Source organism: Echeneis naucrates, chromosome 9 (genome assembly GCF_900963305.1).
Source record: "Echeneis naucrates chromosome 9, fEcheNa1.1, whole genome shotgun sequence".
Classification (NCBI taxonomy): domain Eukaryota; kingdom Metazoa; phylum Chordata; class Actinopteri; order Carangiformes; family Echeneidae; genus Echeneis; species Echeneis naucrates.
Window position 1 is genome coordinate 22,043,310 of NC_042519.1, and position 113,569 is coordinate 22,156,878.

Below are 113,569 nucleotides of genomic sequence, written 5' to 3' on the forward strand. Positions count from 1 at the left end.
GAACAAAGAAAATAAAACACAGAACAGTTCATCTATCACTGTCAATGCACTGAACATAAAAGGTCTTGAATCAGATTAGCCAAACGCCTTTAAGACACAAACGTACACACTCAAAACTAATTGTTTATCTTGGCTTAAAACACACACACGCGCGCGCGCACACACACAAAAAAAAAAAAAAAAACACACCCCCAAAACTGTAAGCTGTGATGTGACCCCCACCGCCCCGACCCCCCTCACCCTCGCCTTTTACCTCTGAGGGGGAGAGAGAAGAGAGGAAAAGAAAAGAGACAGAATGACTGATTGATTGATTCCTAACGCCATTCCTGAGCAAAGTGGACTTGACGAGTGAGACCGAAGGAATCCAGGCGATGTGGACAACAGGAGGGGAAAACACAAGCTTTAAAAAAGCAGAAAAAAAACCCTACAAACAAAAACAAAGTAAATGTCACAGCAACAGTGTGGAGGCGAGGTGGGGGGGACATTGGCAACACACAGGCCAGTCCACAGAGCAATCTGCAGGGAAGGAAACAGCAACATGTGAGTTACAGCAAACAACAACAAGAACCAGAAGACCAGTCCAAGAAAAATGAAGACGATTCACTGGAAGAAAACATATTTAGAGCAAAAACCATCCTATCCTATTCTTTGATTTGTTTTTGTTTTTTTTTTTTTTTTTTTTTACAGAGTCCAGTCCAGCTGACAGACTGGACCAGGTAAGGTGATTTTACATCGTTTCCAGTTTCTCTTCTCTTCTGGAGGTGGAAGTCTCCTTTTTATTCAGTATTTAGATCTAAAATCTTTCATCTGCAGCGCTGTCTCTCCTAACATCTGTAACCTGGACTTGATCAGTGCAATGGATCTGACCTTTGAAGGACTCATCTGGAGGAATTACTGACCTGAAGCTAACGGCTCTCCTCCATCACGTTTCAACAGTAAAAACCAAACAACTGGCCCTTCATGTTTTCCTTCCTCAGGTTCTGTCGCACACTTAAGGAGTTGTCCTTTAAGGTCACCATCTCCAACATCACCACCAGATGTCACTTCATGCTGGTTCTTTAGGATTTTAGCAATTTCTGCTCTGGGCTGAACTCAGTCTGTTTCCTGATGATAAATTGGACTTTTTTCTGGGTTCTGCAGGAATGACTAACCTGTGTGAGATGTTAGGACCTAAAGCCAGGCTGGAAACGTGCAGTTTCTTCAAAGATGAGCTCCTTCAGTGTCTCTTTGGGTAGGTCATCCAGCTCCATGTCGAACTTAAACGGAGCCTCAGCTACAGGCTGCACAGAGCGGCAGAAAAGAAACATCGAGGTGAATGCACAGTTAGAGCAACATCAAACACCCTGACATCAAAAATACCAACATGGCGGTCTCACCTCATCAGTGGGGTCGTAGTATTGCTCCAGGTAAGGATGCGCCAGAGCCTCCTCCACCTCGATCCTCTTATGTGGGTTAAAGGTCAACATCTTGTCCAACAGGTCCAGGGCTGCAAAGACACAACAGCAGGTTTGTGACGACTGACTGAGTACTGGAGTTCTGATTATCTATAGATGTCCAGTCTCTTTCTTCCCGTCAAAGTATCAAGCTCAGCAAATTCAACACATTGGACCCAGGAATGTTCTACAGTGAATTAAGCTCTCTTTGTTTTCCTGATGTGAACAAACTCTCATAACACATATGGGCTTTTTCAGTTATTTTTTCTTAAACAATAGGGGGGAGTTCTGCACAGGATCCTCCCCTCCCTCCATCAGTCCCTTGGGTTAAAATGCATTATGATATATATATATATATATATATATATATATATATATATATATATATATATATATATATATATATATATATATATATATACGACTGACAATGAAGAGGATTTTTTATATATATATATATATATATATATATATATATATATATATAAAAAATCCTCTTCATTGTCAGTCGTCACGCTCTACAAATAAGCAGGAGTCAATTTCAGTGAAGATGCCGTGCAGGCTTCTGACCTTTTGGGTCAGCGTTCGGGAAGAGCCGGTTCCATGGCACTTTGCAGCGTAACGGCAGCGACAAAAGGTAGTTCCTGGCTTTAATGTTGATGATGCAGTTGAGATCCTCCTGAGAGGGAGAACCCAGAATCCCTGAGGGACGAAGAGGAGATTGTTCAGAATTACCTTCTGTGTGCACAGCTCTCTGAAGAAAAGTTTTCAGTTGTAAGGAAGTTTTGTTGAAAAATGACAGATGGGAGAAGCTTTATGTGGTCCAACATGAAGACATAAATGGATATTAACAACTCAAGTATCTATGGACCAACACCAGGAAGCTGCAACTCCTGACTGAGAGTGTGAAGTGTTGGTCTGTTAGTCTCTACTTTATTCTTACTGAACTGTTGCAATGAATTTGTAAAAAAAAAAAAAAAAAAAAAAAAAATATATATATATATATATATATATATATATGAAGTTTTTATCATTCAGACAACGCTACATTACCCAGAATGTGGTTAAGCTGATCCAGGTAGTGCTTCCCAGGAAAGATAGGCCTGTTGGACAACATCTCAGCCAGGATGCAGCCTACTGACCAGATGTCTATGGACTTGGTGTAGCCCTGAGGGATGAATGCAAACACTGTTTAGGTGACATTTACAACTCTGGCATTTATCTAACCATTAAGCCGTGTTGGGTAATCAATCTGCATTAAATTTCAAAGAAAAGTATAAAATTTAAGTAAAATAACCTGAATTTAAACTCATCACAGAGCTGTGTATAGAAACTAGACCTTCAAAGTCTTCCTTTCACCCTGACTGTTGACATGTCAACACGTCTCAGCAGGTGAGAGCACTCACCTTGGAGTTGAGCATGATCTCGGGTGCTCGGTACCAGCGAGTGGCTACGTACTCTGTGAGGAAACCGGTGTGGTCATGGTCGGGATCGGCCACACGAGCCAAGCCGAAGTCACAGATCTGCAGAGAAGGAAGAGCAGCGACAGTTAACCTTTGACTGTACACAACCTGATGGCATCATTATGGTTACATTAAGAAGAGCTTAAGAATAAGCTGTTAGCCACTCTGTATTTGAGACACCACCTTGAGATCGCAGGTGGTGTTGAGCAGAAGGTTGGAAGGCTTCAGGTCGCGGTGCAGGACGTTGGCAGAGTGGATGTACTTGAGCCCTCGGAGGATCTGGTAGAGGAAGTAGCAGATGTGGTCGTTGCTCAGGTGCTGAGTCTTCAGGAGCTTGTACAGATCTGTCTCCATGAGATCCTGGACAATATATCTGTACAGTTGCAGGTTAAAGAAGGCTAACTTCAACACTGTGGACACCATGTTTTTTTTAAATTGTTAAAATATTCAACCTAATCACATTAAAATGTTATGGTTCTGTCTCTGGATATCCAACAGGTCAGAGCAACCAAAACCAACATGACGACTCTCCGAGGGATTTAATTTTACTGCTTTTAATCAGTTATTCTCTGTTTATTTCAAACAGCACAAGTGAATACAAGATTGTTTGAATTTGTAACAAATCGCTATCGTTCTCAAACAAATTTTCCAACAAACTATAATATATATTTCCTGATTTTATTTCTCGGCTTGTGAATCCAAACTACAATTTGCTTTCCTGCCACATTCACAGTGGATTTCGTTTTCATGACAAACAATGACAAACCTTGAATCATTCAGCTCAGACCTTTATTATTTTGTTGGCTGGCTGAGGACCAAAGAAAACAAACTGCTGATTTAATTTGTATTGTGGGGAACTTCTCCATTCAGTCAGATCAAAAAGTCCCTAAAGTGTCATTCTGGTTAAATTGGATATTTTACCAGACATTTTCAGGAATGGGAGGAAAAATATTCTTCACTGGAAATGTTTTTGTTTGATGTTGTTTAATTTGGAATGAAAGAACTGTAAGACAAACCTCAGTGATCACACAGAAGAATCATTTTTAAACATAGAAAACTTTGTTCGCCCTGACTGACTCTGCAGGGTGAAAACGTTCTGGTTTATGTTCTCTGGGCTTCCTCCCAGATTAATTTAAGAGCGTTAGTGTCCTAAATGGGCGTGAACATATATGATTGTTTTTCACAGGAGTCCCTTTTCATTGGTCACAAAATCTGCTAAGACCCATAAATGGAAAAGGCCACATTCTGCATTCAGTATTTAGCGTGTTGCTCAGACCCGGATGAACAAGGTAAATTTTTCTTTAACATCATTCAGAGCACAGATACTGTAAGGGATCTATTACCTAATCCAGAAATAACATGGCTGCACTGCAACCACGAAGGATGAGTGTGTCTGTGCACGCATGCTTGGTAACTGTCTTTGGTGACACTGCTCCTTGTAGTTTCGTAACCTCAGTTCAAACAGAAATAAGAAAGTAACTTGGGTGTCATCCCTGTGATGAAGTGGCGGTCTGTCTGGGATGCAGCACGATTAACTTTAAATGCCAAAAGAAGGTTAGCAATGGCATCAAGCTCCGACCTGAAGAGCAATAATTCAGCTTCAAACACAACATACTGTAATCCTGTTGGTGAAAACCTGAATCATGTCCCAGCGTGTGAGAAAAAGGATACACATCCTTCATCTGGTCGATGGTTGGTGTGCGGATGATGTCGTTGATTCCAATGATGTTCTCGTGTTTGAAGCGCAGCAGGATTTTGATCTCTCTCAGGGTGCGCTGACAATACGTCTGGTGCTCAAAAGGGCTGATCTTCTTAATGGCCACACGAATCTTGTTGTCTCGGTCGTAGGCAGAGCTGAATGACAAAAACAGAAAAGAAAACAGCCATTAAAAAACCATTACTGCGAGAACAAGAGTTAGATTTTTTTTCACAATGCAACAATGGGTGGAATCAGCTATGGATAAGACATAAGATAAGATATTACCAAGAGGGGTGTGGTCTAGTTAAACAGAAAGGCAAAAAAAAAGTACTTTAGTGGTTTGTAATGCTGCTGTGTAACGCAGCAGCTGTTTCATCATAGGTGGGTCAAAAGAGTTCTGTCGCCATCAGTCATTTACTACGCCAAAATATCCTTCAATTACCCTTCTGTACAAGTTTATTGGAAAGTCTGCCCAGTCGCCACATGTCTCCAGTGTCAGATTAAAAGCCCTCTGCAGAGCCATGTAATTGTGACTTTGAGGCATTGCAGCGGTGGGCTGTATACAGCAGTTGTCAGCCATTAAACCTCAGTGACGGACGCCACTTCCTTCCTGTGTCTTGCCTGTGGAAAGCTCTGAATGCGACGTAGCTTCAGCAAATGCATGTATTAGCATTAACTTTACATGGCAAAACTCAAAACAACAAAACGACTTGTAGTGGAGTAAACAAAAGAGAGACTCCTGCAGTATCAGTGTCACATTGGCAAAAAACCAAACTCCAAAACCTGAATGTTTCCATAACAGTAAGAACATAATCTGTACAACCGCAACAGTCATGTCAGCACAATCACACTCAGCTCAGTTTTTGTTCTGAGAATATCACTGTTTGTTCCAGGCAGCGACCAAGCAGGTCCAGGATACTGTGCTCTGCTGAGTGGATGCATCGAAACTGCAGACCTTCATGCACAATGTCAGAGCTCTTCTCACCACAGTGCAGTGAAAGTGTGTTACACGAAACCAAAGGGAGACAGGCATCAGAAGTTGCACTACCTTATTCAGGTTTTTCACTTTTCAGGACTGTGTGTCCTGCCTGCACTGTATACAGAGACCTTTGTCATATGTATTTGAAAAAAAAAAAAATAAATAAATTAAATAAATAAATAAATAAATAAATAAATAAATAATACATAAATAAATCTATTGCACTGCAGAATATGGTTTGCTATTTTAAGTAAATGTAAATTTTTTTAGTTTTCCCTCTGCAGAGGAATATTAATCTAAACAAATAGCTTTAAACAGTTATTTTGAAACCAGGTGCAACTGATCTTCGCCACTAAATTATACCAACAAATCCGTGTTGTTAATCATCAGGCAACAAAAGGATTTTGTTTTGTAGAAATACTGGCCAAAAACGATAAAAATGTTTCGATAGGCTTCTCTGAAATGTAGTCATTAATAAATTGATTAATAAGCAGAAATGAGTGGCTGACGTTGGTCATCCATATCGTGTAAATTTGGCACATTCACCATTGTCTATAATATAACAAGCCATATAATAGTATGCTTGAAAGTAGGCTCAGCTCAGCTCCATTTTACAACACTGGTGTCTGATATCCAAAGAAGAAAAGTGTAACGTAAACAGGAAATGATGAAGCATGCTTGCATGCATGGGAGTCATGGGTCTGGCAGATCTCACAATTAAGCCAAGCCTAGACACAGGCGAGAAAATTCATGCTCAAGGCTCAGGAGGTGTGTTTTCAAAGCAGAGAATGGTGTCACATCTACTGTGAAGTCAAAAGAGGATTAACAACAACAACAACAACAACAACAACATTCAAACAGGATGAACACGTTTGCTCACTGATATTTAAATGAGGAGACACGTTGCCCATTAGCTGACAAAGTACCACGAAAAGAGCACAAGACAAGAATCCTGTGATGATCAGATGAATGGCATGACATGACAATAACTCTGATTTCAAAGAAAATGTCATAGAAGTTACTGTTATTACACACAAATGTCTGTGAGAGTGTCTCCACCCTGAAGACTAATTGCTCAGTTACACTGTGAAATCTTTTAGTGGCCAACAATGACGCCTCCTCTACAGTAAAGAAACCATTCCAGGTACAGACATGTCCACGGTGCTGAAGTCAGGCTCTTTCCACTGGCTGCTTCGACTTTCCCATGCTCACTCAGCCTGAGATATTTTGGATTCCCACTCTGGGGTATAAACTTGCATCTTGCACACCAGCATGGACTTCAAATTCCTCTTGGCTCTGGCTCTGATCAGCTCGGCCAAATAAAAAGCGGATAAAAAGATTCATGTCATGTAATTTTTTGGGTTATAGGAAATTATTGGGTTGTCGACCAATAACGCAGGCTGAGGTTTTAATGTAAGGACAGAAACTTCATTCCACTATTTTCAAGTGCATACACAAACTGGCCCAACATTTTCAAGTGCACAGGAAATGACAGATCAAAACCAAGTCCAACTAACCAGCCACCGCCAACAAATGCTAATTACTGCAGCCAGTCTGCCAGATTTTCTGCATCACTACTTCAAATTGTTGCAGCTTGCTGCCATTTGGTGCCATCACAAAACCCAAAATTGCCCAACGCAGCTGCATGGCAGGATGACAAACGGAGAAAACTCAAATTATTAATGGCTTCCTTAAGTTCTCTAGATTCATCATTTATATCTCGCCAAGCGTGGTTTTATTTCTGCACATTACAACCAACAGAAACAACCGAACACCCACACAGTGCGGCCAAATAAGACGACGAGTTGCTATGGTGATGGGGGTGTAGGGGATGAAATGTAAACACAAGTGTGCCAGCCTTCTGTGAGGGAAATATGAGTGACCTTCCTTTCCATTTGTGTGAGAGCAGAGGGAGTGTGAGTGTGTGTGTGTATATGTGTGCAGTGGGGGTGCAGTTCCTCATGTAACTGTTCCACACCAGCAGATAGCGTCGTGGACAGGGTGGCTCGGAGCTCTACGTACTGAGAGGTGATCCAGGACAGATCTTCGCAGTCAATGGTGCACCTCTCATCGATTTTTAACAGAGCACAATATTTTCTCACGCATGGTGAAAACTCACCATGACACAAAAAACACACACAAGATGAACGTCTATAAAGCAGAAGATTAGCTCTGCCTAGCTCAAACTAAGTCAGTCAGTCAACTGTATGATCTTTTGAAGGATGTTTTTTCTTTAGGTTTTCAATACATATAAATTTTTTAAACTGCTGTCCCATTGAGTTAAAAAAAGGGGGCCATAAAGCAAGATCTGCATCAGGATGTGACACCTCACTCCTCTTCAGCTCCACCTTCTCCTCTAAATGTGGTTTCTTCTAGTTTGAATAAGCCAAGATAGAAGAACTGAAATTACAAATGCAAGGTTTCAAAATGTCAGTTCAACCAATTAGTGACATCACCTGGGTTTCTGAGGGGTTATACCCCTTTTCCAAAAACATTAGCGTACATTCAGGTGAACCTGTAAATAAAAGTCAATTGGCCACTTTTCATTGGTCAGTTGGACCACCACCAAAATATGGTCAAACTAATTTCTTGCCGCAGGCTAATTCTTTATGATTTATCAAGCAAAAATTATCAATATTCTTCAGTTCAAGCTCAAGGGATTTTCTGTTTTATATCAGTCAGTGAAACTTGTTTAATGACTGCTCCTCCAATTAACACTATTTATAACAATTACCCCAAAACACAGTTTAAAAATGCACGAAACACACTGCTATTGTCCCACAGACAAGTACACACATTGTGAAACATGATGATCTGCAAAATTGCTTGGAAAGAAAAAAAAAAGTCTTTTTTACTGCAGACAGAAGGACGATCTTAGCTCACACTACATTTCACCATGTGTACTGAGGTAAGTCCCTCAGTTCCTCCTAAGTTTGTCAAGAACTCTTTGAGGAAGTACAAAGTTCAGTGGTATCAGTGCTGCGAGAGTCTCGACCCTCCTTATCACTAAAGGCTGGACTTTAAAATCCGAGGCTGCCGTACGTCTGCACAAAGGACTAACAAACTAACAAACACAGTTGATTGTTGCCATTGTGAATTGGCTGGTCCAGCTGAGAGTGACACTCGTCAAACACAACTGACCGAGTCCCTGTGCTGGATCACTGACAAAGTGCTTCATGTGTTCTCCTGCCTTATTTCAGAGGTTGCATAAGCACATGAATGTTTTGTGTTGGATTTCTTTCTTGACAAAACAAAACACATCATCTGTGAATGTGATCTTATAAAATGTGGCAAAGATTACTTAAACTAATAAATTAAGTGTATGTGTCACAATCATTATTTATTAATGTGCAGAACATTTTCTTAACTAATCAGTAATTTGTTTGTTTCCAGATGATGTTTCCTTTCCATTGTATTATGTACTCTGGGTTTGATTATATGTGATTACTCGTGATTCACATGTCATACAGATATATACAGAGTCACAGATTACCTTTAAAACTATCTGAGGTGCTTTTTAGTGATGAAGATGATCTGACGGGGAAGAGGGCTGTACCGTGGTCTTTTCTGTGCAACGATGCATTTTTGAAAATGTATGCTGAGATTACGTTCCTGTTTTCTCTGTTTCTGTAACGTCTGAGCATGCTCAGTGCTCAAAGAAGGAGCATGGAGGCCCAGGTGGAGGGGGGCGAGTGCAGAAAGAGAGGACAGGGAGGTGGGGGGCTCTGTTTCCAAGGAGATGGAAATACAAGGCTTTACACTGCAGCCGCTGTGTTATGCAATGCGGCTGTTACCATGACAATGTTCAAGGGGTTGGGTTGAAGGAGGAAGGGGAAAAAAAAAAAAAAAAACTCACTGCGCTTAAGGGCAAACCGTAAAGAGAAAGTGCATGAACGACGTCCGTGCACCAACTAGACAGATAACAGAGTCCAAGACTGGACAAACAACAACCCAGGTTAGAAAAAAAAAAAGCCTCAAATGATCACAGGCCAGCGAGCAGCTGAGGCTACTCCATCAAGCCAAGTACAGCAGGCTCAATGGATCTTAACATTACGCCGTAATTTATGCAGATCAAACATTATCTAAATTATTACGTTTCCCATTAGAGCTAGTTAAAAAAAAAAAAAAACACTAACGCTCAATCATTTGTGATCTAGCAGAAGACATTCTGGGATCAAACTAACTAAACTATATACCTTACAGATGCCATTCCCCATATTTAATGTATACAAATACACCGAAATACATTCATCTATTCATAGGCCCATTGATTTTACAATCAAACTGATTTCCTTTTTCTTATACTTATTCTGCAGCCCAAATATGTGGAGGTGTATTGAAATTAGATTTTACCTCAGTACAAAGATAAATTAGCTAAATCTTTTGCTCAGAACTGATGTGCATCACTTTGTGTTTCCGTTGAAGCTTCAGCCTTCACCAACTGTGACCTATATGTGTTCACACATATAGCTAACCCTAACCCTTCTTACCTTAGACCAGAAAGAACATTTCTATCACAAATGTCTTTGTACAGTCTGTTAAAAACACACATAATATCAAATTCTTTGCATGTTTGGTCATGAGGGGATTTAGCCATGCAAAATATTTCAGATTTGGCTGCATCTGCATCATTATCTGGTCAAAATGCACTTCCTGTTACGCAGTAACCACAGTAGACAGTTGTTAGTAAGGTGGCTGTGAAGTGTGTGTTTACAGCCACATTTTCCCAATCAAACCTTGCGTATCTGACATAATTTAATTACATAACTGTCAGACATTAAGGTTCTACAGCTACGGCAGCAGCAGTAGTGACAGTGACTGAGGAAGTAAACTTTACCATCCTTGGTACTGCACACAAAATTGGCATTGGGCTTTGAAATTCTGAGATGCACATATTTAATGTTGCATGTCGCATCTCATCCCAGGACAATGTCCAGGTTTTCTCTGGTGTCTTTTGAAAGATATGATAACAGAAGTGAGTACACATCTGAAATAGAACAGTAGATTAACTATTGCATTATTCAAAAATGTAATTTAGGGAAAATGCTAAATATTGCCAGTTTCTCAAATATGAGGGCTACTTTTTTTATTAATGATTACAATGAATCCTATTTTTTTAAATAATAAAACTGCAGATACCAATAACCATTAGTTCATTTTGTAAAAAGTCATTATGAAAACCATTATCATGATGTGATCATATAGAAAATGAAAGTACAGATCTGAACGGATGTTACTGAATGCCACCCTGTTGTCACCATCTTTGGACACATTGTGAAACCCCTGATGTGCGTTAATAATGTACAGGACTACTGCAGCATGTTCTGGAAACATGACCATTGGCAAGTTTTTTTTTTTTTTTTTTAATTTAAATAATAATCCCCAGTTTGGTTGTCTTCTCCTGTTCATTTCTAACCTGGTCTGTGCTTCCTCAACGCTACTATGGCAACAGCTGTGTTGTGTGTTGTACTGTTCTACCATTATGACCGAATCTGGAGCAAGTGCATTTGTCATTTCTTGAGCCAGGTTGCACATCAGGCTTAAAGGAAACAGCACCAAAAAAAAAAAAACAATCCATCAGGCCAAAGACAGATTTTCTCTCATCATTAAAGAAATTGAAACAGATGCACAGCAACTCGCAGTAGTTCTTACTCTGTCCGTATCAGAGTTAATGCCATGATCGTTGTTGCATGATGTCAGGTTGAATGTGTGTGGATCATTTAGCTGAAATCTTAAAGTAAACATAGCTGCACAGCCAGCCAAAAATTTGGGTGCCATCTTAAAAGTTAATAAGCACCTAGTTTAGCGTATTTAAGGTAAAACTCAGGTGTGCTGACTGAGGCCCATCAGACAGAATGAATCTAAGAGACCGCGGCCACTCCCATACACTAACTACTCTACAACTTCTGGTCCTTGAACCTTTGTATCTCTGTTTCAACTTGTTATCAGCAAGGTCGTAGATTCCGCCAGCCGAGGCTCTGGATCCAACCAGCTGTATTATTTGGCATTCTTTAAAAAGTTTGGCCAGTTAGATGAAGCATCCTCTTGTATCCCTGAATCAGGGTGAACAATTAACCAAAGAGCTGTTGTGCAGATAACTTTACTTAAAAAAAATTGTCTTACCAATAGATTGTCGTCAGTGGAAACTGTCACCTGCACCTGTACTTTTTTATAACATCAAGACCAAAGGACACAAAGTACCATAGGAGACAATAAGTTCAAACATCTACCTTTTGAGCCAGATGACAATTGTTTTTGAAGATTGGCACGATCTGACTTGATGGTTTCAGAAATAAGTTTCATTATGACCCCCTTAGGGAAAAAGAAAAAAAGAATAAACCACATCTGTTAGCTGACTTCCCATAAACAACCTAAATAAACCATAAACAAGGCTGGCAATTTCCCAACCCTTTCGCTAGGTTGCTCATCTTCTCAGAAAAAAAAAAAAACAGTCACAAACCGTCAGAGACACGAGAGCTGATATCTGAAAGAACGGTCTCCATGAGGTTTTTTTGCTTTATTCTTTGTTCCCACATCAGCACAACTTCACCCGAAGAGACAGCAGCTCTTGTGTTTGCAGACAAACGCAGTGTCAACTTCTGAAAGCATACTTTGACAATAAAATCAGGTTTAGAGATATCATCAAAGCTGCCTTACTGCTTATGCAAATTCTACTTTGCATGACCTCACGTCAATGATTTTTTTTTTTTTTTTATCCCCTCAGTGAAAAGCAAACAGCCATTACGTGTTACATTATAACTCACAAAAGGCTTGGTGCTCATGTGGATGCGGCATGTGAAAGGCCAACATGCAACTGCTGTGCGGCATTAAAATGCTTCTATCAGACCCTGAAGATGAACACGGACATCAGCTTTAATCAACAAGCAGCGTGCAGATGTTTGTGTGCTTGCTGAACCAGAAGGCATCGTGCTCGTCTTGGCAGGCGTAATCACACGAATTACTTCTCCTTCTGAATTGCACAACAGGATCTCAGAGTGTCAAGGCTTTCATTCTCTCCTTCCGTCTCCCATTGGCTGTGAAGTGGTGGTACTGATGTCAGAGGCAGAGGGGTTGCCATGGAGACGGGCGTCACGGTGGCATTTCAAGAGGACGGCTCGTGGCAGGATGAAGCGGAGCATCAGCAATGGCTGAGCAACAGAAGGGTCAAGGAGTGGAAATCGAGATAAGGAGGAGTCAGAGGACACAGATGACAGCGAAATTTAAATGATATCAAATAAAAGGAAATCTTGATTTGAGTCGTAATGTTTTTAGGTCGGGTCACAATTACAACAATTCCGAGTTTTGAAGTCCTCTCTTTTTTAGCTGCCACTGACTAGCTAAATATGGTTAATCCACATACAGCAGTAAAATCTGCATTATGACCAGTCAACGAACTCACAGATCTGATAAACTGGATTATTATCTGCAAAAATACCAAGCGGTGGAGGTAACTGAGTATCAGTCATGGCATTGCTGTCAACTTTAAATACAATTTCTGTGTTATTAAGAAAAATCATACCAAATCCACAGTGAGACAAAGAAAAATATCCAAATTGCAGGAGCTGCAACGTTGTGCGGAAAAAAGTGTTGCTGACGAAGACATTAACTTTTCTTATTTGGAAATTTACATTCCTACCAAAATCTTGAGTTATTTCAGAATTTTTTTTTTTTTTTTTTTTTTTGCATATCATTCAGTTAGATTAACAAGTTAGCTCCACAATGTGCTATGTTACATGCTCATGTTATGTTTGCAGAACACGAACACACACACACACACACACACACACACACACACACACACACTAACTGTTCATGTGGGTGGGTACACCACAGCAGCTTCTGAACATCATCACAGAGGCTGATACAGCACCTTGCGATTGTGTAAGCAGATGGTGCACACAAAGCGAGGCCTGCGTTAAGAGGCTCCGGTACATCGATCTGTGGAGCCCTCAGTCCCTGGAAAGCCCTGACATGCAACAGCATCAGCATCAAAAAGAGGCTCTGAAAATGACAGACATGCCTCACTGTGGGCCGCTCTCTAACTGTACAGTCAAACAGTTTTGTAATACAGTATATCTTGACAAGTATTATACTTTTGTTCCTCAATTATTGAACTAAAACCGATATAACTATAACAAAATAGTTTTGCACTGAGCTGATCTGCTGTTCAAATCCAGAAAGAAACACCCTGTATTGTGTTTCAGCCTTTCATAGAAACAAATTAAAGACACTGTCACTTGAAAAATAAAAAAAAAAAGCATTCACTTAGGGGAACAAAAGGCAACCCAGATTTTGCCTCCAAAACAGGCTCACTATCAGGAAAGATACAGAAAATATTACAGCGACAAAAAACAGCAGTCATGTCAGTGACGCTGACTTTCGTAACTAAGGCTACATGATAAGCATTGTCTGTTTTCAGACACTACACCAGACAAGGCAACTGCTCAGGCCACCAAGTTTGCATCTTTGACACAACATTGCTTTTTCTGATGGATTTATTTGAAAAGCTTTAGCAGGAAACGGAGATATATTACACACAACACAACCATAATAGTTGTTAGCCAGGATAGACGTGAACCTGAAGGGGTGCAGTTTGGAGGCAAATATGGACATTTATCTGAAAATAATTCCAAACCATCCGAGTATCCAAGTATCCGAGTCCACAGTGGACCTTATGTGTTATAAGTAAATAGTTTTATTGTATATCATTATTTTATTGTCTATATGCTTAAATCTTTGAGTTGTATAGTGATATTGGACTGTACAGAATGTCAGCCAGAGTTTTACCATGACACATCAGAGTGGTTTCATCTGGTGAGTTTCGCTAAGTTAACAAGCTAAAGATCAAACTATTTGGAGTTTTTCAAGCCAAAAGTCCTTCAGTTCCAGTTTCTCCATCAGAATTGAATCTCTGCTTTTCTCCTCACATAAAATAATAAACCTTATATTGTTGGGGTTTTGGATATTTGAAGAACTTTGCAAACCGATTAATCAGTTCATTAAAAATAATTGGAAGATGGATGCCAGTATGTTTTCGGATCGACATGACTCTTTGCTTTTTATTATCCCCTGAAAACCCTCTGCAAACTGAGGGCTGTCTGTGAGGAACACACAGCACTGGCATGATCAATGATCAACTGACTGAAAACAGGATTGAAGAAGAACACAGCAAGACAAGTGGAAGGAGGCTGAAGCTAGCACAGCACCCACTGCAACTGCCTCTGAGCAAACAAAAAGACAAAAAAACAAAACAGCAACACCAAAGTAAAGGGAGGGAAGATGGCAACCTGAAGAACACTGGATGGTTTTATACAGCTTTTGCTGCTGATGCAAGATCCTAAAAAAAAAAAAAAAAAAAAAAAACTTATTTAAAGGGCCACAATTATAATTCCTCTTGGAGAACGTCAAAGACAATGACCCCCCAAGTTGTGTAAATGAAGTGTAAATGAAAGTCATTTAATGCACATGAAGTTTTTAGAACCTAGGATTTTAGCAGATTCCTTTGACAGTAGTCAAGAATAGAGGCCCTGTCTGTTCTTGTTGCTGTAATTTGTGATCTCAGAGGTCAGAAAATCAAAGACATTTGACTTTATGCTCATGAATCATTGCGTTTCTGTGTTGTATTTGGTTTAGACCATAGCCAGGATAAACCTTCCTCTTTGTTCTCTTAGTAAATGATGTTGGAGACTAACATAAAAAAGCACATTATCTGAAGTTTTGTGTGCACGGAAAAGCTTTGTTCACACCTGCCCAGATGAGATCCGACAAATGGATTAAAACATTCCAGAGCTGAAATAAACCGGTCACAACATGCTTTGTATGAAATGGTTGTATTATGATCAGATCATATTTATTCTGCTTTTCATGTCTCAGCTTTAAAAGTTAGGATGACAATATAACCTGTGTTGTTTCTATGTCTCAGGTAGCATGTTAGCATGGTTAGTAAAAACTTCATGAAGATCAAGCTTAAATGGATGACCAGTCTATTTTTTCCGCATGGATGGTTTCCAAGTCTAGATCAAAATAAAGTCCATGAGGTATTTATGGTTATTATTCATGTTTCCATCTATTAATGCCTTTGAACTTAATATCAATAAGCAGATCGACTAAAGCAGATCCATCAGAATGGACATGATTAAAATTGCAAAAACGCCTGTTGCCGACCCCGCTAATGTTAATTCTCACAAAACAGTTTTACCGGGAAAAAAATAAAAAATAAATAAATAATAATAATCAAAAATGGCTGGTTGTTCACTTACTATATCACTTACAAAGTCAGAGCTCTAGTTTGCTTATTTGTCAGTTTATAACAAGAGTTTATAACACATGAAATGACTCATTTCCACCCACAGAAACAATGCAAAATTTTAATTTGTGAAAGATAAGGGTCATCAAAAATCATGATCACTCCATTAAAAGTTCAGTGTAATTCAGTCAGGATTTATTCAGCACAAATTAAGATGGCAACTATTTCCACTGAATAAGTGGTTGATGCCTTTAGTTAATAATTTATAAAAGAAGAGGCATAAAATGGCAAATAATGTCAAATGTCAATCATCAGTAACTTGATAATGTAGTATTTGCCTTCAGGGTGTTTATTTTGTGAGGTTAAAATTCAAAAAGACATTAGCTATTATTTTTACAGTTAAAAAAAGCAAATACTCGTACAACTTTTAAAGAGTGATCAACTATCAAAACTGAACCTCATTGAGTGGCTGCAGACTATTCTTTACTTCTGCTTTAACGGTGCACAGTATTCACCATGAGCTACAGCTGATACCAAGCGTTTGTTGATGGAGGAGCATATAAGAAACAAACGTGGCTACATGCATCTGGCAAGTTTTCCATTTTGGAAACAAACAAAAAAAATAAAACACGGTTAACAATCTGCTGTGCCAGCACTATACAAGCAGGTTATTTATCAAACCAGGGTTCGAAGAAGAAGAAGAAGAAGAGGAGGAGGAGCAGCGAGCTACCCTGCTGCTGTTTGACAACAAGGACAATATATTATGTAATATAGTACAATGTGCACATTTAAGGTTATTGACATCACCAAGTGCGACAGACACAACATGTTTCCCCACAAGGATTAAAGAAGTCTTCCGATTCTGAAAATTTTGTGTTTTGGAAGGAGAGTAAAAAGGTTCACTTGATGCAATCTGAGATGCCGATAACAGTCAATGAACTTTTAACATAATTCAGGTTAAATATCAGATTACAAAGTTTAGCACAATTAAACCCAAAGTCACGCCGTAGAACGAGACAAAATCTGCACACTGCAAATGAGGGTGAACTGAACTGAGATGTGTAGACCCACTAACCTACTACACACCCCTGATGGGATGTCATTAGGTAGAAAAACCCGCTTTCAGAGTCAACCTTGCCTGCAAGTAACCAGCAAACAGCATCAGCCATTAAAGGAAATGTGCTGCTAATGCGAGCAAATCCTGCAAATATGCCCAACGAAACCTTAACGTACAGTTAAAGCATTTGGCACGTCACGGTGATGATACGATGAGGGAACCAAAAGTTATATCTGATGATGATGAAATCAGTGGTGATCGCAACTCAACTCAATGAGCAGATCCAAAAAAATGATTATTCCCCTCATTTGATTAAATTTCTTAAAAAACAAACAAAAATCAGTGTTTTAGTTGAAACTGGGAGCATTGCACACACCCTGCTGGAGAAACATTGATGCCCCCCCCCCCCGACTTTCCCAAAAAATAAATAAATAAAACAAACAAACAAACAACAAAAAAAAAGGCAGATGTTTGATTTTAAACTCATTTTTTTCTAATTTTGAGCCAAATCAAGTGTTTTTTTTTCCCCCACCATTGATGCAAATTACTAACTAAATATTTTTTTTAGACGACTTCCACGTCCACCACATTGAGTGTAAAAGAAGAAAGACAACTATAAGTGACTAAAAATAAAAAATAAAATAAAAAAATCAGCTGATTTTAAGGCTGATTTCTGCCTTCGGGCTGACTGAAGCTAACGTGCTAGCTAAAATAAAACGTTATTTTGTCTTTAACGGTCGGCAGGGCGAGAAGGAGGAGAACATACTGAGCGTTAGCCTGAACGACGAGTCGGGCTAAAATCGGATTAAAACGACATTAAATCAAAAGTTAGAAAACAGACACCTACCACACCATCCCGTAGGCTCCCTCCCCGATGTAGGAGAGGTTGCTGTACCGAGGCCCGACGTCGAAGGCCTGCCCGCGGACGAGCTCGGTTCCCGGCCCGGGGCTGGGGCCGCAGCCAGCAGGGGCAGACACCGCAGCTGTCGCCATTATTATTATTATTTTTATTATTTTTATTATTTTTATTATTATTACTACTACTACTACTACTACAAAGCACCAGCGGCTCCCTTCTTCTTCTCCTCCTTCTTTACTGGATACGTTTAAAATAAAAATAATAATAAAAGCAGCCAGCAGTGAGGGAAGGAGCTCCTCCTGGTTGTGTCCGTCGTAGCAGAGCGGCTAACACGGTTCTCCGTCCGGCCTTCACCGACGTGCGGAGCGCTGCTCTTCCCGTTGACGCGCCTCTCCGGAGCGAACACGCCGCCGCTGAGCTGTCGGCAGTCTGAAGGCTGCAGCCGGAGAGGCGGCTGCTGCAGGAAATAACGGAAGCGGTCATGTGACCGGCTGGATCCTCCACCCCTCCTTCTGTAGGATAAATAAATAAATTAACTACTTTTTTCTGCTTTATTTATTTATTTTCCTTTTTCATTTATTGCGCAATTATATCATATCCTTCTTCGAATATTTCTAATTTCAGTATTTTATTATTATTTAATTTATTTTTGTCTTTCCCTTGTCCAGAAAGTCCTAGTGAGTTTCCACATATCTGGCAATGAAACTATTTCTGTTTCTGAACTTTTAGTGACTGTGTGAATGTTTAAAGCACAAAAAGGGAAGTGGGGATGTTTTCTGAATGAATACCAGTGATTTTTATTGATTTATTTTTTGTGTTAGCTTTTATTTTTTATCTACTATTTATTATTATTATTATTATTATTATTAGGTGCTTATGTTTATACATTATAACCCAAACCTGGCATGCCCGGATGATTAAAAAGAAGCTTTACTCACTGAACACATAAGGAAGGATTTGTATTTGCACAGGGATCTTCATGAGAAAAAGTGACTAACCAGTTCTGTGATGGACTGGAAACTTGTCCTCTGCTAAATGCACACTCAGATATGATTGAAGGCAAAACTTTGAGTCTTTGAGTCCGTTTATAAACGACTGATTTTATGCTTTTCAGATTTTGCAGAGAAAGTTCCCTAGGCGTGGATCCACGGCCCTCCATCGGTCAGTTTCTGCTGCTGAAGTGCCCCAGTGGATGCTTTCAGAATGAATACCAGTGATTCATCAGCATTTTTTAAAAAGCAAACATAAGAAGAAGAAGAAGAAGAAGAAGAGACCAGTTTCCGGTACGAGCAGGAAAATGAACCTTGCATCTCGGACGGTTGTTTTCTGTCTCTTCGTGTAATCCCAGACTAACTCCATCCTGTTGAGAGCAGGGCTGTGTGGAGGCCAGACCACCCCCACCCCACATACCTCATCCTGCACAATTCTCGCTGTGTGATTTTTGTTTCGCTCTTTCTTTGCACATTATTCACACAGTCTCTCCTCATTTCATCCCTTCTGTTTGTTTCTGATCATTCTGTTACAAAGACATACTCCCATGTGTCTTCCATTTGTTTTCCAGTTTAGCAAAGAGTCCACAGGCAAAAACCTGGTTTCATGTAGTGTTCTCATGCAAAGTGCTTAACAAGCAGCCTTTCACTGGACCAGGCACTGGTCTAACAAGCAGGGATCAAAGTGGAAGACCTGCTCTGTCGGCTGATATATCAACCAGCAATATCTTCAAATGTTTGCCCGTTCCAGGTTCAGTAATCTCCAAATTTTCTATTTGTCTCTGTTGGTTTTCACTTTGAAGTGACTTGATGACACACTGAATCAAGATGTGTTTTTATCTGATTTATGGCACTTTTAACTCAAAGTCTTTGGCATTTGGTAAAACAAAACATGAAGCACCGTGCCAACATGAGTCAGGTCGGACATGTTTTCCCAGTTTCCTGATATTTTATGCAGACAGTGTTGGATCAATGATTAATTATAATCAGGTGATTGTCCCAGTGTAGGACAAATGTTCCCTGATTTAATGAGCTGTGTATTTGACCAGATATGTAAATTTTAATGATGTAAAATGATTCACAGTTTGGATATTAAACTACATTCACATTTCAATCCCACCGCAGCAGCATTTCACATAATATACATACAACTATCATATTCCTTTCTAGAAAATAGTCACTTTTGCCCTGGACATGATTGAACTTTCATTTTATCTCCCATATTCAGAATCAGAACTGTCTCTTGCTGCAGCTGGAACCAAAAATTGACTTGTAAATGGACATATTTGATCTCTGAGGCAGATTAGTGTGTGATGTTGTGGGAGACAGTGTGCTGATTCACAGGACTCAGCACTATCAGATAAACATCTCTGCTGTAACACTGAATTAAAGCACCTCTGTGTGACTGTGTCATATCACCCTGTTGTCATATCACCCTGTTGATATGACACACACACACACACACACACACACACACACACACACCATCCTAAGCTCTAGATGGCAGTGCACAAAAACCACTGACCCAGAGAGAGGAAGTACATCAGTAAGGGGAGTTAACGTCATGTTTCTAAGAATCTGACCGAATTTGACTTCCTGTGTGGCCTTCTAATTAAAATCTGACTGCACCAAACAATCAGAGAAGTCTTTGTGCCTTTCATGGTGAAATCAGATGGATATTATATGCAGATCAGAAGTATATTTTTTAAAAAGAAGTTTTAGCTGTTATTTGAGCGGGTATTTGAGGATCTTCATGTGCTCTTTAGTTTTTATTGAAACAAATCTACTATTAATAATAATATTCATGTGGTTTGTCAACATCATGATTACAATAAAGAAAAAAATCAGCCAAGTTGCCATCTGATGCCCTTTTTTCTTTCATTTTTTTATAAAGCTGGTTGTTTAAAGTTTAAGATCACAAATACGCAACATTTTGCTGGCTTTATTCACATTAACTCATTTTGTAAGTTTATGTTCAACCAAAATTACATTTATTGTCCCTTTCTGTCTGGGAAAGAATATATAATTTTATTGTTTTTAAATGTCAACAGTTAAGTTCAATAGATTGCAAATGTTTCTCAAGTTTGAAATCTGCAATCACTTATGTATCACATGATTTAGTGTAGTCTTTTATTTCAGGTATTGTTTCTGAGATTGTTTTATTGTTTTATTGAAAATGTTCCACTAAACTGCAGAACAAAAGCAGAAAGCGGTCTTTAAAGTTTTTATAAATTTTGTTTGATGATCGAGATTAAATTGTCTAGTTCCTGTTATCACTTTTATTTTGAAAAGCACCAACCGGACGTTGTCAGTCCACCGTTGCCAGCTTTACTTCTTTACTCTGCCCTTGACTGAACCCACGTGAGTCCGTCCACTTCCCGACTTCACCGAACCCGTCCGCCGGTAAACAGAACGGCCTCCATTCAGAGATCAACACGAACCAAACAAACAAAAACCCGGAGATCCGTGCTGCTAAGCTAGCCGCGTTAGCCTAGCCAACATGTCGGCCAGCGGCCGGTCCCTGCTGGTCCTGCTGCAGCGGTGTGTCCCGGTCCGGCTGACGGTACCGGCAGCCGCCCCGGTCCGGCTGTCGACCCGCTGCGGATTCCTTCACAGGCCGACCCGGACGGGCTGCGAGCGGAGACTCTGCCAGCCTCCGTCCGCTCTGGTGAGCAGCCGGCTCGGCTTCTGTACCGAGGCGAAGGACCGACAGGTGAGTCCCGGTCCGGTCCGGTCCGGCCCCAGAAGGTCTGGGTCTAATGCTGCCAGATTCATTACGCTGCGTTTAGAAGTACTGAAGAGAGAGTTTTTATTTTACATACCAGGGTCTGCCTGTGACCTGAGATTAACACAAACACAGAGACACACACACTCAGCCAGGGTCTGCCTGTGACCTGAGATGAACACAAACACACACACATACACACACAGAGACACACACACTCAGCCAGGGTCTGCCTGTGACCTGAGATTAACACAAACACATACACAGACACACACACACACAAACACACACTCAGCCAGGGTCTGCCTGTGACCTGAGATTAACACACACACACACACACACACACACACACACACACACTCAGCCAGGGGCTGCCTGTGACCTGAGCTTACACACAGAGAGAGAGAAACACACAGAGGCACAGAAGATGTAAACAAAACACAACAAAGCATGTCTGTTGCTGCCTTCCAGACAGGAGCGCCCGCTGAGGAAGAGTACCCGCCGCTGCCTGAATATAAGACGTACGAGGAGCCGGAGAAGGAGTTCTACATCGTGCAGGTCAAAGGTCTCCCCTGGTCCTGCTCGGCTCAGGACCTCCTGCAGTTCTTCTCCGGTGAGACTAATGCAGACTAACAGAAGCGGATTTAAATTATTCTCTAATCACCCGTTTACTTTGAGCTGACTACGGTCGGAAGTTTATTCATGTTATTGTTGAATGTTAAATCTAAAGTTGGCTCTACTGTGCGTGCTGTGTTGGGTGCAGAGTGCAGGATCCGTGACGGGGAGAAGGGGATCCACCTCACCGTGGACGCCCAGGGGAGGCCGTCGGGACGAGCCTTCATCGAGATGGAGCACGAGGCGGACGTGGGCAAAGCTCTGGAGAAGCACCGGCAGTACCTCGGCCCGCGCTTCGTCGAAGGTTCGTCTCGCTGCTGAAATACAACATGACCTCTGATCCTCTGTTAAATTTACAAATTACTGCTTCACGTCCTGCTCTGTGTCTCTGCAGTGTACGAAGTGACGAACCGTGTTGCTGAAGCCATCCTGAAGAAGACCCACCAGGACACAGCTGATAACTGGGTGGTCCGGCTCAGAGGCCTCCCCTTCTCCTGCACCGAGGCCGACGTCACCCAGTTTTTTTCAGGTAGACTGCAACTCTGTATCGTGATTATTTGGTTTTAAATTTAAATTTTAATCAAATTCACATTTTATGTCTGTCAGAAAAAATAAGGTGTAGCGCTTTAAATGTGCCTTTTCATGATTATAATTTTCAGGTCTGGATATCAGAGAGAACGGCATCACCTTCGTCACAGACTACAGGGGCAGAAAGTCCGGCGAGGCCTTTGTGCAGTTTTCCTCTCAGGAATCTGCAGCTGGAGCTCTGCAGAGAGACAGAGAGGTCATAGGAAGCCGGTAGGACACGACTGACGCACATTCACAACGAACAGCAGAACCTGAGTCACCGTGAGCTGCTTCATGTTCTGTTGTTGCTCTGCAGATACATCGAGGTGTTTCCCAGCAGGACGGATCAGATTTACTCCAGCAGGCGGAGGAAGACGACGACTTCGGCGTTCCCTCAGACTGGCCCCAGACCTGGTACAAAGCATGATCATCAATTAGTCAGTCTTTATTTGTGTTCACATTTAATAACATCACCGCTTTTTTATTATTAACACCATCATCAAGTTTTGCTTTTGTTTTTTGATCCAGATCTCTCTGCTCCACCACAATCCTCCCAGAGCTCAGAGCTCCATTACATCCACATGAGAGGTCTTCCTTTCCAGGCGTCCGGAGAAGATATCATGAAGGTAAAGATGAAGCTGACGACACACACACACTCCAGCAGTGAGATGCTGAAGCCGATGGCTCGGCTGCATTAGAGGACGTGATTACACAGCGTCTGTCTTTTCTCCTGCAGTTCTTCTTTCCTCTGGTCGTGTCGAAGATCCTGATTGAATACGGCCCCAACGGGAAACCGAACGGCGAGGCTGACATTTACTTCCGCTGCCACCAGGACGCCGTGACCGCCATGTCCAAAGACAGAATGTATATAGGTGAGACTTCAAGGCCTATTTAAAAAAGCAGGACTCGATATCAGCTGCTGATTTGAATTTATCTGTAGGAGAAATGATCAGATCAGGTATTTGGGAAGGAAACTGCTCCTGAGTTTGCAGATATTTAAATAAAAGTGAAGATTTGACTCATTCGAACTTTTTGTTTGTTTCTTCAGGAGGAAGATACATCGAGTTGTTCCTGAACTCATCAGACTCAGACTGCAGGTGAGAAACATCTTCCAGCCTAAATATAAACAGATTTCTTTTTATTGGCTTCATGTGCAGACACAACACATTTCTGCCAAAAAAAATAGTAATGGATTTAAAATGTAGTAAAATCCAACATCAAGTTTTCTGTCAACTCTTTCTCGCAACACAAACACATTACAGCAGGTCAACAATGGCGCCACACAAACACATACAACACAGCAGTGAAGTGGTTTGTCTGAGCGGGATCACTGAAATGATAAATCATCTTAATGGAACAAACAACACAATAATTCTGTCTCTTTGCTGCTTTTCTTTGGTAGAATTAAACAGACAGATGTGGTTGATATTGCTCTTCTCTGTTTACTTTCACTCTAAATGGGATTTAACACGTTGTGTTTTCTCTGGCAGGTGAATGCTGACGCACGGATGACAAACACACACACAGGTCCATTATATTTATTTTCTGGTCTGACCTGAATCTCAAATAAATATCCTTGTTGTCAAAGGAACAAACTGACCCCCTTTTTATTTACCAGGAGGTAGAATTATAATTGTTCTGTGTTACATCACTAAAGATTTAGAGTTGAGAAAGAACTTTGGTGTTGGTTGATAATCACTGAAATCAGAAACATTCAGATCATTTCTCTTACTTTTGTTGTGATAAAGACCAGAGAGAGGAAAGACAGAAAGACTAATTAAAAATGAATTTGTAAAAAGAAAAAATGCTATTTAATTCCTGAATCATTCAAATCCTCTGCACTGTGTGAATTTCAGTAAAGAGAACTGAAACTTCTCATCAGTTGGATTGTTTCTGCAGAATTTTATGAACTTTCACTGTGAATGTGAAACCTGATGTTGATGCAGTTTGAGAATCAGTTTCAGCTCGTTTAAATTATTTCACCTTTTAAGATGTCGACTGCTCAATTTTGAATTCCAGCTGCAATCGAATATTAGACCTGCTCTGCAATAGATGATTGTTTTTATATTTTACTTACCTAACAAACTAAAACAGATTCAGTTCACCTTGTAAAGGAAAATGGATTTTGTGATTTGGCACACACAGTCAAAGGAATCAATGAAAAGTGAACTCTCTGGACTCTTCGGGTAAAATTTGATAAAAGTTTATTGTCGATCTATGAAGCATTCTCCATCTCGTGTTAATTGGCAATAACAAAAACATGACAGGTTAAACTACATTTGCTCAGCTTTTACTTCTTTATCACAGAAAACAAAGAAAAAAAAAGAAGCCACTATAAAGATGCGCCTGCTTCAACCAAGGCCTGTCAAAGTGCTTTAATATGCTAAGATGCCCAGAAAAGGTAAAATGCTGCACTGTTGAGGAGAAAAACTCGACTTGTTAATGCCAGTGAGGAAATACTACACCCACAATATCCAGTTCTGTAAACTAGGAAACGCAAAGCATTCTGGGAAATATTTCCCTTGCTTTCGTGCCAACACAGTAAATATGATGCTACTTAGCTTAGCATAAGGACTAGCACGTCGACTCGTTTAACATGCCAACATTCAGATCTGACCTCTGACCTTTTGCTGCACGCTATCTTCCAGCAGTCCAACTTCACACGTGTACATGTTCTTTGTTTTGGTTTTGAGACAGATGTAACGTGTTTCTGTCAGACAGGGCCCTGCTAGCTGTTTCTATATGATCCCAGGTTTCCCTCTGAATCCTCAAACTGTTTTATGAATTCATGAGAATAAATTACATCCTGTTTGTTATTAGAAGCATCAGAGAAGTCTGGCAGGCTAGCTGTTTCGCTACATTTCCGTTCTTTATGCTAAGCTAAGCTAATCATCTCCTACACTTGACAAGAAAGCAAATCAACATATTTAATTTGAACTCATCTTTTGGGGGGATTAGATATGTCAGATTAATGCTAAACATTTTCACCACAACACTGTGGTGTAACAAATATTTGCCTTTTTCCTGGTCTTAGTTCTACAGTTTCCTAAACCTATTCGACACATTTTCTGTAGTTGTAAAAAGCTTTAAATACTGAAGATATGTGTGTTATATCATCGTATTTGGTCAAAAGTCTGATGATTGTCAGTTTTCCCCTGAATCTTGAGCCTCACGCAGTAAAATTTCATTAATCACGCAGACGCTGATTTGTATGTGATTGAAATCTTTTAAAAATTGAGGCTAAAAAAATAATGACCATATCAGTGATCCACTTAGTGGACACTGTGGAGTCACTCATGAGATGATTTTCCTGTCTTTTTTTTTTGGTCATTAATGTCCAACCAGGTACCACCAAGGTCAGCGTTTGTGCAGGCTTCCATAAAAAAAAACAAAAACAATCAAAAAAAAAAAAAAAACCACAGCAGCTCAACACACACTTTCAAACAGAAGCGAGAGTTTATGACCACAACAAGATTTGGCAGAAATAAAAACCTGCACACTGCTGACTCCCACATTTAAAACCACAAAGTCAGAAAAGTGCATTTCTGCAGCGCCAGCTTTACAAATCAAAGCCTCCGCAGTCCAGGCGTCCGGGTCGCCTCATGTCGGCGTTGAGGCGTACTGCTGCAGCAGCAGGGAGTAGCAGGCGGAGCACACCGTCTCTGGCAGGATGGAGGAAGGCAGCGGCAGCTCGTTGGACACGCAGCTCTCGCAGAAAACCATGCTGCAGTTTTTACACTGCTTCTGCAGGAAGGAAAAAAAAAATGCCAGCTGTGTCTTTAAAATGTGTATTTGTAGCTCCAGGTAAAAAAAAACAAAACACCATTTTTGACGGTACCTTCTGGTAAAAGCTGTTTGATGCTGTGTGCCTTTTTTTTTTTTTTTTTTTTGAGAAACTCAAAGAGCTCATGTGTTTGACTCACATGGAGACAAAAAACCAAACCTAAATGAATGTTCTTGACTGTGGGGAAAAATTCCTCTCTGATGGCTGTTAATGACTGAACAGAAACTAAAGGTCTTCGGTGCTGTAACTGAGTGAAAAAGAGAGAACTGAAGACTACATTTCTGCAGAATTGTGGAAACTTTCCATCTGAATGTGAAACCAGATGTTAAACACAGATTACAGATCACTTTCCTTATTTCTACACTTGTCAATCAAAATGTTTTTTTTTTTTTCCCTTTACTGAAATGTTAGTGTGATCATTTGCGTTGGATGAATGATATTTGCGTGTTTTAAAGCTTCAGTACCTTGGTCTTCAGGAGGGAGTCGTCCTGCTCACACATGGAGCACATGGAGGGGTGACTGATCTCCACGAAGGACTCGTCCTGCAGAGAAGCAGCCGTTAAATGTTTTGTTTGTCAGCCACATCAGTTAGACGTTTCTTAATTATGTTGCAGCAGCAGATACGCTGAACAGACCACAATGAATAATTATAGTAGTAGTAATAATTTCTCCATGACGGTTTAAAAATGCAGCAAAACATTTTATTGTTGTCATTCAATATTTGTGTTGAATGAAGGTTACAGCTTCGAATATTGATTATTCATAATAATAAAATCGGATGATTCTTCACCTGCTCGTCCTCATGATGCGACAGAGACCTGAAAAGAGGAGAAAAAAACGTCAGGATTTGAGGTTTTCTAGGTCACATTGTCATGTTTCTAAAAGAGGGGGCTGAAGTTCTTACAGACTGGAGCTCAGGCTGGTTTTGTCCTCCTGTTCACTCTGTAACTGGTCAGCCTCCGTTTTCACAGATGGGGATTCTGGGAGACGCTGCTGGAAGAAGACACGGTGACGTGAGCGGCGCCATCTTGGCTTTGAACGGTTCTTGAACTTGGCACAAACTTACTTTGGGTACATTCTCCGGGTTCCTCCTCTCCCTCTGATGGGTACTAGACTGTCTGGAAGCGACGCTCCGATGATGCTCGGCCCTTTGCTCTCGCTCTCGCTCTCTTCTCAGCTCCAGCTCCAGACTGGACCTGAAACAACACAAAGATCACAGTGATGACACCATCAGCTCTAAAATCCAAAACCGTCAGGGGCCCCAGAGGTCCCAGGTTTCCTCCACATAATACGAGGAATTTAAATTCAACTTATTGATTTTGGAAAAATTAAAGCACTTAAAAGGAAAATGTATCTGTTAAAAAGCCATCTAAGTTTCTGTCTACTGACCGACTGAGCTGAAGAGTGCTGGTTAGTTTCTGAGGAAATAAAACTACTGTGTATGATTAATACAACAGCTGTCGAACACCTGCTCCACTGTGGCTTCTTAGTTCAACAGTGACGACTATCTTTGTGAGCACAGTAAGATGAACTTACTGCGTGGGAGCGAGAGGGCAGCCTTGCCTTTGTATCCGTTTCTCTAATTTGAGCATTAACAGAATCTAAAGCCGTTTCAGGGCCTTGAGAATCACATGCAGGGAAACGAAAAGGTCAAATCTCAGGAGGCAGCCATGTTTCAGCTTGAAAGGCACAAGTAGTGTTTATCATCCTCAGTAAAACCAGGAATAAACTCTTCCACCTGGACTTTAACATCATCTTCCTGACAGGAGCCATCAGGCCTGCGGAGGCGCAGAGGCTTAATGTTTCACAACAGCTGCTGTAACAATAACAAAGACATGAAGCTGTTGGAATCTCATTTAATCTGTCTGCATCCTAAAAGGTTACCGTTTGTATTAAACACACTTTTTTTTGTTGTTGTTGTTGTCAATAAATTGGGAAACCAACTTCCCCTCGCTGTTCGTGTCTCTCGACCGCCTCTTCACTCACACATACATACATTCGTGGCTGGAAACTGCAGTTTGTTTGGTGGTGGTTGTTTTTTTATGTTATGATCTTCTGCAGTGTATTAAAGGTCCCATATTTATAAAAGGCAGACCTTTGTGTACTTTGACTAAATCAGATGTAGGTTCTGTATCACAGTTCCAATGCTCAGAGCCAATATTTCAATATTCACAAAGCGGCCCTTAAATTTGCTGTTGAGACTTCCTGAACTTTGTGATGTCACAGCGCCTCAGTAACATACATACACGCTCTTTTCTGGGGTAAAACTGCATATCTATTTAATGCTGTAATGGGTCCTGTAGCTCAAAATAAACTGCAGTTTCACTGAAGAAAACGGCAGAGCGGCTCGCTGATGCGCCGGATTAACGATGAACCTGAAAACAGAAGGTAGAAAGACTTTACCTGTGTTTCCTCAGCTGCTCCACCTCCACCTGCAGACTTTCTATTTTGTCTCCAAACTCCTGTTTGAAGAGCCGGTTGGCCTCTACGGCCAGATCCCTCGCCTTCTCCGTCTGTTTGCATCTGGTGTGGGGCGAGTGGGTTAACACAAACTCATGGTAAAATGATAACTTGATGGGAGGAGGAAAAAAAAAAAAAAAAAAAAACATAGTTGGAAAGAGGAGAGGGGAAAAAAAAAAGAAAAAGAAAGGTCTAAAGAGTGAAACCACCAAAGGAGACTTTGGCCAAAGAAGATGATGCAGGCTGCCATTTTGTTTATTGTTTTATTAGCCTAATGATTACTACAGTTTACACCAATGTTATGATCACATACAATTCAAAATTAATAAATTAATTTTGCCCTTTTCTTCTGACTTTACCCTGCTCCTGTCCTGACCTGTGACACGCAAATGTGGATCAATAGTTCCTGGATCAGGCCCTCAACCTCAGTTCAGAATCGGTCAGTCTTTGTTGGTGGAGAATGAATAAAGCACCTTCTTTGGTGTTGGTTGAATTCACCATGATAATATTACATGAAGTTCACTGCAGCCCAAAATATCCAGGATGTCTCTGTTGGCACATAAACCACCATCCTAAAAATGCCACCGTTGTCTACTTGCCTTGTCTTTGCCGAAAAAAGTTAAATAAAATAAAAAATAAAGCCTTAATGGGGTGTTTTTAAGAAATGCCTACCAAATGAAAGTATAACCCTGATGTGACGAACACATCTGTCAGAGAACACAAGGACCGAGGGCGAAAAGGATCGGTTCAGTCCACACTACTCAAAGCTGATGTTGGAGAGCCACTGCAGGAGGTCGTGGGAAGATGATTTTTTTAATATTATTATTATTTTCAACAACAAAGGAGCATCGTACAGAAAAAGATAACATCCTAGTTTGGTTATTTCTATATTAGGCAGGGTTGTATGTTTATTCAGGTTTATGAAAGCAGTCAAGGAGCAGGGAGGGGGCGGGGCGCCACTACTGCTGCAGCTGGAGCAGCTTCCCTGCAGCCGAGTTCAGGTTTCTGGCCTGTTTCACCAAATGTTTCTCACTGGTTTGAAGACAAAGGGTAAATAAATGATAGAGGAAAATATAACGGGAATGAGAGTGAAGGGGGAGAAATGACAAACAGGACGGCAGGAGATGTTTAAGTGAGTGATACCAGTTCACTGCAACTCAAGTGTCTAATTTTAGTGTGTAGTTAATTCTCCTAAAAAAGAAATCTGTGGCGGTGTGTGTGTGTGTGTGTGTGTGTGTGTGTCCTCACCTGGTCTCCAGCTGTTTTACAGTCCCTGACATTTGGTTTATCTTCTCCTCCAGGCGAGCGATGACTTCACTCTTCTGTTTGGAGCTGGCGTCTGCACTCTGAGGAAGATGACACGTTTGTCAGTCAGGAGGTGTCCCTCCTCAAGCTCATGTCATCGTGCATGCTGGCAGTCTGGAGAAAGTCTAGAACGGAGGTCACCTACAGGAGGACCACAGTCTGGATCTATGTAACCAATGCCTGCACAGGTTTTCTGGTCTTTACTGGTCACATGCCGTTGAGCAGCCAATTGTGCAACTCGATCCAGTGAGTGCAACGCAGAGACACACTCATATTGTGTGACGTGGTGATGGCAAAGAAAATGAATGCATCCAGATGTTCAGTGGATTTGATGTGAGTGCAAAGTGCAGTGAATTTACCATTTAACACAGTACTGATTAAATCTGCTTCATCAATATTCATGAAACTTTTCTGGATGATGGATTTATGTGTCGGGCCCAATAGAGAAAATGTGTGTTTTACAAAGAGGAAGCGGTGGCTTGTCAGAGCAGCAGCTGCTGATGATGAACAGGATCAGAGCTTTACCTGCGACTTGTGGCTGAGCTGTTGGTTGATGGTGCGGAGATCATCCAGCTGCTGCCTGAGCTCCACCAGAGCATCCTGCTTCTCACAGATGTCTTTCTCCAGCATCTTCATGGACAGCTCCATCTCCTGCTTCATCCCGATCTGCACCTCCAGCTCCTTCTCCACATCCTGCACAGACGACAGCCTGAAGGTCAGACACGCACTTCGCAACCACAAAGACTAAGGTCCTCACTCTAACTGCAGGAAAAGTCAAAAATAAAGTTCAGAGTTTTCTTTTATACGCAACTAATCTCCAATCACATCTGTTGACTAAAACACAAGACTGTGGTTCAAAACATAACAGCATAAACACTGACTGAAATATCAAGATATTTTTGTCTAATGACTGTAAAACTGACTGTAAAACACAACACACATACACAAGCTCTTTCTCTAATAATGATTATTACCATGTCAAAGCCGTGTGTTTGTATGTGCTATTGGCTCCTCATAGATCATTCATGGGTCATTCTCCCACGCTTTCATTTATTTTACTGACTTTGTTTTGCCTTCTTTTACGTGTTCTGTGTTTCTTTATTGTACATTATTTCACTCGTCCCATCATCACTTAATAAATGGCCAAATATAAGCTAGTAAACTGTGAGAGCATTCTGTGCCTCGACACCATCAGGGTCTAATCGTTGCTCAAAGCTGATCCATCATCAGTAAGAGCCCTAAACGCACCAGTCGAAGCAGAGTTTCCTCTTTGAGCTGCTTGCGTGTTTCGCCCAGCACTTGTCCGTCTGCTGCCGAGTCGCTTCTTAACGCCTGGAGGAAACAGGAATTCGTGAAATAAGAGTAAAAAGCAAAATGTGTCTGTCCCCATCCAAGCTTTCTGATTAACCAATCACCTTTCTGGACTCCAGGTGATACGAGCTCTCCTCTTTCACTCTCTCCACATCTTCTTGTAGGGTGATGATCCTGTTGTTTGCCACCGCGAGCTGCGTGGATAGAAGTCAACAAAACGGTTCTTGAAAGAAAAGAACGCCAGCGGCTGCACAGAGACGCAGAAACGAGGCTGAACTCAGATTGAGACTCACCTCCTCTGTTAGCTTTGTGTTGGACTTCTCCAGAGCGTCCACCTTGGCCTGGAGGGCATTTACTGACGTGCTACAGACAGACAGAAACAGCACTTGAGTCACAGAGCTAACGGACCTGCTGAACCAGATGAAGAGTGCGAGTCGACTTGGTGAAACCTTAAATGTCTGTTCAGCTCCTCCACATAATTCTTCTGGTCCAGAATAGCTGTGATCTGACCGTCGCTGAAGGAGCAGAGGGAGAAGACACTTGATTTTCTGCTTCTCCTCCTTTATAAACGGGATATCTTTGGGTTTTGTTGTTAAAGGTCAAGAAGCAGCACTCACCCCTCTGCACTCTTACTACTGTGTCCACCATCTTTGAGGTACATTGAGAAATCAATCACCCCGACCTGTGGAAGTCATTTAAGAAGACAAAGAAAATCAACGGTGACAGAAACTGATGTTTATGTGAGAAAAAATAAATAAATAAAAATTTTGCATCATTGCTCATGCGAATCAGAATAATTTGGGATAGGCAAGGTTTAATACACAGTCTCAAATTAACGAGGTTTATTATGACGCAGGATTGACTTCGACCTGGCAAACTGCCCGTCCTTCCAGAGACTCTGGCCCCGTCCCCGAATTGACAACTAATCGTGCATGAAGCCGAGGAGTCTGAGTGGTTTGGTTGTTTTAGACCTGCACTATGAGGTAGATTATTTATGATGGGACAGTGTGGATAGAGCGAGAACAGAGAGAGGGGGATGACGTGCAGCAGAGAGTCCAGCTGGCTGGGAGTCGAACCGAGGAAACGCCTGCTGTGAACATATGTGCCCCAAACCACTTGGCTATTAGGTCACCCCTCCAACTGTGGACAGTTTGAAATCCTTGCTTATACTGTAAATCCCGTGCTTACATAAATTACTTCATTTTCTTATTCTTAAGATTAAAAGTAAACTATCCTGCTCACAGCTCACAGTATATTTATGGACAACTGAAGCAACAGATTCGCCTGCATGAAAAGTTAAAGCCACCATAAATCTGTTTGAGTCCTGACCTCATTGTGATGTAGGTCTGTCTTATTTTGGAGGAAGTGATAGTAACCTGTGAGTCAAGGTCCTCTCCCTTCATACACAGATTGGCATCGATGACGTTGAGTCCGACGAGCAGTCCAGCAATGACGGCTCCCTCCTCCTCCATCATCAGCGCGTTTGGCTCATAGAATTCACTACAAGAGGAGAGCCAAGATACTGTCATTGTTGTTAAAGGATAATGACCTCATTTAACTTGCACTAAAAAGGATTCTCACTGCCAAAAAAAAAGGTGCCCTGAAACATAAACTACAATGTAAAGTTGAGGGATTTGGACATGTTTTAGTGAATTTGAGACAGACTGATTGAGACCTTATTTTTAAAGCTTCTAAAGATTTTCCAGGACCATTATCTAACTTGGAGATTTCTTTAAATGTGTGTTTAAAGATTCATTTTAGAGTGGTAAAAACCTGAGCAGGTCCTTTCTGTTGATGATGGTCTTCATGTAGTCGGACAGCTTCTTCTGCATTAAGGCCAGTCGTAACCAGGCACGTCCTCTGCCTAAAGGAGTTCTGTAATCCGACAGGGGAGTGGGACATAAATACACTTGAAATCAAACAACTGAAACACAACACACACAAAAAAAACCCTACTTATTATAATCTTAAATAAACAAAGGCTTCTTTTAACTGACATAATTCTTGTGTCTTTTAACTGTTTTTCATCATTCTGTGCAAAAACTCACTTGAGGCCAGGCAGGTCTTTTACGCTGGCAGTGATCTCTCCTGCCTCGGGCGTCAGCTTCTCCACCAGCTCCAACGCCCCCCAGAAAGACTTGTTCTGTCCCAGGAAGGTTTTCTTAGCTGATGGTGGGGACACAGTTTTATTTTAAGGAAGTCAGGTCATTGAGTCATCATTCTGGATATAAATAAATAGCAGAAACTAACCAGAGACTATTCTGGTGGACAGACAGGACACACAGACTCGTCTAATACTTTACATCTCTTACATCGATTTGAATCTGATAGATGGTCAGTGATGACAGTGAAATCTTTTAAGGCATCTTTGGACTGAGTTTTTTTGTCATTCACAGCATAAATTGAACTTGGTTGTATTACTTTAACTACTTTAATTTAAAATTGTCAATGTGTTTACCACAGACCTCTGAATATCTTAGAAAAAAGGATGATAACATTGTCTGGTTGGGAATATGTACAAAAATAATCAAATTAAATTATATGGTGACTGTAAGAGCCTGTAACAGAGATGTTTGACGTACTTTTGAGCCCGTGTTTCAGGCAGTGCTCCATCACGACAAAAAACTGCTGGAGGGGTGCATAGTCCGAGTCCAGAGTGCGTCCCAGGTTGAGGGCAGACTCAATCAGGCCCTTGATGCTCAGTTTGGCCATGTTCATCAAGTTAAGCCTTTCGATTGCAATGGGATCCTTCGGATCTGAAGAAAACAAACAAAAAATAAATAAATAAGTGACGATACTGATGACACAGACACAGCGGCAAGAATGAGTCAGGGGAAAAACTATTCAGTTCCATGTTTTCTTCACTAGAAACATCCAATGAATTGAAAGTGATGTAATCAATGTTTTTACATATGAAACTGTTCAAAGAGAAAAATCAATCTTGGGTTCTATATCTGTAAAGAGTCAAAATCTGTGTTATGACTTAGAACTGAAATGAATTTCATGCGAGGCTAAAACAAGGCAGAGACTGTAAAGAGGACACCTGGCACTTAATGTTGGGTATGATCCATCTACACATGTGCACCTCCTCCATTATTCATGTAAAGTACACAACAGATATTGAGGAGCTTTCAGCCGAGGAGTTTGTTGACATCATTAAACATTCATCCATTTGGTCTGTTGTTTGCATTTTCACAGATTTTTGGTACCAAACATGGAGATTTGACATTTTGTGGGTCAGTCTGGATCAGGACTCTCAGTTCTGATTGAATTTGAGAAGTTTTCCACATTACAGGCGACTGCAACGTACAGTTTGACTCTTGGATGGTTTCATGAAAGAAGACAGCTGGTTAACGAGTAATACTTTATTTTTTGATCTGTTTAAATCATCTCTGATTACAAAAACGCAACAGGAACACAACTTTAATTCAGATTTTGTGCATATCAGATAAGAAACAGGTCAAACCAATAAACCGTTAGAGTTAATGATGATGATTATAATGAAATTTCATGTGAACATTTAGAAAATCAAATCCTGCGAGGCTGGATGCTGGTGAGGGGGTTGGGCCTGGACTCAGGTTGCAGGCTGATGAGTGTTTCATTGAGACATTACAAACTTAAGGAAATCCTGACGGCTGGTTTTAAGGCTCACTTTCTGAATACCAACTGTGAGGATTTCTTCTTAAAGCTGATTTATGATTAAAAGAAGACATAGACATCTACCTTTAGACTATATGAGACCTTTAAGTACCTGAGCGAATCAAAGCTGGACAAATTATTTCACTAATTTAGTCTATAAAAAGTGTTTGTGTTAAACACTTCTAAAACCTGTGAGTAAAGGAAACCAGATTTCCCTTTAACTGGAGAATGTGCAAAGTTCAAATATAAATGTCTTCTGAAAAACTAAGATTATTGATTTAATTTAGCAACTAGACCTTTCATAATTTTGCAGTGAAATGACAGCAAAAGGAAATTTGATCAGATGGGATAAAATTACAACTGCCAAGTGAAAAATTAAATATTGACCCCCCCCCCCTTGATAAGAAGAGCCATCTACGTCAACAGTCTGAATAGTCCTCAGTAGCATCATCAGAGTCAACCATAAATCTGCTGTAGGGCTTCAGTGTAGAAAAGTCTGAACTGCCTCCTTTTCTTAGACAAACTATGTGCAGGCCTGGTTTGTGCGGAGAAGGCGTGGCAGCAAATAAGGAAGTCTGTACAGATAAAACCTTATCTGTTGTATTGATCAGCACACAGCAGATATTTTGATTTCCATCAAATTCAAAACCACAGCAACAACACCTACTACGACAAATGCTTATCTGTTAAAAGCAACACGTGCCTGCTGTCAAATTTAAAAATCTGTAGTTGAATTCTGTTTTAAATAAACAACATACATATCTCTTATTTCTAAGGCTCAAGGGACGCTAAAGGAGAAAGAGACACCAAATATTAGCCATAAAATTATTGTTGTCAACCTGATTTAGCATAAGCTCAATAAATCCGCATGAGAAAACAACCTGCACTTCCTGGTTGCTTTCTTTCCCATCCCTGCCCTATTTACAGGCAGCATCCTGCCGTGACTCTCAGCACCTCTGAAACTGTGTCCACCATGACACAGCTCTAACAGGACGCACCACCACAGTTCACTAGGTGAACCATGCGGTGTCGAGGGACCTTGTGTAACACCACGCCCAAACAGAGATCCCAGTGTGGCTGCAAAAAACATAAACAAAAAAAAATAAAATAAAATAAAATCCTCCTCAGACGCTGAGCTAATCTGTCCCATTACCTTCATGTGCCGGCTCTGGGTCTGGGGTGAGGGAGATGTCGTTGAGCTCGCGAAGGCAAAGCCACTCGCCATCGACAGACACGCGAAAGTTGCAGAGATAAATAGTCTCCCGGGCAGCCTGGGTGATCTTGTCAGTAGTGGAAGTCGGGGTTTCGCTCTGGGGCGTCAGATCAGACATGATGACTCAGCTGATGTGAGGCTAAACCAACACCACCGAGGGAAAAAGGCGTAGTAGCTTTTGTTCCAGGAGCCAGTAAAGGCCCCCCTCAAAAAAAAAAAAAAAAAAAAAAAAAAAAAAAAAAAAAAGGGGGGGGGGGAAGAGAGCTCGGAAAGAAGAGGGAACCAGAGAGGATGAGACTAGCATCAAAACAAAAGGGGAGAAAAAGGCCAAGACAGAACAGGCCCACAGCAGGTGTTTGAAAGGCTGCTGCTTCTCCTCCTCTTTATGCCTGCATCCTTCTCCCCTGCTTCTTACAACTGGGTGAAATGCCGTCTTGAAGAAAGGCTGCCCTGCTCTCCTCCTCCACCGCCTCCTCCTCTTCAACCTCTTGTTATCCCTTTTGTGCAGACTGGGAACTTAAAATGCAAGAGAGCACCGTGCTGCTAAATCACAGCCCTCCTCCGGTCAGCTTCACACCGGTTCACTCTGATTGGGCTGCCTGTGCACCGCAGTGAATGCACTGGGTGGGTGTCGACCAAGATGGCTGACAGTAGTGCTGGGTACAGCAACACATTGTCACGTGAGCAGATGGTGCATGCGTAAAAAAAAAAAAAAAAAAAAAAAAAAAGTGGCGGGGGGGTGGGGGTCCCCAGAGTACCCAGGCAATGCTAATGATGCAGCAGAGGACTGATGGGTCTCTCAAGCATCAACAGCTTCCCTTGACCTGAAACAGGCTTGTTATTTGACAAAGCAATTATTGAATGGGCTGCAGCAACAGAGCAGAACACTGCGGCTGCGAGCAACAAGGGTGATAAGGCCAAGTGTCCTGGATGTAAATGGTTACTGTGACATTTTCAATTCACTTTACAGAGACCGGGAAAAAAGAAAAACACCCACATAGCAGTACTGTTTCTATAGAATGGGCACATCGTATTGAATTCAGATTACTATACCTACAAATCAACAAATCAGTCAGTGTTGATTTATTGCTGCTACAACTGTAAGGATAACTGAAAAAATAAATAATCTCTCAGAATGAAGAAAAGTCAACATTTAAACTTAAGTGACTTATTACTTGAAAATCAATTATTACACGTCGAAAAAGGACTGTTGAAAGTCCAACGAGAGCTGACCTATAATAGGTAATCACAGCATCACAGGATCTCTCTTATTGTTGAGCTGGTTCAATCAAAGAAATGCATTCATGTTAAATAGATAAGACGCAAAAAGGTTTTTGTTTATTTGTTGTTGTTTTTTTAAATCAAGATCTTAATTAAGTCAAATCTCTGTCGTGAGTATAATTGTATTGTATCTGTTTGAGATGATAACCGGTGCTAAAAACATTTGGATGAAATATAATATTTCAGATTTGAACTGCGGGCAGCACAGTGTCATAGTTGTGAACGCTGTAGCTCCACAACAAGAAGGTCGTAGGTTTGTCTCCCGGTCTGAGACCTTTCTGTGCGGAGTTTCCATGTTCTCCCCGTGCCTGCGTGAGTTTCCTCCAGGTAACCTTCCAAAGACATCATGTTTAAGTTAACTGGTGACTCTAAATTTTCCGTAACAATTCCAATAACAATGAAAAGTAGTTGCAAAGTAGATAGTATCATTCACGCTCTATTCTTTTCTAGTCTATAAAGTGGTTACTATTTTGAAAACTGCTCAACTATTTCCTTGAGCTCAAGATAACACAATCAAATTATTTGTTGTGTGAACACGTATAAGATAAGAGGCAACATTTTACTCAGCTAAAAACCAAGTGACCAGTTTTAGTCGTCCAGGATAAGCCAATTTCAGATTCACCCAAATCTAACATATTTACTTCCATACAGGAACAGAGAGAGAGAGATAGAGCAATGGAGCATTGTTTCTGTTATGGATGAAAAGAACATAAAGTTAGTTTATCTGAGAGAAAAGCAACTAAGCTGTAAACTTTCTGCTCATTTGAGACAGTAAATAACTGTGAAAAACTTTAGTTTGACTTCTGAGCTCATCTGAAGTCAACCATAACCATCCAACAGCAGGAACATCATCATCTGTGTTGACTGATCGACATGACATCTGACATTTACTGACATGAGAGGTAATCTTAGTTTTCTTGAAAGGGGAGGAAAGTTGTTTGTTTAGACACAAACTGAGCTAACTACTTTAGCAAGCTAGTGAGCAAAGCAAAGCTAACAGCGTAAACGCGTTTGTGTTTTTCTAAGTTAAAAGAAGGTGATGGTTGTTATCAGAGTCGTGGTGTGGCCTTTTAAAAGGAACTTTATTTGCACTCACTTCTGCGCTTTGACTGGAGTCTTTCAATCTGGAAGTCATACTGTCGGAGGGAAGTCGGTGAGACCGACCCGGGCTTCCCGAAGCGCAGGTTGGAGGAGCTTAAAGCCTCCTTGAAGTAAATCACGGATGTCGGGGAGAGAGTCTCGTCCGGACTGTCAACGTGTCCGTTTTCATCCGATGAATTTTGTCTCCCACAACTTTCTGAACCCTCTGAAGAGCCGAGCGGAGCCGAGTCCGCCGGGAGCTCCGCCATCCTCCTCCTCCTCCTCCTCCTCCTCCTCCCCCGGTCAAACTCTCTTCATGTGACCGGAGGGCGAGCTGTCGGTCAGCGGTCAGCTAGCCAACTAGCTAGGTACAGTTAGCTTACTGCGGCCATGCACCGATGTGAAGATCCGTTTGGTCCAACATCAAACCTCCCCCGACACCCGGTGACACCAAGCCTATCCTCCCGTCCTACACAGCCTCCACTTGGCCCGGAACTAGCCGGGTTTTAGTACTTCTTGGTCAAATCTTTTGCTAATTTCGCGACAGTTCGTCTCAGCCTTCCAGCAGTGCCTTTACATGACCAGAAACAGTTCAACTGGAGATGACCTGCTGAGTGAGTTTTCTGCGCTTTCTGCTCCCATGATTCATTGCGACAGCCGTCGGCGGCTTGAAGCACTTGCTCCTCTTCCCGTTTTAAAGACTCTCTGGTGAGCGGCGGCCATCCTGCTTTACTGACGAGCCCTTTTCTTTTTAAGACAACAACGCAGCTTAGAGGAAAACAATAAAACTACATTTTTTTTTTACCAACAATTAAAAATCCGAGGCATCAACTCAGAGACTCAGAGATGGAAAGAAAGTACCGATACTCCTTGTCAAATATTACTCCAACACAAGTAAAAGTAACTTAGTCAAAATATTACTCAGGAAACACAGGACGGGAAAGTAGCTTTATTGTCATTGTAATTAAAATGTCATCATTATATCCACTAACTTCACAGAAAAATTTAAAACAAGAAGAAAATGTGTGTTATACTGCATTTAAAGGCCTGGGCTCATTACAGGATGGAGCTTGGTCCGTTGTCATGGAGACAAAGAGGTTCAAAGGTCAGCTAAAACACCAGGAAGTGTTTTTGATTTTTTAAACTTTTAAACTTTCTGTAAAGATGTAGACTAAAACCAAAACCTGTTTAAGATCATGTGTAGCTTAATTGTTTAATAAATAGAGAACAATGCACATTAAGTTGTGTTTATTATTTTTGGTGACGATGAATTGCTTGAGTTGTTGTACAATTTTGCACATTTTAAATGTCATTCAGGTGTTCTAGACATTTCAGAGAAAAGCGCCGAGGTAGATCGAGACTTCCTGGAATAATTTCACATGAGGGCTCAAACTTAAATACTGTGGAAAGATGTTGGGGATCGAACTAGCAGCGTCACATCAACATTTGAAACCACAAAGCAGAAAAAGGCTGATGCAATTTCCTCTCCTTAGAAGGGAAAGTGGAATACTTCACAGGCTGTATGTTTTTGAAGCTGAATTTGATGTGAAGCAAAGCAATCGTGAAAGGAAGATGCAGCTGATCACTGGTGTGTTTTTTCCATAGATAAAATTTGGTGCACACGAAGGAAAACATGGAAATGCTGACATGCTTGAGGTTGTAAATTTGTAAAACACCACCTGTTTTGCTTTATACAGTGATGTATGAGGGACGTAAGCGTCACTCACTTACTTGTCTTAAGACATGTCATACTGATGTTAACCTTAAAAATATTTTGTGTTATGAATAAAAACATAAAACATTGTTTTGAGAACAAATTTCAACTTGTGGAAAATTAGGGAAAAGTCTGAGACAGCAATCTTTTACTTTAGACTGAGGCATGATCAAGTAAACAACATTGTTTATCCTGAATAACCATTTAAAATCATTAAGCAACCATGATAAAAAAATTAGAATAGTTCTGTCCCTTAGATATGACATACACACTCAATTATATTACAGCTATCTGATTTCTTTTGTTATTTCCTTCGTTATTTTTGCTCCTACAGTGTCATGAAGGAGGTTTTGTGTAATTAATGTGCTTGCGTAGTAAATATTTTTTAGCATAAATATTCCCATTTGAAATGTAGGATGCACAAAACACTCTTTCAGCGGTGAAACAAAATTATAAGTAATATAGGAAATATCCCAAACATTACAATGTAAATTTAAAATGTAAATGATTAACTCTGTTCAGACATTACAGAATGTACACATTGGTTTTGAGACAAGGTTTGTACAAATGTCAAATTACTTTCTATCTGTCTGTGGATGTTGAGACAAATTATGTCTCATCCAATAAATTCCCCTCATATTATCAGTCCCTTTCTTGTCTTTGTTTTGGCGATAGCCCCCAGCGTTCATAAAAAGTATCAGGTATCAAGTGGTGTCTGAGATTATACCTGGAACATTACTGGCAAATAATGTTTAACCTTGAATTTCCTGAGGATTGAATTTAACTCTCCCGTGACTGTGTGTAATCCAGGGAAGTAAGAGCTAAGAATTGAGAGATCTGTGTGGTGTTAAAGGTTTACACAGCAACAAAGGTGTGTAGAAGTTCATCTCGCTGTCGAGTGGGGAAAAAAAACAGATATGTTCTCATATATTTTTTTCTTCTTCTAATAAAGTCATGTTATTAAAGCATCATTTTAATTTGTAGCCTCACTTCAGTTTTAATAGAAACAAGAGTGTGACAATATGAACTGCAGAGTTTCCACTCTGGCTCATTTGGAAAGGTTTTAGCTTTTTGTTTTGAATTTACACCTCATTTACGCCGCTGCATGTTCAGTCTCACCACTGTCAGTGGGAAGCTGTTTTCACAAAACAAACTTTGATAAACCGAGTAAACAAAGGTCATTGAGTTTGTGGGACTGGCTGGTGGTGAAAGAGAAACACCTTCCTGCTAAAGAAATTACTTTTGGAGTTGGTGATGGAGCGTAAAAGCAGCGCTAAAATATGACCTATGTTAATAATGAACTTGCATGTGTCAGATGGTAGAAACAAACCCATGTGCTTTTTTTGCTGAATGCATAGCCCCTTTGTAGGCAATTATTTGTGACCATGTTAGCCGTCAGGCCTGCAAGTCCACATGCACCTTTCTTTCCACAAATAATATCCCTGTGCTTTTACAGTATTACTGTCCTTTTTTTCATAATTTTAATGTTGCAGAGTTGCAAGATTGGAGCCACAAAAATTAGATCAATCAGACCCAGGAGCTCAGATGTAAAGATTTACTTTTTCCCTCAGGGTATTTGTTTTAATTTTAGATCAACTTTGACTTTGCATTTCCACTTCACAAGGTACCAGTGCTTGTCAGCTATTAATAAAGGCTGTCTTCTATGATTTTGTGTGAAATTCTCAAGATTTGCATATATCCTGATAAAAACAAAGTGTGTACGCAGTGTTACTATCCCCTGCCACCTCTACTGTTTAAACCTTTAAAATGGGCCATATTTTTCCCTTCACAGCCTAAGGCCTATGCCAGACTATTGCTTTTTGATTTCAACTCTGCATTTAATACCCTGCAGCTACACACACTACTCAGTTTACTAAATCAGCTCAGTGTCAACCCATTCATCATCAGGTGGTACCATTTATTTTTCAGTGACCGCACTCAGCAAGCCAGAGTGAACAAAACTCTGTCTGAACTCACAACCATCAGTACTGGAGCGCCTCAAGGGTGTGTTAGCTCACCGGTGTTGTTCGCCGTGTATACAAATGATTGCATTAGCCACACTGAAAACGTATGCATCTTTAAATTTTCTGATGACACTGCCAGCCTAGGATGCAGGAATGTAAGTCTTTTTTAATCATTCTGTGGTGGAAAGCATACTGCTCTATGGGATGTCAGCATGGTTTGTTTGGAAACCTGACATTTACAGACTAATACAGACAGCCATGAAGATTATGGGAATCCGCCAACATCCTGGTCTTGAAGATATTTTCCAACAAGCCATAATTAAACAAGAAAATCATCAACCCATGTTCTCCACCCTGAATCGTTGTACTCTTATTTTTTATATTGCTTCAGTGTCGCTCCTCACTGTATTATTGTAGTAAGTGTGTTTGGATGATGACGTGAACGGGCATGTGCAATTGAATGAATCGAGTTTTACTGCTGTGTTTTGCTATGCCTGCTCTAGTTGTAGCCCTTTTATGAAGACACTGGAAAGTCCACAACAAAATTTCCCACCGTGACTATAAAGCTTTATCTTTATCTTTAATCGGAAAACCGCCCAACCTGGCAACCTCGCTGCGGCGGCGCAGTTACGACGCGCAAATAGTGTTAAGCTATTCGATTCGTCCCAAATTCACCGTCACCACCTTTTTAAGAAAAAAATTTATAGAAAATTTCTCAACCCTTTACTTTCTTATTCTTCTTTCTTTTTCTTTCTGATCACCGGACATTTTCCTACCGAACCTCAGACAACAGAAAACAGGCTGGCATAGCAACAGTAACCAAGGGGGGCGAAACCATTTGTTGTTGGGGGGGGGGTTACAATTAGGAAGAAAACAAGTTATCAAGTCCATAAACAAATCATCTCAGTGGGTGACTCGTTCGCTTTTTTACTGGTCTAGTCTGTGTGTCCTGTCTCCGTCTGGTCTCGGTCCGTTCTGGTTCGGCCTAGGTCCTGGGGGGGCCGCCGTATCTGCATTAGCCCAGTCCAATACTCGCAACCAATTAACTCCTTAGACACGTTCAGGTGCCCACACCGGGAATCGAACCGCGATACATTACATTACATACATATTCTACATTTACATCACTTGTTACATTTACATCATGTACATATATTTACATCACTTAAGCCCGTTACATTACATTACATCACATCATACATTTACATTACCCTAGCCGGGAATCGAACCCCGCCCTCCTTAGTGCGGAGCGGCAACGTTACCACTGCGCCACAGCAGCTGCTGGAAGTGCGGCATACGTTGGCGCTATTTCACCATTTCACACTGACGTCACCAGAGTGAGCTGTGATTGGCTCCAGCACCCCACGTGACCTGCTCTTCTTAGCTCCGAGTCCACGCCTGTTGATTTTTTTTTTAATAATTTTTACGAGTAAATAAATACCAGGCTTTGTTGCTGAATTTCTATTGTGTATATGCTACAGTTTAACTGGTTGATCGTTCAATGACAATTATGTAGATCTTTAGACTATTTTATGGGCATGTCGTGCAAGAGATAACAGATCATGTGAAGGCTTTCAGGAAAAAAATGTTCAGTGAATGGATCACTGACTGTCCTATAAATCATGCACTTACTTTGAACTAACCCACGACACAATCTAATTCCCAACCCAGTTTCCCAAACAGTGGCCAGGATGAGCGTTTGTCATGTGAGTGTATGTTCATTATGGTAAAATGGACAAACTTGTGTTCAACGACTTCGTGAATTATGAAAAACATGGACACTATCCGGTGGGTGTTTCCGAGGAGCAGAAATGTGTCATTCATAGGCGCTCCGCCCGTTTTCCAAATGAACGGTAAGCTATGGGAACGTTATACGTTAAAAATAATGTCAACAGTTCGTCAGTCGAGCATGCTAACCAGTTAGTTAAGCTAGCTTAGCTAAGTGATCCGGCAGTGAGGTTTACTTAACAGCTAGGCTAGCTGGCATCCATTTACACAGAGATTGACAATGAATGGCCGAACAAATTAATGTTTTTATATAATAAACAACATACCAGTAACCTACACATTGGTTTGTCCCATTTAGCTTTCCGTACACCCAGCTGCGTTTCTATTTGCGTTCCTTCCTTAAGTACGCACGGTAACTTAGCAACTACGCGCGACTCAGCAGTAAACCAGCGTAAACAATCAGCGTCGGAGTAATTTCTTTATAAACACCAGTCAACGGCGAGACAGTCATCAATGATACAAAATAAAGAAATAATTGTCGCCTTCCTGCTCTCATCGCAGTTTTGCCCCCGAACACTATGGTGAGTAAATTACCAGATGCATTAGCATTAGCATTAGCATGTAAACAGCATTCATATGAATTTATAATGAACATGCAGTACGGTATAAAAAAGATTTAGAGACACTAATCATATGCATGTTTGTTTAGATAGTCGATCTGTAAAACTTTTGCTAAATTGTCCAGGAAACGTGGAAGACTTTTTCCCCATTTCGAAGGAAATCAGTCATGAAACCGTCACTGGTGTAAAAATGGAAGAGCCAAATGTGGAGTAAACACTAAACTCTTCTGTAGTTTTTGTCTAAATGTCTTGTAGGAAATAATGAAACCCTTCAATACCCTGTCCAAATCCAAACTAAAGGGAGAAAGCAGTGGGATGTTGTAGGTTGACATCGTACAATCCAGTCTTTTCTAAACAATGCAAATTAATGAATTGCTTACGTGTTTTTGTTTTTTGTCTTCATTTATTTGTTGTTATTTTTGGCCACATTTTTTGCCCTGAAGGCTATGGCAGCCAATCCATGTCCATCAGATGGCGCTGTAGTTTTAAAATGGCTTCATTCTCTGAAATAAACAAACTATCCCGGCAAGTGTGACTAGAGGAAGACACCAAAACCCTCCAAGGCCTTCCAGATGTTATAGATTACTTAACGGGCAATAGCTGTAGTTGCACTTTTAAACGTGCAAAATGCATGAATAAATGAAGTGAAAGACTTCCTCCTTGACAAATGAAGACTTTTATGATGTTGATGACTCATTTTTATCTTTCATTTGTGTTTTCAATCACGTCCTCAGGATTGCAGACTGTCACCCGCGATGACTTGTGTCGACTGGAAAGAGTGGAGGAAAAAGAAACGGAGCCATCTGACCTCCCTCCCACCGGAGGAGTGGCGTTGACAGAAGGATGGTCCAGCAGATAGAGGCGGCAGCATGCTGAGCGCAGCCGCCGCACAATGCCACATACAAACTAACCCGAGCGGTGGAGGTGGACTTCTTTACCTTCATGCCACCGCAGGGGTGACAACAGGAGCCGAAGATAGAGAGCAAACACACAGCGGTAAGTCTTCATGCAACTTGTGCTGCATGTGGACAGACGCGTCTTGGCTGTTAATTTCCCCACAAGACGTGGCTCAGTGACTTAAGCGACCTTTTTTGAAGTTTTCTGTAATCAGTTCATGGTAGATCTCGGCATCAAACGATGGCTTGTGCGTAAATGCGCAGCTGGAGCGCGTTCTGTTTTGGTCAGTCGGTCCTTTGAAACAGATACAGCACACTTGCCATGCGTTTGTCTGGATTTGCGCAGCTGTTGTAAACTCCCTCTGCTGTTTCACATTAGTCTTTTGCAGCTGGATCATATTATAGTAGTGTGTTAATGTTTCTAGAATTTTTGGTGTGCGACATATTTTCTACAGTTTTTAGAATAGTGCACAAAGAATGTCAACACGTTTTTTTTTTCCTCATTCTTTTAGTCATATTTTGATATTTTGCACTTTTTTTCCACTGTCTTTTTAAATCCCATCAATCATTAATTTATAGAGGAACAGTAGGTGCATAATAAGGTTTACTTTGCTGTAATCTGTGCTGTTATACTTCTCTGGAAATTTTTCATGTTGCTGCTGTAGCTAAAGACTTCCTTTCAGTCGAATGCCTAAGTTAACACAAACTGAAGGAATGTGCACTGAGTCCACAGAGACCGGAGAACTAACCTGTCCATTTGCAACTTTGTCAGGTCAAACATCGGCAGCTTCTCCAGTGATCCGCTCTGCTTCACATATTCAATACGGCGATTTTACACACAACCTGAAGAGATGAGTGGCAGCAAGAAGTAAGTGACTTCAACAAGCTTTACAGGAGTAAATGTAACATAAGTAAGAATAAAATCCACCACACAACCGTTCGAGGCTCTTAAACAGACACAAAGCTTGTGGTGCTTAATATGGAGCAGGTGCACTTCAGAAGCAAGTGTTATCGGTAGCAATGTCTGACAAGTTCAAACACATCTGATCTGATTTCCTTTTACTCTGCACTGGTGTTGCTTTGAAGTTGAACAATCATACAAGCATGAAATTGATGACTGTAATTGTTGATTTTTATTATTATTTTTTTTTTAAATGTAAGGGCTGTCAGACCTGATAGACTCTGCATCAATCATTCCACTCAAGCAGCCTCTTGTTTAAAAGTTGAAGTATTGCCCATGTCCAGATCAAGTGACCAGATACTGAAATGTATTGAAAGTAATTCAATACCATCAGAGATGATTGGGAAGTCAGTGTCAGAGTGATCATAGGGCTCTATTATCTTTAACTGCTTTCTGCTTCCTGTCTGACCCTGTTTCATTTTGATAAGCAGTGGAAAGTTCTGACAGTCTTCCAGAGACTTTGGTTTTCCGAAGTGAAATCTCCTGTTTGAGGGAAGCTGAGTGGATATCATTTATCATAAACTGCAGGTATGCGGTTATTGTTTGGTGAAGCCCTTTGAGCCATAGAGAAATCTGATATCCCATGATATTTTGCCATCTTAGCATTGGGAATTCGGCCTGATTTGGGGGACAGGCCACCAGATACAGGACCTGTGTGCAGTTATTCATATCTCAAGTGGTGACTTCAGCAGATACTGTATACCATAACACAGTCCGGATGCCTTGAGGCTGTTTGACGTTTTCACGGTTTGGACTTGTAGATGACAGTTGCATCATCTTAGGTACAGAGAACACACTTTCCTCTCCAAACAGATGAATGTAGGCTACATACTGATTGCTGTGGGATCCACAAGGACAGGGAGACTGATAACATTATCTGCAAAATAACAGATAGCAAATATACAATCATGAGTGCAAAGTAACAGCCTGACAAGTTTTGATTGCTTGTAATAAGGTCAGTTGAAGTTTTATTATTGGTCATCAATATAGGCATATCTTAAAATATTGATTCCAGGTAAAATCCAACTCCTGAAACATGCTCAAACGCATTTCCCAGTTTTCTTCCTCCTGGTAATTGCTCTGAAGCATCACTTTGAGGTATTTCCTGTGCATCTGTGACGCAGACTTGAAAGCAAAAAAATATTTCAGTGATCAAACATCAAAGGCCGACCAAAATACCAATTTCAACATTGTAAGCAAATTTGAAGTAAACTGAGCCAAAAGTTTAGAGCAAGGCCAGTGAAAAAGTCCTGAACTCTAGCACTGGTGTTCCCTTATGTGCAAAAAAATTCCCCTTGGTCAGTCAGCTCTGCTTTTAACGTGATTTCTTACTGCAGTTATCTTCCGCTGGATGTGGGTGTGAGCTCTTAACAAACATGAATTGCAGCTATTGGATGTGGGTCAGTGGTGTAACAGTTTTGATTGATGCTACAGCAAATCTCTCGTTCAGCTAGGGCTACTACACGCGGATATCAGCAGCCTGAAGAGTACACAAGCATTCAAAGACAAGATTTTGCCCTGCTAGTGTTTGCAGTCTTATTGCCTAACCTGCCGCTTTTGTATTTTAGTCACTGCAAACATAACAATAATAATAATAATAATAAAATGCATGGAAGAGTAATGACTGCTCAATCAGTGATTTTTATGGCAGCTTATCTATCATTATGCACTTTGAAAACCTCATAAAGAGTTTGATAAACTGTTAACTGATGTTCTTTTTGTTGATTACAACATAATCTTAATCATAATATTTCTCGTGTGTGTGTGTATACATGTATTACTCCCCAGAGATCCCTAGACATCTGATCTCAGGTCTAATCTGATCAAATACTGAAATCGATTAATTGAAGGAGAGTTTAAAGGACTTGGAAAATATGTGCTGTAAATAGCTGGCTGTCTGGGGTTTTAATACATTGGTGAGAAGCTTTATGGGTGATGGTGTATGAAATCCCTTTTTCATGTAGAAATAGACAAAATAAGTATAGTCAAGGTAATTTTAAAATCACAAAATAGTACTCCCAACATCACACATTAATGATAGCTAGGATTTAGAGTGGTTTTATAATTTTAGTCCCATCATATTCAAAGCTAAAACATTTTTTGTTGCTGAATAATTTTACTAAAGCAGGTTGTTGTCCTCTCCTTCTCTGATAATGTGTTAAATTGAGAGTAGAAACACATGGACTGCCAGATCAGGCTGAGTGGAGTTTGGCCTGTTATGTCCATGGTTGTTCCATAGGTGGCAATGGAGGAAGATGGAAGAGCACTTCAAGTGTGTGAGCTGGTGAAGAGCAGCCTCAGTTTTTAACTGTGGTGGTGTTTTAAAGACCAGACCAGAGCAGGTTTGCACTTCAGCACTGAAGCTGGATATGTCGTTTTCATAAAAGATTAACGCCTTGAGTAATTGTAATTTGTGAGTTAAGTTACTAATGTTTATTATGTATTTCAAAAGTGTTGATTAGAGAGCTGTCCACTCAAAACCACCAGCAGGTGTTAAATCATCATGGTGTTGATTTTCAGAAGCTAGACCTTGATAGGAGCTATTGGAGACAGTATCAAACTGACTCTGCTCATAGTGAAGCATCTTTTAGCCAGACATTAACTTTTGGTGCTACACTTGGCCTGAGTGAAACACATTAAACTCTTCTGATGTTGATGTTTGTTGGGAAATGTTATGGCCGATTTGAGGTGAGGACAAGTGTGTTTGTGTGCCAATTCGTATTGGAATGCTGCGGAGACTGCGACACGCCAGCCTGTTACGGTTTTGTGTGTGAGTGTGTTGTCACTTAAGTAAAGCCGGCGTAATCCTGTAAGGGCGGATGAGTAGACAGACATGTGATGCCCCACTTGTTTCTTAGGTGGAGGGTGGTGCAGAGGGGGGCTGGCAGGCATTACCTGCCAGATGGAGAGGCTTTGTAATGTGTGTGGGCGTGGGACTGATTATACACAACACCAACTTGATACTTCTTTTTCCTATTTTCAAATGTTTTGCTTCCCCCCCAGAGTAATAAACATAACAACGTAACACCATGATTCAGCGGCCAAAAGATGAAGTTGAGCCAAAGCCAGATCCAGATTTTGTTGGGTTCAAGTCTCAGTCAGTCGGGCGTCTTTTTTGCGCATGACCAGTCACACTGGCCATCATAGTCAATTAGCTGAGACTTCCTGTCCTCTCCCTCACCCCCCTCTGCCAGATTAAATCCATTACATCGTACCTATTGACTGCGCATTTTGTCCTCAAGGACGACACACAGTGCCACACTGGAGCAGGACAGCTTAGTTTCTTAAAAGCATATACCAAGGTGTTATCTCGAGGCGTTAAGGTGTCAATGAGTCTTTAATGGGTGGAGATGAGCGCCACCAGCAACACCAGACTAAGTCCTAGTCCGAATTTATTGCAGGTGAACGAGCCCAAGCGCTATGGCTCCACGTTGTCTCTGGAGGAAAAGTGTGAGCAGTCTTTCTTCCTTTTTTATTACTACAGGATGGAGGATGAGGCGGTGCTGGACCGGGGGGCATCCTTACTCAAGCACATGTGCGACGAGGAGGAGGTTGAAGGTAAGTTTACCTGCACATGTACACTTTCATCGCTCTGTGACCGAAGAAGTGGGATACAAGGATACAGAAACCTATATAGTGGGACGCATCAAACATTGTAAATTTGTTAAACTTGGAGACTTTTTTTTTTTTGTTTTTTTTTTTTTTGTTTACAAACTATTTTGTCTGCAAATTATGCCCTCTAAAACCAACCAGCATTTTAAATTGGAGGCCATTTTTCCCAGTTCAATTCTTCTGAATTGTTTTTTCAAAGCACCACTGAGAGAAACAGGAAGGCCGTCATATAGCCTTTTAGAGACCGCCAAATTTCACGCACATCCTCCATTTACACCATGACGCACACCTGCTTGGCGAGCATGAGAAGGATGTGGAACAAGGGCCGTGTGATCCTGTGTTTACTTCACTAATCCACTCAAAGACCGACACAACAACAAAGAGAAAGCAGCGAAAACTTTCCAAGATGTTGCAAAGTCTTCGATTACAACAATTCATAGTACAATTCTTATATTCTATTGACGCGTTTTGAACCGGATTGATGCCACTAAGGGAGGATGTAGCTAAACAACATTTTAAATTTCCATAATAAAAAACTGTAGATTTTGCATTTTTTGAAACACAAGTACGATTACATCTTATGTAAGGGACTCCATTTATATTTTTTCATTCCCTAAACCCGATCTACTGCTAATGATCCTTCTTGTTGCCAAGGGTCAAGTTTAGGTTTACACAGTGATGTTATTAACCCGCACCTAACAACCCAGTTGTCTTGGTTGGAGTCATGAAGATTAAAGGGCCTGGCATGCAGCCCATTGTAACATCCAAGAACCTGATGTTTGTTATGTGACTTTTGATGGAAGTATTCAGAATGATTCATCGCCTCCTTGCTGTTGTTGGTGATGACTTTTAGACAAAGTAAAATAATCAGGGTTATTCTTTCTAAATAACAAGACAAAAACTGAGTTTGAATTCTTGAAGAAATTCTTTTGAAAAATAATTTAAGGGCAATGCAGATGGTTTCCTTTCATTTTTCTTCAGTATGAATCTGTGTGATGAGGCATGTAGTGACACGCAGATCTGAAACAGTGAATGTGTGAGATGTAAGTTTCATCTGATTATTAGTAAATAGACTGAATGAATAAAGCCATTGTGATGATTAAGTAACTTGCTTGTGCGCATGATCAGTGGATCAGAGTCGGCAAGAGAATTTGCACAGCATTGTCCCTCATGGCGGAGATCAACATTTTATCTGGTGTCACCTCAGTTTGAACCCCACTCAGCCAATTCCTGTGCTTAACCAGCGTCTCGGCTGTGTTTACGAGCGCTCTCGTCTTTGGCTGAATATCTTTTTGGACTTTCATGCTGAGCTCATGGTCCTTCCCACTCCCTCCCCTCACTCAGAGGCAACCGTCTGATTAAAGCAACAAGACTGAGATGAGGGAGTTTGACATTTTTCACATTGTCGAAGATAAACCTTTTTAAACCTAACCCTAACTTTGACGGCATTTTTTTCAGAATATGAAGACTTTCTAAATAATGTATCACCATCTCTCCCTCTGTTTAAAGCAGTTTGGTATTAGCATGCTGTCAGTGCTGCATGGCGTACTGCCATCTTCCCCACTGGGCAGGTCCCAGCAGCACCGTTACTGGGGAAACTGGCGGTGGTGTTGCCTCTCCTCAGAAATTTAGTAAGCTCAACAAACCTCCCAGCACACACAAGGATTGAATTTAATTCAGTTCAGAGCTAACGGGCAACTCCAAAAGAAGTTCTTCTCTCACCCCAAAAAGAGAAGAGGAAGTCGTTTTACAAAGCTGCTCTGGCAGTGCGCAAATCTTCCTTTCCAGCCCCTTCACTTGACTATTTTCTTATTCCTTCTCCTCCATCACGCTCTCATTCTCTTACCTCTTTTCTGGTCAATCTTCAGTGTGCACAAACGTCTTCAAGCTCTGCTTTACTGGTCATCTATCACCTTAATGGCTCTATGGCCTTTTGGTCTTCCTATCAAGCATATCTCTACTCTCCTTTGTTACTCTCCAGCCATCTGCTTATGGGTCCTGCTTTAAAGGCTGCTTGCTGTCTGGTGACTCAGATTGCTTCTTTAGTCTCTTTCTTAATGACCCAGTATGAAAGCGAAAAGCACTACTGGACATTTATATGCATGTTCCAATAGGCCAAAATTTTGTAGCTTAAACTTCAGTTCTCTCACTCGTAAAGGTGTCCTCTGATATAATAATTCAACAACTTTCCAAAGTTGTTGTAATTGTAAGCAATCGTAAACATGGCAGCACTTCCAATTCACCAAACTTTGTCTACATAAATTATGTGTACCGTCATCACTGACAAATAATTCATTCATTAGTAATTACGCAGCTGCACCAAGTAAGAGTGTGCAAAAAGCCAAATAAAGTAGCAGTCCTCAATAGCATGTAACCAACAGAAACACCAGCAACAGGAAGTGAGATACACTTACTCACTAAATCATTTTTGAAAGAAGCCAATGAGAAACATCCCAGTATAACTTCATAACCTCATCATTCACTCAGTCAGTCACTCAGTTCCAGACAATGGCAGGCATATCATTCATCTAGTGTAAAAAAATAAAATGAAATATGCAGCCTGCATCTAAAAGAAGATTGTAGCTTTAATGTTGAAAGACTGAACGTTCATGAACTCAAAGATTTGTTCCTTAGAGTAGATGAACTTTTTGGCCGACTGTGCCGGCATGTCTTTAGTTTGGTTTGATTGATCTCGCCCCCTGTGTTTTTATGTTATCACATAAACATTGGAAAGGTACCATCTTTGTTGAACCCAAAGCCGTGTTGGCAGCAACTCTGGTGGCGATGCTGGCTCTGTCTCCAATTCTTTCTGTTTTCTTCTGGACTGTTACTTTTTTTTTTTTTCCCCCACCAGTTCTCATTTGTTTCCCAGTTTCTCTCCTCATTTTTCATTCATCTTGTCTTGCATGAGAGGAGAAAATAATAAAAACAGATTGGGGTATTCCCAAATATCTGTTAAATCTTTAACTCTTTAAAATTTAGCCAATTTTTAGAAAACTGTCTTCCTGTAGTTATGGGAGAAAGTTAAGTCACATTAACAATGCAAGCAAACATCAGGCTGTTGTCTGATATTCAGCATTCAACAAGAGGCCTTAAAGGGTCATCTGAAAACCTGATCATAGACCAGGTAATGCATTCTGTCTGATTACAGGAAGGTAACACAGTCCAGCGCTTCCTTTTCTCCAATGTCCAGTGTTTGCTTTGTATGTCGGAACCGTCGGTGTCAGTGAATTTAGATAAACCCCTAAAACACAAGGCATTGTGGTAAGAGTGAATAATGAACATTGTTGTGCTCCAAGAGAGATCGTTGTTTGTTGTGTCGAGGGGTTCTGCCACTTCCTGGTTGGGTCATGTGCAGTGCTTGGCCCAATGCTACCCGCCGTTTGACAGTGATTGCATAGAGCCTTTTGTTTCAGGGGCACTTTTGATCTTTACTCTGAAAGGCGTTTTTTTTTTTTTCCCCCAGTCTTCCTCTGCTCAGGGAGGAGAAACCTGTGGTGTCGGAACAGGGGTCAAGGTTGTAGATTTTTGAAAGGCTGAGGAGCAGGAGCAGATCAGTCAGAATAAAATTGACTGATGAGAGTACAACAGGCCTCCAATAGCAACAAAACTTGTCTCCATCTAAGTGGTATATTGTTAGCAAACAGTCTGCTCGTCTCTATTGACCCTAAACCAACCCCACTACATGTAAAACTGCACGTCCTATTGGTATTATTCCAACGTGCACGACAAGGATGTAGTGATGCACGCATTCATGGTGTCTTCACTGCTATGTGCGACTTCTTTTTCTTCCCAAATATTTGTTTTGACAGTGCACTGCGACCTCTCTAACTCTGCTCTGATCGGTTCTGTGCCACGTGAGAGTGTTCCCAGTTCAACTGATAGACTATTGGTCAAGATTATTTTAGGGTTGCAAGGCAAAGGCAAGGCAGATTTATTGGTATAGCACAATTCATACACCAGGCAATTCAAAGTGCTTTATAGACCCTGAAATCATAAATAGAAAATACATTTGAATGAAAGAAAAAAGAAATTACGCCAGTAAAAGACAATAATAGCAATTAGAATGATTAAAAGCATTAAAATGATATATTGAATCTAAGTAAAAGCTGCAGCGAATAATAGTGTTTTCAGGCCCTATTTAAACTAATTAACAGTTGGTGCAGACCTCAGGTGTGTAGGGAGGTTGTTCCACAGGTGAGGAGCATAATAACTGAAAGCTGCTTCACTTTGTTTAGTTCTGATTCTGGGAACACGCTGTAATTCACTTACCCGGCATCATTACATCGGTCACATTGATGATGGGAATTTTGACGTCCCACATCACTGCTTGCATCATGACAGTTAAATTTGTCAGAATGTTCACCGTGCCATTTTGCGTATTTATTCATTTTTGCAGGTCACCACACCATTTACATCGGAGTGCGCGTGCCCAAGAGCTATCGCCGCCGGAGGCGTCACCGTCGGAGAACCAGCCACAAGGACAGGAAGGAGAGGTTGACGGAGAGCACCTCTGACAAGTCGGACACAGAAAACAACGATGAGGCCAGCACCAGCATCCTCAAACCTCTCAGTAAGTTCTGATGGACCCCGTGTCAAAGCTGATTAGGGCTCACGTCTGTCTTCGCTTGAGGCTGCTCTTTTTCTTAGCAAAAAAGCCCCTGTGACTCCCAGTGACCCCACAGAAGTTGCTGAGTCCACTCGGTGGCCAGAAATAGCCGTGCATGTCCTGCTGAGTGACGAGCCTGTTTGGACAGAGCAGAGTGAATTTTTATCTGAATTAATTGCCGCTCAGATACAATGGTATTTGTGCTGATACGAGTCTTTTTGAGTAGTGTATAGATATGTGTGTGTGCCAGTATGTACATGTGTCAGTGCTTGTGTTGTGTGTTGGCTGGGGCTTCCTCTTCTGTCCTTCAGTGTGTAAAGTGCGACGTGGCCCCGAGCACAGCTGCTGTGATCTGTGGATGCTCAGAAAAGAGCTCTTGGCAGTTTGAGTTGAGGAAAAAAAGGGATGACAGAAAGGTCACGTTCGGTGATGGTGAGTTAAAATGTAAGCCTGACTCTTACTCGTGTCAGCTTTTTTTTTTTTTGCTGTGGTTAGATTAAGATTTGTAAGATGTAATAAAACCTGCAACAGTCCAGTGATTCTTTATCCCCCCATAATGTTACAGAGGTCGCAGTGATCTTAAAACAGTGTGAAATTGCCAATTTTAGAATTTATAACTGTCATTACAAACCTGCAGGCTCAAAAGTAAATTTATTTCACACATATATGCTTTTGTGAAATCCTGCAGTTTTACCTCTAAAGGCCATTTAGGTGAAACAACCTGAGGAGGGAACATACCGTTTGGCATAACTGCTTACAAAATTAATGAGCACGAGCTCATTAACATTCGGGACTACAAGTAAAAAAGCTGCAGATTTATGTCTATAATTTGTCAAAGACATTGTTCTACTGACGACACTAACATGGAACAATTTGGGGGAAAGACAACAGATAGAAGACAATTTTCTGAATACATGTCCCCTCTGAATAAAGCTTAAAATATCCTCAGTTTCTGTCAATCCGGTAATGAGGCAGGCCACTGTCATTTCTAGAAAGTCATGTAATTTTACACATGCTTGGTGATGTGACAAGAGGACATAATACAGCAGGACTGGATTTTATGATGTGCACACATCACTAGATTGCGGGAGGGGTGGGGGGGTTGGGACATAAATCTAGTCAGAAAACAGATTACAGCCAGGCCATCTGCTTGTGTGATGATGGATATTTAGCAAAAATGCTGAGTTTTGTAGTTCAGCTTCACAGACAGAGGCTAACTTGGGACAAATTGCTCTGTTAAAAGCGTTGAAGAAATAATAATTAATGTTGTGATGGCGTCTTAAGGTGATAAGATCATATTTTATTCTTACATGCTACTGGACTTACCACCAGATTAAACTGTTTTAATTACAAGTTCTTTGTTGAGATGTTTGTTTGTGTTCAGGAATGGACGGTCTGTCGTAACATCCCTAAAGTTGGGTCTTTGCAGCAGAGTGGTTGTCCAAATAGTTTGGTTGTTTAGCCTTCGGACCGCTGTGGCAGCTCTGCTTAAGAAACTAATGCATTTTGTCCGTGGGGTTAGTGATGGCTGTTTTTGGGTGGGCTAAATAGTCCAGCCTTTTGCGCCCAAGTGAACAACAGTGTGGTTGCTCTTTGGACTTGCAGGTTCATTTGCTCACACTTGGTTTAACAAGATTAGCCTTTTTTTAAATTGCAGTTTGAGGTAAGATGTATCACAGGCTGGACAGAGATGTTGACTAGTTATTGAGCAGTGTGGTGGTCTATTTGGGTTTCCCTTTCTTTTATAAGCATTCAGCATGGTGTTCAGCGTTGAACAACACCTGTCTGTGACCTGCCACCATGTCGCCCTTTCATCTGTACCCAGGAGAATTAACAACTTAACTCAACGACTCGCAACGATCGTCGTTCACCAGGGGTACACCTGACCCCAACGACCCAAACAAGGGTCAAGTGGAACCAGGACTTTCACAGGTTAAATACCTGGGCCTTTCTCCGCTGTCTTGGTCAGACTAGTGCGGACTAGTAGACCAACAAGCATGAACTGATGAAGCCCCTTGGATAAGAGGCGAAACGTCTTCATAGACAAATACAAGTCCAGTTGCAGTTCCAGAGAGAACAATGACCTGGATGAATGAGAATCTTCATAGACAGCGTTGAAGAAACAAATGGAAAGTTTCTTAGCATACATGTTATCAACACCAAAATGTGTGTGCTGTTGATCATTCCTTTAAAAAAAAAAGAAAAAAAAAAAAAGTCAGACTGTAATGATGCAACATCTGAAACCCTTCCCCTGTTTACAGTAACAGTGGTAATTCTCCATTCATGGAAAACACGACTATGTTGGCAGGAGAATGTGAGCTTTGACGTTTTGTTATCAGTCAACACTGTGGCAGACTGCTAGTCCATACGGGCTGTGGTTGTGTAAAAAATTCTGTGATGGAACCAAGGTGTGCAATGAAATCGCATAACCACACACAACAGAGAGCAGTTAGTACAATTGCTGTTGTTGTACAGTGAGTGCTTCAATCGCTTTATTGTATGTAGACAGACTTTTGTTCATTTTATGCTCCATTTGATGTGAAACTGTTGCCACGTTGTCCCTTTTTAAAATTATTCACTGACTGAATCACAGTCAGGCCTGGATTGCATTTTGCATGCACATGCTAAATGTTAGTAATATCATTATTCATATGAATGAATTTGTGGCTTTTTGAAATTTTGAAAATCTAACCACAAAAGGAATAGCAAACAAATCTCACCACTCAAAGACTTTTAGTATGCTGCATTGGATAGAAGAAGTGTGTGAGCAGAGACTTGTTTTAATTCAAACGTTTTGTCCGGTTAAGTTTTTGGATGAAAGTCTAAGGGTTGCATCAGTGAACCATTTTCTTTTTTAAGTAGATTCATCATTAGCCACCACTGAAAGATTACTCATGTTCAAACCACTAGTCCGCTAACTGACGACTGGCAGTGTAGTATTCATAAATTACATGCCTGTTGGTTGTCAGGAACCAAAGTTATCAACACCTTTTGCTGAATATGAGAGTCAAGAGTTGGAAAAAAGCCCTTGTTCATATCTGGAATGTGTGGAAAAGCTAATGAGCTAGCACTCTGACCTTTCAACATCACAGGCGTTAGAATCTGAATGAAATAACTGCATTTTCTCAAGAATAATTTTCCATTTGGCTAAAAATCAGTTGTCAAAAGAGCAACTCTACCTTTTTTTAGGAAATATCTTGAAAACTTAAACTCAGATTAGAAACTGACAGGCATGCAGTGTCGCTAATGTCCTGCTGTTATTCGCTGCTCTCCTCTGTGTTACTCTCTCTGGGAAACAAGGCTGGCCCTCGGGGGAAGGCCCTTGTCTGTCATATGGACTGAAATCCTCTTGTTTGGTCAGATGGACACTGCAGGGACTGCGAGTCCGTCTTCTTGTTGCATATGTGTTCACTCCAGAGTTATTTGACCCCGACTCATTTTGATGTTTTTTTTTTTTTTAACCTCCTGGGATTTTCCCATCTTGTTCTACTAAAACCAAATGTTCTGTCATAGTGGATTACAAAGATTATTTAGAAACTTGGTTCTTGTGCAAGTGGGTTCAATTTCCCAAAGTCAGAGAGAACACGCTACAACTGCTCTGACGTATGATTATCATTTCTTTATTTATTTGAGCATACTTCTGATTACCTCAGGAGACAGAAGATGTTACTAAAATGTGTGCCTTCCCACCAAGACTCATTATTCTGGCCTTAAACAACATGGTTAGAGCAAGAATTCAGATTGTTCAAAAAGCAGCACCAAGGACTTAAAATTTTCTTTTACTGCTATGGCACGCTTACAACTGTAGAAATATGTGGAGCTTGAAACCAACAGACTGTTTTAGATATTATTCGCTGTCACAGGCAATAAAAATTTTGGTATAAAAGATCTGTGGTTGGTTGGATAAATGACTTAAATGATTGAAATGCCATTCTTATTACTTGACTTGTTTCTTTCTGCACAGTCTCCTGAGTTCATCCTCATTGATTTGTGCTTTGATTTAAAAAATAAAAAAAGTTTCCCACCCCCCCTTACGTCCGCAGCTTTATGCTACCCTTGTGTTCTTGTGTGTGTCACTGTGTGACTCAGAAAAAAACACAAACTTGACCTTGACCTTGCTGAGAAAATGTACAGAAAATGGCCTACAGACAGCAGGACAATCTTTCTGCCCAGCTGGTACGTGTTACATTCTCATCACAACCTGCTCACCTCAGCTATCACAACAAAATGCCAGAGCTCAATGGTCTGGCCATAAATACTGTGCTCTCAATGGATCACCCTCAGGGTGTCACTCTGCATTCAGCCCAATCCCTGATTGCTGCCTGTGTGCTAGCTGCCCTGCATACTGAATGTCAGACTTTGTGGAGAGGAAAACATTTCCTGTTTTCTCTGTGATCCTGTCTTCCTCTTCAACGAGCCGGCGAGCTGTCCAATTATCATTGCATGTACAGTCACAAACAATCATCCTGCTATTAGATCCCATGTAGCCTTTTACTGTGCAGAGTTTTTCAAAAAGGTTAGAGGGTATGGAAGGTATTTGTGTAGGATGCATGTCAAGAGTGGGACTAAACAGGCCTTTGGTGGCAGTCACACTAAGCTTTCTACTGGGCAGCGGGCATTCTTCCTCCATCCCCTATCCCATGAGCCTCTGCTGCTGGGACAAAGTCCTCTTTGTATGCCCATGGCTCTTGGCTAGAGCACACAGCTTTGAAATTGTGTTTGAACGATGGGATTTTCATTTCTATCCCTCTTTTTCGTGCTTGCTCTCACCCCTCTTTGCTTTCACTCTGCACTGAGTCTCACCCTCCCTTTCCTCCTCACCCATCTTCCCGACTCTCTCTTAGCAACTGCATGAGTGGGACAGTATTGCACTGACACCAGCACTGTGCTTGTAATCAGCATTCATCTTTATTTATGCTGGCCAAGTATTTTGAGCTCCAGGTTTATAAAAAATGTTTTTAAAGTTTTGAACATGCAGTTGACTGTCCTGCTCATATTTACATATTGTTATTTCTTTACCACTGACTGTCTGCAGATTTAAAGGGACAGAGCCGTGGATGCTCACTGTGAGCCCAAGTTATCGAGGCTTTGACCCTCTCCTTGCACTGCTGCCTATTGTTTCCATGCAATTTAGGCCATATAGGTATTTAAAGCTTGTTTTAACTGTTTACTGTAATCTGGGTAAATTCCTGTGAATATAACTGTCAGCTGAATTTGTGAAATGTACATGTGAATTATTCTACCTAAGGTGTCATTAAACAGGTTGCAGTGACTTAAGCTAGTTGCAGCTTGTAGAAGTGTGTGTCTGTGCCAGCAGACAGTTTATCCTCTACCTAGTAATCTGACAGATGCTTGTCTGGCTCGTACCTGCTGCTGTTGTTATTGTGCTTCAGGAAAAAAACAAAACAAAACACAATTAGGTGAAACCTCAGGCATTCATTTCCTCTGCAGTCTTACCATCAGTGGACTGACTGAATGACACAGGTGATGTGGTTTAGAGTGGACAGCGATTATTGTCCATCATCTCAGATTCAGGTTTATTTCTTTCACTCTAACTTTAATAAAGTCTGATTAAAATGTTATCAATGATACAAAATAATCTAAAATCAAACCATTACTTAGGCTTAGGTCTGTGTCCACACATTTTACATTTGTTAAAAAAAAAAAAAGATTCTTCTAAATATCTGTATTTTTGGGAAAAAGTTTATTAAATTTTAACACAGTGAGTATCTACAGTCAATAAATGGAGTTATAGTATTAGCAAACTGTTACGTAATCACATCAGGCAGCTTAGCTGTTGTCGATCAAACACACAACACTGTACATATGTTGTATCTCTACTCTTGTATGGACTCTGCATTCCTCAAACCAACACAACTATGTGCCCATATTATTGAGTAAACTTAACCTTGGGCCCACATTAACCCTTTAAAAAGTTTGGAAAAAATAAGGATCAGAGAAAATATCCTTACTGAGCTGTATCATGTCTCTGGTCGAATAACACAACATAGAAAGTGTTTCCACTTAACTTAACAGTTGGTATGTTGTGATTGGAAAAAAAGATTCCGGGACATTATAGTTTTATTTATCATCATATTTTAAAGTAAGATACATATGAATGTCTATTTCTGACACATTTCTTATTATTTTTGTTATATTTTCATACTCATCACATTATATTCAGTGTAAATGCCCATTTAAAGGAATTACAAAACTTAAAAGGAGAAATAGATTTCCAGCAGCTTCAAAATGTTTTGTTATTGTTAAGTTGCATTGAATCACAGTTTATGTTGTTAGAGTGGAGCAGAATAAAAAGATCTTTCATTCAGGTAAGTTGACAGTCTTTACAGGTTCAGTGATACAGGGAAGCAGATTCTCACATCACATCATCACCTGATGATTTAACTACTGTTTTCATCCAAACACAATAGGCAGGTTTAAAAGAAGGGTTCACTTCCAATCCAACCTTTAATTAAAGTTTACCTGATTAACATTAAGTACTGAGAGAAGACGTTTAAAATTTAAAGCACGAAGTCATCTTTGTGTGACAGTTGATGTCTGTGGCATCTGTCTGGGAGTCAGTTCTGCCTGTTTGGACGAGATGAAAACGAACTGAGTAACGTCCAGTCAGAGTTGTGCCTTGTACATTATGCAGCATCCTTGTGACCGGCGTGGCTCCTTTGTAGTGTGATGCCAAAGTCACTTTCGCCTTAAAATCTTTCAAGACAAGACATTTTGAAAAAAAGAAAAACAAGTTGAGGTACACGCAGTTACATAAATAATAAACTGCCTCTAACTGTGGATTTCAAATTAATCTCCATCATGCAGCACATGCATGCAAGATCAGCAGTTCGCTGTTGAGATGCTATTTTATTTATGTCATCTTTTCTTTAAATCGTGTTGTGGCTTGATGTGCCACGTTTTTTTGTTTTTATTTTGTTAATGACATAATTGCATGAAATAGTTGCATTGGCAGGCTTTAAAAAGGGAGCGGATGCCTTTGTTTGTTCTCTGTCATCGTTGGAACGAGGTATCCTGATGTCAACATGCTTGAATAACGCTGAAAAGTATTATTTATATTTCAGTCCTGTTGAAATTCAGCTTGGAGTGTTTCGTGTCGCTCTATAAATATTCAAATGAGAATACAAGGGGAAGGAAAGCCAAGCTTCTGCTAAAGAATAGGCCAGTTTGCAAACCATTTCCTAATTGTTAATGAGGGGCTCCAGGGTAGCCTGCCAAGGCTGGAGGGCCAATGGCGAAGGCCTGTTTGAACAGTGAAGAGTTGGCGGGGGGGGCAGAGAGGGAGAAGGGGCTAGCTGTGGGGACACTGTCAATGAGGGGACCCCTAAACCCCATCAGCCCCCTCCTACCTGGTTCACAGTGCTGGAGCAAGCAGCTGAGCAGGCTGTCACTTCCACCCGAGACTTTAACGAAGGTCTAGCTGCTGCTTTGGGACCCTGGTGAGCTGTCTGAGGAGCAGACCCTGGGTCAGTTCATTTGGAGAGTTGTTCCCTGAGTTTTTAAAGATGTCTAACAACAACAATAACCAAGAGGAAAAGGAAGAGGACCCGGAGGAGAAAGGAGAAGAGGTCATGGTGAAAATCCCACCACCTCCACCTCCTCCTGAGGTCACCGCAAAGAGCCCAGCTGAGGAGAGGAAGCCGGTGCCCAGACCGCTGCCCAATGGGCACCACTGCCAGCCTGTGAACCGTAGTATTTTTCCTTTCTCCACAGTCTCACCGGCAGCTGAGAGGATCCGCTTCATCCTGGGAGAGGACGACGATGGACCGGCACCTCCGCAACTCTTCACCGAGTTGGATGAGCTTCTGTCGGTGGATGGACAGGAGATGGAGTGGAAGGAAACAGCCAGGTAAGAACCTCTGCCTTGGACCTTAGTATTTCAGATACCCACCGGGAGTCTTGGGGAGAAACAATCTGAACAGAAAACTGTAAACTTCCTCTCCCTGAGGACTTCACAGCTTTCTGCTTTGTGGCCCACCAATATGATATGACTGGTCATACATCCAGGGGCGCTGTCTCAGGGGGAACTGGATCCTGGGGCTGCTGTTTGATTTATTTATTTAACCTCTGACCAAAAAGCTGCACGCTGGTCCAACGTTGTTCCTCTTTCTTTTTACTTTAAGCATTTTTTTTTTTTTTTAACAGTTTTGTCCAATACTTTATTGGAGGTATAAAATAAACTCTCTCACATTGAGATTCATGTCACGTATTGGGAGGCATCAGACCTCAATTTAAATGGATTAAATTAAATTAAAGTGCATCATGATATTCAACACTGAATGTGGAAATTATGTTTCTCATGATGTCATGTGAACTGTGTAGAAAAATACCTGGTTGTCATAAACAGAATGAACCAGCTGGGATGGTTTCCAAGGTTCAGCTAATTTCAGGGTCGAATTCATCATCAGTCCCTCAGTATAGAAACATTATGGAGTGTATGGACAGTGGTGGTGCAACATTTTCCCTCTCACGCGCAGTTTGCTGCAGTTTTAAACTGCACAAACAAGAAACCAACACATGACGATCAGAGAGGTTAAATAGGTTAAATAGAGCTGCTGCTATTTTATACATTTAAAATTTTTAGCCTTAACATTGCTCGACAAAATGAAACAGTCTTGACTCTATAGTGTCAAATGTATTATTCCTCAAGTAACTGCAGAGATTAACGCACAGTGCAATGTTTCATCAAGGGGACTCAGGGGGCTCAAAATGAATAAAAGATCTCAGAAGTGCTGGGCAGAGCTGGCTGCACGCCAAGTGAAAGTTTGGCAGCCAAATAAAACAACTGCTCAGTACCAGTTCACTTTCTCATCCCTCTGATAAATGCAGGGGGGGGGGGCGATTAAAGAAATACTTAAAGATGTAGATGCATGTGAAAAATGTATCGGGAAGCATTCAAATTCCCACAAAAGCCTGATCAACAAAGTTGGTGTCCATCTGCCAATCAGATGTTCATCAGGCTGCACTTTTACCGAATTAATGTGCCAAATATTTTAAAGATCATCCAGAGGACACTGTTACATAATTTGATGTTATTGTGTGAGGTACTGTGCAGCTTGTGATGCAGCTTTGTATTTGTCCACTTGAAAATAATAAGTACAGTTACACCGTAATTCTAAAATTAAAGTAAAAAAACTATACATCCGTTTGTTTATATCTGTTGAAGCAACTTCCAAAACCAGGATAAATAAATGAAAAAAAGTTCAATGGTTGGGCTTCATTCTGTAAAAGCCAAATTTAGGTATTAAGGCTACGTGTAGGTATTGATTCCAAAAATGAACTCCAAAATTTATGAAAAGTCCAAAATCCACATCTCTGAGTGCACAGGGATTTTTTTTTTTGTGATGATGTTGGAGTTTGATTGTTCTCTTTCAAAAGGCACGTATGTTTTTCTCCCTCCATGAAGTATCCGTTAGATGATACGCAGCTGTCTGGGATATTAGGATTGAATTGATTAAATTGTGAGTTGCCTAAATCCTCAAAAGCCAATTATGTTGGATCAAGCTGAATCTACTCCTAATAGGTAACTTGTGTGCTTGAAAACAAGCCTTTTCCTGCTCTGTGCACACGCCAGTCTTGCATAATTTCAGCATTTGGTAGATACTTTAATGATTTTCTATGTATTTACGTTCAATAAATATTTGTCTGAGATAATTGCCAAGCTGCTGTGCTGTTATTGTCCGTTTCAGAGTCAGCTGAATTACATTTTTTCTCCCCTTTTTGTCCGCCTTCAGGTGGATCAAGTTTGAAGAGAAGGTAGAGAAAGGTGGTGAAAGGTGGAGCAAACCCCACGTGGCCACGCTGTCTTTACACAGCCTGTTTGAACTGCGCACGTGCATCGAGAAAGGCACCATCATGCTGGACATGGAGGCTTCCACTCTGCCTCAGGTTGTTGGTAAGTTCACCTCAGGTTACACGACAACAAGCTCCCATTGCAGTGTATGACAAGCCATAAATGTGCCTTTGATGCTGGAAACTGACTGAAGTCTGCCTTTGTTCTTTATAATAATTAAAATGTATGTCCGTACTTCTGGATCACACGCTTCCAGTGATGTAACTTCATTCACGCTGGCTGAACGGTGACCTCTCACCTAAATCAAGTGTTTTATCACCCAAAAAGCAATTAAACTTGGTGATCATGTTTTTTCTTCAGATGCTTTCATTTTGCCGTCTGCTCATTTTATTTTTTTAAGAAACGCCGTCCTGCCCTCTGAATAGATTAATCCATATATGGTCACATATACGCATATATCAACCAACTAAGAGTTATGAGTTTAATTTTGTAGGAGACAGTTTGACGCAAAAGCAAACGAAAGAGGGAAGTATTATGATTTAATGACAGAAATGCATTGTGGGTGTTTTTACTGTCAGTGTTCTTTGTCTGCTTTCACACACTAACACTGATGAGGGGCAGCGTCTTCCAGCCTGTGATACAAGACCCCGTCTGCCACTTTGATTTGCTCTGCTCTGTGATGTAGAAGCAGCAGAGCTGGTCTGCAGGGCTGCGTGCAGGTTTATGGATTGCTGCACAGCTTTCACACAAAGACCCTGAGATTTATTTTATTCCTTCCCCCTCTTTCATTTTCAAAAGTATGAAAAAGGCCAGAGCTCCGGGCTGTACTGTACTTTATGTTGGAACACTGCTGGACTCCGACAGTAGTTTGTAAATGCCAACACAAAAACTTCCTAATTTGAGGACAGCGAGCCCTTTTCAGTAGCTCCGAGTTGATCACGTCTCTCTCTCTCCTCCCATCTCATGCTTTTGTCTGCATGAAGGAGCAGGAGGAAGAGTTACCACTTGGAGTGATTAATGTGAAGTAATTGACTGTGCTGCATGGGCTGCACAGGCTGAGCCGTATAGCTGGGCCTCTTACTTTGAGGCCACCCAACTTGACTGATGGACCATTAACAGCACTACCCCTCCACAAGAAGAGAAACTCCCCGAGGCTGCTATCCGTCAGCATTCAGGCTCCTGACCCTCTTTTTAAAAATAGGCTAGACCTTTTGATTGAGCCATTTCATGATGCCACGAAGCCTCTCATACAGGGGCATTACAGTCTGCGAGGCACTAATTGAGTCCTTAGAAGTATGAGGAGACTTTTTGTGGTAACTTGGTTTATTTACTTTGAGTGGAGCTTTTAGGAAAAGCTGAACAGAAATGAAAAGTAAACCCAAAATGAAAACAACATGAAACTACAGCAGAGATTACTTTTACAAATAGGCCCAAAAGTAAATGTAATCTTTTTATTGGTGTATTTTTACCATATGGGATGATTTCAGGTTTTCGTGGTTTAAATATATTTCATGTGCTTAGTTGACAGAGTTTATTCCATCAACATATTAGCTTTTAGCTTTTTGAATGTTGGTCAGAGTAAATAAGCAAATTTAAGGCATGAGTTTGGGTTCTGATAGCTCATTAATAAAAGCAACAAAAGTAATGCTATGTGTCAAAGACAGAAAATTATCTGGAAGTGGGCTTTTAATTCGATGTTCAACTGTGGGAGAAAAACTCACCTCTTCTCCTCTTCACCTTCAGAGCTGATCACTGACAACCAGATAGAGATCGGGCAGCTGAAGCCGGAGCTGAAGGACAAAGTGATGTACACGTTGCTACGGAAACATCGCCACCAAACCAAGAAGTCCAACCTGCGCTCTTTGGCCGACATCGGCAAGACGGTCTCCAGTGCAAGTAGGCTGTTTTCCAACCAGGAAAACGGTAATACTGATGCCAGTTTGGTGCAGTCTTCTTTTTTGGTTATTGATCTGGGGAAGAAAAAAAAAAAAAAGGACAACAAAAAACTAAATAAATAAACTTGTCTTCAGTTTTAAATTACATTTAGTCTCCTCAACTTAACAGCTGAGGTGTATAATGACTTCTAAGGGGAAGTGAAAATGCCAAAGTGGACAATAAAGGAGTCCTCTTCAGAGATGCTGACAAACTTTTTTTTTTTTTTTTTTTAAAGACCTCTTCAGAAATATCAAATCTGAAGCTCTTTATTGAAGCTACTTTTGTGCTACCTCTTTCTCTCTGTATCTATTTGATTAGTGAAACTAAAGTTTCCCATCTTTCCTTTTGCTAATTAAAAACAAAACCTTTAATATTCCCATTGAATGATGTTGCACTTTTGCATTGATCAGATATCATTAATCCAAACTGGCCAGCACCTGTAAGCAGGAGCTAATTCCAAACTGAGCTGAGCTGGACGTTTCAACACTTTGGCCGTTTTATGATTATATGATTACTGGCCTTGGACTTTTCTCACCAGCGTCATAAAATCAGGCACAGAGTATTTTGATAATAAATGACCAAAGGAGAGAAAATCATTCACAGCATCTCTGAATCTGATTAATATCTGTTCAAATGATTCTCACCTCATTAACTTTTCATCTCACTGCAGTGATGTGCCACGTATGGAGGGCTGTTACTCCACATAAAGGCTGAACTGTCACTTTGCTTGTGTGAACCAAATTCAAATTTGTGCAGAAAATGCACCAAAGTAACACAATAAAATTGGTTTAATTGGACATTTCAGGAGGATTTTAGTCACTTTATGAAGTTGTTTAATCTCCATCTGGTGTGTCTCACTGAAATGAATCCTGCTAATGAAATGAAGAAGTCATGAATATTTGTCGAGACTAATGAGCTGCAAGTGAAATCCTCATTAAACTGCAGCGAACAGAATAATTAACCAGTCTCTGACGCAGCGAGATCAAAAGTGAAGTTTCAGACAGTGCTGAACGCACACGGATATCTAATGATGTTAACGTGTGTGTTCGAGTTCTTTGATTCTAACACATCAATATTTAACAGTGTTGACAATGTAATTAATCTGTTCCCGACCGTGGGTCTTTGGAAAGTGAAGTTATTTATGACCTGCTATTACGTTTCTGAATCTGAGCTACGACTTTATCAAAAGAAAAAAAAAAAAAAAAAGTCCTTGTGTTTGTGATTTGGCGTTATTGCAGTTGTCAAATTATAAAATCAGCACATTAAAGCCAGTCTCTTATCTAAATCACATTCCTGAGATCAAAAGCTTTGCTGATAATCATTAATTGATTCACAAGGATTCAGTACGTCTACCGTCTTATTAAAACAAAGTTCGTCGGTCCATTGACCCACGGCCGCCTCATTCATCCATTTGTCTTCACAGCTAAATGATCCAATCATGTGTTACAGATCTTCAACAGCCACTTCACTTCTTTTCTTCTAACAAATTTAATGCTTTGGCTCATTGGGCTTGTCTGTCAACATCATTTTTCACCCTTTCTCTGCTTCCCTGGACTGCGTTTGATAACCTGCTGCTGCTGCTGCTGCTACTAAAAGCTCGTAGTCCTCTTGAGAATTCTCTGACTTGCCTGTCGGGCCGCATTTCAATGGAGGACTTGCAGACCCAAAGGAGTACCAGCATGGACTGGCTTAGTAAGTTCACTGCACCGGGTCTACGTTCACACTGCAGCCTGATGTTTGAAATAGAAACAGAACCGATCGCAGTGAGTTTTTAAAAAGACGAATATAATACCATGTTCTTCAGTTGTCCTACAACCTCCATATGATGATGCTAAGTGAGCCGATCTCCCAACAAATGTGTATTTTTATTCAGTGTTTATAGTCCATCTGCTCCATGTGACCCAAACAGAAGATCAGATACAGTCACCGATATTTGTCACACGGGAGTGAAACAGTCACAACTGGAAACGTTTCAGCTGCAGTTTGAACGTAGTTGTGACTAAAAGCGTAGCTTTTTTTTTTTTTTCATAGTCCAAAATCTAGCTGATTTTTAAACTTCGAGTTGCAGTATATCAATATTTTGTTTTCCCAGTAGTATCAATACATTCCTTCCCTGCCAATTTGAGTTTTATACATTTGGATTTTCCAGCCGTTCGGCTAAAACTTTTTTTTTTTAATCTTCAGTTTTATCGTTTTTGCTGGCTGCATCATACTGACAAGCATGTTATTACCTGCAGATGTTCTGAAAAGCTACAGTGGCACCAGAATTTGCTTTCTCCCAAAGATACCCCCTCTTATCTGAGTGAAGTCCGGTCAAGCCCCTGAGCAGAGCGTCGACGGCACGTTAACGACATATTTTATCAAATGAATAAAAGAGTGTTTTAGCACCAAGAGTTCCTGGAGATCTTTGACAGCAGACGTGAAGTGAAGCTTTTCAGCAGGTTCAGTGTGAGCGTTGCGTGGGCTGATCCTGCTTCTGTCAGTCGTGGTTTGCATGAGTTTTGAAGGTGTCTGTCTGGGCCACTGTCTTTTCTTCGGGTCTCTGCCGTGCTGCTCTCTACTCAGTCTTTACATCCAGGTGAAGGTGAAGCTGCTCTAACTGCGACTGCTGTGTTCTAACAGATAGTCCCACCACAACTCACCGGAACTTGACCTCCAGCAGCCTCAACGACATTTCTGACAAACCGGAAAAAGACCAGGTGAGTCAACCTGATGATTTTACTGTAGTCGAGCTTCTGTCAGCAGCTGTGCTTATTTTGTAGTTTTATGGTTCCCAGTCGCCGTTGGCGGTCGAGAGTTAGTCCACTCTGACTTAGACAATCTTTACAGATCCCTAAAACGAAATCCTTCATCAACCCAGGTGACGTCGATGCTCAAGTAGATTTGAATCACTCACTGCACAATCTGTTATTCAAAAACCGACTACAAGGGTTAATTTGTCAGGCGCAACTGTGACAAATCATTTAACAGCTACACAAACTGACATTTGTCACAATACAAACTGGACTAAACCACAACGACAGGAAGGCAGCGTGGCTTTGTGAGCGTGAACTTGTTAGCCTGATGTGGCTGCAGGAACCAGTCAGAGCAGACTGAGGCTGACAGCTGAACTGTGTAAAGTACATTGTTCCTCACAGTGTCGTCAGCACACAGCCTGCTGCAGCCAAGTCTGTAAAACTATATCCAAACTAAAATGGAGATGTGGAAATGATGAGAGAAAAAGGGAAAGGTCAACTTTCCAACACACAGCGTCACACCCAGAGGAGGATTTCAGTCTTTCCCCACTGAGTGTTTATTATATTCTGACCTCTCCTCTCCTTTCTGGTGTTTGTATCACACGCACTTTATTACGTCTTATCTGCCCCATTCACAGACCTCCTTTAATACTTTCCGTGTAGATCTGATATGAAATCTGTCAGCACTGTGCTCTACCAGCATGAATGGGCTGATTTCAGTATAACTACAATCTAAAGCAGCAGAAATGTGTTCCAGTGGCCTCATCTGAGTCCCCCGAGCAGAGAATTAGGTCAAACTAACCAGATAGAGCAGCACAGACACAACCGGACAGGAAGCAGGTTTCCTCCTCGCCCACTCATCGTTTTTCTTCACTTCATGCCTCGCCACTTTAATCTTGGTGACAAATTAGATTAGAAGGTAAGTAATTAATTATTTAGATACTAAGAATTAGCACAAACTTAATGTTGCTGTACTGAATCTGTAACATACAGAAAAGTGGAGACCTCCCATTCCAGAAATCACACCTGAAACTGACACCATTTAGAGGCAGCAGCTTTTGGCTTTATGGTCAAAGAAGAAGAAGTATTTCCTGTGAATGTGTGGCTCATACAGGTTTTAGGAGAAACTGGGGAAAGACCAGATTGAGGTCTCCTGTCGGTGGCTCCTGAGGGCCCTGGGCTGGATTAATGGTGATCGGACACAGGACAGCGTGGGCAGCTATGCAGGTTTAACCTCTTGACTCAATCATTTACAGACAAACTGTTGGCCGGGACTGCTCAGCAGCCTCTGATTGGATCAGTTACAAGTTTATGGGATTTGAATTCCACAGCTGAACTCACAGTTCACCTACATTTCAGATGCTTTTACGATATTTCATTTGTACCGCTGTAAAATCAAAAGTCTCATTAAATTTGTGACTGAACTTAATTTCAGGTTTGGAGTTAATTAGTCGATCAGTGAGTCCGTTTCTCAGAGTTGACAGGCCACAGCCGTCCTATGGAGTCCTATAGAGTGTCACCAGCTGTCTTAGTAAATGTTTCTCTTTTGAGTTAATATATAACACAGCAGTTTTTTCCATGATATTCTTATCTACGTTTTTATGATTCTTTGTCTTTGAAGTTTTATTTACTAATGATCTCAACCTGCCCCAAGCATGCCACCGTTTTATCAAAGGGTATAAATGTGTGATGACACATAATGTGATTGAAAGCGCACGATAAGATCTACATGGCTGGACTCGCACTGATCTGTGTGGCTTTTTAGTGAAGAATGTCAGTTAAGCGATTGTGAAACTTGAAATTCTGTAATGTGACGTTTAGAGGGTTAGCAGTCCAGCTGATGAGTCTACAACAAGCAGTTTTTAACCCTCAGTTGTGTAGATCACAGGTAACAGTGTTCAGTTTAACTTCTGGAATTATTTTATGTCATTAAATGGATCTTCACACACAAAACACATCAAAAGTAGCCCCTGTTCTGGGAAATCAAATATTCATTCATAGTTCAGAGATTTAAATGCCAAAATGCGCCTTTTAATCCTGATCTCTGTTATCTGGAACACTGGGACAGCAGCTTTAAATAGACTCAGCCACAACTGGAGCATTTTAATATGTTTCAGAGGTAAAATGGTGACGCTCAGCGGGGCTCTGGTCTCCATCTCTTCAGAGACAATGGGAGCCTCCTGGATTGGTATTTCAGCTGAAGGGGACTGTCTTGTTTTGACAAAGGTTTTTCGATTTAGTGTGTTCACTGTGCAGGACAGCTTGCTGGTGTGAACTTAACATTTAATGGCTCCTCCTGTTTTCTTGTCTTTTGTACTTGCAGCTGAAGAACAAGTTCATGAAGAAGTTGCCGAGAGACGCGGAGGCCTCCAACGTGCTGGTGGGGGAGGTGGACTTCCTGGACGCTCCGTTCGTGGCGTTTGTTCGTCTGCAGCAAGCGGTGATGCTCGGAGCGCTGACGGAGGTTCCTGTTCCAACAAGGTGGCTGAGATTTAGCTTTCATTCGTCCGGGAGAAAATCTGACTGAAGCTGCCTGACATTTATATTTCTGTTCTGTTAAAAAAACCTCTACTGCACACATTATGGCCATACACAGTTCAAATAACAGGCTTGGAATGTTTTATGGTCGCTCAAAGAAGTTGTGAACTAATAAACCTACAGCTGAGAAATATGCAGCTCAAACTGTGAATCCTTTCACAGATACAATAATTCTTCAAAGTTTAGCGTTTTAGTGCGAAAATGCTGATTTATTTAAAAAAAGGAAGGTATACATTAACTCATCATCTGTCTTATGAAGTTTGTTGTTTAGATTAACATCATTTGTTTTCCTTTACAGGTTTTTGTTCATCTTGCTTGGACCCAAAGGCAAAGCCAAGTCGTACCACGAGATTGGCAGAGCGATCGCCACGCTGATGTCAGATGAGGTTAGACTGGCTTTAATAATTAATACACAACCTCATGTTGGACTCACATGAACTGATTCAGCACTTTGTCGCGATGCTTATCTGTTCATGTGGGGAAAGTAAGAACCGTGCAAAGATGAGTCAAGGTTGTTGTAAATGATGGATTAACGTGTATTTTAAATTATTTTCTCAATCAAGTGAGCGGGAAAGTGTCCTGTAAACTGTAAATATAGGGGCCCATTAAAAGAGAATTGAATTGATGCTTCACTGGCGCCTCACTTTCTGCCCCTCAGATCTGATATTCCTGTTCCCTCTTTCACTCGAATGCCTCGTCCCCTCTCCTGTCCGTCCAGGTCTTTCATGACATCGCGTATAAAGCCAAGGACAGACAGGACCTGCTGGCCGGTATCGAAGAGTTCCTGGATGAGGTGATTGTGCTTCCTCCTGGAGAATGGGACCCCACCATCAGGATAGAGCCTCCCAAATCCCTCCCCTCCTCTGACAAAAGGTCCGTCTGGAGTCCTCTAAATGTGTGAATTTATGTCTCCTTTCTTTGTCCACATCAAAAATAGGGAGAGTGCCTGAAGGAAACTTCACATACAGAGACTTCCTGTTCGTGATCTTATCTGAAACTACAAGTGTTCAGTGATTTGACAAGTACCTGGGGCTGTATGTTTGGCCTGATAGTCATTTATTAAACCCGTTTCTACACACACATTTAATGTGTGTGAGTGTGTGTGTGTGACGCCTCAAAGGAAACACATCATCACAGTGAGAGTTGTTCAGGAACAACTGTGTGGTTAAACAGTGCATTAAACATGTAGGACACTTCAGATTGGAGCCTGCCGGAGATGCTGTGTGAGCAGGAACTAAGTTACAGAAGAGCAGGAGCTGCAGAATCACCGAAGTGCATGAAGGTGTTCAATTATGGAAGAGCAGCAGCTGGTTTTACGGAGGAGTAACAAAAAATAAAGGCGAGCAGAAGAGCTGCTGGCTTTGAACAGATGTGCTGGTTGTTTCAGGAAAAACATGTATGCAGGAGGGGACTCTCAGATGAACGGGGGCATGCCTCATGATGGAGGTCACGGTGGGGGGGGGCACGCTGTCGGGGAGGAGCTGCAGAAGACCGGAAGGTACCAAATCAGCAGCAAATACACTTTTTTACATTTGTCCGCTTTGTGTAATAACACAACACACGTGGCTCTGGTCTCTGGTTTCAGGTTCTGCGGCGGTCTCATTCTTGACATCAAAAGAAAAGCGCCTTTCTTCATCAGTGACTTCACAGATGCATTTCACATTCAGGCCCTGTCGGCCATCTTGTTTATTTACCTGGGGACTGTGACAAACGCCATCACCTTCGGTGGGCTGCTGGGGGACGCTACCGAAAACATGCAGGTCAGTTTGAGGTGTGAAGCTGTGACCTTCGGTCCAGCGTGCAGCGCCTTTGCTCTGAATAATCTGCTGTGTGTTCAGGGAGTGCTGGAGAGTTTTCTGGGCACGGCCATCGCAGGGGGGGTCTTCTGTCTGCTGGCTGGTCAGCCTCTCACCATCCTCAGCAGCACCGGTCCTGTTCTGGTGTTTGAACGGCTGCTCTTCAACTTCAGCAGGTTCGTTCTGCAGCTCAGATCGTTTTCTTCTCAAAGAGCATCTTATCGTACTGAACCTTGATGTTTGTGTGCCCACCTGGAGTCCAGGGCGTAAAGGAGGTAACAGCAAACTGGGCGAAACAGATTTAGAAAAGATTTTTACCATCAAATGTAAAACTACTGGGAACCAAACGCATCACTTCCAAACCTAGAAACTCAAACTGTGTAGCTCAAAGCGAAATATTAAAATGAAATACTGTTTTTTTTTTTTTTTTTTTATTTGCTCGTGAAAACGTGGTAGACAGCCGATATTGGAATAAAAATGTAAAATAAATGTAACGTGAGTATCCTGATGTCACGATAGGAAATTAGTCATTAAACGTTGTGGCTGTTGTTTGTCTGGAGGTTCGTAATGTTCCTGATGTGCTCTTTACAGAGACAACAGCTTCGACTACCTGGAGTTCCGGCTGTGGATCGGTCTGTGGTCGGCGTTCTTCTGCCTGGTGCTGGTGGCCACTGACGCCAGCTTCTTGGTCCAGTACTTCACTCGGTTCACGGAGGAGGGCTTCTCCTGCCTCATCAGCTTCATCTTCATCTACGACGCCTTCAAAAAGATGCTGAAGCTGGCCCACCACTACCCCATCAACTCTGACTTCAAGATGGACGACATCACGCAGTACGATTGCCTCTGTATGGCCCCTGCTGTTCTGGGTGAGCGGCCCGTTACTGCTGCAGAACTACCGCCGGTTCGATGTTCAGTTTGATGTCATATTTAAACACCATCATTCAGGGAGGCCTGATCAGCTGAATACAGATACGAGTACGTGTGTTGAAAAAGTTGGTGCTTGTTTCTGCAGAGAACAGCACAGACATCATTGGTGATCCTTTAGAAGGTTCCTCAGTCTGGTTCTGGAACAACACCGACCTGGTGAGTGTTTCCTGCAGTGAGCTGGCTCCCTGACACAGCTGACCCGTCACCTGGATCACTAACTGCTGTTTCCTCCGTGCAGCCGATGAACGCCACGTGGTCGTCGCTCACGAAGTCGGAGTGCTTGAAGTACAAAGGGGAGCTGGTGGGGAAGTCCTGCGACTTCGTCCCCGACATCACCCTCATGTCCTTCATCCTGTTCTTCGGCACGTACACCTGCTCCATGTGTCTGAAGCAGTTCAAAACCAGCCCGTTCTTCCCCACCACAGTGAGTCGCCTGCAGACAGAACACATCAGGCGTCTGTGTGTTTCCCGCCTGTTCACGTGACGCCGTGTTTACTTTCAGGTGAGGAAACTCATCAGTGACTTCGCCATCATCCTCGCCATCCTCATCTTCTGTGGAGTCGACGTGCTCGTAGGAGTCGATACTCCCAAACTCATAGTGCCGGCTGAATTCAAGGTGAGTCCTGAAGCTCGCCAGGTTCAGACTCACATACAAATCAGAAGGAGCTGAAACCAGCGGCTGTTTCTTAAGGACACATTTAGGTTTTAAAGATGTAAAACTTCAAACGGACACCGTGAAAGACAGAAAGAGTTCCCTGTTTCTTTGTTTTTTCCTCTCGACTCATCTGTCTGCGTGCTTTGTGTTCTTCGCTCACAGCCAACAAGTCCTAAACGGAGCTGGTTTGTGCCCCCGTTCGGAGGAAACCCCTGGTGGGTCTACTTGGCGTCGGCTCTTCCTGCCCTGCTGGTCACCATCTTGGTCTTCATGGACCAGCAGATCACCGCTGTGATCGTCAACAGGAAGGAGCACAAGCTGAAGGTAAAGAAGAAATCCAGCAGTCTGTGCGGGACGCTGGAAGCCTTCACACTGTAGCTAAATACGGCCTCATTCCTCTCACGGGGGTGAGAGATGTTTCATGGGAGTGACTGAACACAGTTTAGCGCAAAAAGGAGCCGCTTGAAGTGTTCACAGTTTGAGCAACGATTTCTCTGATTTCTGGGCTGTGACGTAAAGGTTCGAGCGGCCATGAGTTGTTCTGTCACACTGTGAAGCTGTAACAGCCACAACGATCCTGTAATGTTGTTTTTCGCTCTGATATGACAAACTGTTTTCCAGAATGGAGAATCCTCTCGTGGCGTTTTTGACCCCGTTTGTTTTTCTGCCCCAGAAAGGGGCAGGTTACCACCTGGATCTGTTCTGGGTGGCCGTTCTGCTGGTGATCTGCTCCTTCATGGGCCTGCCGTGGTACGTGGCCGCCACCGTCATCTCCATCGCTCACATCGACAGTCTGAAGATGGAGACGGAAACGTCGGCTCCTGGAGAGCAGCCAAGGTTCCTGGGAGTGAGGTAAACCGTAAACCATCACGCTTTTACTCCAGAAACATTGAAAACGATGAAAAAAACACAACATAATATTTTCACTGTGTTAAAATAGATCGACAAAGCAGAGTTTATTTATGTTCTCAGTGTGCGGCGCCTGATGTTGATGAAGTACAACGATCTGATTTTGTGTTTTGAAACATTTATAAAGTAGATAATTTTTTTTACTCTTTGATTTCCTCCCATGTTGAAAATGTTAAGTCACTTCCATTAGATCTTACTCTTTAAAATAGTATTTTCATACATGTGGCAGGTTCTTGTTTTTCAGTTGTAGAGGCTGGTTGTTTGGTCCTCAGAGCCTCCTGATGAGTCAGCTGTAAGCTGAACCAACACAGACACCGACGTTTAACTTCCTGGAAATGTTGGCCTGTTTTTGAATGAGATTTGGCCAAAGGGCGGACATTTTAATTGTTCACTGCTTATTTTCTGCAGCTTAATTGTTATAAATGATTTCAGGCCGATTCTCACATTTTGTTCTTTTGATAATTGTTTTTTTTTTCAGAGAGCAGAGGGTCACTGGTGTGTTTGTGTTCATCCTGACAGGACTGTCTGTGTTCATGGCTCCTATTTTAAAGGTAATGGTCGTTTTGTCTGATGAGAAAAATGAACCAGTTTTAGGTTGTTTTCATTGCTGATACATTAACATCAGTTAATTTATCGTTGTGATTAAAAAAAATTATCTCGTTAAGCCAACAAGTCTTCGCTCCCACTTCCTCAAAATGCTAATCTGTATTTTTTTCCCCCCCAGTTCATCCCGATGCCCGTGCTGTACGGAGTCTTCCTGTACATGGGAGTCGCCTCTCTAAAAGGAGTGCAGGTGAATGCTTAAAAAAAAAAAAAAACAAAGTTATGTCGACATTTAAATTCAGTTTCTTCAGAAACATTAAAAGGCTCGTCCGTCTGTACCTGCAGTTCATGGATCGTCTCCAGCTGCTGCTGATGCCGCCCAAACACCAGCCGGACCTGATTTATCTGAGACACGTCCCCCTCAGGAAGGTCCACCTCTTCACCTTCCTCCAGGTCCTCTGCCTGGCTATGCTCTGGATCCTCAAGTCCACCGTGGCCGCCATCGTTTTCCCCGTCATGGTGAGGGACATCGACGTTCGCTCCACGTGGCTGCTATTTTTCAGACAGCAACAAAGCAGCAAGAAGTTTGAATCTCTCAAATTACAAAAACGTCAAATTAGATGAAAGTCTGTATCAGCAAAATCATAAAGCATGAAACATCCCAAACAAAGAGCAGCGCTGATATCCGTGTCCCTCTGCTGCTCTCAGATCCTCGCTCTGGTCGCCGTCAGGAAAGCCATGGACTACATGTTCTCCCAGCACGACCTCAGCTTCCTGGACGATGTGATCCCCGAGAAGGACAAGAAGAAGAAGGAGGACGAGAAGAAGAAGAAAAAACGCGGCAGCATAGACAGCGACGCCGAAGATGTAAGTTATGAGCTGATAGTTTTAGGAAGTCGTCCCCCCGGTCCTGCCTCAGCCCTCAGCCCCCCCCCCCCCACTCTGCTCTGAACATGTCGGTCTTCTTCACTCCGTGTTTTTAAACGTTTACAGCAGCTCAGATCAGAGTTTGAGCCTCGATAATGAATTCTGTTGGGTCTGATGGGAGCCGTCCCAGTGGTGTGTGTGTGTGTCTCAGTTAATCTGACATTAGCTCAGCCCTGGACGGGATCTGGTTGGTGGCGGTCCGGTCTCAGGATGTGTTTCCTCTCTCCAACAGTCTGACTATCCTTACAATGAGAATGTTCCCAGCATTAAGATCCCCATGGACATGATGGAGCAGGAGCCCTTCTTAGGTGCTAAGGCCTCCGACAGTGAGTAGACTCAGACCGCCTGCTGCGCTGGAGGGAACCCTCCTCCTCCTCCTCCTCCTCCTCCTCCTCACCCAGATGTTGATGCTGCATGTTCCTCTCTGTTACTAACATTCTTTTTTTGTTGTTTCTGAAATCATGCATGAACTTCACCTTTTTTCTGCCCTAATCTTTGTTTCTGAATTCACCTGTTGTTCACTTTCAGATCAAACTTATTTCAGCTTTATATAAAAGTGATGTCTAACTTTCTGAGCCTTTTTTTTTTTGTTTTACCTCCTGAATGTATAAAACCACTAACATTAGAACTAAATCATTGAATCAGCTCCAACGGACTTTATTACTGAACTGTCTTCAGGCAGCAGGTGGACGACACGTTTATGATTCCTCAAAACTTTTAGAAGAGACTTTGCTAAAGTTGAAACGCTGTGAGGTTGACCTCTGGTGACCTCTGGTGACCTCTGGTGTCTCCCACAGGAGAGAAGTCCCCTTCATTCCTTGAGAGACACACATCGTGCTGAGCAGCTCCGCTACTACCAGGCCAACTGCCTGTCCAGGTCAGATCTGTGTGTGTGTGTGTGTGTGTGTGTGTTTTGTGTGTTGTGTGTGGTGTGTGTCTGTGTGTGTGTGGACTGGAGGCTGATTCTTCTTCGTTCTCTCTGCAGGTGAGCTCAGGTCTGAACTTTAAAAGGGCCGCTCAGGTATTTAGCTTAGCTGCTGTTTCAGACGTACACAGAACGATCGTATCGATCCACGATGCCCAGCTGAGCTCAGTTTTTACGACGAGACGTTTTAGTTTTTCCCTGCAGCTCCTCCCTCCTTTAGAGGTTCAGCACTGTTGTTTTGTTTTTGTGTTTCAGCCCTGAGATGAGTGCGCTGAAGTCCGTGCCTCAGATTAGAATACAAATGGACCCAGACGACGACAACTCGTTCTACTGGAGCAGTCGAGGATCCGAGACGTCTCTGTAGACTCAACTCAAAATCTGCTTCCTGAGTTGAAGACTGAAGTGTGGAAAAAAAAAAAAAACAACAAACAGATTTTAACACAACAGGAAACGTCTTTTCTTCTCCACAGATTCGTCTAACTCCCGACTTCTCTTCTATGCAACATCCCACATATCAACAGTAAAATACAGCAGCTGTCTGACCCGCATGCCCCCCCATAAATATATATATATAAATACTATGTCAGATTGTTTTATATAAAATTTGAATTACTCTAATAACATTTTCCTGTAGCAGGAAAATTATGTTTATAGCTTCTACCTCCTGTTTTAGATAGAGACATGTTGATCAAGAGATTCTCTGTATTATAGCTCGTGAAGGAAATGTGTGCAGATAGATATTTTAATTAACAGTTAATTAACATCGCACATTTGAATGTGCAGACGAGATATTTTTATCACTTTTTGATGCTTCACCTTCTCTCTAATTTTCTGAGTCTTTCTTTTCTCACGTTCACGTTGAAACTTTTGTTACTTTAAATTAAATCAATGTTTTTGTTTTTTTTTTATGATTATGCTGTGTATGTTGGTAACCTGCTCGTGTCATTTTATTTTTTTCTTTATGGGTAGAAAACAGTTCAGTGATACAGAACTCATCCGATCAGCCAAACGAGTGAATATCAGATCATTATTCGTGCTTTACCGAAGTGACTTATAAGAAAACCCAACAGAACATTTTTAGCCCCCAAAAATCTGCTGTTTTTTTTTTTTAAAGTCTTCAGCCGTCTGCCGGTGAACTTAAACTGGTTAGTGTGTCTGGATCAGTTTTGATCTGCATGCTCTTATTTTTTAAAAGCAGCACAAATAATTTTTGCTGTAGTTTTCCAAATTAAACTGAACAATTAAAGGAAAAATGGAGAAATTCAAAACTTCATTTTGAAGTTGACATCTAAAGCTGAACCAGACAGTCAGAATCTGTCTGACTAAATAAACCTGAACTGTGACTTCAGGTTTCCCATCTGACAAACAAACGATAACAAAAGAAAGTTCAGCTCCAGAGACCCGACTTTGGTGTCCGCGCTCAGACAGGGACAGAAGGATGACAGTCGTTCTGATGGACTAAAGCGTTAAAACGCCGGCGTGGCTTCCTCTTCTTCTCTCCTCCTCCTCCCTTTTCTCTCTGGAGGTCAAACTGAAGCACTTTTTCATTTTTAGCGGCTCACATTAGATGAAAATGAAAGTAGAAAGAGAACGAGCCGCCTTCTTTCTCTGTAAATGGTGTACATAAAAGAAAATAGAAAAAGGCCTGTCGGCTCAAACCAAAACAGAACGACTTACTTTGAACCTTCTCCGGTCAGCACGTTTCCCTTTTTGTTTGTGTTTGTTTGATTCAGGCCATCAGTCCAATTCACTTTGTACAAGTATTATTATTATTATTTTTATTTTATTTTATTTTTTTCAGCCGTCAACAGCCGGACATAGAAACACGTGATTTAAAGTGATTTAATTTCTGGGTGGTTTGATGTTTCATACTGTGTCAGCATGTCGGACAAAAATGTGCAACATGAAATCAAAAACTTGTTAATGATGTTAATTATAGAACAGAATACTGCTACTGTTTTGTCTTGGGTTTTTTTTTTTTTTTTTCCTTTTCTGTTTTTTTGGATTAACTTTTTGTGACTTTTTAGAAAAAGGTGAAATTGTTTCTTTTAGAATTTATATTTTTCAAATGAAATGTAAATTGAAAATAAACAGAAATATCAGACGGGGACAGCGTCGCGTTTGTTCTTATCAGTTAGAAATGAGAACTTTTAAAATGTCCAAATATCTGAATCTAAACAATCGTTCCATTAAATCATCACATTTGCTGACAGCTGAAAGGAAATATTAGATTAATCATAAAAAGATTAAAAACAAACATTTGTTGTTTCAGCTTTACTGTTAATGTAACAGTTCATGTTAATGTCACTGAACATATTTAATGTTTTTAACAACGATTTTCGTTCTGTTTTGGCCAAATTTCACAGAAGTTCACCTCAGTGACTTTCATCTTTTCATCCAAAATGCTGATTGGAAACACAAACTGAAGACGTCCAGGCCTTTTATTTTATCTCTGTTATTAGATGAGGAGAATAAAACAGGAGTGATGAAGTTACCTCAGGACGAGTCAGCAGCTCCCTCTGGTGTCAGACCAACAGCATCACAACCTGCAGACAGGAAGTTCAGTGAGCACTAAAACACTTCTGTAACACACACACACACGCACACACACACACACACACGCGTGTAACACCATAAACACAGTTATCAGCTGTATTCTACTCAAACTCTACGAAGATACAAGTTATTGACTGAATGTTAAATGTGTGTTATTGTCGTACGGCCAGATCCAAAGAAACAGAGCCAATGTTTGAGAAGTAACACAAAAACACACAAATCAAAGCCAACATGAGCACGTTTATCTGCAGAAGGAAATCAGACTGCTCAAAGTTTCCACTAGAGGTCAAAATAGAGCTGGGGAAGAAGACAGCTACTGTGTGTGTCTGTCTGTGTGTGTGTGTGTTACATCATAACAACTTGTTTTCCTTCAGGGGTCGAATGTGATTCATTACATTTTAAAATGAAGTCACATTTTAAGGTTGAGGTTCGACTCAGGCTGAATAATTCACCAGGAAATCAATGTAAGTCAATACAACATCACGGACACACAACTGTTTGTGTGTGTGTGTGTCCTCCACAACAGGACTGTTTCTGTTTCTATAACTGCAAATGACATTCATATGCAGGTTAAATATAAAAATTAAAAAAACGTCTATCAGTTTTTCTTAAAGGAACTACGACTGCTGGCGACAGATTCACTTTAAAGTCCGTTATCCAAAAAAATACAGATACAGATGTAATTTAGTTTTTATAAAAGATGTTCAGTAACAGCCCTCGGAAATGTAGGATTAGTGGTGGGGGGGTGGAGATCCAGCAGATCTGTGTTGGTGAACGATAAAAACAGAAGATAATCATGATAAGAAACGACGGAGGGAAGAGGAGAGCGAGGCACAGATACGAACCGTATCATTAAGATCAGCTGGAATAATCACAGAGCTGCAGCGTCCATCAAAGGAATTCCAACTGTGAGCGTTCGCCTCCTCCCGTCACGTTTAACGTCGCTTTATTGTCCTGCGTGCTCCTCTGTGATTTGTGATTATTCAACGACGGCCTGAGGGACAAAATGTGAGCGAGGTCAGAAGGTCAGAAGGTCAGCGGGGAAAACATGGAGTCGTCAACGTTCTGCTCTGTTGGCTTTTAGAGAAAAATCAATGATACTACAGATACTGCTGATTAGTTTCATTAGGAATGCATCTAATTATTATTATATTATTATTTTTACGATGATGCTCCGCACAAGATTCATTCATTTAAATAATGCCCAGAAGAAAAATAACTTTGATTTGGGTCAAAGTAAAATAAAAGTGTGTATTTTTTAATACACAGATGTGGTTGATATATGAAAAAGAAAAATAGATGTGAACCAACTCAAACAGTTTAGAAGTTTTTATTTCATTTGTCATAAAAATGCCTCAGTGAAGCTGCAGCAGCACAAATATAAACCAGGTTGAACGTTCGCAGTTCAATAACAGCCTGAATGCCGCACGAACAGCATCAACTAAGAGGCAGCGAAGGAGAGAGCAAAGTCTTCACCAACATCAAAATAAAATTTAGTTTGAAGTTTTAGATCCATAAAAAAATCAAAAAGAGCAGCAGAAGTCGGCGGAAACTCAAAGGAAGGAGTGAAAAACATCTTTCTGCAGCGTTTCAGCTGAAATCTGAGTTGCAGAAAGAAAACAGAGCACAGATGGACAACAAACCTCGGGAGGCTTTTCTGTTTATTAAAAGACATCCGAGCTGCGATCTGAAAAGGGTTACATCCAGTCGGACACTAAAAAAAAAAAAAAAAAAAACAGTCAATGGGAAAACTGCCCTGCTCACTTATGGTCTGTCTCATGATTCAGGTCAGCTCCAAAAAACAAAAGAAAACAAGATGTCAGCAACCAAAAATCACTAATTGGAGACTTGAAACTGAATCCAGGCTTTTAACACCGCCAAGCCGTGACCTTAAACTGCCAACAACCACCGAGCTAAAAATAAAATATTCTCATCCCACCTGACGAGCTCAGGTAAACTTCCGTCAGCTGTTCGTGTGATGTGGGACGGATGGCAGATCCGAGCCCGCTCACCTGTGAACAGACCTCTCTCTGCTCCGCCGCCTCGGCCGCAGCTCTTCCTGAGGCACGACAGGATGCGTTACGCCGCTCAGAGCCCTCGTTGCCGTGGCGGTGGCGGCGAGGCTCGAGCCCCGGCTGGCTGCACAGATATTCACCTCGTCCAGTGAACCCAGATGGGGCTCTGAGGAATGTTGTGAAAACAACCAAACAAACCCGGACTGTTTGTGGTGCATCAGCCTGCAGCTGAAGAATGAGCAGAGGAGTCAAAGAGGTAGTGGAGAAGATGCTCTCAGCTCAACAACAGGATCCAAATGAAACACATTTCATATCCAGCCTTATTTATTCTGCTCTTTATATTGATGTTTGCCTTTGGTCCAGCAGTCAGACTCAAAGTGGATGGAGCTGTTTGTTTTTGCACTTTCTCTGCTCTTCACAGGTAAACAGCACTAATGACCTTCAGCCTCTCCTCTCCTGATGAATCAAGAGATCATTAAAGTTATTAAAATTCATTATGAGGAGATCATGATAGCCTGGAGCTGAATCCACAAACAGATAGCTCTGATATTTCACCGGATGACTCAAAGCGTTGACCTGCCTGGAAAAATGTGTTTTTATTTCCACTCTGCTGAAATTCAGCAGTAGCAGTTTAGCTACACGGCCAATTTCAGCACTAACAGCTCAATGCCTCGAAACGACGTCGCAGCAGGAGAAGATAAAGTAAAAATACATGAGGGGCTGAAATCAGACCTTCTGAATCAATTCATGCAATTGACAACCGTTTTACTAAAGAAACATTCACACCTTCAGGTGACTTAAATCTCCGGTCTAATGATTAAATAAAACCTGTCTGTTAGCACAGAGGAAGGAGCAAAGGTACCTATGAAACGACAGAGCTAAGCACTGCTCCACTGTGGATTAACATGAAGGGCTGAAAAATGTTTGTAAGTACGGACCAAGACCAGGAACCAGGACTCAGGAACATAAGAAAGAAGGCAACAATCGGAGAGCCAAGATTAAAATATATATATACACACACACACACACACACAAAATCAAGAAATAAAATAGCTCACACCTTCCATGAATAAATACGGCAGCTTCAGGTTAATGCTGACTGTAAATGGAACGGTTTTCTGTCTCAACATGTCGGACAGCTGTGATAACGTGAGCCGACATTTCAGCCTTTTACAAAAGCTCCAGGAATGGCTTTAATTGGTCTAATCTGAGTTTTCTGGGTAAACACCAAAAGTCTCTGACTCACACACATCAGGTGGATCTGAATGAAATGAATGAAAAAACATGAGCTGTGGCTCAGATGTAACAGCCCAAGTTAAGCACATTACTCCAATTTTCAGATGAGCGCGAGTCGAATCGCTGACGTTAAGACTCCATGACGGGACTACCTGAAGTGAAATTCATCTCTTCTCTCATTCTGTTTTAAATCGTCGTCTGATTCACCTGCCTGTTGTTCTTCTGAAACTAAAAATAACAAAAAACTCAACTATCACTTCCCGTTTGAGTTGATGCGTGTAATTTATGGTAGTTAACTTCTTCAGCATTGTCTTCACTTTTCCGTCCACGTGACTCACTAAAGCCGACCCTGACCAGCTGACGGCACGAACCTCAGCAGCTTGTTTGGAGTGAAATATTAAAACGCTTTATGGCTCCCAGCTCAGTCTACGCACTTTATGTAACTACGAGTCAACACTTTAAAGGGAGTGCAGCGGCGGAGGAATCCCCGCTTCCTTTGGAGAATCTGTGTTTTCTCATTTCTGCGATGAAGCGCTCCGTCTCTCAATCTCACTTTTATATATTTGTGCCATTTACTGGTAAAACCATAAATGAAAGAATCCAATTCGCCACAAAACGCTGTTCCTCTCTGAAAAGTCTTTTGGTTAAGGGAGGCGTCTGTCCCTGCTCTTATTGAAATCTTTGCTGCTCCCACATGAAAATCTGACAAATTAAATATCATGCAACACAAGCTTTTCGAATGTGTGACAACGAATAAGAGAACTGGGTTAATGTATATTTGTCTGGTATTCCTCACACCGCTCTTATTCACTCAGCAGTAATGAAGTGTGCATGTTTTTCCAGTGTGAGCACTTCTAAAGCGCGTTAATCTGGAATAAATTGTTCTTCGTAGCAGGAATGAGAGTCGTCATGATAAAAGGACTCCACATTCTTCAATGTCATCGGCGTGAAAGCAGCAAAGACTGCACTCCTCAACAATAACAAAAACAATTCATACATTAATGGGAATGCTTCCACTGGGTTTTCATATTTTAGCTGAAGTGTGCGCCATTTCTGACCTCTTGTGCCTCTTTTAACAGACGTGTCGTGTGCTCGGTTTGTCCTGGTGTGAAAATGTTCCACCCAAATATCGACCGGCCCGTCCTGACGCCACATTTTCGTAGAGTCACATCCGTCTACACCAACAGTCTGCTGAAAACTGGCAGAAGGAGGGAGAGTTGTTGGCTCTTCTTCCCAAGTTTGAATTCTGCAGAATATCACGTTACAGCGAATTTAAACCTCTTGGCCTTTTGGATATAAAACTTCATCTGTTCCTTTTTAAAATGAAACAGCATCATAATTAGAGGGTGAATTCATGAGCTAAGGCCAAGAGCTTCCTCTGTGACGGCACTTTGACCAGCCACTTTTAATCAGTTCATTCTGAAGTCCAAGCGGACAGCAGATTTAATGACACCCACCTTGGTGTTCTCCATGTAAGGTCACTGCGACTATCACCTTTCACCAGCCAACTTTATTCATCTTTAGGTCTGAGTGAGTGTTCGGGCCAAATCTGAAGAAGTTTTCTTCACTGCGACCGAATCAGTTCATCTTCGAGACCATTTGAGGACGGACAAACTGCGAACATGAAGCCTCAGCAGAGGAACAACGATGACTATGCATCTATAGCATTAATCGTGACTGTTTTAAATTAGGCTGATGAAGAATTTCTGCTGCTGTTAATGGTACAAAATCCATTTAGCCCCTCGTTCTGAATTTGTCCTAGTTTCTCATATTTCACCATATTTATTGTTTCAAATTAAACTATAACCTGCTTACAGATGCAGATTCTTACTCCCTGTCCCACATGGCTCCAGGTTTTTTACAGTCGGCTCAGTTTGTCAAATCACTGACAGAACGTTTCGAGCCTCATGAGTCCATCAGCGTGAAGCTTTTTAGGATCTCATGTTCAACTACTAACAGCTGCTGGCAGAGTTGGCTCAGACATGTGGCCGTGGCTCCAAAGTGTTTCCTCCACAAATCATCCTCCGATTAATCTTATGTTCTCTATGCCAAATAACATCTACGGTTCTTCCAAGCTTATGCCCCTGCAGCTTTGCTTCTTAAGAGCTGCCTCGACAATCAAAGTTTACTTTGCACGTTCAAGGAAAACAAAGAAAAATGCAAAACTATGCAGCCGGAGCTGGAGATGGATGAGATGGATGAACTTGATAAAACTCTCTGGACACTGCTTTGCCTTTTTTATGCGCCAATTTATTTACTTATCTCTCCCGTTCGAAAAAGAAACAAAATCAAATATACTGCATATTATTTTTCACCAAAGTTTCTGCTGCAATTTCAGACAGTAATGTCAGATATGGAGCTTTTCAGGCTCACTGAACCGACATCTGCATTTAGAAAAATAAAAACACCAAAAAGGTGTGACATCACCTACCAATCAATGACACACATGAAACCTAATTAACTGCAGACATTAAATGAACAGACAAGAAGCCGGAGCTCATTTACTCTTGTACTTCTGAGAGAAAACACGAGTTTCTGTCACATGCTGCATTAATTCAGGTAATTAGGTTTCACCTGTTTTGCTCATTATATCTGTTCAGTGTCGGTCATGGGCCAACGAGCGACTCACCAAACGTCGCTGTTCGCAGATCAGACCACACGCTTCAGCCTTCACTCCCCACATCCATCACTGAGCTTTGACCTTCCATGACCTTGTGGTCCGGTGGTTTTCCTTCCTTGGGCCCCTTTTTGGTAGGTCCTGCCCCCTGCAGACATCACAGTTTGGTTCTTGTGAAAGTCACTCACATTTTTCCTCCTTCGACATCAACCTCAGCACTGAATGTTCACCTGCTGCCTGACAATCAACGCTATTCACATCAGCTGCCAGTGGTCCCATTGTTAAAGCCTCTCTGTGTGAAGTGAATCTTCAAAATCTTCACGCGATGACCCGTTGGTGGTCCCAGAAAGTCGAAGCTAAAACTCAAAAGGTGGATGTCACCATGCTGCTCAGACTTGAACATGCTTGTTAGAAGTGGCACCTCCTAAACTGAATTTCTAAAAACTCTTCATTGTTTTTGTGAGTCATTCTTTTTAGTCACGTTCTTTATTTAAAATTGGCAGTGTCATTATTTCCAGAATAAGATAGGAATTTGAATAAAACACCAATTTGTGCAACCACCATGAAAACTGAAATAAGGAAAAGGCTTGTTTCCTCCTGTTATTTTTTTTTTAACAACGTGTCGGTCTAATCAACCAGAAGGAGACAGATGAATAACTCCCTGGAGGGATAAAAGATAACAGATATTGATGAAAACGAGGGGGATGGGCTTCCTGTCAAACAACTCTGACTTCTTAATTGGCCTCCTGGTTTTTATATTGATATTTGCATTTCAAAGGTTCCTGCAAGACAAACGGTTAGATCACCTGGACTGCAGCTCTGCAGCCATTAAGCCAGAGTATTCCTTCACCTCTCTGCTTTGGCTGTGGATGAAAAATGAGCCCGTTCAACTTTTATTATTGTGTCGGATGCAAAGACAGCTGCTGTGTGAACCAGCACAATTAAGCCTACACACTGGACAGTATTATTCTGCAGTGACACAAAGGTGGAGCTATTTGTAGTTTCACCCAGACTGTCAAGATCTGAGAAAAGTGTAACAGGAATAAGAAGCCTTGTTCATGGCTTACTGTTCTTTGAGCCGCAGCCTGTTTACACATATTGAAATGCACGCCCTGATGTTAAACATGTGATTTGAACAATATATAATTTTAGGTTCGCCTCACAGGAAATATCTCAACGTCAACATGACTGAGGCAACTCTGAGATGATTGTATCCTCCAGTGAAAAATTGCAGCTCAATATATTTTATCCCCCTGAGCCTTGAGGCTCCATTGTCGTGGTTTAAATAGTTTTTCAATGTCACTGAAATATACTGTCACACTGCTGACACGTTTCTCAATTACCCAGAAAACAGCCACCAGAGGTTCTTTCGATTTAATCCCAGAAATACTGACTCTGAAACTTTCTATTACAGACAAACTAAGAGAAAAAATATCTGGGAAAATGAACGAGGGTTAAAAAAAAAAAAAAAAAAAACATTTACTATAATTTCTAAAATATATTTATATAAAATAAAACTATTGATCTGCTAGACACGAGAACAGAGGTTGTGTGTCCACGTGCAGCTATAGATAGAAGTAAAATTTGCGATGCTGATGAACTTGCTCCAGCCAAAACATCGTTTGGGTGCTGAGAGGCAAAGTTTTCAGCTGGTGGCGGTCGAGCTCAACTCCGATGTCTGTTCCAATCAGGATGTGAGTTTTACCCCAGCCGTGCCCTTTTCATGACCCCACAGTGCATTTATTACCTTTAACCAAAAGAGCACCCGTCCCCTGAGTCGCTTCCTCTGGTCTCATGGTTTCATCACACACAGTGGTGAAAAACAGATGAGTTGTTTTGTAATTTCTGGACAAATACAGAAATATTATAAATGACAAATATCATTAATACCATTAATATCTACATGAAAATATTCCTATTCTAGGAACACAGTTTATTATACTAAAATTCAGGCTAACAGGATTTGGATGGATATATACTGATATAATGTCTGATGTTAGCATGTATGATATTCAAAAACATTCAGAACTGTATGGGCTAGACATGTGCAGCAATTGTTCATCCACCTTTTCTGTATACATTTTTCTTTCGTATGCTCATATATTTCATTTATGGGAATTCAATATTTGTAGTCCACATATATTGAATAATCCAATCAAGTGTGATCTTGGACTGTTAGTTCATATTGTGTGTTGGGGAAAAAAATGTGTTTCATGGAGAAATGAGAAAGAGAGACTGTGTTTGTGTTTCGATTCATTCACCTCCTGTAAATCCATTACAACGGGGGGAGGGGGGCTTTGTGAGTGTACCTATAAAACACTGAACATGATCCTTCTAAGACTAATGTGGAATCGATGAAAGTATATCAGCAACATTTTTGAAATATCTTAATTGTTAAACGACAAGGATGGGATTCGAACCCACGCGTGCAGAGCACAATGGATTAGCAGTCCATCGCCTTAACCACTCGGCCACCTTGTCCTCCTCTGAGTGTTAAAAAGGACACTCAAAATGGGCCTGCTGTGTCAAGGTCAAGCAGACGGTGGCCCTCGATATAGGAGGAGTACTCAGGCAACACTTATGACTCACCAACAGTACTGTCCTCTCATCTCTTCCCCGGAGAATCAAACATCCACACTCGGCCTCGTATGACTCTGACAGCAGTCATTCACCGCTGAGCATGTTGTCACATCAACCAGGAGCTCAGACAACCCAAGTGGCATCAATGGGCTTGTTAACGATCCCACCAAGGATAAAAAAAACAAAACAAACCCACGAGAGATACACAAAACTAATGGCTAAATTTAGCCCTTAAAAAGTGAAGAAATTAGATGGATGGACGGACACCTGATGAGGATTCATACTGATTTGTGGTCGTAACTGGTACTCAGCAGGTTTGTCAAGTTTTTTCAGCTGATGAAAACAAAAGAACAACAAAAGAAACATTTCTAACAAATATCGACTGGGATATATAAAGCCTTCACCACTCAGCCACCTCGTCCACGTCTCAGGTGCTAACCTGAGATGTCGAAAGTTTCAAGAAGCTGAACTGAAAAAGGTTAGGTAGGAAACAAGTATTTAGCATTCGTGGCATCGTTAACAAGGTCATTAGTACCTGGCCCACTTGGTCAGAGCTCCTGGTTGCTATGACGACTGTCGTCAGAGTCACCAAAGGTACCTTCGGTCAGGTATGAATGATAATCGTAGTGGACATGGAAAGTCTAATAGGGTCAGTTTTTCTCATGTGGCTCTGATGATCACTGCACAACAGCCAGGAACTCTTAACAACCAACAAACTTCACAGGCCGACGCAAATCTTTGGACACTAACTGACTAACTTTGGGTTGCTCACCTTTTTCAGCCATTAGCAGCCACCTTCATTTTGGATGCAAAGGGGGTGGGAACTAATTTCAAAACGTTGAATCATCTGTTGAGCAATCCGCCCATTCAAAGATGTTATCCCGGTCTGACTTTTGAGGTAAAGCAAAACTTTTAAAAAGCTGCATGGAAACTTAATGGTTGAGGGTCAACCTGTAAAGTTAGTCTTTACGGTCCGCTGACCTAACTTGACTCAAAAAGCCATTCTCCTAAATTGCAGGTGGAACTGAAAGCACCTCCACTAACTCACATTTACTTAAATGACAGTTTCTGAAAGCAAACTTTTCAGTTAAAGTGAGTTATCTTTGAGTAAAATGTGGCCCCTGTCTGTTATTTCGGCCCTGGCAGAAATATCTCAGCTGCAGTATGAAGATATATTCAAATGTATCCCGGCAGTGGTGGGAAAGGAAACATGCATAACTTGCATAAGTCAGAACACAAAACAAGACGAAGTGGCAGAGAGCTTTAGGCGATGGACTGCTAATACATTATCGTGTGGGTTTGAATCCAATCCTTGCTGGCTTGCGGTTTGCTTTAGTCCGTCCTGTTATCACTGCTCCCATTGCAACAAGAGCCAAAAGCAGACACTTGTGCACGTTTACAGAAATAAGACGATGGATTCTGCTCTGAGGGTTAAATCCCATCCTGGTCATAACCACAATAAATGTCTCATCACTTCTTTCAGCATCAGTGGCAGCTAAGTTGACAAGATGACAAACATATATACTGACCAGAACCACCTAATTCTGTTTTTTTTTTTTTTTTTCTCCCCCTTCCCTTGAACCTAAAGGAAGCCCAATCGCTTTCTAATGTCCTGGTGATGAGACCCTTAACTGCCTTTTCTTGTATTGTGCTCTTCCCAGTTTACATGAGTAATCAAAGCTAACGAGCCATTACACATCCTCTGGGTTGCCAAATGGTTTGGATTAAAACCAAATGGGCCCTATCCAATCTCAAAGGCAGAAATTAGTTGTCTTTTTTTTTTTGTGCAGTAAACACCAGGGGAGCAGCAGCTGTTAGAGCTTAGAGCTAAACCACATGCAGCTGTAATTCTGCTTAACATTAAACTGACGCATCAATTGAAGGGAAATTGAAATTCATCCTAACAGCTGAAGACAAATACAGTAATAAGGAACCTCTAACACAGTAGCCCACATACTACACAAACATCAAGTAATTTGGTCAAATTAGCTGCTTTCTCACTTGCACTTTACTTTAGATAATGGATATGTTGGTAGAAATCCAATAAGGGTGATAATGATGTCAAACAGGCTGGATTGAAGCTCATCTGGGGACTAATTGAATTTCCCAATTTAATCCATCTAATTGGTATCTTGGGGTTTGACGTCAGAGGTTTATTTATTTATTTTTTACTGGTTTTCAGAGCCAAAGAGCCAAAGCTGGAAGAAGATGGGTGTGGGTGTGTGTTTGGGGGGGGGGGTGTTTGAGCTCACAACAAATTTGCAGCAGCGGGGGCTCGGCTCCATCAGTGACCTGCACTGCGGCCGTCACCTCAGTGTTTTGAAAAGCCCTATTCTTCACATTTCACAGGGATCAGAGGGGGCATCACTCAGTCTTTAGCCCGCTCATCCAGCCCCCCCCCCCCCCGGGTCGTCGACGTCACGCCTCATATACGGACGGATCCGTCCGCAGGTCCCCCACTCGGGCTCGGAGCGGCTGGCTGTGCGCGTCCTGCGCCGCATCGAGCGCACAAGAAACCGGACTGATCCTGAACGCAGCTCTCACACTTTCCCCCCTTTTCCTGTCTCCTTTCTCTCCCTCCGCATGCCTTCTTCAGAGGACTGCAGCTTGATTTGAAATAAACCAAGGTAAGAAAAACGGATGAGAGAGAGATTTTGCATTCCATTAAAACATCGGACTCTGCAGCTCGGATGTCCATCGGTGAGAAATTCTTATGGAGAAACTAAACTGATGTTTTGACTGGGTTTCTTTTTTTTTTTTTTTAAGTTGAAGCTGGACTTTGTTCGGGGTTACATCTGGTTTGGATCGGATCCCATCGGTGTCTCCAGGTGTCTTTGTCAGTTTTTGCGTGATTTCTCTTCAATTTCAAACTCGGGCAGACGGATTAGTTGAGCCCATCAGGGGGTAAATTTAGAGTCCTGCTGAATGAAGTCGTGTTTGGGTGTGGGGGGGCTGAGCCTCACTGACTTGGGGGGGGGGGGGGGGGGCAGGTCTTCCCTGTTCGGTCACAGCTGTGGAGCATTTCAGTAAATCACGCTCAGCGGCAGCTTCATGTATTTGCTTTCCTGCATGATGAAATATCAATGTGTATTCTTTTTAATTTGTTTGATTTTTATTTCTCAGGGGTGGGCAGCTTTAACTCTTATTTATTTGAATTTTCAAAGAAAAATCATCCAAGTGCCTTCGCCATGTTTAGATTCACAGTGTTGACTTTTAATTGAAATATGCTGCATTAGCTTTTGAGATCATATTTAGTTTAAGGCCTTGAAGGAGTCATGTTTCTTAATCACCAAACCAAAATCTGTTGTCTGGGAGCACACAGCACACACAGAGTCACTGCGCTCAGGCGTCACCATCAAAATGGTAAATTGAAGAGGGAGAATTCATTCTTTGTTTCTTTCAATAATATATGAAATAATGGCACAATGGTTATTGTGTTAGTTATTGTTACACTTCCACCTGGGTTTATTTGTGTGTTTGTAGTTTAAGAAAGTTGGTAATTGATAGCACTGATGGATTTCTTGGTTGGCAACCAGCAATATCCTGACATCTCTGTAATCTTCCATTCATTAAATGAGACTGGAGCAAGTCCAGAAAAGATCCAGAGAACATCTGGATCACTGCAGTTCTCACTGTCATTTCCTGCTCATGGTGCCACGATCATGTGGTTGCCTACATCTTGATCTTACATCATCCTCCACCATTTCACTTCAACACTACATATGAATTATTAAAAAGCATTAACTGAATTTGGACAATCATATTTTATGGTGATCAAAAAAAAAAAAAAAAGTGCTAAAGATCCAAGACTTGAATTCTGAGCATTAAGAATTTATACACATTGTTTACCCTTTCAGAGTGAAAAATCACAATTAGATATCAACTGGACACAAAGGATTTTCTTTGAAAGCCCATAATAACTGAGGGCTGCCGTGCTTTTAGAGGATGGAAGGTTCTACCAAATCACAGTGAGCAACATAGTGGGAGAATAAGCCTCACTTCAATGATTCATCCCTGCTCAAATAACTATTGTGAAAAAACGGATCCCTGCTGTGGGTGAAAGATGCTTCCATTTCCTTTTCATCTGTGGAAATAATAGTGAATGTCACATGGACATGGAGAAAGAAGACAGCTCTTCTTTTTGCCAGTTATAATCATGAAAAACTTTGAACAAGCAGCTGACAACAGAACTGGCCAGATTTGACTTATTGAAAGCCAAGCCAACCCCCTTTCTTTTGTGGAGGGGGGAGTAAATAAGATTAAAAACAAATCTTCAATAAAAACTGTTAAATGGATATATGGACTGATGGAACGTGAAAAATTTTGATACTTGATGAGAAAAATAGCATCAGTGAATCTGACAAAGTTAGTTAACATCTTCGTATAGATTCGCCTCGTACGTAGTCTTTAAAGACCATACAGAGAGTTAGGGACCCTAACCCTCAATACATAATTTATCTCCTTGTGGAAATTCAATAGACACAACAGACTTGAGGGGCATCTTGTACAGGTTAGCATGCTAACTCTTGAGTTATGACCAGAAACATTTTTTGTGAGCTTATTTGACCTTTGACCTTCAAAGTGGAAGCAGTTTGTCCTTGAATCCATGTTGAGGATTTCCTGATATGTACTGATATCCTCTCATGAGGGCGATTTATGAGGCCACTATGACTTTGGCATTTAAAAAGTAATCAGTGCTTCCTCGAGTGCATTTAAAGGATGTTGCTGAATTTGAAGGTATACACTCGAGATTTTGTCATGTCATGTCGCCTCCTTGAGAAAAGACATCATTAATTCAGACCTCTTGCGCTCAATTGTATTAAAATTTATTTTGAGAAGTCTATGGTGACAATTTTACTTTGGATACTAAACAGACCATTTTCTCCCTAATCAAACTTGATAAAATATTACACCAGCTGGAGTTTCAAGAGAGAAAAAATAAACTGCGATTTAAATCTCAGAGCAAATTATGTATGGATTAATATCTTCTAACATCACCTGCCGTTCAAAAATAGCTTGAACTATTACTCATCACTCCCCTACAGAGACCACCAGAACATCTACATTGATAAATAAGTCATTAAAAAGAGATGGCTGAACATTAACAAGCCGGTGCCTCCTTTCTTTCAGTTTAGCCGCTGTGCCTTGTTTGTCCATTCATGTTTTATTCAGTCAGTTTTTATCAGCTCAGTGTGAGTAACTCTACACAGCAAATGGCTTTCACTTGGAGGCATTTCCATTGGTATCAGTAATGAAGGAGGGATCTCAGCAAACCTTTTCTCACCTCTATTCGTTTAAAAACTCCACATGAAATGGTAAGATTACCCAGTTCCATGTCAAAAAACATAATGAACAGGATTCACAACAGTTACGTTTATCTGATGTAAAGCTGCACCGTCATCACAGCTATTTATCTGCTCCTAACTCCTAAAAATCCACTTTAAACTACTCTTATGTCTCCAGCTGCCGGAGAAAGCTGGAATTTGCATTCCTGGGCCCGTTTTCATGTCGATAGCTATTTCCTTATCTCTCTAAATGTGTCGTTTAGCCACTACAGCTGATGTTTTTTCTGAAGACTGCAGGATAATGGTAATGAGAAATTACCATAAAAATTGTCTACAACATTTTCACTTTTTAATTTAGTCACATCACCGAAGGGATTCTTTTAAAATATTTTTTTCTAAACACATTAGTAGAGTTTGATATGGAGGCTTTGAAAGATTTATAGTGCATCCTCCAGGGAAAACAGAAAACCAACTAAAGCATGCTTTGACCAGTCGTGGCAATGAAACAGAACATTAATATTTACCGAAAACACCATCAAAAGTTAAACTTGGGTTAACTCTATTATTCAACGATTAAAAGTGTCATTAAAAAGCACATTTTCAGCTTTCATTTCCCAGATAACCTGGGAACAAAAACATTAACAACTAAAAACTGCGACTGGTTGAGATTTCCAATATTAAATGTCAGAAAGAGATAAAGAAATTAAATCATAATTCAACAGTTTCAGAACTGTTTAATTATTCATGATTTTTTAAATCCTTTTTGTGAAGAGAGCTGATTTAAAATTGTTCAAATTGTTAGGAGTGTTTACTTTCTGTATCATACCGGTGAAATTAAAACACGATCTTTGGACAAAACGAGCAAATAAAATGAAAGTAATGTTTGGTTTCATTACACGTCTCACTTAACATTGGGTTTTGGAGGCAAACTAATTGAATCTAAACTCCCCATTTCCACTCAGTAATAAACAGCAGCAGAACTATTATGTGGCATAGAACAGATAGATTTATGCTCTCAAAAGCTCTTCTGAACGTCTTCATTAAGGAGAACATGAAGACCTTTTCATCTCTGAGGTCACAATAATCTCACTTTCTATGAATAATCAACTTTGTGTCCTCAGTTCTGTTACTTGTCCTTCAGATTCTGTAGTTTGACAGTTGGATTTTATGTGCTCACATTAATTTAGCTCATCAATGTTCTCTTTAAGTCGTCAAAGCTTTCATGCATAAAGAACTTTTACAGTGAAAAATACCAGATCTTATTTTTCATGCCGATTACCCCATGATTATTTTTTTTATGTAACAACTGTCTGGGAAATGAGGATTTAAGGATTAAAAAGGAAAAATGGAAAATAAATAAAACTAAAGACTAAAGTTAAGGCCAATAATGTGACTTCAGTCCTGAACGTTAATACCTTTCAATTTCTCAGGTTTAAAATGACCGAAGGCCTGGAGACCAACCTGACTCAACCCTATGACAGCTGGACGTTTTACAACTCCTCCGCAGAGTCTGTCGCACCGAGGAACAACATCACCTATGTTGGATATTACCTGCATCAGCCGTCCACGGCGGCCATCTTCATCGTGTCCTACTTGCTGATCTTCCTGGTGTGCATGGTGGGGAATGGAGTGGTCTGCTTCATTGTGCTGAGGAGCAGAAACATGCGGACCGTCACCAACTTGTTCATTTTGAATCTCGCTGTGAGCGACCTGCTGGTTGGGATTTTCTGCATGCCCACAACACTTCTTGACAACATTATTACAGGTAAGTAAACCAGTAATTCAACAATTTCATTGTGCTGCTTCCATGGGACTATTACTCAAATTACTTTGGTGATCTTAAGGACAGTAACAGTTGAACACATTGGTATGGATTGAAATTTCATTGAACTGCCATGAAGGGCAGATTGTTCAAACCTTTCAGTGGTGTCATTCTCAGGCTTATCTCTAGATTTAGATTTGGTAAAGACTTATGTGTTGTTGTTCTGAACAACCACGTTGTTGTTGTTGTGTACTGAAGAATCACAGCCACTGAGAGCTGCTGGCCTTCATAATCCTTCCAATAACCGTAACCCCCCCCCCCCTTTTTTTTTTTGATTGGACTTGCATTAAAATGAATGACCGAAGGTGTAAGTGGAGGCAAGCATGTGTGGAATGAACCGTATAAACGTTGTGACACAGACTGCGTTGGTGAAAAATAAAGACATCCAGCGGCTGAAAATGTGATTTACTGTACGGTGGTGGCCGTAGTCCTGCCTGCATGCATAAGTAACAGCAGGGCGTTCACACACGGCACTGACTCAACTTGACAGTTGGCTCTGGCTGACACAAATCTCACGAGTGACTGAAGGCAAGTGATGCTGGGTACGAGTTCAGATGCCTCATGGAGGATGTAAGCTTTTACTTCTTTCAGCTACTCACAGCCAGACACAGTAATTCTGGATGAGCTACATTACCACCAAACTGATTGAAAAGAAAATAAAGGCCATCAGTTTTTCAAAAGATGATTTTTTTTTTCTTTAAATGATTGAGCATTTTTAAAAACATCCTGCTGTTGTTAAAACATAAGGATTTCAATTGGACGACAAATGTTTTGCTGTGATGGTTATGGATCACCTACATTTTCCATATTCAGTTTTATTAGTTCAGGGTCATCATTGAATGGGCAATTACATGCCATTTACTCTTTATTACCACAGAGGCATTTTTGTGCTGTTTGGCATGTTCTCATAGTGATAGTGAACAAAATACAAGCACACAATTTACAGCTCTATTCAGGAAAAGCTTCATGCCTACCTTAAATCTGTTTAAAGTTTAAAGGAGGCAAAGCAAGAACACTTTCTTTGTATGGCACCATTCATACATTCAGCAATTCAGGGAAAGTACTACTATCATTCCAGTCGACTGGGACTCATTGGATGTTTTTCCCATGGCTAACCATCTGATCAAATGGGGCAGAAAGACCTTTCTGCAAGACGCCAAGCCATTAAAAAAAAAACAACCTTTCACCTTCATTGCAAATGGAGATTCTGCTTGAAGCACTTCAAGGCATTGCATAGGGGGATATAAAAGGGGTCAAATCAAGTCAAGGCGGGGAGCAGTTTGGGGTGGGGTGGGGGGCTGAGCTGTGAAGTGAAGAGTACCATGTCAATCACAGACCGGCTCTGACCCAGTTCATCATGACCCCCTTGGCTCTGTGATGACAGGCGGATACTCGGACTGGTGTTTGTTTTCTCTGATTTCTGGACTGCATGCATGTTGTGAAGTTTGCGTCCCACCAGCTCTGTGTGTGGTTTACATGAATGAAAACTAGATATCACTCTCTGCAACTGTCTCCATGGCCACAGTGGATAACAACAATGAGGGGTGGGTGGGGGGGGGGGTTCTGTCATCTGTGTCAACGCTTTTTGGCTCCTTGCGATGTGTGATTGACATGAAATCATCATGAGGACAATGTGAAAGCAGTGATGTTACCCAAAACATTACAAGAGTGGATAATGGGATTTCTGCTGATAATTGCAGTCATTGATTTTTCTATTGGCTTGTATCGATTCATCCAAATGATTAACTTTTACCATCCTCCAGAATAGAACCTATGACCTCCAAACCTCTGAAGCTGAGGTCTTTGAAAAACTCTCTAAGTGATGCCTGGAGATCATGACGCTGAAAAGCATCTGTGACAATGAATTTCAGCACTGAAAATAAAACTGGAAATAACATATTTTAGTACTTGTATTGGGACCACTCAGTAATAGAAGCAGAAGATTTGGGGCCAGTGACGCCTCCAAATGTTTTCTGCAGTCTTCCACGATCTTCTTGTCGTGTTCAAGCCGTTTAGGGACTGCAGGAGTCTGCTCACAGGTTCATTGCTTACAAGTTTAAAAAACAGACTGTTTTTTATTTTTCAGACTCAATGGGAGCATTTAATTGTTGTTCTGCCTAAGAACTCAAGGCTTTTACCCAAAACCCAGTTTTGTGATTCTGCATAACACATTTTGCTCAGAAGTGCTTCAGTATTCCCATGGTCCCATCATTCCTTTCATACAATCGATGCTTGCAGCAACAAAAGAAGAAAATGATCATCAGTGTAACGGAACCACCAATATTTTTTCCTTTAATAACGCTGCATTCCCAAAGAGCACTATTTTGGTTTCATCTGTTCACATGCTATCCCAGAATAAGGTTGGCTTTCCTATGAATTTTCAAATATTAGTCTTGTCCCTTTTTCCTTTTTATGTCTCAGGCAGCCTTTCTGTTTATAAAAAACAAACACTTATGTCCTGTTTCTGCAGTAAACCTACCAAAATCAGTTTATTGAGGCCATTTGACACAAAAAATTATCCATGGAGAGGTTCTTCTTTTGTTTGAGGAACTAATCTAAGTTGTTGAAAGGAGTGCCAATAATTGTGTCTGAGATATCAAATAAAATCAGATTTATTTATACAGCCAACCAAATCAAGGCACTTGATATAATTACACTATTATGCAAGCCAATCCTTGACATATAATTGTTAATGCATTTAACTCTGAAGTCATTCAGAATTCAGGTATGGTGCTATTCATTGTGACGAGCGTTGTATTTGGATTTACAGGCTTGTTTTAAGACGGGAATAAAGCTTTGACACACACACACACACACACACACACACACACACACACACACACACACAGTCTACTACCTTGGAACACATTTAAAAAAAAAAAATAAATAAACATTTCCTCATCGTAGAAGATGATAAATAACTACTAAGAAGAAGAAAACATCATTATGTCTGTTTTTAAGTGATAAAAAAGCGGGTCGGGAAACATTGACATTACAATGTCAAGTTCTTGATATGGGTCAAGCTTCGTTTAAATCTTTCCTTCCCAACCTCCTTTTAAATGATTATGTCTTCAGACTCCAGATTGCTGGCGGTTATTAAATAACGTCTTAAATCCGAAGTCTTAAGCTCAAGCAGGAGACATAACCCAAAAAAGTAAATCTCAATCAGGCAAAACTGGACTTCTGGATTTCTACTATGAATTTCAGACAGCTTTTCATTCAGTCAACCTTTATAATAAAGCTTACACCCACGTTGTCAGCTGCCCTATTAGGTGCTGCTAAAGAAGGGATTGTTCTGTCTTTAGACACTCAGATATGACATTTTGATCCCCCTGTACACAGATTTATTTGTGAATATTGACGCAGGGTGAATTCCTGCATTTTCTGTCCTATCTGAACTCAATATGTCAATGGTAAAATCAGCTAAATGCATCTTTCCTGTTGACAGGATGGCCATTTGGAAGCCTGGTCTGCAAAATGAGTGGCATGGTTCAAGGGATCTCTGTGTCAGCATCTGTCTTCACTCTGGTCGCTATTGCTGTTGACAGGTATAGTGGCTAGACTTTACAATTACTGCTTCATTAAACATCAGAGCACATTTCCATTTCGAAGCACCTTCCATACTTCCAACTGCAACCACAAAAAGTTCTTAATGTGCAAACAAAAGCCTTAAACAGCTCAATCTCACTGAGTTAAATGGCTCACTTCCAACATTTTTTGTGTTTTCATCCATACCTCACAGCTTTCTTCAACCAACAAAAGATAGAGCCTGAAAAAGGGCAGGAAGTGATCTGGATGCCCTAAAACCTTTAGGTTACATTTACTTGTTAATATTTCATATTATTGGCTCCACACTGTCTTATTATTGAGTACTAACACCTCCACTGTGAAGGTGATAATGCTGCAGTAAATGTAGATGTCTTACAAAGAAAGGCCCAAGAGCTGGTTCTTGTTCAGTTCAGTTGTTGGAATCAAACAAGCAAACAAAAAAAAAAAAAAAACCATGCCACATTGCCTCATTGTTTATCAAGATGACAACTTCCATTGTGTTCAATTTCTTGATAAACACCAGTAAAGGCCTCATGGACTCACTGTAAAGAAACAGTTTGCTGCCGACGAAACACACATGCAACCGCATTAAAGGGGCACTGTGGTGGACAAGAGGACAGCAACAGCTCTACAAGCTATAAAACTGATAGAGTTGGTGTTGATATCACTGGTCCTCAGATCCTGGACATGAAGTAATGTCACCATGTGAAAGAAATAAATAAATAAAATAAAAATCAATGAATAAAGCTGTGCCTCAGGAAAGGATGGAGAGCTTGAATGATGCACCACTTTACAGACAGTTTCTGCCAATGATAAGAATCGTGTTTTGCAGGGGGGGAAAGATTAAGAGCTCTGTCTCACAGCATTCAGCCAGTGTACTCATACACAATCTTGTTTATGTATTTATCCCCATGGAACCCTGCAGCATTTATTCCAGCATGGTGGCATCACAGACACTGATTCTGCAGAATCACTAACAGGTCACTCAGGCATGAAAGTGTCTGCACCCCTGTGGTCAAACTATCAACTCTCACATTCTTTCCCAGCAGGACCTGAATGCATTTTCTTTCCCGTAAAACGTTTGCGAAGATGAGTCTGCCATAAACATTAAAATGCTTATTATCAGTCGTTAACAAATTTCGAATGCAGGGTGTTTACTACAACCTCAACACCTGATGAGACACGCCTATCGTCTGAAGAAGCTTCAGATTGGTCAACATCATATACATACAACACCACCACCACCACACATTCACAGCTAGGAGCAAGTTAGGCCAGGGAGAACCGGCAAAGGGGTTTGAACCCACAATCTTGTCGCTGAGAGGTACAGTGCACTGCTAAAAAGTTCTTGAAATAAATACACACGTTTATCATTAAACAACAGAGATAAGTCTTTTCATTTTTATTCATAAAACAATAAAAAGATGGTTAAATAGTTATGAAAGTGAAGACTGCATCCTGGATGCACAGAATTTAGTCTCATGGAAGTTTCCAGAACTGAATGTCAATTTCACACATCAGTTTTAAGCATTAATCTTTAAACAGAGCACACACATTCTCTTGTGTTTTGCCTGCGAAAACAATGTTTTTGTATCACAAAGAAACTTGGTTGCATCTGAGCTTGCCAGTGTCAACTCCATGATTTGGCTCAACTTTCAGTAGGACATCTCATACAACTGTCACATTCAGCCCACACTCACCTCGTGCCTCACCACCTCATCAGCCAGCCGATATGTTAACAGCCCAGTGTTCTCACAGACACTGTCAGATTAGTCTCCAGCATTTGTTTGTGGAATGATCTCCTGATATTGACTCTGCCTGTCCCTGACCACTTCTCCTGGAAGTCGGACCTGCCTTCTGCCTCTGACTGTGAGTTGTGCCTGTGTATCTCCTGGTTCTGGTCATTCCAGCTCTCCTGCCTGGCACTTGCCTGCTACCTCTTTCGAAAGGCTTGCTGTCACCTCAGTTCACATCTCAGCAGGGAAACTAACTGAACATTCAGAAAAATCTTGTGGATTGTTGCTCAGTTGCTGCAATGATTTGAATAAGGAGTTATTATTATTTTTTTAATCTATACTCCTGTTGTTGTGCTGTTCTCGGGTCCCACCTAAACCCGTGACAACAATGGCTGGTGAAAAAAGGCCCCGGAGTAGTAAAATAGGAGACATGTTTTTAAAAGCGTCAGCCGTGTTTGGACACTGATCTGCAGTACAAATTGCACTACAGAGAAGAGAGAAAAAGATGAAGCATAAGCAATAACGTCAGTGTCTTGTACATTATTTTGCAGCACACAGAACTGTCGGAAATCCTTTGTAATTTATGTTTTGTTTTTGCTTTGGTGCTCTGAGCTAATAATACTGTCTACTCTCAGCATATACATACTACTATATGCAGGACCCAGAGAGTTTCAGCAATAGTCCTTCTCCCCTTTAAAAGTTCATTTGGCAGGATTATGCAAATGGTGTTGAAATGATCTGAAACTCAGTTGTGGGATAGAACGTGGGGCAAAGATGAATTCATTAGTTTTGGTGCAGGTCCAGGAATTTTTATTTATTTATTTTTTTTTTTCCCAACATTTGCTTTTTCAACACTTTTTAGAGTGTTTTGTTGGTCTCTCTGGCTATAATGTGGCTGCTTTGGTGGATCATATTGGATTGTCTGGACTTGAGAGCCACTTTTGTTATGTAACATTGTGCTGTTTAGAATAAATGTTCTTCACTGTCATAATTTCCAGTGGAAAAGCTAACTGATAAAATTAGGTTTCATGTTTACATGCATCTCCCTTATTCAATCTTTTCTTTTTAAATCCCTTTTTCAGATTCAGATGCATTGTCTACCCCTTCAAGCAGAAGCTGACCATATCCACAGCCACCTTGATAATAGTCATTATATGGGTTCTGGCCATATCCATCATGTGTCCCTCTGGGGTGATGCTACAAGTGACCAAGGAGCAAACAATTCGAGTGCTGCTGGGCTATGACAACAAAACAAGTCCGTTCTATTGGTGCAGAGAAAACTGGCCAAACCAGGATATGAGGAAGATTTATACCACTGTCCTGTTTGCAAATATCTACCTTGCCCCTCTCTCGCTCATCGTGGTCATGTATGCTCGGATTGGCATTACGCTTTTCAAAACAGCAGTCCCAACGGGAGGGAAGCCGGGTCATGAAAACCGCCACACTGTGTCAAAGAAAAAGCAAAGGGTGATTAAGATGCTTCTGATAGTTGCTTTGCTGTTCATTGTTTCCTGGCTGCCTCTGTGGACCCTCATGATGCTGAGCGACTACGCCAGCCTGACTGAGCAACAGTATAGAATTATCAACATTTACATTTACCCCTTCGCCCACTGGCTAGCCTTCTTCAACAGCAGCGTCAACCCCATAATTTATGGTTTCTTCAACGAGAACTTCCGCAGTGGATTTCGAGCCGTGTTCAAGTTCAGCCTGTGTGCGACGGACGGCCAGCAGAGGAGACCCTACTCGCACAGGCTGCAGGGAAACTCTGTCCTCCCAGCCAACAATATGCAAACCTCTCTGGAGCCTATTTCTCTCAACAGTCTGGATAAAACCACTTCCAGGCGACTCAATCATGTCACTCAGCAGGACCTGGTCATGGAAGACCTGGAAAAGGCATCGTGCAGTAGTGAGGGTGTGACTGCAGTGTCTATTTGAGGAGACATACAGAAACCTCGAGGTGATAAGCAAAGGTGTACCGAGAAAATTGCCCTCGCCATTTTTGCTTGCCCTCTCCACAGTAAACTGCTCACATCAAAGCAGTTTCAAAGCTATCGTTTATATGTAATTTGTCCAAGGCAATTTCAATACAACAGTCCGAGAGAAAAACAAAAACAAAAAAACAAACTGGGGGGGGAATACACACACTACTGTAATTTACTGACTGTCGCGCACCACTTTTGCAGTTTGTCTCTGGAATGTCCACGTTTGGAGTGAAAACTTAAATGACTGACCTGAAGAATCCGTTTGGTTGATTACCTTGATTTATCACATAGTTTGCATGAAGACTGTGCGGTGACATTTGAAGAGCAGATTTCAGAAGTAAAATAATTATTTTGCTCCAGAAACCTTTACAGAGGAACGATGTCCTGACCTCAACTGATCAAGTCATTTTTTAGTCTTGTCAAAGTGAAAGTGGTGACCGACCTACTTCTGATTACAATCTGAGCCTGTCACTGCAGTTAAGTAGTCTGACAATGAGTTTATCTTGGACAAATCAAAACACCCCCTCCCTCTCAAAAAGTAACGCAACATTTTTTCAAACTACCTTACCATAGCTATTAAAAGTAGTTTTATTTATTGATTAAACATGTATACACTGTTGCTTACACTGTCCATTAGGTTTTGCTGGCTTAGTTTAGTAGCCTTCATGAGAACAATCTACTTACAAGTGACATTTTATCTGGGCTTTTATTCCTAAATCTGCAGTGTAAACACACCTGAGTGTGTAATGATGCTGGTTTCAATATTATTTATTCATGATTATCTCATGAGGCTGTAATGAATGTGCCAATCTCAGATGTATCTGTTTAACTGTTATCAGTTAGCCTGTACAGTGACCAGATTTGTCCCAGAACATGCATCATCTGCCATAAATACATGTCACTGAGTCAAAAGTTCAAATTGCAATTGCTAATGTGAATCTGTTTTTCTGTGTAAAATATTGTAGCTACTGTTAAAGAGTGCTGAAAAACTTTAGGTTCAAAGGTGTTTAAATTCAAGTCACTGCTGTTGGTGGCGTCAAATGGGAGGAAAAAAAAAAAAAAAAAAAGGCCCAGAAGTTTTATAACAAAGACATAGAAAATGAAAAAGATCCTCATCAGGAAATGTCCTAAATCATGCATTCATAAAAGCACATTTTTCACATGTCACTGGCAGCCATGTTGGAGGTCCTGTCTGTACAACAGCAGTGAATTTGAGAAATTTGTGCGACAACAGCAGTGGTTCAGATTTTATGATAAAGTTGAGTGAATTTTAAAAACCACAAGAATCGCAGAGCAAACTGCTGTCCCTACAGGGGCCTCCATGATGGCATAAGACATACAGTCAGGTGACAAATTCAAGGAGAAACCAAGCTTTAGTGTCTTAGTAAGGTGTTTGGTGTGTCACCATGGATCACTGAGTCCAGAACCGCTTCAGAGTATCTTGGCATTTATTAATAATCAATATTTGATTCCTCATTCAGTGTTTCTATGGAGCGTTTGCCTGACATCTTTCCAATAACTCCCATAGGCTCAATTCATAGTCACCTTTTAATGGGCCCTGTCATCCTACGTAGTTTTCTGGTTTCGCTTTCATTTTGTCACGTCTGTAGCTACCACCTCCATACTGAAGTCACACCATCATGCTTTGTGCTCACAGCTCATTCTGCCATGCTGTGTTCCTGCATCCAGCAGATCTCTTTGTTGGGAATATTTGTATGGTTTTGCTTTGTGAAGCTTGAGTCCAGCAACTTTGTTACTTTGAGTCACATCAGTGACCCAACAACCTCAGCAGAAGTACTCTTAACACCAACAAGTGAGTGTTTTGTTGTCTTTAAAGAACCAATCTGGCACCAAATGATGGCTTTATCTTTAAATCTAACTAAAATGAGCCATAACATAAAAAAATAAAAAGAATGCATGAAAGCATCACGTCTTATCATTCCGCATTTCCTACTATCAACAATTTTAAAAAAGTAAAAGGAAAAAAAAAATAAAATAAAATAAAGAATTTTAAAAGTGTCATTTTTCTGCAGTAATACTTTCTGGGTAAGAAGCAGCCATTTGAAAGGATTTGGTCCTGCAAATGAATTCAGGGCTCTCAACAATCCTTTCAGTCTATAAGACTATTGATGGCATTTGAATCATGAATCATCAATACAACAAACATTCGGCACAAACACTCCAGCATTGAATGTAATTAATTAGTACTTTTTGCTGCCTGTGGTGTAAAAATTTCCTTCCTGTTTCATCTTTTGAAAACAAGTATGAATGAAATACTTTTTTTTTTTTTTTTTTTTTTTTTTTTACACAGACTCGTGAGACTCTTGGTGCCTTTGTATCATCTGCATGTAAATGGCTTGTGTATTAGCATGTGTGGTTTTTGTGTCAGCACCTAAATGTTGTTAAATGAGGTTGTATAAAAATTTTAAACATTTCTTTGTTGGGACACAAATTCTGATGAGTAAATTGTGTCCTGCATTAATTGTGAAGGGCTATTCATCACACGATCTATTACCTCTGATTGTCTGCACAAAGTATAACTGCAGGGTTTATGGTGAAGGTTCTGACTACATGTGACAGCTAGTGTAACCTTGTTGTAAATAAAGAACTGAGTCTAATTATTAGAATATTTAAAATGATAAACAACTGTGCCTCTGGGAAAACATATTCCCGTGCTGAAATAATCAATATAAACATGGCTGAATGATAATTATTTACATGGAATACAGAATTATAGTCACCTGATCGAGATATGTACAGTGTATATGAAATCAAGTTAATGTCATGCGCACGAATATCTAACTGGAAACAATATTTTCTGGCAAATTAGACCTTAAGACCAAAAGCTTATTGGACTCTTAAGAACGGCACTCGGAGCAGCGCTGTTTAAATACCAGTGTGACAATCACAGGCAACCCAGGCCGTTAGCTGATCAAAAGACAAAAACACTACACTACACAACAGTTTGCAAGATTTTAACAGCACTGTCATGGTGCCACAGTTTTCTAATTTTTTACCATAAACATAAATAGTAGAAATTACATAATATTACAACCTAATCTACCAATGCATGAAACTGGTTTCAGTTTTTTGCAGACTGGCCAAGAACTGCATCAGTGCCAGGTGGCATCATGGTGGTGGCCAACTTGAATTAGCTTAAAACTTGCATTAAAGAGGGAGCATTTGGGGGTTAACATGACTTTGCAATGAAATGTAGACCGGCCACTAACAGCAATGCACCATGAGGTGTTCTGATTCATATGAAAAAAAAAAAAAAAAAAAAAAAAACAGATAACAAATACACAAGATGGAGAGCAGAAGCAGGAGTGTTGTATTTATAGATCGGAGCAGCTCAAGGATTATCGCTTGTAACATGACCAATGACCAAAGAAATAAGTAAGATGTGTTCAAATTTACTTTTGTGTGCTTGTAGTTGGTTTCATGTTTGACAGTTTTGAGAGTTAACTAGTTTTGTGTTGAGTGAAAGGTTAGGCTGGGTACTGCAGTTTACTATATATTAATAACAATAACAAGCACTTTCATTTACCACTTTTTAAAGCCAGGCAGCATAACAGAAAATCATTATAGGAATGATGCAACAAGTAGACCGCTAAACAGATTCATATAAAGCTTTCATTCACAATAAATGAGCACAGTTCCTAGGTATGTCACTGAATATGTTATTTGTAAGCACATTAGAGTAAAACATAACCTCCTTCAGTGAATAATTCAAAGTTCATCCGTTAACACTTCTGAACAAGTGAGTTTGTACGTTGAGGACTAAATCCTTAAATACTGACTGATTATTTCTATTCAAACTTTCTCATGTTTTTGCAGGAACCACAATATTAAAACTAATGTTTATAAATTAGTGTAGTTTTGCTGAAAGACGTGGTCTGGGACAAACATATTGTTGGCTTTCTGATGATGATGAGAACAGTAACTGTGCACTCAATTCATCCTGGCACGGTGCTCTAACTTCTTGAAAGTAATTTATTTTTGAGAGCAATGAACAAATGAGCTTTGCGCCATCATATGATCCAGATATATTGTCGCTGTATTGTTTGTTTCTATGTTTTACCAGGGTGTATTTTATTTATCTTTTTATAATGTCTTAATCATTCCTTCAATGAGAGACGATGCAAATTTGGCACAAATCCACAAAGAAATAACAGGTAACATCAAAGCTGCATCTGAAATCCCTAACGATTCACTGTGTAGCTGATACCACACCGTTGTCCAGCTGTTTCCAGTGTGGCTAGAATTAGCAGATCTCGTTTAAGTGCATTGAAACTGATCCATGGTGCAATATGAAAAATGAGTTACTTTCCAAGCACTAACTGCCAGAACAGAAATTACTTTCAAGCAGGGGCAGAGCCAGAAAAAACATCCATTCTGTTTTATGACTCACACACAGACAATACAGCTTTTAATGCACTTAGGGAATAGAGTACATTTTTCACACAATGTCTATATTTGAATTGCCCTCTGCTGTACTCTTGACCGACCTAGCTATAAAGCCCGATGCTTGGCTTCTATCTTTCTGCTCTGTATACATTCAGTGACCAGAAACGAAATAATAAAAATGTGCAACCCCATTTTATAACACTTTGAACCACTTTGCACCCTCAGGAGACCTCTAAACATTGCAGCAGATAAAGCAGAGCTTGTGTAGCGTTCAGTATTATGTCGGCATAATTTTATATGAATACTGTTTGTGCACTGTGACAGAATGTGAAGTGTTTTCAGACGAGGACTCATCATTTGTACTGCATGCAATATAGGGCTAGTAAACAAGCTGTAGAATTTGTGGCTGGATGTTAAATATGCTTTTGTGTATATGTTCTATGACCTGTGGCATCGATGTAACTTTGGAAAGTTATATGCACAGTCTGTGTTTTGTTTTGTTTTTTCCCTCCCCTGAATTTTTATATTCCATCAGGAAAGATTCCTACAGAGGCAGCAAAAGATTTTCCATTTCTTTGAAGAAACTCAGTTGTCTCCTTTAGGGGTCGGTGGTGTGGGCTTTATACATCAAACTGAGCATCATATGCTGTGGGTGTTTGCTGTGATATAATTTTGTATGAAACAGCCCCCCCGCTGCCTTAGCTGTACTTTTAGCTGTTGAACTAAGCAGAAAATACTTGGGCTCCTCCAAAATGAGACAGTGATGCTGTGATGTGATCTGTCTTAGAATGCAGCTCATTATTCAGGACAAGGCTCAAAAAAAGAGGGAATAAACTTGGACTGTCCTGGTATTGAAAGGCCAAATGCTTCCCACGTTTGCCTATTGAGGGCTGGTCCAACTCTAAAGTCTTTCCCAGAAAAGGAAGGTCTTTTGCAGAGGGTCAGTCTTTCTGGTCACTGAGTGTTTATTTCCTTAAAAAAAATAAATAAATAAATAAAATAAATAAAAAAAGTCCCCCTTTTTATTTGTATTGTATCAAGTATTGAATTATTGGGGGCTAAAAAGTTGTGGTTGTGTTTATGGCTTGAAAAATGTCACGCTCATTTCTGTCTTGCCTTTGTATCAAAAAAATATTTCAATGTTCCCGAAGTTATGTTCTTGTGAGCTGCAAAATAGTCATCAATAAAGATAATGACCTAAACTCATGAATAATGAAGTACTTAAATCACTCTTTTTGATTTTCGATTGCTAACAAACTCCGGAAAAGTCAGAGATGAATCTTTGATCGATTTTAAAGCTTTTAGATTTGTCATCGGATGAGACATTCATTGACTACAGAGCTTTGTGTCAGACTTTTTTTAAAATCAGTCACTACTGACTGAGGTTTTCCACCCTGAAGACATCTAACTCTACTAACTGTTCTTCCCTTTGTTTTATATGAGTTTTCTGTTGGCCTGTGAATCTAGAGCAATACATTTTTGGCGAGGTGAAGATTTGATTTGCTTCATTTAGTTTGAATGAAAAACTGATTTGTTACAATGCACACAGACAATAGTGGTCTTCAATCTTGCTCTGTTTGCAGCACAGTGGCACCGACACTGTCCACATGTGGACATTTGATTTGGTGAGTACTCTTCATAAGGTATTATTATAGAGCAGGAGGAATTAAAGGAGATACAGGCAGTTCATTTGCACTCATTCATTTCACAATAATATAAGAGTCAATTAAAGAATTAATAGTCAATGAAAAGAATCTTTAGTTGCTGTCCATCAGCTCTCCATGTGTGCAAATGGCACAGATGAACAGTGTCTTTCAAACACGTTTTGCCTGCCTGGATGGGTACAGAGGGCCTGGTGAATAGAGCTGTTACAGTCTAATCACTTTCCAAGCCCTTTCTGAGCAAAGATGCCAAATTGTTCAGGGGGAACAAATCACCCCTTTTTTCACACAAGATGCAGCGCATATTGTAAAAATGGATATAATGAGGCAGATTTTATACAAACTCCTTCTCCAAACAAGTATCAAAATTTAAATTGTAAAGTATGTACATGCCGTCCCCAAGGGTTTACATTCAGGGACTCAAGCAACAGACAGTGAGGCAGAGTGGGTGTTCATGGGCATTAGCTCATGGGAGAAAAATAAGGTAAAAATGTAGTATGTGTGGTAAAATGACTTTATAAACAACATTATCTAACCAACTCACTAGAGACCTAAGCTCAGATTTCAGCTGCATTTACTCATTAAATGTCCCTTTACACAGCAGAAAGCTTCATCCTGGCATCCACAATAGTTGAGACTTTATTTACTTCAACTTCAGGACACAGAATTCTATTTAAGTATGAGGTTGCTTTTTCACTCACCCCTGCTTTTAAAATTCATGCATGACATGGCATCTTTATGTCATTATTACAAATTTAAAGGCTTCTGGGGTTTGAATTAGCAAAAAAAACTTCAAAAACCTTTTATTGCAGTAAGCCAATTGTCACGGGTCTGGTGGAATCTGCTGGTTTATGAAGCTAAGCAATCATCACTCTGCTGGTTGTGTCTTTTGTAATAATTATGTGCCTCTCCTCTGGTGATGACAATATGTGTAGGAAGTAGCTTGTTTGCCATTATGGATGCAGGGCTCAGCATGTAAAACGCTTCTGTATGCTTGAAAAGCAAGAGTGAGACAAAACAGCAGAGCCTAAATCTTCAGTTGGCATCCATATACACTCCAGTCATGTACCAGATTTTTACCCAGTTTCATTTGGAAAGAAATGTCTAAATATGGCAGCAATTCACCCAATTAGCAACTCAGTGACTGGCTCAATGACTAGAAATTTACTTTATGTAGAAATTCACAGTTGGACAACAAGAAATAGGTTGTCCTGGAGACAAATGATGACACTTCTTAAATTAATGAATGTAAATTAATTGAGAAATTAATTTCTCAGGAACATAATCTAGACTTGTAGCCCTTACTGCTGTGCATGCTGGAACAATGATGAGCCTTTTATTGTTCCCTGTTGTTCCCACTTTTGTCTGTTGTTCCAGATGTGGTCATCTGGCTGGGCATAGAAGCTGTATTCAATAGAACCATTACACTCTAGTAACCAAAACAGTCTGACTCAAAATAACATTATTCTGCCAAGATGGGTGTGAAATCCCCCAACACTGAAAGTGCAGCCGTGCTGCCCACCTGGGGTCTCAGCAACAAAGACAGCTGCCATTTGTCAACACCAGGAGATTGAAGTCCATCTGAATTTATTTTTCTGCGCTGACTGTTCCCTGAGACCTTTTAATCTGAACATCAATACTCAGTCCAAAAACATGCCGGTTAAAAATTCAAATCAGCCCAAAATGTGCTCCACTTTCCGAAAATTGAAGAGCAAGGACGAGGTCTAGCCTGCCAGCAACCTTGACAAGAAAAGCAAATACCACACAGAATGAAAACAGACAATTACCTGACTAACAATACTAAGATATAAGAGACCATTGAAAGCTCTTTGACAACATACCTGCCTTAACATCCTGATGTTTAGCAGCTATAATATTTAGCTAACATTGCTAACATGCTAACATTTTCGAAGTGGGGCTCAGTTCAAGGGATGGTAGATGATAGAAATTAATCCAAGGTTGAGTTATTTTAAAGAATCTATGTAAAATCTGGGCTACAAAAGTTAATAATTCATCATGAGGGAAACACAAATACACAAGTGAAATATCATGACAATCTGTAATAGTTGTCAAGCTATTTCACATAAAACGTTTGAATCAATTTCACTTTGAGGTTTCATAGCGTTCCAGTAGACTAGATACTGTAGCTTGATTCCAATTGGTCACCTGCTGGCCTGCAGTCAAGCTCACAGCTCATTTTCTAAGTTGTACTCATTAGTGTAAACCGGCCTTGATAGTCTGAATAGGAATTCAAAGAGACACTTTGAGGTAAAACAGCAACTCCCTTAGGTTGACCTCAGTAAGGGCTGTGCTTTCACATAGAAACTGATAAGTGAGAAATGGTTTCTCTTTGTTGGCCCAACACCAACGCATCCTTTGTATTATTCACATATATTGCATGAGGCTCCTATCTGCCGCTGGGGGCTGACAGCTATTTGGTTAACTTGTCACAAAAAACAGCTGAGGCGACTTTGTCTGCATCATGCCACAAAACACAACCAGTCCATGGATTATTGATCACATTTCAAAACAGTCGTGTCAGGTTGGGTCAGTCATGTTGGCAGGGATGCAGGAGGTGGAGAAACAGCTAACAGTGCTGGATGTGCAGATGCTGAACGGAAAAAAATCCCTCAATAGCTAGGCATATCTGTTTTGTTTTGTTGCATCAATTCTAAGCCTTTACTCGAGTTTTTACATTGGTGAGCCTGATATATAAACATTTACAAAAAAAAAAAATAATAAATGTCTTGGTTATTTTTCTAAATAAATAAATCCATAAAAAAAATATAAACCACCAAATTAAGCAAAGAAGTACGTTGATTTTATTTTTTCATATGTGCTGTGTAAATATTGGCATTCTAGAGAAGCAAGCTGCAACAGCGTTGCCTTTACCATGTCACTAATGGTTAGTTTTAATCATGAACCCATGTGCACATAATTAAGTGAGCTGCGTGCAGGCTCCAGGCTGCTGCATATTACATATATTACAGCTGCTGGTAATGATATAAAACCCTGCTGTGGGAGGTCGAAAACTTCACATTTCACCTCCCGTCTGTGATTGAAACTCACTCGATGTTTCGATACATGGTTCTTGTCTCCACCCTCACGTGCTGAAGACTTGTTCAATAAATGAGTAAAAGGTTCCCTCACTAAAAGAGGCGTCTGTGCATGTGGAACTGTTATAGGGTCCTACAGCAGGTTACAGAGAGCTGCCTCTGGGAGAACGAGATTAAGGACGTGCATTTCCAGCAAAAATCGCCCACTCCACACACAGTCCACACATCGTGACATACAGGGAATTTAACAACACTGTGCACAAATACAGGGAATTTCACATTTCAATGCAGGTGTAAAAAGTGTACTTGGTGCTAACACAATATTTCAAGGTGCAGCTGAAAATAAGGGAAATAACAATGGTCCCCTTTGTAAAGACAAAAGGATCATTAAAAGTTATTGATTAATCAATAATCAAAAATAATTGCCCATCCATAAATGAGATAAGCAAAAACAAATAGGACACTAATTTTCTTTCTTTCTCCAGCATTGAGAGCCAGGTTGATAACGTCAGTACAGTCATTAATAATTTATCACTCATACGTTTAATACCATG

General features: G+C 40.9%; 5 protein-coding genes and 1 non-coding gene across 11 annotated transcripts; 3 read left to right on the forward strand and 3 right to left on the reverse strand.

Annotated features, from left to right (window-relative positions):
• Positions 1–245: 245 nt before the first annotated feature.
• Positions 246–18,160, reverse strand: mapk1 (mitogen-activated protein kinase 1). The gene is made up of 9 exons (XM_029510308.1): positions 17,725–18,160; positions 4,568–4,750; positions 3,080–3,269; positions 2,840–2,956; positions 2,487–2,601; positions 2,004–2,135; positions 1,377–1,486; positions 1,152–1,280; positions 246–516 (listed from the first exon to the last, which is right to left on the reverse strand). Exons 1-8 carry the CDS (start codon positions 17,868–17,870, stop codon positions 1,164–1,166), a joined length of 1,110 nt encoding a protein of 369 aa, XP_029366168.1. The 5' UTR covers positions 17,871–18,160; the 3' UTR covers positions 246–516; positions 1,152–1,163.
• Positions 18,161–21,063: 2,903 nt separating this feature from the next.
• On the forward strand, positions 21,064–24,256 carry grsf1 (G-rich RNA sequence binding factor 1). 2 transcript variants are annotated; one of them, XM_029511253.1, is made up of 10 exons: positions 21,064–21,438; positions 21,922–22,063; positions 22,214–22,369; positions 22,460–22,594; positions 22,725–22,863; positions 22,949–23,046; positions 23,161–23,258; positions 23,369–23,504; positions 23,681–23,729; positions 24,123–24,256. In XM_029511253.1, the coding sequence occupies exons 1-10, from the start codon at positions 21,226–21,228 to the stop codon at positions 24,124–24,126; spliced, it is 1,170 nt and encodes a 389-aa protein (XP_029367113.1). In that variant the 5' UTR covers positions 21,064–21,225; the 3' UTR covers positions 24,127–24,256. The 2 variants fall into 2 exon arrangements, with proteins under 2 accessions (XP_029367113.1, XP_029367114.1); XM_029511254.1 differs by lacking the exons at positions 23,681–23,729; positions 24,123–24,256 and having other exon boundaries at positions 22,949–23,069.
• Positions 24,257–24,819: 563 nt separating this feature from the next.
• rufy3 (RUN and FYVE domain containing 3) lies at positions 24,820–39,319 on the reverse strand. Of its 4 annotated transcripts, none has more exons than XM_029511122.1 (18): positions 38,722–39,318; positions 34,075–34,248; positions 33,541–33,658; positions 33,266–33,367; positions 32,869–32,992; positions 32,110–32,174; positions 31,942–32,007; positions 31,786–31,855; positions 31,597–31,686; positions 31,430–31,513; positions 30,707–30,874; positions 30,125–30,222; positions 28,820–28,939; positions 27,483–27,612; positions 27,321–27,406; positions 27,207–27,234; positions 26,881–26,958; positions 24,820–26,376 (listed from the first exon to the last, which is right to left on the reverse strand). In XM_029511122.1, exons 1-18 carry the CDS (start codon positions 38,972–38,974, stop codon positions 26,233–26,235), a joined length of 1,998 nt encoding a protein of 665 aa, XP_029366982.1. In that variant the 5' UTR covers positions 38,975–39,318; the 3' UTR covers positions 24,820–26,232. The 4 variants fall into 4 exon arrangements, with proteins under 4 accessions (XP_029366982.1, XP_029366981.1, XP_029366984.1 ...); XM_029511121.1 differs by having other exon boundaries at positions 27,321–27,409; XM_029511124.1 differs by lacking the exons at positions 24,820–26,376; positions 26,881–26,958; positions 27,207–27,234; ... (2 more) ...; positions 28,820–28,939; positions 38,722–39,318 and adding exons at positions 29,053–29,908; positions 36,285–36,462.
• A 6,314-nt stretch (positions 39,320–45,633) lies between these two features.
• Positions 45,634–80,486, forward strand: slc4a4a (solute carrier family 4 member 4a). Of its 2 annotated transcripts, XM_029509593.1 has the most exons (27): positions 45,634–45,727; positions 46,400–46,495; positions 50,073–50,146; positions 54,600–54,773; positions 62,544–62,679; positions 64,565–64,725; positions 66,367–66,546; positions 69,181–69,257; positions 71,617–71,774; positions 72,130–72,217; positions 72,550–72,704; positions 73,219–73,329; positions 73,417–73,591; positions 73,670–73,803; positions 74,219–74,493; positions 74,640–74,710; positions 74,793–74,978; positions 75,057–75,170; positions 75,372–75,533; positions 75,883–76,061; positions 76,597–76,669; positions 76,843–76,911; positions 77,007–77,180; positions 77,370–77,528; positions 77,821–77,914; positions 78,386–78,465; positions 78,769–80,486. In XM_029509593.1, exons 2-26 carry the CDS (start codon positions 46,479–46,481, stop codon positions 78,427–78,429), a joined length of 3,240 nt encoding a protein of 1,079 aa, XP_029365453.1. In that variant the 5' UTR covers positions 45,634–45,727; positions 46,400–46,478; the 3' UTR covers positions 78,430–78,465; positions 78,769–80,486. The 2 variants fall into 2 exon arrangements, with proteins under 2 accessions (XP_029365453.1, XP_029365452.1); XM_029509592.1 differs by lacking the exon at positions 77,821–77,914 and having other exon boundaries at positions 78,769–78,959.
• Positions 80,487–89,336: 8,850 nt separating this feature from the next.
• trnas-gcu (transfer RNA serine (anticodon GCU)) lies at positions 89,337–89,418 on the reverse strand. Its single transcript has one exon. It is a non-coding gene; the product is annotated as a tRNA-Ser (tRNA).
• A 6,821-nt stretch (positions 89,419–96,239) lies between these two features.
• npffr2a (neuropeptide FF receptor 2a) lies at positions 96,240–103,844 on the forward strand. The gene is made up of 3 exons (XM_029511199.1): positions 96,240–96,567; positions 100,073–100,172; positions 102,992–103,844. The coding sequence occupies exons 1-3, from the start codon at positions 96,240–96,242 to the stop codon at positions 103,842–103,844; spliced, it is 1,281 nt and encodes a 426-aa protein (XP_029367059.1).
• Positions 103,845–113,569: the final 9,725 nt, after the last annotated feature.

Excerpts from the sequence above, each read along its gene's own strand:
- mapk1 (XM_029510308.1), bottom strand. The coding sequence starts at position 17,870 with ATGGCGACAGCTGCGGTGTCTGCCCCTGCTGGCTGCGGCCCCAGCCCC. Across the intron at positions 2,957-3,079 it reads ACACCACCTGCGATCTCAAG|ATCTGTGACTTCGGCTTGGC; the intron begins GTGGTGTCTCAA and ends CCTTCTCTGCAG. Across the intron at positions 1,487-2,003 it reads CCCGAACGCTGACCCAAAAG|CCCTGGACCTGTTGGACAAG; the intron begins GTCAGAAGCCTG and ends GTGTCTTTGCAG.
- grsf1 (XM_029511253.1), top strand. The coding sequence starts at position 21,226 with ATGTCGGCCAGCGGCCGGTCCCTGCTGGTCCTGCTGCAGCGGTGTGTC. Across the intron at positions 22,064-22,213 it reads CCTCCTGCAGTTCTTCTCCG|AGTGCAGGATCCGTGACGGG; the intron begins GTGAGACTAATG and ends TGTTGGGTGCAG. Across the intron at positions 23,505-23,680 it reads CAAAGACAGAATGTATATAG|GAGGAAGATACATCGAGTTG; the intron begins GTGAGACTTCAA and ends TTGTTTCTTCAG.
- rufy3 (XM_029511121.1), bottom strand. The coding sequence starts at position 38,974 with ATGGCGGAGCTCCCGGCGGACTCGGCTCCGCTCGGCTCTTCAGAGGGT. Across the intron at positions 31,687-31,785 it reads ACACAAAGCTAACAGAGGAG|CTCGCGGTGGCAAACAACAG; the intron begins GTGAGTCTCAAT and ends CTATCCACGCAG. Across the intron at positions 26,959-27,206 it reads CGCATCATGAGGACGAGCAG|GACGAGTCCTTCGTGGAGAT; the intron begins GTGAAGAATCAT and ends GCTTCTCTGCAG.
- slc4a4a (XM_029509592.1), top strand. Across the intron at positions 54,774-62,543 it reads CAGCATCCTCAAACCTCTCA|TCTCACCGGCAGCTGAGAGG; the intron begins GTAAGTTCTGAT and ends CTTTCTCCACAG. Across the intron at positions 77,529-78,385 it reads TAGACAGCGACGCCGAAGAT|GAGAGAAGTCCCCTTCATTC; the intron begins GTAAGTTATGAG and ends TGTCTCCCACAG.
- npffr2a (XM_029511199.1), top strand. The coding sequence starts at position 96,240 with ATGACCGAAGGCCTGGAGACCAACCTGACTCAACCCTATGACAGCTGG. Across the intron at positions 96,568-100,072 it reads TCTTGACAACATTATTACAG|GATGGCCATTTGGAAGCCTG; the intron begins GTAAGTAAACCA and ends TCCTGTTGACAG. Across the intron at positions 100,173-102,991 it reads GTCGCTATTGCTGTTGACAG|ATTCAGATGCATTGTCTACC; the intron begins GTATAGTGGCTA and ends TCCCTTTTTCAG.